General features: G+C 44.7%; 1 protein-coding gene, 1 long non-coding RNA gene and 3 other non-coding genes across 6 annotated transcripts; 1 reads left to right on the top strand and 4 right to left on the bottom strand.

The window, feature by feature from the left end:
• Window positions 1-9027: 9027 nt before the first annotated feature.
• Window positions 9028-9134, bottom strand: LOC144245065 (U6 spliceosomal RNA). The gene has a single exon (XR_013339162.1). It is a non-coding gene; the product is annotated as a U6 spliceosomal RNA (small nuclear RNA).
• A 21541-nt stretch (window positions 9135-30675) lies between these two features.
• Window positions 30676-105013, top strand: TEX2 (testis expressed 2). Of its 2 annotated transcripts, XM_077780297.1 has the most exons (12): window positions 30685-30744; window positions 42529-44194; window positions 61848-62048; window positions 63384-63723; window positions 65007-65254; window positions 75519-75665; window positions 80409-80508; window positions 90428-90560; window positions 96555-96680; window positions 98610-98819; window positions 101598-101718; window positions 103425-105013. In XM_077780297.1, the coding sequence occupies exons 2-12, from the start codon at window positions 42554-42556 to the stop codon at window positions 103545-103547; spliced, it is 3390 nt and encodes a 1129-aa protein (XP_077636423.1). In that variant the 5' UTR covers window positions 30685-30744; window positions 42529-42553; the 3' UTR covers window positions 103548-105013. The 2 variants fall into 2 exon arrangements, with proteins under 2 accessions (XP_077636424.1, XP_077636423.1); XM_077780298.1 differs by lacking the exons at window positions 98610-98819; window positions 101598-101718; window positions 103425-105013 and having other exon boundaries at window positions 30676-30744; window positions 96513-96576.
• A 1000-nt stretch (window positions 105014-106013) lies between these two features.
• LOC144245061 (small nucleolar RNA SNORA76) lies at window positions 106014-106146 on the bottom strand. Its single transcript, XR_013339160.1, has one exon. It is a non-coding gene; the product is annotated as a small nucleolar RNA SNORA76 (small nucleolar RNA).
• Window positions 106147-106175: 29 nt separating this feature from the next.
• LOC144244947 (uncharacterized) lies at window positions 106176-106562 on the bottom strand. The gene is made up of 2 exons (XR_013339125.1): window positions 106488-106562; window positions 106176-106258 (listed from the first exon to the last, which is right to left on the bottom strand). It is a non-coding gene; the product is annotated as an uncharacterized LOC144244947 (long non-coding RNA).
• On the bottom strand, window positions 106339-106407 carry LOC144245060 (small nucleolar RNA SNORD104). Its single transcript, XR_013339159.1, has one exon. It is a non-coding gene; the product is annotated as a small nucleolar RNA SNORD104 (small nucleolar RNA).
• Window positions 106563-115229: the final 8667 nt, after the last annotated feature.

Here is a 115229-nt window from a genome sequence, read left to right as displayed (position 1 = left end):
TTTGACTTGATTTTCATGCCAGCCCAAGGAGGCAGAATTTGTATCTTATTTTATTTTATTTTATTTTATTTTATTAGAGAGAGAGAGAGAGAGCACAAGCAGGGGAGAGAGACAGAGGGAGAGAGAGAAAATCTTAAGCAAGCTCCATGCTCAGGATGGAGTCGGAGGCAGGGCTCAATCCCACAACCTTGGGCTCATGACCTGAGCCAAAATCAAGAGTCAGAGGCTCAGCTGACTTTTCAGGGAGCCACCCTGGCGTCCCTATTGTCCCATTTTATAGATGAGCAATCCAGGCTCAAAGAGATTTAATTATACACCTTGTTCAAAGTCGAACAGATGTAAGTTAGAGCAAGGGAACCTAAACTCCAAGGCAGTGCTTCTATATTATTGGTGAAGATTAGTGATATTTGCTTCTTTTTGCCTTTTGAAGTTATCCATCCTGTTTCTGGCAGCAACAAAGGGCATTTTGGCAGGCACTGGAATGGAGCAGTTAGGAGGATCCTGGTGATTAGGGTCATGAATGCTGGCTCTTTCTTTAGCTAGTCTTGTGATCTTGGACGCATCAGCAATCCTCTCTGGCCTTCAGTTTCTGCACCCATAAAATGGAGAAAACAGCAATCCTATCTACCACACAGGATTACTGTGAGGTTTCAATGAATTAATATGTGGAAAGTCCTTGGCTTAGTAAGGTGTGTAGTAGGCTCTTCCTAGGTAAGAAGTGTTAATATTATTATGTTATTACATATTCACTTATTTTTCAAAGCATCGAAGTTACTCACTTCTTTTTCAAAAAGAAGGGATTCTTCTGAGTGTTCATGCTGGATCTTACTGGGTTCTAGTTTGAGGTCAGGTTGATAACGTATTAATTAATCGAATATTTATGTAGGGCTTGGAACGAACATAGAGGAGGGGCGGGGACTCTGAGATGCACCTTGTCAGCTTTCATCAGTGCAGCTGCTGGGCCTACCCTCCCAACCCCCCACTGAGCTGGATGTTTTACGATATGGCCAAGAAGAGTTTGGGAGCTGTTTCTCCACTGATAAACCCTTGTTGAACATTTCCAGATATGCATGAATGGAGCCCTCTCCTGTTGAGACAAAAGTTCCTTTTCCTTTGGAAATGCCAAGAGGAGACATGGTAATACCAGCCAGTGATATCAGCAACCCAGAGACTTAACCCTGACAAGGCTGATCCGTGTGTGTGTGGAGATGTCTCTGGCAAACACAGAACCCAGCAGATATTACAGTAAAATATGAGGTGTTCTGGGGAAGCCATTTACTCCTCACAGGAAAGGTCTAAGTGGAAGAGGCTAACCTTGACATTAAAGGCAGTGACTTTTCAGTCAGAGACATACCTGAGACGCTGGGGGTGAGGAGAGGAGGGGGCCTGAGAGAGTGAGTAGGGCTCTGGCATTGGAAGGAACATCCAGAGGGGCAAGGCACCCTCCTTGGCTTATGACTGGGTCTTGTGACAGAATGAGGAAGGGTGTGTTTGCCATTAAGATATTTCAGCATTATCTTACTACTCAGAGAACGAGACTGGATTGTTGCTTCACCCCAGCCCAGTTCCCTTCAAATTCACTTCTTAGGACCCACTCTGGGAGCTGTTCTGAGATTCTTAGGAGGCGGCCTCCAGCCCAGCTAGAAAGTCTCCCAGCCATATTACTGATTTGGAAGATAAAAGAGAGTTTGGCTTTATTTTTGGCAGTTGAATTTGGATTCCATTACTATGATGGACTCAAAATACGCACCTGAATGTATGTGGATCTTGTACCACCTACGTTAGACTCACGTCGGGGGAGGGATGTTGAAAATGCGTATTTTCCCTAGTCCCATTCCAGAAGTAGGGAATTAAAGTCTCTGGTGGGACCTAGGGTCTTAATGTTAAAATCCTCCAGGGTGATGCTGAGGATGTGCCTTTTTAAGCGAATTTCTGGGATTGGACAGGATAGATGACGGCCTTCTAAAACCCAAATTTGAATGAATATGCCCAGCGGGAGAATCCTGGTTCTCGCAGCCTCAGTTTTTCCCTGCGGCCAGGGCACGTTCTGTCTCCACTTGTTTGCTAGGCTGCAGGATGAGGAAATTAATAAGTGCAAAGAACTGGAGAAAGCGCCGCAGCTGGGCTGGGAGAGAAGAGGCGCTCTTACCCCTCCCACCCGGACTCCTGCAGGTACCATGTCACCGCCCCTCTGGCTCTGTGGGCGGTGGTCCCTTTAACAGACCTGACCAATCGCACGCCCATTTCCGCGGTCGCTCCTCGGCGCTCTGGTAGGAGCTGGATTGGCCATGCCTGGCGCGCGGCCTGCTCCGCCCCCGAGGCCCTGGGGTTGGNTCCGCGGGCTCCGGGCTCGGCCCGGGCCAGGGAGGGCCGTCCACTCGCAAACTAAAGGGAAACGGCTTGTAATTTTATGAATGGGGCCCCCGGCTCCTGCCGCCCCCCTCGCCCACGTCATGAAATGCTTGGAAGTCGAGAACCGCAGTTACTTTTACGCGGATCTGTCAGGGGCTGGCTGCGCCCGGGTTGTTTTTCTCCAACTCCTGGAAATCGCGCGTGGCCGTGGGGTGGTTTGCGTGCCTCAGACGGGAGGCGGCGGCGTGCCGAGAGCCGGGGGATCGGAAGGTTAACAAGTGACATTGGGCTGAGGCCTAACGCCAGGTGCCCTGCCCGGGAGCGCGGGTGTGACGGTGGAGGCTGTGGCTGCCGGCCGCTGGCTAGCACCCCGACGAGACCGAGGGACCGGGAGAAGGAATGCACAGCTACTCCAGTTGCACCACGCACGGTGCTGCCCAGATCGCACGGCCGACGCGGGAGTTGGTGCAGGGGAGTTTTCCCCTTTTGAAAACGGGTTTTTGGAAAACTTAGCCCCTCAGTGGGTTGATTGGTTACTTAAACCATCGGTTGTCATGGTTACGGGGCATCAAATGTAAGGGCAAAGTCTGTTTCCACCCTCGCTCGCTCTCTGAAGCTATGAAGTACTTTGTCACCACGTTTTCACAGGCACTGCACAGGGCGGACATACTTTTAGAGTTGAAGGGAAAGCGTGGGCTCCTTGAAGGCAGGGGTGGTACGATCCATGTTCCTGTTTGAAGTCCACCGTGGTTCTGCACAGGATTCGAAAGGAATCAGCCTTCTGCATGTTTTGATGGTTCTCATCAAAGGATTTAAAGGAGTCCCTTCAGCAGCCAGATGTAAGCTGGAAGGAAAACAATGAGTGACTTTTATATGGAGACCAATAAGGATAATCAGAGGGGCAAATGATCCATGAACTCCAGGATAGGGGGTGTTTGAGCGGGCTACGTTTGTGGGTTTAGAACCAGGTGACACAGTGAAGCTAATCTCATAGGAGGTATTGGAAGAGTAAAACAGCCATTTCTATTAGCTCTTACTCATCCCTTAAGCTATTTTGGTATTATTTCAGCTTCTGCCAAGAATTGGTAGCTGGAAAACAAGTAAGCCTCCCAAGGTGATGGGGATTGAGTGGGCTTTTTAACCATATAGTTTTCTTTCTTTCACATGGGCCTCTCCGGGAGTGTCCCTGAAGGCCTTACGTCCATGTGCAGAGAAGGCCCTGGGTGAACTCAGCTTGGCCTGCATTTATCTCCAGGAAGGGGTGCTGGGCCTGAGAGGAAGGCGATTAGCAACCTGATTCAAATCAAGGTGGTTGTCATTGCAACAACTTGACCAGTAACCCAGGGGCTGGGGCAGAGGGAGGGAAGGGAAGTGCAAGAGTTTGCTTGCGCTGAGTGTCCAGGGCTTGGAAGTTTGAAGAGAGTAGCATGTGGTCCTCTGAGAGGATTGGAGATGGCACGTATACCAAAGGTATACATTTGAGAGTATGGTTTTAGAATACTTCTGGAAAAGCAGCAGGAGAAACTAGGCTTTCAGGTAGAATCAATGAACAGGATGTTTTGGAGTTTTCATCCAAAAGAAATTGCATATAGTTGAAAAATATGCAACTAATTCTTAGTGAGCCGATAGTTGTGCCAGAAGCTGCCAGGCATTGTGGGTTATGGTGGAAAAAGCCGAAACGGGTGGAGAGCTTGTTATTGGCGCGGTATGATTCACCTTCCCGCCAAGTGAGAAGCTCTCTTCTGAGGATGTTCTGAAGTCCTTGAAGAAAGAGGGAGAAACACACAGTATTACTTAGTGTAAGAACAAAACAGAACAACAGGGGAGATCCTGCCCGCTGTAGATCACTTTTGGTGTCAAACTGAAACTTCAGAGAGTGGTTTTCTGTGTCAGGTTTGGTATAAAACCATCTGCATCCTCATATCTATTGACCAGTATCTTTCATGGTGTTGGTTCCTGTTCTTTCTTCCTTCTCTGAATTTATTTGTTCAAAAATTTGGAAGTTCATGAAACGTAGTCCCTGGCCTCCAGGCGTTTCCACTTCATTTTCTTGGCCCAACTATCCCTCAGCATCTGCTTTCTTCTTTCTGATCCTTGATCTCTCCTGAGGACCCCCTCCCCGTGGGAATTGTTGAGGTTGCAGGGAGTGTGTGTTGTTTGATTCTGTCCCAAAGCAGGAGGCATCTAGTATAGAAAAGAGAGCATTTGTTTAGTTCCAGCTCTGCTCTATACTCCTTTCTTTCCCTCCCTTCTTCTCTCTCTCCCTCTTCCCTCTCCCTCCCTGCCTCTCTCTGTCTTTCTCTCTCTCTCTCCCTCCCTCCTTCCAGTAGAAGATATATACACACATACACATCTCCAGTCCTCCAGTAGCACTCTAAGAGAAATAGATTGTGGTAGCCTCATTTCATGGAAGAGGGAACTGAGACTCAGAGCAGTTAAGTAACCTGTCTACAGTGATAAGCTGGGTAGATGGTGGAGCAAGAATTTCAGTCTAGAACTTTCTGATGCCAAAGCCTGCTTTTTCCATGGTGCTCCGCGGCTTCTCCCAGAAGAGGAATGGCAGTTCTAGCACAGTGCCTTCTTTGGACATGTGGAAGGTGGGGTTCAGAAAACGTTCAGAGAATTGCCGTAATTAATGTGCTCACGGTGGACCAAGAGTTAGCATCCTGTGTCCTGCCTCTCTGCCTGGTACTGTTTTGGGTAATTCATGTGGCCGCAGGGAAAGTTGAGTTTACCGCTGTGAAAAGATGACCACACTTACCAGGGCACATCTCAGTGCTTCCATTTAGCAGCTCTGTGACTTTGGGCAATTTTTTTTTTCTCTCTACACCTCAGTTTCTTTATCTGTAAAATGGGACAGTATTCACATTTCAGCCATGCTAGGATACGTACAGTTTGTCTCATCTTAACATTTCTGAAGATAAGTGTCTTATAATGTATGGGGTCTCACAGATGCAGTTGGCAATGATGTCCTTTTTTTGTATATAAAATAATGGTACATCTTACAGTAGTGGGGTCTTAGATGAACTATATACAGTAGCGTATTCTTTATAGGTAGTCGTGAGGATGGCATGAAGTCACTCGGCACATAGTGGGCACCCAGTATCAGTGGATGCTGTTGAATGACATGGCTCGGGATAACTGGTGGGTCACTCTGGGTAAAGCTGGGGAGCACCTCACAAGATTTGCCACTTGGAGCTTAGGCAATAATCCATGATCTGTGGGCCAGAGGAACGATTTCCAGTTTGCCTGGAACTCTGTCCTTTGGCTGACTCTTGTCCCCATGAGAAGCATTAACTTCAGGAGCTAACGAGCCGTGGACAGACAACTCCCTTTGTCCTGCCTATTCATTAAGGTCTTTGTCAACTTTAAATCCCGAGTTAAAAATAAATATCGTTATAAGAAGATTGGAAACGTACGCTGATGGGAATGCTCCCACATGTGAATTTTAAAGCACCTCAAGGTTATATACGAGATTCTGTGTTTCCCCTTTCAAAACTCCTGATGTTTAATTGCTTTGGGTGAAGTGTCTGTGAGATTAATCAGAAGAAGGTTAGGCGGTTGTGGTCATGAAAGTACAGAAGCCCTTGACTAGCAGCGGGTGAGGTAGAGAGAGCACCAGAGTGGCCATCAGAAGGCCTGGTCCCAGTCCTGGGGGTTTTATTATGTGAGTTCTTGGGCTCATTTCACCATTCTGGGCCTCAAGGGTCTCTTCCACAATGAGGACTTGATTTCTCAGCTTCCTCCCCTGACCCCCTCCCACACAGTATCATAGATTATGCCAGTTTATGAACTAAGGATCTGAGAAATTAAATGGTTGAAAGGAACCTACTTCATTCAGGATTCCCCGAAATCTCACTTGGGTGTTTGTGGTAGTGCTTTGTAAAGCAGAAAACGATAATCAGGGGATAACAAATGAGTAAACTATCATTTATGGAGAATTGATGGAGAATTTCTATGTGCCAGGCACTGTCTCTACATCTACTAAACCTCACATCGCCCACTGTATAGTAGACACCACTATCGATCTTATTTAAGAGGAGAACACTGAGGTTCGGAGAAGTAAGTAACTTGCCCGAGCTCACACAGCAAGGCTGAGGGCTTAGGTTGCTCCCAGTGTGAGCCCTATGGTTGTTTCAAGTGGACCCTGCCTTGTCTGGGAATCCCCTCAGGCCATGTGCCTGGAAGTTTTCCAGTTTAAAAGTAGGGTTCCCCCTGCTTTATTTTTTAAGTTTATTTATTAATTTTGAGAGAGAGTGCGTGCAAGAGAGCGTGAGTGGGGAAGAGGAAGAGAGAGAGGGAGAGCGAGAAAATCGAGCCTACCTGGGGCTTGATCTCACAAACCATGAGATCATGACCTGAGCCGAAATCAAGAGTCAGATGCTTAACTGACTGAGCCCCCCAGGCGCCCCTAGATTTCCCCCTGCTTTGAGTCACACCTTCCTCCTCTTTTCTCCAGTACTCAACACCTGTTTAACTTTGAGTTCTCGGTCAGGACATCTACTGTGTACTGGGAGAACTTTGTTCAAGGTAAAGAATAACCCCTATGGGAGTTGTAGGCGACTTCATCCTTGAAAGGCAAAGTTTTTCTTTGGTGAAGAAGTCACAACCTGGGTCACTGTGAGCATAAGCGGGACCCTTGAGAGCCGAATCCAGTAGCCTTTCCATGTGGAAGCTGGTGAGATAGGAAACGTGGGTGGGTTTTTGAAACAATCAGGTAACCTTTCGCTTTTGGGTTTGCCTGAAATGTTGGTTTTGAAGGCTTTCCCCTACTAAGAAGGTTATTGGAACTAACAATTGAGTGCCTCCCCGGCTTATTCTAACAGCTAAGAAAGGCACAGGGCAAGAGGAGCCCTTTTCAGTTGTCAGTTTATTTGGGATATGAGATTTAAACCCACCCCTTGAATTGCTCCTGTAAATAATCCTCCAGAATCACAGTATGCATTTTCTTAGTTTCATTTCTCTGTTGTTTTCTTACAGCTGACATAAGCTGGCCTATTCTCTTACTCGATTTTATTTTATTTAAATATTTTTATTTATTTCTAGGAGAGAGAGAGACAGCATGAGCAGGGGAGGGTCAGAGAGAGAGAGGGAGACACAGACTCTGAAATAGGCTCCAGGCTCTGAGCTGGCAGTCAGCACAGAGCCCGACGTGGGGCTCGAACCCACGAACCACGAGATCATGACCTAAGCGAAAGTCAGACGCTTAACCGACTAACCCACCCATGCACCCCTCTCTTACTCGATTTTAAATTCTTTCTTACATCTAATTCTGTCTTTTTAAGCAGTGTTCCTAAAGATGGTTATATTTATCATTTGAGGCTTGAAATAGAGAATTTAAAAATTTTTCCATTGAAAGGACTGACTAAACAACAACTATTACTCAATCAATAAAAATTTGAGCCTCTACGGGAGCCAACGATTGTGCCTGCTGTTGGAAATCCAGTGGGTAGCAAAACAGATGTGGTCTCTGCTGGCACACAGCACATTATCTAGTGCAGGCAATAAACAAGTCAAGAGATGTACACATTGTGTGTATATGTGACACTGTGGGAAGTGTGAAGGCTCCTTCCTCCGAAGGGGAAGAACGGTGCACTGAGAAGGAAGAAAGGGAGCCAGCCAGCCTGGGGAGTGTCCAGGAAAGCAGTTCTAGAGGGAGGGGCATGTGGCTAGTGTGGCTGTGGGGAGGAGGAGAGAGGATGGGGAAGAAGGCAGGTCAGAGGGAGGGCAGTGCACAGGAGAGATGAAGAGCCAGGGCTCGGGAGCCAGGCACTGCCTCGGGGGCCTTAGGGATTGCTCAGCCTCTTGGTGCCTCGGTTTCCTACCTCCAAGTGGCCATGAGGATTGAATGAGTTCATGTCTGGGAAGTCTTGAGAACAGTGCCAGGCATGTGTAGGAAGGGCTGGGGGACAGGTCTGCCGACTCTCACACAGTGGAGAACTTGACCTGGAGTGGGCAAGCCTCTGTTCTCAGTCAGTACTTTGATCATTCCGTGATGAGACTAAGGAGACTAAGGCGGCTGATACGCATGTCTGCCGGTCGCGTTCTCGGGTAGCTCGGCATCTGTGAGGCCCTGGCAGTGAGCACTGTGCGCGGGGAGCATTCACCATGGAGCCTCCGCTCCATCGGCCGTGGGTGCCATGTTCAGCTGGAAGTGAGCAAGGACCAGAACCGCTGTTCCTCTGCTCCTTCCTGCAGTTGTCTGCATTCGTGTCTGGACACGGGAGGTCAATTTTTAGCCTTTTTTTCCTGATAAGAGGAGGCAGAGGCCAGAGGCCAGTGATCAAACGTGACAACTCAGAGTTGCTAAGTGCAGTGCCTGCCTGATGTCCATGCCTGATGAGATTTGGTGTGGTGCTTCGTCGGGGAGACCGCCACACCTCAGGATCCTACGGAAACTTTCATAGTGGTCACTGGTTTGGTTCTNCCCAGCCATATCAAAGTTTGTAATATCCTACAGAGTATTTGTTATAATTGATCAAATCGGTATACAATTGCATTAGTTCCTTTAAAATTTTCTTTCATTTTGGAAACATTTTTTAAATGAAAAAAAATTTTAATATTTAGTTTTTTTTAAAGTGTTTATTTATTTATTTATTATTTTTTTTTACAAATAGTTTATTGTCAAATTAGTTTCCACATAACACCCAGTACTCATCCCTACAAGCCTCCTCCAAAAATATGGAACGCTTCACGAATTTGTGTGTCATCCTTGCGCAGGGGCCATGCTAATCTTCTCTGTATCGTTCCAATTTTAGTATATGTGCTGCCGAAGCGAGCCCTTTATTATTTAGTTTTGAGGGAGAGCGAGAGCAGAGGAGGGGCAGAGAGAGAGGGAGACACAGATTCTGAAGCAGGCTCCAGGCTCTGAGCTGCCAGCACAGAGCCCGACATGGGGCTTGAACCATGAACCGTGAGACCATGATCTGATCCAAAGTTGGATGCTCAACTGACTGAGCCACCCAGGCACCCCTGGAAACATTTCTTAAGTTCCCAAAAGAATAACGTAATGAGCCCCATGGACCTATCATTGTTTCAATAATTACTGACATGTTGCTAATCTTGTTCCAAGATCATTTCAATTTGAAGCATTATTGGTGGATTTTCTGTCACAGCATAAATGTATCTTTGGAATATAAAATTATATGGTAGATATGGTCCCAGAAAAAAAAAAAGTTGCACTCTGCCTAATTACAGGACTGGTGTTGGTAGTTAAAATTCAGAATCCTAAACGAACATTTCTTGTAAGCTTTCAGAGACTTGCTTGTGAAAAGTAGTCATCCCTGATTCGGCTACATATGGAAGACTGTAACCTGGGGTCTCAAATTGGAGCCCTGTGCCACTAATCACATACCCAGTGAGAGTGATGCCCCCTGAGGCTGGGACGAGAGGCCCATCCAGACTAGAGGGCTGCCCTTGCAACTTGGCAGGAGAATGCATTTGAAGTCTGGGTCAAGAACATGCTTCTTTTGTAAGATGGATCTGAACCCACTGGATAGCTCCCAGGATGATTTCCCGTGGACTCTCTTACCCCTTCTTTCCCTTTCTTAAGTTATTCGCCTGTAAAAACTGTTCGATCCCTTCAATGAACCCAGATTTTAAAGAGCATTTCTCAAGTTTCCCCTTGTTTTCTACCATACTTCATTCATTCATTCATTCATTCATTCATTCATGACCAACATGAATTTGGTCACCAAATGTTTGGTCACCAAACATTTAAGAAGCTTGTGCAATGGGTCAGATAGTGTGCTAGGTATTGAGTATACATATGGTGGTGAGCAAAATTGACAGGGCCCTTGCCCTCCTGGAGAAAGGAGAAAAGCAGACGTCTACTAAAAAATATGTCATAAGAAATGGTGAGAAGGATGATGAAGGACAAGAACAAAATGGAGCGAGGTGAAGGGGTGGAGCTGTTTCCTGAAGATGGAGCAGGTGGTTCCTAGCAGGCCTCGCTCCCTTCCTCCTGGGAACAGAAAGGTGCCTGGAATATAATAAACCAGGGGGAGAAAGGCACGTGGCCCAGCTGAAGCAGAAGGCAGGAGGGACTAGATCACAGCGCACTTTTCAGAACATGGATCTTATCCCACGAGCAACAAGAAGCTCTCTTAGGGTTTTGAGCAACGGTGTGACATGCTCATGTTAGGAATTTTTTTTAATTTAATATTTTTTTCAGTAAGCTTTATGCCCAGTGGGGGGTTTGAACTCAAGACCCTGAGATCAAGAGTCGCATACTGTACTGACTGAACCAGCCACATGTCCCCCGTATTAGGAGTTTTTAAAATCACTCCCACGGCAGTAGGGTGAATAGATAGAAGTCACCGTGGGGAGAGCCATGAGGGGACCGCTGCTGTCTTCCAAGCAAAAAGGTGGTGGTTTGGACCAAGAGCAGTGGCAGTGAAATGGCAGAGAGAGAGAGACCAGTCAGGAGAGGTTTAAAGATAAAAATCGCATCACTTGGTAAAGGACTAGGTAAGAGCCGACTTGCCTTTGCGGCGAAGAGAAATGCAAATTACTTCTGGCAGAAAATATTGGCTGTGTATACTCTGCAATTCACCGGTATTACACTTCCCTTGGCACCTATTTTTCAGAATTTCTAGATAAATTCAGAGCTGTTCTCCTGATTTGCTCTTAAATCTATTCTTGAAAACTGTCATCCGTTTTCGAAACATACTCATCGGGCATCTACTATGTGCTGGGAATAAAGAGGTGACCAAGACAGCCCAGGTCCTCAGCAGTCTCCTCTGCACCTCCACCTCCTCCTGGCAGCAAACACAAGTCCCCAGGCTGCAGTTGTCCTACCTCCCGAAACCTTCCTATGGGCCAGGTTGTAAGGGTGGCCCCCTCTCCTCTGGACGGGCTTCCTGTTCCAGCATCAGGAGTTGTCTCTCTTGCCAAGTATGTGATCAGTAGCAGGGTGTCCAGATCGAGGCCTCAAAGTTAGAGTCTTCCATATGTGGCCCACAGTCAGGGATAGAGTAGTCTTCCTCTCTTTCTAGAAGGTAGGGATTGTGCCCTGTTTGCATTTGTATCTCCTCCCTCTCATACCCTCTCATACCCTCTCCCCTATCCTCAACTCCCATCAGCAAACCAGAACGCTCTGCCCTTGGAGGTGTTCAGCAGGTGTTTGTTAATAGCCCCTGGTACTACTTAAAGATAATGCCAGATGAGCCCTAAAGAGGGCTCTAGGCAGTAGTGGGAGGGGAAGAAGCTACCTGATTTGGGGAGAATGGCTGTTGGGGAGGCAGCTGTATATTTAGACCTGGCCCTGCAGATGGAATAACTTGCCCTCTCATTGAGGCCGATTTCTAGAAAAGGGGAAGAGCCAGCCTCCTCAGATCACCCATTGCATGGGAGGGAATCATAAGAGACATCTGGATCTGCACTGGAACGTTGAAGTTCTAGATAGGAAATGGACTTGAGGTTAGATTTCTTCTACAACTTTCGTGATTGTGATTCTGAAAGAGAAAACTGATGTGGGATGTCATTAGCTGATTTCCTAGGTAGCTTTTTTTTTCTTTGTTTTGTTTTGGAAGAAGGGACTGAGCCCCTAGACCAGGTTGTCTGATAATCAGAGAGGAGGTATTTATTGAAGACCAGAGTAATGTCTTTTCTAGGAAACTTGCAGGTCTGTTTAGGAAGGCTTTAAGCTGAATATTAAGGGGATAGACGAGAAAAGTATTTAAAAAAAAAAAAAGAGAAAAATATACAGGAAGTTTGCAGAACCTGATAACATAGGCACCTGTGTGACTCAGCAGCAGTGTGGCCAGCCAAGTGGTGCCCAGAAACTCTCAGGTGGAAATCAGCACCAAAGCTGCTTGAGAACAGTGTGGAGGGAAGGGGTCAGGTATCTGTAAACTCATGCCTGAGGGTGAGTAGTCCGTGCCTCCCGCCACTGGAAACCTTAACAGCACAGCCAGGTAAATATGATCTGCTGGTAGGTTGGAATTGAGCAAAGTGGTATGGGCACACCTGGCCCCAAGGAAAACCATAGGAGAGACTCCCTCTGTGAGCCCTGACCATGGAAGGCTGGTGGCAAGCGTTCCTGTTATGATGGAAAGAGCAGGGGCAGGTATGTAATTGTAGAACAGCCCGCCAGACTGAGGTAGCCATCATTGTGTTCCATAGACAGATCTTGCAAGAGGCCCCTGACAGATGTAGTAGATCATGTGGACGTTTCTAGGTGACTGTTATTAGAAGTGGACCATGTGGTAGGTTTTAGTACTACCTTGCTGATATTTTACCTCTGAGAGCAGGCAGAGGGAAGTGTGTGTGTGTTGGGGGGCGGGGTGCTGTTTGGCCCTAATAATGACAAATAAGGAAAAGCCAGTTGACAGTGTGGACCGGGGAAAGCCATGTGGAGGGCAAGGGAGCCTACGACCCCAGCCCAGAAATAAGCACAGAGCTCGGGTTTAGACAAACTGGCTCCACAGCCCCTGCACTTGGGGCATCTCTTACCTTATGCTGTTGTTTCCTTTGATAAAAATGATGGAAATGCTACTGACGTAAGCTGAACAGGAGCCATCTTGGTGTCCTCAAATCCAGATGCCTGTTGGAAATGACCTCTTGAATATCAGCCCCGTAGCAATGGCTGATCAAATGTGGCTGCTCGTTGGTCTCCATCTGCCTTACCCCTCCCCCCACGAAGAGCTCAGAGCAGACACTGCAGTACCTGTACTAGAAGTCTGAAGGGAGTTGTCCTCGGGGAAAGTCGAGCTGCTTGCCCTGGCTAAGTTCAGAGGCAAGATCGAAGTGGAAAATAAGTCAGAACAGTAGAAGACCCACGGGAAAGGACTTGCTTTTGTTTTAATTTCCCAGGGTAGGCCAATGTCTATGGGGATATGATGAGTGGTATTCGATCCTGATGGGGTAGGTTAATAGTGAAACAGGAACATTAATTTTTTTAAGGCTAAAACTCCCAACAGAAATGACTATTGATCATATGCTGAGCCAGAAACCAAACTCATTTGGTCAGCCTTGCTTTTGTGATCAAGAGGGGTGTTGGCAGAGGCTTAACAGTCTGAAGCAAATTTTATTTCATGAGGTCTGGTTTGTGGCATGAAAATCTTATGGAAGGAAAAAACATATCTTGAGTTTCTGAATTAGGTGATAGAGTTGCTTTGGCAGCAGATATAGCAAGTGCAGGGCCCAGAAATTCCTGGGGCAGATGGTCAAGAGGTCCTTCAAACTGTATGAATTTATAATGCCAGAGTGCTAATCTCAAAAACTAAAATTTTAAATGTGTTTAATAAATATATATTTATATAACCCACAGCTTAGAAGAAGTCTTCCAGAAATTGCAGGTCTAGTTATTTCTAAATCTTAGCTACACTCTGGCCTAAGAATTTTAGCCATTTTGTGTTCTCTCTCAGAGTTGACCCATTAACTGCAATTTCCTCTCCCAGAAACAGCCTCCTGCTCCCTCTGGGCTCCCTTGTACAGCGCTACAATTGGGTACTGTGACCAGTCACCCAACACTGCACGGAGTGGGCTGACACTGTTGGTTGCTAAGTGGTGAGTGAGATGGGTACTCTACAGCAAGCTAAGGAAGAAAGTGTGATGGTTTTTTTGGTCCACGTTTTCCTACTTTAGGAGTTCATAGAGGTGCCCAAATTCGTATTTAAAGGGGAAAGGAAAGGTTTTTGCTACCTTAAAGGAGGGTAATTAGCTGGTTCGGCCCTGTTTGTATTTCTGCCCATTGTTGTAGGGCACACATCAGTATTTCTGACTGGTGTGATGCTTTTGCTTAGGGAGGGAGTGGCCCAGCCAGACAAATAGGAAGCCCTGAAACTGGCTTCAGAACCCCTCATCCAACCAGCTTGATGATTTCAAGCCAAATTCTTTAGGGCTTGAGAAAGGACCTATCAAATGGATTATCCCCACACTGAGTTAATATGGGCTGATTATCCAGTGATCCCTTGAGCCTTCAGCAGATGACGCTGCTCCCAAGACAGTGGCTGTGCTTGGGGACTGTCATGGGGCAGGCCCAGACTCTTGCAGTGAAAGTCAGTCTTCTGTGAATCTCTTAAATGAGAGTCTCTTGAAGGTCTTCATTCTTTTTTAGGAAGGTCTTTGAAGAATCTTAAAGCCTGTGTTTGCATAGCATTAAACATGATAAATTCTTAATTACAAAATGATTAATTAGATATTTTTCTTCCTGATTAATAGCTTGTAAGTCAGTGTGCCGGTTTTTCTTTCTTTCTTAATGTAAGCAAGCACTTAAGTATGTTTTGGAATGGTTGCTTTTCAGTTTTTTTGGTTGTTTGTAGAGAGTCTAGAAAGGAATCACCTATTTTCCCATTAAGGTCTTGGCTCCAGTAGTTTAAAAAAAGAAAAAAAAAAAAAAACAACGCATAGAACTTTGGGAGACACGAAGACTGTTTTCTTGGGGCCAGGACTTCACCTTGCTGTCTTCTGTCCTGTCCAGACTTCTAAAGGCCACACACACTCACCATCCAAAGGGTGTACATCAAAAGTCTATACCCTCTTACTCAGAACCATGAAATGAGTTCTTTCATGCAGGGTTTTAAANGGAGGACACTTGTGGGGATGAGCACTGAGTGTTATGTGGAAACTAATTTGACAATAAACTATTAAAAAAAAAAACATTTAAAATTATTAAAAAAAAAAAAAAAACTTGGGGAGAGAGAGGGGAGAAGTCCGTGTCTTCTCGAAAACAATGTGAAATCTTTGTATTTGGTGGTGGTAGGATCTTTGATGTTAATTGGGTTTCCAAATAGCCCTAAAAGGGGAAAAGTTAAGAAGAGCTCCAGCTCTAAAGTCTCCATACCTCTCATCTAGAAAGCTCCAAGGCCAGCTATTTCGAAAGGAGGGGCAGATTAACAGAAGGGAAAGAACATAGAGCACAGACTGCAGGTTCCTGAGTTGCGGGAGCCCATGCATGCAAGCTGGCTTCTCACTGGTCCTCCCTGGCCACGCCTGGGTCCCCGAGATTCTCCTTCCTCCCTCCTGGCCTTTCTCTCCTCTTCCACTCCCTAAAGTGTCCTATGTTGGGAAAGCACTGGATAAACTTGTCCTTCAAGTCACATACCGTGTGCCAGGATATTTTGTCCTTGGTTTCTTCAGTCACTCTTTTTTTTGTCAGTGTCCTAACTGCCTCCTAACTTCTCATAGGCTTCTCTTTTTATTTTTCTTGGGTTTATCTCTTATATCACCTTGTTTTCCTCCTCCCCCCACCTTTTTTTTCTTAATGCGTTCTAAGTTAATCTGTTCCTTGTCATTGACTTTTCTGTTAGGTCTTGTCTGCAGCCAGAAAGGGGGCCCTCAGCTAGGCAGAGAACGCGGAGGCTGGTCCTCCCAGCCGTGTGGTTCCCACAGTGGGTCCTGCCCCTTCCTGGGATGCCTTGGGGTCTCAGCTCACCCCCTTCTATCCCAGAAGTCAGCCATCTGCTCTGGTGGCCTCTGACTGACCAGGAACACACATACGCCATTGTTGTCACAGGCTCCTACCTTTCCTTGTACACCTCATGTGTGTCCTGTGAGGGCGAGCCGTGCCGTGACAGTAGGATTCTGTTCTATATTCCTTATTGCAGTGGTTGGTAGAGGCAGAAAAGACAGAAGTTATTGCTTTCAGAAAGACTGTTCTTCCAGAGGCGGGCCAAGATATAAGAGAGCATCGGTGACAAATGTGCATCATTGCAACAAGCAGAAATTTAAATTGCATTAAAAGATGATCATCTTCTACCTCTGGTAGCTTAAACTTCTTCCTCTCTCCAAATGTCTCCCCCAGTGCTCTGGGGGGCCAGGGGGCCAGGCCCTGAAATGGTTTGGGAGGAAGGTCTACTCTTGCTGCTTCTGAGGATTCATTAGCCCCTTGGCAGCATTTGCCTTCACATGGAGGTGGGCATGTGATCCATGAGGCTCTGCTTAGGAAACCAGATCTCTTAATTGATAGAGCCATCTCATGAGCTGGTAATGCAAGCTGTTGGTAATTACAAAAAACCTACCGTGAAATTCATCTAAAATTAATGAAGAGTCAGCACTGTGGATTTTAAATAACAGAGGAAGTTATGGCATCGGCTCTCAGTTATCTGAGTGGATTATTTCTTGCTGGTCTTTAAGCCTTTAGCTGGTTTCCCTTTGCTCCCTGTTGTGCCTGGGGGCTCCCTTCCCACTCCCGTCTTCTTGGTTTCCATTCCTCCCACACGGACCCATTTTAATGGGAAGCTGCTGAAAAATGCAGTGTGTTCCCAAGTCAGTTGTTAGGGATTATCCATGCCACTTTTCTCTTCGATGAACACAGAGAAGTGAAAAGTCCAGTGTGTTTAAAAGAAAACAATAAAAATGTGTGGAGAACAAAAACTTGGGAGTGGAAAGCCAGTGAGATGAATAGAACATGTCTTCATTTCCTGACTTTGATTTTTTTTTAAAGGAACATTGTTCAGTACTTCATTTTGTGTGTATATCAACATTTGAAGTTCTCTAGATCGGTGTGTACACAGATCAAGATAAATGATGAAGGTATTTTGAGGCTAAAATCTTTACTGCTTTGGTGGTGTACTTTATAGGTATACCATCCCATGACTTAATAGGGAGGGTCTCTGGTCTAAATGTGCCTTCCTGTGACTTGAAAAGCAGCTAACTATTCCATTTAAATAGATTTCAGTTAGGATAATAGCTTTGAGACGTCTCACAACGATTCAGCTCCTAGACTCTTAAGATAGAATTGTCAAATTATAGCAAATAGCGTTAGAAATTATTTTGCAATTTTCTCAGTGGACTGTAATTTCTCCTTCTGTACATCTTGTTCTGGAAATAATAGTGTAAAGGTACCTTTTCCCAAAACTGATTATTTTTCGAATACAGTGGTACCTTTTGGTGTAGAAGAAATGATAGAGGAAGATTGTGGTCCATGAGAACAAGCAGAGAACAGGGTTTTTTTTAGCCTCTCTTATTATACCTTCGGCCACATTTTTGAAGAGAGACCAAAAATTGCCATATGTGTGAAAGAAGATTGGTAACTAGGTAGGCTTGAAATGAAAGTGAGATTTTCAGAGTAACGAGGTCACTTTCTTACTTGGTTTGTAGAAACAAAGGATGTACGATCACAGCAGGTCTGGCAGCTGGGGTTGGTGGAAGTAGAGAGTTCGTGTCATCTGCAGGATATTTAAATTTATATGATATTTAAATTTGCATGTTAGAAAACGCCCATAGAGAGCAGTGGTTTGCTAAAACAAAAATAGAAAATCAATTTTTAAAAATGGGAGGGGGAAGGTGCATGTGTGCATTCTTCTAGGATATTGAAAGACATTTTTAAATACCTAGGACATAGTTTCTTGACGGAGGCAGAGAACAGTGGGAACAGTGCCTTTAAGGGTTACATTTGAAGGAGAAGCACTCAGTCAGAGAAGAAACTTGCCTGGGAGGAAAGTTTCTGTGGAGATGTGCCCTGCATTTTGAGTGATATACTAAAGCACTGCCGACTGCACATTAATTTTGATCTTTCCTACAAAGCTGGATAAAGTAATGTGTTTCTGAGGAAAAAATAGTAAGTTACCATGAAGTGTCGAAGGCCCGCAGTGGCAAATGCCAACATCTAAGAGTCCAAAGCAAATCCAAGAATCAACATCCTAAGCGCAGACCTCATGCTGACTTTCCATCTTGATTTACCTTTCTGGGAGGCCCAGCGGGTTCTTGTCGGGGCTCCCCAGAACTGCCAGGGATCCATACCCACAAAACAAGTCTTGCAGCTAGTACTTTAGCTTTTCCTGGGAAAAGGCCTCTGATCTGAAACAGTTCCCAACTTGGTAGGACCCTTGCTAACTAGAGGTGGCTCTGAGAAACTTTGGTTTCCCAAAATAAGGCGTAAAGTTCTGCCACCCCTTGAAACAGTGGTGTCTTAACTTTTGGAAAATACACCCCTTAAACCTCTGGAGACTGCACCATCTCCCTAGAAAACCACACAGGTACACACAGACCAAATTTTGCATATAGATGTTTTTTTATATAGATTTATTTATTTTATTATTTATTTTATTTATATAGATTTATTTATTTTTGAGAAAGAGAGGGCAGACTCATTTACTGTGAGATCATGACCTGAGCCAAAGTTGGAGGCTCTACTGACTGAGCCACCCAGGTGCCCCTCCTGAATGTCATTTTAAAGCATCGAATCACAAAATTATAAAACAATCTTTTAGGAAATAGTATACAGTAAAATCTTGGATCATGACTAACTTGTTCTGTGAGTGTTCTGCAAGATGAGCAGACATTTCTAATAAATTTTAACTTGACCAATGAGTGATGTCTTAAAAAGAAAAAAGGAGTGATGTCTTGCACTATGACAAGTACCTGGTGCCGAACGTCACATGATCACAACTGAGCCAGTGGCTCTTGAAATTCGCTTTGAGGGGCGCCTGGGTGGCTTAGTTGGTTAAGCATCCAACTTTCGCTTAGGTCATGATCTTACAGTTCGTGGGTTCAAGCCCCGCGTCAGGCTCTGTGCTGACAGCTCAGAGCCTGGAGCCTGTTTCAGATTCTGTGTCTCCCTCTCTCTCTGACCCTCCCCTGCTCACGCTCTCTCTCTCTCTCTCCTAGAAATTAAAAAAAAAAAAAATTTAAAAAAAAAAATTGCTTTGATATACGAGTACTTTGGATTATAAGCGTGTTTCCGGAATGAATTATGCTTGCAAACCAAGGTTTTGCTATATACCTCTGCCAGTGATACTGCCATTGTCCAAAACCCTTTTTTACACCTGGGACCTGTTAATCTGCCTCACAGGTATTCCCTTTACGCAGTAGTCCCGGGGTACATTCATAACCAGTATCTGCATAAGGGCCGCAATGGACAGACCCAGTACTACACATCTTCCTTTCATCCGTACAACATCCTGTTATTGCTGCCTCTTTGCAAACCAGGACAGTGATGACATCTGTGAAGGAGGAAGGGAGCCAGTCCCACAAGGAGAAGCCTGTGTAAGGGCTTGTGTGGAACTCCTCTCATCCCTGCTGCTGTGAGGTAGACTTTATTTTTCCCATTTTGTAGATAAAACACTGAAGCACAGAAAGATTAGGTACCTAGCCTGAGGTCACACAGCTGGGGAGGGGCTGAGCTGGGGTTTGCTCCCCATCTGAGTTGGAGAAAGATGCTCTTACCGCCCTGCCTCACCTGCCTGAGGCCACTTGTCCCTTGCTCCCCGTTTTCCTCTCTGACTCCTGCTCTGCCCTTCCCCTCTTCAGTGTCCCCTCAGCCACTTTGCTGCGTCCCTGAGCCGGCGGCTTGCCTGAGAGTCTGTGTCGGGGCTGGGTGTTGGAGGCTGGGCCGTGGGCAGTAGGGCCAAGTGAGCAGCCCTTCTAAGGTACTTGGAAGGCTAACAGACTGTAAGCGTTTGTTGACAAAGACCTTTCTACACACACATACACACATATACTATATACGTATACTCACATGTGTACATGTATGTGGCAATACAAAGGAAAATTAAACTCTGTCACTCTAGCATATCAGGCACACTTACCTTGCTAAACGTGTAATTGGTGTATGTACTAGTGTGTGTCTTTTCCTCATTTATCATGATTTCGCTTGCATATTGCCCCATTTCTCTATAATTTACAGACTCACTCTTTGTAAAGACTGTAATATTTCCTGTTAACATATAGGATCCTTGGTTGACTGTTTGAGGTATTAAGCTTTGGGGCCTGGCAAGGATAGCTTACCTAATAGCATTTCTTCTTCAGGAAAAAAAGTTCTGAGTTTGGCTTAAGAGTAAGTGGATTTTGAAAAACTGTTTTGTAAGTTAGAGGCAGCTTATTCACCATAGTTTCAGTGGATTTTGGCTGGAAACATGCAGAAGGCATTTGATGAAAAACAAACATATGTTTTTTCCAGATTTGAGTTTACATTTGGATCCAAATTTTATAAGCAATCACAACTGAAACTTATAAAGCATTTTTTGGTGTGATTTGTTTGTTTGTTTGTTTATTTATGGGAACAAGAGAGTGTAGGCTGTGTGTGTTGCAGAGAGAGAGACTCTTAAGCAGGCTCCATGCCCAATGCTGGGCTCAATCCCACAGCCGTGGGATCTTGACCTGAGCTGAAATCAATAGTCAGATGCTCAACCAACTGAGCCACCCAGGTGCCCCTCGGGTGTGGTTTATATGTCTAACCAGGCAAAACCCCTTTAAGGAGCTGAAACAGAGACGATTGAATTGACAAGGAAAACTCTTTAAAAATTAAGGTTATCTTGAGGCTAAGAGTGTAATTGCTGAACTACAGGTGATAACAGAAAACACCTTCCAAAGTAAACATCCCAGTTTTCAACCTCTACAGCAGAGGATCGGCACCAAGGAAATAGCTGCTGCTTCCTCTTCCCGGTGGTGTTGGGCATTGGTGAAGGGAGTTGCCTAGGCCTGTTTGCTTTGCATTTATGCCCTTACTGGCAATGATGCCTTAGGCGAGTCTCTCAACGTCTCTATCTCCCATTCCTCATTTGAAATGAAAAGACAGTTTCAGCCTCTTAGGGCCACAGAGATGGAATGAGGAGTGTCTTGATGTATCAGGGACTTAAATCTTCATTTAGAGTTTGTTTTCTGTAACTCAGAACTTTGAGTGAATTAGTGTACGCACCAAATAAACTGTCTGGGTGATGCCAAGACCCCCGCCCAACTCCTCATTTTAGGAAATGGCTATTTTTCCTGTTCCATTTTGAAATTTCTTGTTTGCTGCCTGGTTTAAATTGGGGTCCCAGAAGTTGAAGGTTTTTGTTGTTGTTGTTGTTGTTGTTGTTGTTTGCATGTGTAGGTTAGAGGATGGCATTCAATTTCTCTTGAAAGATGTCCCAAAATGTTGAATGTAGGCATACATTTCTGAAATGATTTTTTTATACACGTTCTTGCACAGTATTGTTAGACGTTCATGACTTCAAGAAAATACTTTGTCATTGAACGAATTCTCTTTCTACTGGCTTTGGTTATTTGTAAGGAATGATTAGTCTCCCTTCTGGGTGGATGTGTAATAGCATCAGTTATTGAACCAGATCTTTCAACACCTTTCTGACATCTACCTTTGGAGGCCACCAAGTGTCAGACTCTTAAGATGTCCCAAATTGGGGGTACCTGGGTGGCTCAGTCAGTTAAGTGTCCCAACTCTTGATGTTGGCTCAGGTCATGATCTCATGGTTCATGGGATCAACCCCTGCGCTGGGCTCTGTGCTGACAGCATAGAGCCTCCTTGGGATTCTCTCTCTTTCTGCCCCTCTCTTTTTGCCCCCCCCCACCCATGCTCACTCTTGCTCTCTCTCTCAAAATAAATAAATAAACATTAAAAAAAAAAGATATCTCAAATGGAACCTACTCTGTTCCCCCTAAACCTGATCTTCCTCTTATTCCCAGACTTGATAAATGGGACCACTGACCACTCTGTCTTGTAAGCCTAAAGCCTTAAGGCTTATCCTTAGAAGCACCTGCTTCCTCCTTCCCTAGCCCACCCACCAAGTCCCACCCATTTCATCTTCTCTCTCTCAGGCCCTCCTCTCATCTCCACAGCGACTTCTCTTGTCTGGGCTACTATTGCCTTTCACCTAAAATGTTGTAAGAGTGTAACTGACCTTTCCGAGTCCCTACTTGTCCCTTTCCAGTCTTTTTCACACTGTACCCAGAGTGAGCTTTTCAGAATGATCACCTCCATACCTGCCTCTAGCGAAAAACCCTTCACTGTTCCCTCATCACTCTTGGGATAAAAGCCAGTTCCTTGATGTGGCCTTCAAAGTCCTGCATGACCTGATCCCTGCCCACCTTTCCAGTCTCATGCTGTGTACACTATACCCACATTCAAAGGGCTTCTTTGGATTCCTCTGTTCGGTTGTGCTCCTGCCTCATGTCCCTCGCTCATGCCGTGCTCCCTTCTGGACTGCCCACGTTACCATCCTGGCCAATTCAGACTCATCCTTGAGATGTCAGCCCAATTCCCACTTGCTCCAGGGACCCTCCCATGACTGATCCTCAAACTGATTGGGTCTCCCTACTGGCTATGCTCTCCTGGTACCCTTCATGTTACTTCAGAGCTCTTGCATTGATTATTTGATGATATCTCCCTCAGCCCTTCTCTAAGCTCCCTGAGGACTGTTCCAGTACTGTGCTGCTTTGCGCATTGTAAGGCAGGATACAGATGGCGAGTACTGAATGCTAAAGCGTGGTCTCTGCTGTCAGAGCTTAAATCCCACATGTGCAGCTAGAAAGGTTTGGCTGAAATCAAATTGTTTGTGCAAACAGACCTGTAACACTGCATAAATTGTGAAATTGAGAGAGCTTTAGGCCACCTGGGTGACTCTGTCGGTTAAATATCTGACTTCAGGTCATGATCTCACAGTTTGTGAGTTCGAGCCCTGCATCCAGCTCTCTGCTGTCAGCATGGAGCCTGCTTTGGATCCTCTGTCACCCTCTCTCTCTCTGCCCTTCCCCTGCTTGTGCTCACTAGCACTCTCTCTCTCTCAAAAATAAATAAACATTTAAAAAAAGAGAGCCTTAGATCTACAATCAACTCCAAATTCTTGTTTTATAGACATGATAAATGGAGAGGAAAATAAGAGCTTGTCTTTAGATGTTGTTTTTGAAGTCAGTTTCCATATGGTAGTCCCTGGAGACATTTAGATGAACATTTCATGGGGCAGTTTACATAGGGAAAATCTGTGATAGCAGCTGCCTGACATGGCTAGTATAAAAGGGAAGACAGATAACAATAGTGTCACCAGGTAATCAATAGCACGGATGGAACATTTGCTTCAAACCCCAGCCTCATCTGATGTAGCCTCTCACTGTCTCAGGGAAGTCCCGGCTAATTGTGACCGACTTCCCTAAGATGGAAATATGTTCCCATAGCACACAAAAAGGGATATATAGTATTTTTAGGGTTTTCTTAAGATTTGAGTACATACAATAGAATGTTTACTTATAGAATGTTTACTTATATACAGCAAGAAAGTAGGGGCAGTGGGGAGAACAGGTAGTGGTGAGGGCTGATTAGGACCCGCTGGATTTCTTTGTGCTATAAACGGTGGCTTACTATACTATAAGAAAGTCTTCCCAACGTGGAGTGTTTCCTTCATAGGTTGATTGTCATCCCAAGCAGGCTTTGAGGGGCCTATAAAAGTAGAATAAAGTAGTTTATACCCTGTTCTGTGAAGTACTACAACTTTTTTTTTTTTAAGGTAGGTTCCACACCCAGCATGGAGCCCAACGTGGGGCGGTGCTTGAACTCATGACCCCGAGATCCTGAGCTGAGATCAAGAGTCAGATGCTGAACCCCTTACTGCGACTTTTTAAAAAGTACTTTTCGGGGCGCCTGGGTTGCTCAGTCAGTTGAGTGTCTGGCTCTTGATTTCAGCTCAGGTCATGAATTCATGGTTTGTGGGTTCGAGCTCCAGAATAGGCTCTACACTGACAGTGAGGAGCCTGCTTGGGATTCTGTCTGTCTCTGTCTCTGTCTCTCTCTCTCTCCCCACCTTCCCTCACTCGCTTGTACGTGTGTATATGCGTGTGTGCACGCTCTCGCTCTCAAAAATAAATAAACTTTAAAAAGTACTCTTCGTTGCTTTCTTGACTTGTCTTCAGACTCAGGGTCCACCTTGGAATCGATGCTCTCCCTGGACAGACAGTGTGAAGGTCTTTGTCTTTCAGTGATGGGCTTGGCATGTAGCCAGCGCTCAAATGTTGAATGGATGGAAGTCTTTCTTTTTTTTTTTTATATTTTTATTTATTTCTAGGAGAGAGAGAGAGAGACAGCGTGAGCAGAGGAGGATCAGAGAGAGAGGGAGATACAGACTCTGAAACAGGCTCCAGGCTCCGAGCTGGCAGTCAGCACAGAGCCCTGTGCGGGACTCGAACCCATGAACCGCGAGATCATGACCTAAGCGAAAGTCGGACGCTTAACCGACTAAGCCACCCAGGCGCCCCAGGATGGAAGTCTTTCTTGAAGCACAGAACACCTGTAGAGAGCTTCTGTTGATCATGAGTTGATTTGTCTTTGGAAATACCTGAACAAGGCAGTTAGTGCAGAGGAGTAGAGTAGAGCAGGGCCTTGGACCTTGAGCCCTAGCTCTGCTAGTCAGTAGTTTGTTGCCTGGGTAAGTTGCCTAAACCACTTTCATCCTTTTTCCTCATTTGCAAAATGTGGGAATAATAATAGTACTTACCACTTGAGTTGTTAGGCTTAAATGAGATCTTATGATAACATCCCCACAGGTCTGATTGTGTCTGACTTGGATTTCTATGGACCTCGGCCTCCTTTCCTCTGAGAAATAATTCCTGCTGCTTTAGGTGATTGGGTCATGTACTGCTCAGCACATAAATGGTGTTATTCATCACGGAAATTTAAATGGCTGTTGTAAAGTTTTTGGATGAAAAAAAAAACCCTTGTATTTTCTGAAGATAAACCATAAAGATTTACCTTTATGTAAATAGAGTAACTGCTGGGGTGCCTGGGTGGTTCAGTAGGTTAAGCGTCTGACTTTGGCTCGGGTCATGATCTCACAGTTTGTGGGTTCAAGCCCCATGTCAGGCTCTGTGCTGACAGCTCAGAGCCTAGAGCCTGCTTCAGATTCTGTGTCTCCCTCTCTTTCTGCCTATCCCCCGCTCACACGCCATCTCTCTCTCTCTTTCAAAAATAAATAAACATTAAAAAAAATTTTAATAGAATAACTGCCAAACAGGGTCTTTGAGAAGAAATCATAATATTCCCTTAGTATTCTTTACTCCATCCTGTCCATGGGGAGAGACCCCTGTTGTTAATTACAACATTTCTATGATGTCATGCCTAAGCTTCATGGTTTATGAAGTGCTGTCCCATTCATTCTTTCTCCTAGCAATTTGAGGGCTGGGCTTTTACCATCACCACTCTCATTTGACAGATCAGAAGATGCAGTACCAGGAGGCTGCTCCTGAGGTGGGGCACTTCCCATTTGGCCTCAGCTATCCCAGGCTCTGCTTTTGGGTGTTGAGTTATTGCTGTGGGATTTTATGGTATCCTAATTACACGTGGATGGCCAGAAAATTCTGCTTCTGTTTTGGCATTTTGCTTTGGCCGAGTGTACTCCCTGAGGACCCACAGAAGCTGGAGGACCAAACCCAACAACAAACTCAGCACTGATCATCTGGAAAGGGCAGGAAGCTGCTGCCAGGCAGTTCCTGGGCCCGTGAGCAGAACAACATCAAGATCACAACTTTAGAGCTTTCTCTTCTTTGAAACGTCACATGGAGCCCCAGTACAGCCATCAGGTTTATAGCGCCTCCCGAATTAGATTAGGCAGTTTGGTTCCAAGCTGTGTTCTCGTATTTCTGGTTATGAACCGCTCCCGGTGCTTATTCCCCCTTATCTGCCAAGAAACAGTTTTTTTCTCATTACTTTGTGGATCCACATTAGTTTGTTGTTTCATTTGCCCTTCGTTGCTGCCTTCTGTCTTGCTTTTGGTCCCTTGAGCCAGTAATGAAACAGACCTGCAGGGATGGACAGCCGTGGAGGCCCTGGCTGGGGTCAGCTCTATACCTGGTGTCTGGGTTGGGGGGGACGAGAACCAGCCCAGGAGATGAGGCCACAACTCAAGGAGCAAACAGTGCAGTCAGGTGTATCAGAGATCAAGAGCAAAACTCAGTCCAGTTGTGTCGTGTGCCCGTGTAAGCAGTGGCCGGCCTCTGATTCCTCATTTGAAATGAGGCTCTCTTGATTTCACAATTTAACAGTTTTAGGTCTGAGGTAGTTCACTGATTAACCTTGACAGGGAGATGCCTCCCCACCTTCTAATGTAGACAGAGCAGTTGTGTCTAAGATAGTGCCTTCTAACATAGATGTAGATCTAACATAGATGTAGACTGGATAGACTAGTTATCGATGCCTGGGAATAGCAGGTACTGTATTTCCAACTGACTTCCTGGTGACTTCATCACCCTTTCCCCTGTGTATGTGAGTGTGTGTGTGTGTGTGTGTGTGTGTGTGTGTGTGTGTGTGTAAGTTAGTACGTAAGTATAATGTATTCCTGATATTCTAAGTTGATTTAGGCCAGTGAGCCTCAATTCCATGGTAAATACTGGGGCATGTGTGGTCACATACATAAGCAGTGATTACTCGGGAAGTTTTTCAAATTACTTGTCTTCTAATCCCCACTTCTCAGTTATGATAAGCCCTGAGATGGGCAGGGGTGGTTGAGTTTTTGCATGAACACATTTCCTAGGATTTTCTGGTACATTTCCCCTCCACCCAGTCCTAAGATTCATCTGCCCTTTGATTACTAGGAATAAGAAGGTGCTTAGTGCTGGCTGATCTGCTGTCCCACCACAGGCTGCTAGGTAGAGCTGACCTAGCCTGGTGGTTCCAACCTGACACCTGCAGAGGAACCCCATGGGAGCCAGGGGGCCATTTTCAGCATTTTTAAAGGCTTAATAGAAACTATGCATTTACCCAGGATAAGGACACAAAAGCTACCCAAATCATCAAGTTTCTTTTCTCCTGTTTGAAATCACAAGTCTGTATGGTTTCATGCTGATTCCAAGTTCTGATTGGCTGTGGGTGACATAATAAGAATTTCTGAGACAGGATTGGTCTAACTCTAGACATTGTTATTAGAGCTAGTATCAGGTCTCCCTCCCCAAACTGAATGTTCTCTCACTACCTTTTAGAATGAGGTTGGCCTTGACTATCAAAGCTAAGCAACTGATTGTTTCTTGCTTACTTAGCAATGCTAAGTAAGTGATTTGTAATTACACCTGTGTCATTACACCTGTGTCAGTGATTTGATTTCATAATGTTAGTGTAAACCCTTTATGAATGTGGATTATTGGTTAAAATTTAGATCAGCATTGAAATGGAAAAATAGGAAGCAGAATTAACCAATCACTGATAAACATCATTTACTAGAATCTGGCAAAAGCATGTGGCCAGAGTGTGGAAGGAACAGAAAAAAAGAGGTTGGTGGAACTATGGATCTCATTCAGCGCCTTCATTTTAAAAGTGATCCTTTTAGCCAGCTTTGCGGTAAAAGCAAAAAATACAACTCACAGTAAAGCACCAACTATTGATATTTAGTCTCTGTACCCTCCTAGGATCCTGTTAGCTGTATTTTTTTTCCTTAACTGCTCACCATCCCAACTTCTGCTTTTTCATGTTGTGCTACAATATATAGACCTTTCCATATTTCTGTTTTGCCCTTGTGTTTGTAATTCTTAATGGTCACAGTTGCCAGAACTAAACCTGAAGTCAGATAGGACAGTCTCTAGTTCAGGTGGTTAGAGAGGCTGGAGACTAGCTGTTTGATCCTTGATAATATGGCCCGGTGGGCAAGGAAAAGAAGATGTTCTCTCGCCTGCTGCAGATGCTGATCATAAGACTTTACATGTGCTAAATGTTATTTCTTAATTTTCCCAGCAGCCCTTCTGAAGTAGGCACTGTTACTTCCATTTTTCTCCAAAAGAAACAGAGGCTTTTTGTGGTAATTTGTCCAGAGTCACATGCTGGTAAGTGCTGTAGCTGAGATCTGAAACTGGGTCTGTTTAGTGCTGGGTTTGAATTCTTAACCAGGTTTCTCTGACTTCAGAAAACTCCCCACCTTCCACCTTAATCTTCCCAGCACATCTGTTAATGTGTATTAAGGTCACAGAGGCTTGACATTAAAATAAGAGCAAATGCTGCCGGCAAGCAGGAGCCTCCAGAACTTCCCATCTGCGTCAGAGTTTTGTTAGCTTTCCTTGGGCAGAGTGGGGTGAATGGCCAGCCACATTCAGTCTTTTCTTTAGTTCCATCCTTTTGCCAGCCTTGAAGTTTCTCAGACTTGACTGGGCACAACAGTGACTGCACAAGGTCACCTGAGGCATTTATAAAGCACTCTGTGGGGAAATCTTGGCTGTTGGTTGCTTTTGGCACTGACCTTAGAACCTAATCCCCACCGAGGAGTGTCCACCAAGTTCCTAATTAGAAGTTATCTGTGTGCCCTGCTCTATTCTCTGGCCAAATTAAAATTTTTCCCATGTTCTTGGGGCACCTGGGTGGCTCAGTTGGTTAAGCATCTGACTTCAGCTCAGGTCATGATCTCGCAGGTCGTGGGTTTGAGCCCCATGTCGGGCTCTGTGCTGAGAGGTCAGAGCCTGGAACCTGCATCAGATCCTATGTCTCCCTCTCTCTCTCTGCCCTTCCCCCACTCATACTCTGTCTCTCTCTCAAAAATAAACAGTAAAAAAAATTTTTTTTCCCATTCATCCCATTTGCCATGGCGCTGTTTGGAAGTCACCGAAGCAGTTCTGCTGCTGCATGGAGGGGTCCCAGGAGGAAGCTTGTCCTCTGACTGCTGCCTGGCTCCTGTGTGTCTGAGGGCAGACAGGTCCAATTCCTCTATGTTTTTCCAGGGTCTTACTTCTATTGAATGAGAAATTTTACACATGAGTTAAAACAGACTCATGTCTTAGGCTGGATTGGAAACTGGAGTTCAGATTCTAGAGGTCTGGTTGAGGCAGATGTGTGAGAAGTGTGTGGGTTTACACCCTGGCTTTTGGCTTCCCGTTCTCTAGAATTGTCTTTTCCTGAGTGTGGACAGAGGCTTTAGTCCTGGCATTATCTGAATTCAGAATGTATTTTTCTTTGGAGTTATGTTCTGTGTGTCTGGAAAGGTACATTGTGTCACAGATAAGCTACTGTGTGGATTGCATATGTGTTGTGAGCATAGGAACCTAATTCCCATATATTTTCCTTCAGGATAAATGGATTTTGAATTTCACACAATTGACTTACTGATGAACTTTTGAAACTCAACCTACTCTTGGTTGAGAATTCACTTTCTATGATTACTTGTGTGGCATAAATGTTGTAGGAGGTCAGCTGGGAGGCTGGAGTTGTCTAGGAGGAAGGCCTGAGGTTCATTTCAAGTATCACTAGCTTCATGGAGGATGCTAGCACTTGACAAGGCAAGGCATTTCCAATACAGAGAGCTGCATGAATGGAGGTGTGAAGGAGGATGTGGTTCATCAGACCCAACCAGAATGTTGGGAACATGGTGGAGAGTAACTGAAAATAAGGTTGTGTAAATAGAGGGACCCTGAAAGCCAAAGAGACACAAGAACAAGATAGGTTTTTGAAATGTTGAGGTGTGAGGCCATGAAAGCAGAACTTCATCAAGAGGGCATGGGGAACAAAAGAGATTTGGAGGATAAAGAAGAGAATATCAAAGATGACCTTTGGGGTTGGAGCCTTGGTGGTTGGCCCTTGGATGAGAGGGAGTTAGTGTGGGGTGGGGTGAGTGGGCAGAAATGAGGGAACACATGGGTCCATTCAGTCTAGAATTAGGACTCTGGACCTAGACAGGATCTGTGTGTGGGTGTAGATTAGAGCGAAACAGATAGAAGAATTTCTAGCCAAGGGATGGGAATAGTGGTTTGTGTATATAGTTGGGTATAGGAGACAAGATGGCAACTCCTACCACCTTCCCAGTGAATTAGGGGCAAGGCCATCTGCTTAGAGGGAGAAAGGAGGGAGACAAAATTGGAGGCCTGGATGAGAGACAAGTCCTGGATGCACACCAGTGGAAGATCTGACTAAGAAATCAGTGAGCTCATTCAGGAATTTCCTGGAAACAGCANATTCTCCCTAGTTGGGATGTAGGTCCCTGGCAGTGGGAGTGACTCGCAGGCCTGGGGTAGGGATAGCTCACAGGCAGTAGCTAGCAGTGTTAATGATTTAGAGAGGGTGGTACAGATGGTGGTTTGGTCTGAAAATACAGATGGTGGTTTCATCTTAAAAACTAGGCCAGCCCTTCTCTATCTCTTACCTTGCTCTCTTCTCATTAAAAAANTAGGAGGGAGATTATTTTTTGTGAGAGGGTATGGAGTTGTGTCCCTGTAAGGATAGGTGGGAACCTGGAGGAGGTATAATTTGAATCCAGAAGAGAATGAAGCTTTCTGTTGTCACAGCACACACAAGTGCTGACTATCTGCATCTCATTTTTAGTAGACTCAGCAAACTCTCCACCAATGACCAGAAGTGAGGGGTGTTTCCACAGCTGGGCTAAGCAAGACAAGGTCTAGAAGTATTTGTTAATGTGAGATGAACTATTTCAATATTACTAGAAAAATATTTTGACTTAATTGCCTTAGACACATTAATCAGTTCAAGTGTACTCTGGTTTCCTTTGCTTGACTTGAGCAATTGCCAAGAATTTCTCTGGGGCGAAATGAGAAAATAAGACTCTAAGTAGGTTCTGTTTCATGAATATTGAATCATAGAACCATAGACGTATAGAATTTAGAGCTTTCTGGGAAATTCCTTGAGGACATGGAAGGCCCCCTCAGTTTACAGTGAAAGAACCCAAGGCTCAGGGAGGTGAAGTGGGTGAGCTCCATCACTATCATTTGAGCGTCATGGTCTCCCTGGGAGCTCCTGGCCCTGCTACCTCATGGCTTCACTCGGTATGAATTTTCAGTGGCTGATTGTTCTACTAACTGAAAAATTATCAGAATCTCACACTTGGGTGGAACTTTTAGGCTTGGTCTATCGGCTGCCCTCAGCTCAAGACCTTCCCTGTCACGTCCACAATGGTGGTTGAGTAGGATGGGGGATGTTATCTGATGGGGCCTATGGGCAAGTAGGCCTCTCCAGAAGGAACCTCAGTGTGGCCATTTGGCCATCCAGGACTGTGCCACTGCCACAAATGCAGTACCTTGTGACTTCGAAGGTCTTGAGCGTGGTCTTGGGTTTCTTGCCTCCTTCCCTTTTCTCATCTACTGTCCTTCACTTGGAATGTACTCTCGACCCCTGTGTCTCAGTGGTTAGCCTGTCAGGTCTACAAGGGCCAGCTCACACATGCCTCTGTAAAACCTTTATTCAAGTCACCTTCTCTTACCTCCACCCATTACTTTACTTCTCTCTCAGAGAGGTTTTTTTTCAGTTTGTGAAGAATTTATCTGAAATACTTTCCTCACATTGAAAAGCTAAGCAATCCGTAGATACTAATGGATTCAGATATATAAACTAGGTTTTCTAGTTTACTAATATAATTTGGAGGGGGAAATCCAAATTCTTTACCGTTTATTATGGCTAAAAAATACAAAGAAATTATTGTTCATATCCATCAGTTCTTCTGAAGAGTTTGATCCTCATATGAGGAACAGAGAATAGTATGTGTGTTGCATATGCTATTGTCATCATTTTCTGCAATGATTTCAGAGACTGATGCTCTTATGCTGATGGAATGGGGAAGGCTTCCTTGGGAAGTATAAAACCTAGGGGCGCCTGGGTGGCTTAGTCGGCTAAGTGCCCAACTTCAGCTCAGGTCATGATCTCACCTTTTGTGGGTTCGAGCCCTGCCTTGGGCTCTGTGCTGACAGGTAGCTCAGAGCCTGGAGCCTGCTTCGGATTCTGTATCTCCTTCTCTCTCTGACCCTCCCCTGCTCACGCTGTCTCTCTCTCGCTCTCAGAAATAAATTTAAAAAAATAAAAATAAAAAAAAGGAAGTATAAAACCTAGAAACTGTAAAGTAAGAGACTGAGAGATCAGCACCTCAAAATCAAAAGCTTTATATATGTGAAAATTAAATTAAAAGGCAGATCAGAGATGGGGGGAAATATTTGCAACCCACAGGAGAGAAAGTGGTAACTGTCCATGACTCATAAAGTGAATAGGAAGAACCCTTGAGCAAGAAGTATGAGTGACCTGGTTAACAGAAGAAGGGAAACAGAGGGGGAAAAACGTGAAATGATTATCAAAGTACTGAGATTCCTTTTTACCATCATTCAGATGGACAAAAATTAAAAATAGTGTTCAGTCCTGACAAAAGTTCAAGGTGGATGCCTCATACACTGTTAATAGGAGTAAATTAAATTAGCAAATTGGGCAAATTGGCAAGACAGTTCCAAATTTGTAGATAGGCACCTCCTTTGACCCATCAATTCCACCTCTAGAAATGTACCCTAAAGATAGAGTTGCACTTGTATACAAGACTTATAGAAAAGGCTTTTCAAGATAGCAGTGTTTCTAATAGTGAAAACTCAAAAAAATCCTCTAATTTCTATCAAAGGAATGAGTAAGTAGATGATGGTATATCTGTACTATGTAGAAAGAAGCATGTGCATGTGTGCATACCTGCTAATTTATATATATAGGCATGGGAAGAAGTCCAAGAAATAGTAAGTGAAAAACAAACTGCAGAGCAATATGTATAGTATGATCTCATTTAGGACTGAAAACAGAAACAGCTTTATGTGTTTGTGTGTGTTGATAAATGCAAACAAAAGAAGTAGAAGGAAGGACATATTCTAAACAGTTGATTTGAGGGGAGCAGGAGAAAATTTTACTTTTCTTCTACATACATCTGTTTTAGAAGGTTTTTACAATGAGCTTAAAAACTCTTTTCAAAACAATGGAAGTGAAAATGTACATATGCTTTTTAACCCTGTGATACCGCTTCTAAATCTACTTACTGAGAAGATAATCAGAGAGGCAGTCAAAGGCTATGTATCTATGTATAGAATCATAGTGTATTGTAGCATTGTTTGTAATAGCAAAAAATTCCAAGTAGTATCCTGTGTTGAAATGGTTCCATTCTGGAATATTCATTTTATGTAGCTATTTAAAATCATGTGTAAGGGCACCTAGGTGGCTCATTTGGTTAAGCGTTCGACTTTGGCTCAGGTCATTATCTCGTGGTTAGTGGGTTCGAGCCCCACGTCCGGCTCTGTGCTGACAACCAGCTCAGAGCCTGGAGCCTGTTGCAGATTCTGTGTCTCCCTCTCTCTCTGACCCTCCCCTGCTCGCGTTGTCTGTCTGTCTCTCTCTCTCTCAGAAATAAATAAAACATTAAAAAAATTTTTTTAAATAATAAAATAAAATCATGTGTAAAAGAATCTCTATTGACATGAGGAAATACTTACAAGCACAGATAACATTTAAGGAATGCTTGTTCTGTGCCAGGGACCATACTCAGTGCCTCATTGTTTTATTTAATCTGAATGCTCTTCTATCATTACCATTTGACAGATGGAGAAACAGAGGCTTAAGGTAAATAATTTGCCTGCGGGTCACACTACTCACAAGTTATTGGAACTGAAGCCAAAGGCCTCACAGATACCCATGTGCTGGATTACTTCACTGTGTAGTCTTGGGCATAAAAAGAGAGGGCATGTATACATATGGCGTGACTCACAAAAATGAATCTTTCTGTACCTTAGTTTTCCCATTGGGTAAAGTGGGGGAGGGATGGACTAGTACAATTTTATATTCCAGAGATCGTGATTTTATTTTAAAGATTGATATGCATTCACATATAGTTTTCTCTACATTATGGAAGTATTTGGTCTAAAAGTAGAAAGTAAAAATTACTAATAAGTCCATTATATAGACTGGCATTAATGCTGCCTGCATTTCTTTTCTTTTCTTTTCTTTTCTTTTCTTTTCTTTTCTTTTCTTTTCTTTTCTTTTCTTTTCTTTTCTTTCTTTCTTTCTTTCTTTCTTTCTTTTTCTTTCTTTCTTTCTTTCTTTCTTCCTTTCTTTCTTCCTTTCTTCCTTTCTTCCTTTCTTCCTTCTTTCTTTCTTTCGAGTATGGGAGAGGGAGAGAGAGAATCTTAAGCAGGCATCATGCCCAGTGTGGAGCTGGACACAGGGCTCCATCTCCGGACTGTGAGATCATGACCTGAGCCCAAATCAAGAATCGATGCTTAAACAACTGAGCTACCCAGGTGCCCTCCACCCACCTCTGTTTTTGCCTAGTGCATGTATGGAATGAACATTATTGAGGCACTTAATAGGTACCGCAAAATTGGTGTCAGAAAAGTTTTTACTATGTTCTCACCATTAGTGCAATAATGATGGGTTTGTCTTAGTGTGCCCTTGACAGCATCACAGATTATATTTCAGTGATGGTATTTGATGACTAAAATTGTTCCACTGATTTGTTTCCTAGCTATCTGTTGTTTTCAGTGAGCTGAACCTTTTTTGGTTGTTTATTCATTGGCCATTTGAACTTTTAGATGAATTGCTTGTTTATGTATTTATTGATGCTATATTGGGAATTATCTGTTGATGATGCCTTCATAAACCTGACCATTTAAGACCTTAAGAAAGACTATCAGAGAGTCCTTATGAGGGGAAGTTCCAGTCTCAGGTAGATGCATTTTTCTTACAGGGATGAATTGGTAGTCTGTGGTTCATATTTGATTTCTTTCTTTTTTTTTTTAAGTTTATTCATTTTGAGAGACTGTACGCTCATGAGCGCACAAGCATATGCATGAGTGGGGGAGGGGCAGAGAGAGCAGGGAAGAGAGAGAGAATCCCAAGCAGGCTCTGCACTGTAAGCTTGACTTGGGGCTTGAACTCACAAACCTCAAGATCATGACCTGAGCTGAAGTCGGATGCTCAATGGACTGAGCCACCTAGGAGGCACCCCTAAAACCAGACTTCTTAACCACTTGGAATTGATTTGGCTTGAAAATTTAAGGAATAATTGGTGAAAAGTACACGGCACCTCTTTGCACTTCCTTTGCAGCTTACTGTGAGCCCATAAATATTTCAAAATAAAATTTTAAATCGCTCAAGGAATGGTAAAATATAGGCTCCCTGCTGTAACTAGCCTTGATCATTTTGACTGATACAACAGTGGGAGGCAGGAGGGAGCAACAGATCCAAAGCTGAATGATGGTGAGGAACACTGCTTTAGTTGTTACTTTTTAAAGTTTATTTATTTTGAGAGAGAGAGAGGGAGAGGGGTGAAGGAACAGAGAGAGAGAGAGTCCTAAGCAGGTTCTGCACTGTCAGCACAGAGCCTGATGTGGGATCAAACTCATGAACTGTGAGCTCATGCCCTGAGCCAAAACCAAGAGTTGGACACTTAACCGACTGAGCCACAAGGTGCCCCTTTTTGATGTTTTTTGTTTTTAATTTGGAAATCATTTCAATATTTAAAACGGTTGCAAAAATAAAAACTGAATAAGGAGCACTATACCACTTTCCCAGATTTGCGTGTTGTTAACATTGGACCCGTGAACATCAGCTTTTGAAATGTGATTTTTGGTGACCACAGCCACTAACGACTCTTCTTACCCTCCTTCCAGATTTCCAACACCAGCCTCCTAGCTTCCAGGCTTTCACTCACCTGAGCAAAAACATCTCCACCCAGTTTTCGCACTTCTCAAGAATCTACAGGCGCTGTTTCCTAAGATTTAAATACAAACCCAGGGGCGCTTGGGTGGCTCAGTTGGTTGAGCAACTGACTCTTGGTTTCAGCCCAGGTTGTGATCTCATGGGTCGTGGGATTGAGCCCCATGTTAGTCTTCATACTGAATATGGAGTCTGCTTGGGATTCTCTTTCTCTTTCTCTTTCTGCCCTTTCCCCGCTCATGAACGCTCTCTCTCTCTCAAATAACTAAGTATAAATCCAAATGCTTAGCATTTCAAGGTTTTGAGTAATTGATTCCCTGCCCTTAATTCAAATATTAGCCTCCCATCCCCAGCGCAGCCCCTCAGCCGTAGCTAACCCAGCTGTTCAGTGACCCTCTTGTTTCCAATCTCTGTGCCTTTCCATGCTCGGATGCTTCATAACTGCAATATTCTTTTCATGTGTAGGCCACAGCCATGACTTTTCTGCTTTAAAAAAAAAAAATTCTTCCCAGGCTTCTTGAGTTAATTAGCACCATCTGATTTGGGCATACCTGTTCTAAGTTTTTATTTTACTCTAGGGCCTTTTTGCTTTCACATAGATGTCATACACAATGTCCATCTGTTGTCTCCTTGAGTTCCTCACAGTGGGTGGCACCAGCGTTATCCTTTATAAGCCTCCATAGGCCTTGTGTGATTGTGCTGGAGGTGTGACCTGGTTTTGAATGAGTTACTGTGAACTGAACTTGGATTTCATTATTAGATCTATCTAGCAGTCTGTAAAGCAAAATTCTCATTGTGTTGATGCATTTGAACACCTTTTTCCTCCATGGATACGGCACTCTTCCCAGCTAGGCCTCCTTTGTGGCCAGTAAAAGGTCCATGCCTCGGCCCAAGAGGGTGGACCTGTTGTTTATTAGCAGCTATAAAGCCTATGTTGTGTTGTTTGTGGTGCTGGACCCTGCTGGGTTGGAAGAGACTTTTGAGTGTGGGTCTCAGAACCTAATAACGAATGGGAAAGGCATTTTGAGTTTCTGACAATCAGTCAAAGTCTTGAGAGAGTTGCCTGTGCTGGAAGTGGAATACTTTCTTTTCTCTTTCTTTTCTTTTCTTAAATGAAACTAAGGCAGGGCTAGTTCATTATCTATAATGTCAATATTGATTTTTGTTTGTGAGGTGGAGTATTAACAGATTAGAATGGCTGCTGGCAATTCTCAGCTGCTTCATTGAATTTAAATGAATTACAGGATAGCTGTCAAGATGTACTTGAGATTTTTAGGCTAAATCAGACCTTCCTACTATGGTTGCTTTGACTAGATTCAGCGGTTTCCTCTGCAGCATCCAGGCGGAATAATGGAGTCTTAAGGCCTCTTTCATATTTTTTATAAAACCAAATCCTATTTTAAAATGCACAGATAAGAGGTATTAAGCCATCCTCTGCAACACAATGCAGCTTGCCTCTTTTCCCTTGCCAAGAGAAGTTTTTGAATTAAAACTACTGACTGACTCAACCCATGCTAGCAGATGGTACTCCTACATCATATGTCCAAGAGCAAACTTGTTCAGAGGCAGCAAATATCTAACAGCCTGAATTTTACAAAGACAAAGCATTTTAATAATGATCTTGAAGGATTAGTGATGCTCCTGAGAATTGAGGCATATTCCAAATAGGCTTTCTTCCTTAGATCTGCTGTATTACTGTACACTCTTTATCTGGAGACCAGTTCCATTCTCCGTCAAAATCACTCTCTTCCCTCTTTGCTTCCCTCTCTTTTTCCTTCCTCCAGCATTCCGTCTAATCTAGTATATGAATTAGAAAGTAATAATAATGTTGAGCATAATGGCCATATCACTATTTGCTTTAATGTGGGAGGACCAGGTGGATGAGTTTCTGATAAGTGAGCAGCCTGGAAGGAACTATTTTCTCTTTTTATGACTATAAAATCCCAGGACTGAATTGTTTCAAATACAGGTGGAGGTAGAAAGGGCAGTTTTTATTAGAAAATTAGTCCCCCACCAAAAAAAAAATCATCAGAATTCAGGGAGGTTATTATATCTGAGTTAATAAATGCCAAAACTGAGTCTTGAAATAGTTCATTTTTCATTATGTAGTCTGATTATTGTTGATTGGTTTTTCATTGCTGAATTAATGATGATAACCTTTTTGAGTGACTAGAAATAAAATAAATTTCATAGATAGTTCATAGTCTAACTCTGACTGTACTAAGTTTGAGTGCCTCATGGACTTCATGATAGGGCAGTTGGCTACTGGCTTCCTGTTTAAGGTCTTTGTTTTTCATAAGTTCAGGTTAGATGAGAGCCATTGATTTATTCCTTGTCTTTAGACTGGATAGATTCCTGCATAAATGCTAGGGAGAGAAGCCCTTCTTTGACGCTTTCTCAATCTTAATGAGAGCAATGACCATCTTTACAAGGCATAGTAACTGTAATGGAGAATTGAAATCAAGACCTTAGGAAAGACCCATCAGCAGAAGAGTTTGAAATTTCCTTTTCTCCGGAAACATACCTGACTAAGGCTAAAGTTCAGGGGGCATTGGACTCTAAAGTTTTTTTGACCCCTAAGAAGTATGGGAGCATAAATATAATTGCATTTGGTTTTTTTTTGTTTTTTACAATTGCACTTGTTATCTTAAAATGTAACCCTATGGTAAATACTAAAGAACAGTTTGAATAGAATTGTTTTAGTTGGCATGATAAGTAGTTCAAAGTGTTAAATATTACATCATTCTGAAGTTTTGAATGAATACTTTTCAAAATTTTTTATTTCAAATTTATCTTAAGTATACATAGCATAAAATTTACCATCCTAACTTTTTAGGTGTACAATTCACTAGTGTTAAGTAGATCCACATTATTATTCAACGAGTCTCCAAAACTTCGTCATTACACAAAACTGGAAGTCTGTGCCCATGAACCAACTCCCCACTTCCCCTCCCCCAGTCCTGGCAGCCGCGTTCTACATTGTGTTTATATGAAGCTGACTACTTGAGAAAGCTTGGATAAGTAGAATCACCACAGCATTTGGCTTTTTGTGACCGGCGTACTTCACTTAGCATTATGTTCTCAAAGTTCTCCACTCTAGGAGGGCAGGTTTGCTTCTTGTTCACCCACTGCTGAGTACATGTGGCCCTTTGGAGGAAGGAGCTTTTCATGGAAGGGTCTTCAGTTAGTGCTCCATCTCGGCCAGCCCCGAACTTTGATTTCTGCTCAGGAGAGCATTAAAATTCAAATTCCTGGGGCACCTGGGTGGCTCAGTCGGTTGAGCGTCCGACTTTGGCTCAGGTAATGATCTCCTAGTCAATGAGTTCGAGCCCCACATCAAGCTCTGTGCTGACAGCTCAGAGCCTGGGGTCTGCTTCAGATTCTGTGTCTCCCCTTCTCTGCCCCTCTAGGGCATACTTTTTTAGGATACTAGGTTATAGGATGGATATTGAGACGATGAGACAACTCTCTTATTTCTCTATGCAGCTGGCCACAGGCAGGTTGTTGAGAACTGAGCTCTTAGTTCCTGGGAGAGCTGTTCGTGGAGGAGCACAGAGGGCGGGTACCAAGTCCAGGACAAAGCAGTCATAAAGAACGTGCGTGACGTGCTAGAGGAAGCAGCTTGCTGTGGTAAAAAAGGCATCAGGACATCAGTGTCAAAAGCCGTGTCTAACTGTCCCTCCCTCCTCCTCTAGTCAGTGCTGTGGCCTTGAACAAACCATGTAATCTTCCTGGGCAACAGTCAGGTGCTCTTTTTTCTTGACCTTGGCTGTCCTGTGAGGCTGTGATTGTGAGAGGGTCGGTTTTTCTGGCCGCAGCAGTCAGGCAGTGGGAGGACCGAGAGGAGGAGGCTTGCAGTAATGCCCAGGAGGAGGGAGCGACCACTTGATGGGTTGTCTGGAAGCCATAGCATCCACTCTGGTTCCACTGCACTCACAATTATCCAGCAATTTTGGTCCTAGAAGCAGCTTTTCCTTAGTCTCATCCCCTCATTTTGCAGATGAGCAAACAGAGATTTTCTTGCATTTAAACAGTAGTAGTGCTGCTCTGGCCTCACATGCCATGTTTTAGTAAAACCAAACACAAAAACCAAACCAGTGAAACAGAGCAAGGCTTTGGTCAGTGTGGATTTGGGGGAGTTTACTCTGAATCCCTCAGGCTACTACCTGAGCCCTGGAGAAAGACATTAGATAGTGAGCCAGACTTCCTGCCCTTAGCTGGCTGGCTGGCACCCGGCTCTCCATGGGGTCCCCCGTAGGCCCTGTTGGCTGACACAGGCCTTGGGACAGTCTGATCAGAGATCAGCAGAGGTCCATTCAGCTGGCAAGTCAGGGGGCCTGACTCTGTGGAGGAGGGGTGGGTGAGTAGGCCCCTGATGATGGTGCTCCTTCGTGGGCAGGGGCCTGCTCGGGTACCACAGGCTCCTGGAGACACTACTGTTTTCTCCCATCGCCCTTGCCCGGACCTGACTTTGCCTGCCGATTCCCAGGCCATCCCACCCTCAGCTACAGACAGGCCTCTCCACTCTTGCCTTGCTCCGCAGAGGACCAGCTCACACTGTCCGGCCCCCCAGATCATGCTCTGTATCTGCATCTGTGCCCACAGGCATTTTAGCCTGCAGGCACCATAACATCAAGCAGCCTCAGAACAGCAAAGCCTTACAGATCATCCTTTGTGTTATTAAAGGAATTTAAACGAAACGTATTTTTCAGCCTACTGAGAATTAAGTATCATACTTTTCTTTTTAAATTACTTCTATAATTTTCTTTTTAAATTACCCTTATAAAACTAGGTGACAGTTAAATGAAAAGCATGTGTTGCACTTGGTATTTTTCTTCTTACTAAGCTTACAAACCTGTTGGCTTAAAGATAACCGGGAAGGATGGTCCTGGACCTGAAGCTTTGTCCTTCTAACTTGGCCCTCAGATCCTGGATTTAAATTGCTTTTCTGTCCACAAAGATCATCCCCTTTTCCTGACTCCACTGGGATAGGGGAGCCTGAGGGTCAGGAACGGGCAGGGACAAAGCTCTGTTGGGAAGATTCGGTGAAAGTAATTTTTCTTCAGTATTGATACTAAAAGTGTGCCATTTCAGATGTGCCCATGTGCAACTGGGCCCTTGAATGGTAATTCTTGTCATCATTGGGGTGTTTTCTGTTGAAGGGACCCAGGATCTCTGTTTCCTGCCCCCCTCCCACCATGGATTTACCTTTTCTCTTGTTGGTAGTACCAGTTGCCAGCATTTTGGATGTTAATATTCGGCAGACTTAAATTTAGGAGTTCTTCAAATTAAAGAAACAAGTGAGCAACATAATGTTGATTGTCGATGGTAGATTACTTGTATGAGTGTATTACATTGGGTTGCATACAATCATAATAAACGTGTAGGGTTTTAGATTTGGAAAGAACTCTTGATTCTCCATTTTACAGATGAAAATTCTGAGAACCAGAGAAGTTTAGGCTTGTTCGGGGTCCCACAGAGTGAGCTGGAAAAGGAGCAAGTACCAGAAGCCCTATTGGGTAGCTCCCAAGGCCACTCTTCTACTCCCCATGACGCTGCTCTTATACTGGTGGTCTCCNGATGCTCATCTTCACACCTTTTCCCTTCTGTCTAATCATGCCCTTTTGTCATAACCTGCCCATCTGTTTATTATTTTCTTTTTAAAATTTTAGTATACTCCATACCCAACATGGTCCTGAGATTAGGAGTTGGATAGCTCTACCAACTGAGCCAGCCAGGCACCCCTCCCTGACCCATCAGTTTAAAAAGGCTGAGCACGGGGCGCCTGGGTGGCTTAGTCGGTTAAGCGTCCGACTTTCGCTTAGGTCATGATCTCGCAGTTCGTGGGTTCTAGCCCCGCGTCGGGATCTGTGCTGACTGCCAGCTCAGAGCCTGGAGCCTGTTTCAGTCTGTGACTCCCTCTCTCTCTGACCCTCCCCTGCTCACGCTGTCTCTCTCTCTCTCTCCTAGAAATAAATAAAACATTAAAAAAAAATTTAAAAAAAAAGGCTGAGCAGGTGTCCTGCTTCCCACAGTGGTCTCAGCCTCCTCAGAATACCTGAAGTTCATTCTTCAAGAGTGTTCTTGCTCCTTTGACAGGGTCTCTTTCCAGATTGTGGTGTTAATTTCCACTTTGTAGGGTCTGTCATGTTGTGTGGTGTCCAGTAATTGGGCCTTTAGTGAATGGGGAGAGAGGTAATGTACTAGATCTCACAGAGTCGGCTTGGTATCTTTTGATTTCACTGCCCCAGGGTCTGTCTTCTCCCCCAGCTGGCTGCTAAGCTCCAGAAGAGCAGAAAGCATGGTTTCCCGTTTCTCACCATAGCCCTTAGAGTTCTTGGTTGGTGGTGGGTTACAGCATTGTTACTTAATTTTACTGCCCTCTGAATCATGGATTCGGTTTAAAATATGTTTCCTTTTTCCTGAAGCCCCAGTATATGACCATGTCTTCATGGCCACCTAAATACACTGCCATTTGGGGACTAAAGAAGCCAACAGGTCATAGTAATTCATTGACAGATTCCCTTTCCTCCCTTGGAGACGTTGCTGCTTCTTTGCAGTGGCAAGATAGTATGAGTCCGGGTGGGAGAGGCAAGCCAAATAATTGTTAGCATTGCTGAGAAAATTGCAATGAAAGCAGTAAACCTCCTGGGTTGGCTTTTTATAGCTAGAAAACGGTGGTGAAATTTTTGTTCCAAGATGCTCAAAATCACCAGGATGCCGCATTTTATCTTGTTGGACTTCTAAAGTAATGCTGGTAACATCTATTGTGCAGGTATTTTAAGTGTTGAAATCTAGAATTGCCGATAGAAACGAGCCAGTTAAGAGGGAGGAAACAATTACTCAGATGTGGTGAAAGTTAGACTATGTGGCATTTATAATACCGGTTTGGAGTTTGCTCATAAAAGAGAATGCCTAGCTGGGATTTATCTGGTGAAAATTAAACCATCAAACCAGCTCAAGTGACAAACAGTGGCCATCTGCCAAGTCAAAGCGTAATCACCATTTGGAAGTGAGCGTCATCTGTGCCCCCGGGGCCACATGACAGTTTCTCCTGTGGAGAAGCAGCTCTCTGACTTCTGGCTTTCTTGCTGTTTTCGCAGAGCCTGAGCCCTCGTGAAGCCGGCAATGACAAGTCTGAATGGTCGCCATGCCGAGAAAACCATTGACATGCCAAAGCCATCAGCCCCCAGAGTGCACGTGCAGAGGTCCGTGTCCCGAGACACTATCGCCATTCACTTCTCGGCATCCGGGGAGGAGGAGGAGGAGGAAGAGGAGGAGTTCAGGGAGTACCTCGAGGAGGGGCTGGACGACCAAAGCATCGTAACGGGGCTCGAGGCCAAGGAAGACCTCTGTCTTGAACCCCAGGCGGGCTATGACTCCACCGGCCCTGCTGCCCAGCCCATCCTGGCGGGGGGACTGCCCGTGTCCCCTGCCATTTTGCCCGTCTCTGAGAACACTGTAAAGCTGTCGGAGTCCCCTCCTCCGGCAGTGCAAGTATTAAGTACAGTGCCATTGGCTCTGTCCCCAGGGTCATCTTCGTCCGGGCCCTTAGCTAGCTCTCCCAGCGTGTCGTCCCTTTCTGAGCAGAAAACCAGTTCTTCGTCCCCGTTGTCCTCTCCTTCCAAGTCTCCCATCCTGTCCTCCAGTGCCTCAGCCTCCGCCCTCTCCAGTGCAAAACCCTTCATGAGCCTTGTGAAGTCCCTGTCGACCGAGGTGGAGCCAAAAGAACCCCCACACCCCTCGAGGCACAGGCACTTGATGAAGACATTAGTCAAGTCTCTGTCCACAGACACCTCCAGGCAGGAGTCAGATACTGTCTCCTATAAACCACCGGACTCCAAGCTCAATTTACAGCTGTTCAAGCAGTTCACACAGCCACGAAACACAGGTGGAGACTCCAAAACTGCGCCTTCTTCCCCACTGACTTCTCCCTCCGATACGCGCTCCTTTTTTAAAGTGCCCGAAATGGAGGCTAAAATCGAAGACACTAAGCGTCGCCTTTCAGAAGTCATATATGAGCCTTTTCAGCTCCTTAGTAAAATTATAGGGGAAGAAAGTGGCAGCCATAGGCCCAAAGCCTTATCTTCAAGTGCTTCAGAACTCTCCAATCTGTCCAGCTTGAACGGTCACTTGGAAAGCAATAACAACTACAGCATCAAGGAAGAGGAGTGTGACTCTGAGGGGGACGGCTATGGCAGTGACCCCAGTGTCCCCGGGGGTGACCCCCCCAGGTCCTCCGACGAGCCGCCCTCAAGAGAGGCGGAACCGAAGAGTTCCCAGGGCAGCGGTCTGAAGGACTTAGGCCTGAAGACGAGCTCGCTGGTTCTTGAGAAATGTTCCTTGTCTGCCTTGGTGAGCAAAGAAGATGAGGAGTTTTGCGAACTGTACACCGAGGACTTTGATTTGGACGCGGAGGTGGAGAGCGCGCTGGACAAGCTCCCGGATATCCCTGTCAAGCCCGAGGTGCTGGCGGATGACGGTCCGACTCTGGACAGTGAGGACGAGGCCCACTCGGCCGTGCAGCACCCGGAGCTGCCGGTGAAGACGCTGGGCTTCTTTATCATGTGTGTCTATGGGTACCTCATCCTCCCCCTTCCCCATTATGTGAGCGGACTCTTTCTGGGAATTGGTCTTGGGTTCATGACTGCGGTTTGCATGATCTGGTTTTTTACACCACCAAGTGCTCATAAATATCACAGATTACATAAAAGCCTACAACACTGGAACACAAGATCCCTGGATATCAAAGAACCAGAAATACTAAAGGTAAGTCTCTCTGCAGCAGCTGGCTAGCGCCCCCCAACCGTTCTCTCCCAAACAGGCTGATTTTAGATCCAACTTAATCTTTTTAGTTGATGGTCATGGGTTTTCACATAAGCAGCATTTTTAAGGCTTCAGGATCTCTTCACTCCTAGGGCACCCAAAAGATTTCTCTGGTAAACCTCATTCTAATTCAAGTTTCACCAGTTCACGGAGGAGTTTTTCAAAGCTCCTCCACGGTGCCAGCGAGTAGTATTTACGTCAAGTTTGTATCTCAGTCTCTCTCTCTCAACTTTCCAGGGATTTGTTTTTGCTGAGAATTTGTTATAGCTGAGCCTGTTAGGACTGCATGTTGTTGAGGCCCTGGAAGAGGGTTCAGCACTCCTGGGGTCCCAGAGAAGGACAGGAGGGAGAGAAGGCAAATTGGTGTCAGTGGATGGTTACTGCTGGTACTGCTCTTTCCCGTGCACACAGTGAGGTTTGGGCTGGAGAGAGAGAGAGACATTACCTTACACTGCATGACAGTCTCAGGATTTGGGCCTCCTCAGGGGGCTGAGATGATCCATTAGGGTGCAGGAAGAAAATAGTAGAACTTTCATTTGTATTTATTTGTACATATGTTAAAAGCTTCTGGGTTTTGTGTATGTGTCAAAATATACACAATATAAATGCACAGTTGTAACTTATATAGTTTGTAAGTCATAGGCACATATACATGTCGTGTGTGTATGTATATGCTTTTTAAATTGTGGTTAAATACAAATAACATACAATTTATCATCTGAACCATTTTTTAAGTTTATTTATTTTGAGAGAGAGCACGGGAGGGGCAGAGGGAGAGAGGAAGAGAGAGAGAATCTCAAGCAGGCTTTGTACTGACAGCATGGAGCCAGATGCGGAGCTCGAACTCCCAGACCACAAATCATGACCTGAGCTGAAATCAAGAGTCAGATGCTTAACCGACTGAGCCACCCAGGTGCCCCACCATCTGAAACGTTTCTGAGTGTACAGTCAGTGACTGTCTCATTCCGCAGATACTCTATACCTACTAAACAGTAACTCCTCACTCTTCTCCCGAGTATCTCATATAAGTAGAATCAGACAGTATTTGTCTTTTTGTGACTGGTTTGTTTCACTTAGCATAATCAGAATTAGTCCAAATTTCCTTTCTTTTCAGAGCTAAGTAATACTCTACAGTATATATATACTACATTTTTCTTATCCATTCATCTATCAGTGGACACGTGGGTTGCTTCCACATTTTAGTTATACTGAATAATGCTGCTATGCACATGGCTGCTATAGATAGCTCTTTGAGATCTTGTTTTCAATTCTTTTGGCTCTATACCCAAAAGTGGGACTGCTGGCTCCTATGGTAATTCTATTTTTAATTTCTTTAGGAACTGCCATACTGTTCTCCACAGTGGCTGCACCATTTTACATTCTTGCCAGCAGAGACAAGAGTTTTAATTCCTCCATATCCGCACCAACTCTTGTTTTCTGTTTTATTTTGTTTTGTTTTTATAGGTTTTTTTTTGGTAGTTCAAAGCTGATTTTATTTTCCTGTTAATAGATTTTTTCCTACTCTTTAAGTAAGAATGCCACAAAACAGCATCATCTCTTTTTATTGAAAAACAAGAACAAAAAACAAAAACAAAAAGCAAAAAATCAAAAGGAAGGATCCTAAGGGTCCAAAATACTGTTTGTTTTCTAGTTTCATAAACTTTTTACCTTATTCAGAAGAAATACGTGGTCAGTGTTTTAAAAACAGGAAACTGAAAGAAGAAAATTTTCTATCATGCTAGTGGGAAAGAATTGATGATTTTTATATATATCCTAGTTTTGTTCCTTTTTTAAATTCCTGCATATGTGAGTATATACATACTTTTTGTTTTGATTTAGTGGAATCGTATATTTTGCAGCCTGACCTTTTTTCTTTTTTTTGTTTATTACTTTTTTTAAATGTTTGTTTATTTTTGAGAGAGAGAAACAGATCGTGAACAGGGGAGGGGCAGAAAGAGAGAGACAGAATCCAAAGCAGGCTCCAGGCTCTCAGCTGTCAGCACAGAGCCCGACACAGGGCTCAAACCCGTGAACCGTGAGATCATGACCTGCGCCAAAGTCAGACACTTAATCGACAGAGCCACCCAGGCGCCCCTCACCTTTGTTCTTTCTTTCCCCATGGCAATATGTTACGGGACTTTCTTTTTTAAGAGAAACTGGTGTGGAGCCTTGAGGATATGACAAGCTTGGTGTTAATACATGAAGTAGGGTAAAAGTAACTCATTATGGTTGCTATGCTATATGTCCTCTAAGTAAGTTAGTATTTAGCAAAGCAAAATGCTACTTACATTTAACTCTGGCGCCTAATGATAGTGGCATTCAGTTTAAACTGGCGTGAGCATGTTATTGTTTTGGAAAGTTTTAATTTTAATCCATTCCATCTTCAGTGTTGAGTCCAGTCACTGCTATATGTCAAGAGTTTAGTAACTACACAGACCTTGCCAATGGAATAGGATTTTCATATTATGACACCATCTGGTTTCTTTGATCCAGTTGTGGAAAGAGTAAAGGCAGCACTGTGGTGTCGAGCACCTATACTGGGCTAGACGTTGGGTACATTCTCTCATTTAATCCTCATTACAACCCTTTTTAGTTAGGGAGTGCTTATGAGGAATGGAGGCACAGAAAGGTTAGGTTTCTTGCTCATGGTTACACAGCTTGTGAGTGGTGGAGCCAAGAAGAACTAATTATTTCCTTTAGGGAGGGTGTTTTGCCCTTGCTGCTGGAATAAATATATTTGAATCTTCCTGGTAAGAGAACAAGTCCTTAAGTGCTGTCTTGGACCTATAACCCAAGCAAATTACCTTGTGCTCTTTTATGAGCATTCTTTCTGATTGATGTTTGAACATGATTGTTTTGGTAGTTCTTTTTCTTAGCCTTGTGAGGGATGGCTTCCTTCTGTTGAGGAAAAGTACATTTCAGCCTGAGGTCTTTTGTTTAGTATGCAGGGCTGTGTTTAGAAACCTGGCTAAATACATTCTTTAGTTGAAAAAAGGGACACTACTACAGATTACGAGGGTAGGTTGTGTATTGTAAGCCAAAGATTTCAAATGCAAATGTTCTTTGGGCTTAATTAATTTTACTGAGTTGGAGATCATATTCTTGGGAACCATTTTAAAAATATGACGCTTTAAAACATTTAGCAGGGTTGACATTAAATTTAGGACCCAAATGTTGTGATAAGAAAAGGAAAGTATAGTGGAACCTAACTTTGAGCATCTATTTTGTTACATTTTCCCGTTGGACCTTGTGCTTTACTTTCTGTATGGGGTAGGATAACACTAGCTATTGTAACAAATTAGAAGTTTGTTTCTTGCCTGCACAACAGTCCAGTATTCCTGGTGAATGGGTCCCCATCCCCACATGTTAATTCAGGGGCCCACGTTTCTTCCATTGTGGCTCAGCAAACATTTTCTTAAATTAAGGCCAGATAGTAAATACCTCAGGCTTGTGGGTCATACAGTTTCTGTTGCAATCACTCAGCTCCGTATTATAGCGGGAAAACAGCCACAATGTGTAAATAAATGGGTGTGGCTGTGTTCCAATAAAACTTGATAGAAACAGACCTCGGGCTCAGTTTGTTGACCCCTGCCTGGGGTATTAGAGTTATTTGCATCCAGCTGGCAGAAGGAGAAAGAGAAAGGAATAGCCTATACCCGGAAGTGACACACATCACTTCTATTCACATCCCACTGTGAGCTAGTCATATGGGTCCTCCAAAGTGGAAGGGGTCCTCGGGAATCTAGGACTTGGCTTGTTCTTCCCAGCAACAGCCATACACTATAGCAAGGGGTGCCCAAAGTTTGAAGGCACAGTTAGCCTTCTCAGCCTCACTTTGTAAGTACTATGGTACTTACAGGTACCCTAGTTCTATGTATGTTTATCGTTCCTGTTCTCCAGTACACCATAAGCATCATGAATGCACAGGCCATACCCATCTTGTTCATCATTGTGTCCTCAGCACCTGGCACATACTGGGCACATGATAAGAGTATTTATTGGATGAATAGATGGGTAGGTGGGTGGATGGATAAGCGAGTGAGTGAACGAATGAGATTGTATCAAGAAATGTAGGCAATGAATCAGGATTGACCTGATCATCTCCTAATGAAGTTGCTTTTGTAACGAAATTCCCTGATGGGGTGCCTGAGTGGCTTAGTCAGTTGAGTGCCCAACTTCGGCTCAGGTCATGATCTCATGGTTCGTGGGTTTGAGCCCCGCATCAGGCCCTGTGCTGACAGCTCAGAGCCTGGAGCCTGCTTCAGATTTTGTGTCTCCCTCTCTCTGCCCCTCCCCTGCTCACGCTCTGTCTCTCTTTCTCAAAAATAAATAAACATTAAAAAAATTTTTAAAGAAATCCCTGATACTTTAAAAAAAATTTAGTCAGGCTGAAAGGGGTAGTCTTTTAAGAAGGTAAAAAATAATTACCAAAAAATGCAGATCAGTGAGAGGTTTTTTTTCTCCCCACTGCAGTGGAAAAGCCAAGATGGCCCATCTTTGACAGGACTTGAAACTTGATGTTTACTGCTTAGAAATCGTCTGGCAGCAAGTCTGCTTTTCTTTCACCTGCACTCATACAGCACTGGCCTCCTGAGTTCAAAGGGAAAAAAGACTGCTGGCGTCTGCCAAGTATAGCATTAAAGAAATGGGGATGGTGGCAAGTTCTAGATCTCTGCTCTCTAAAGGTATAATTTTAAAAGTGATGCAGGAGATTGGCCTTGGTTCCTCTATGAAACAGGTCTGTGAACCTATTCCTAGAGTAGAGTTGAAAGAGCCTTTTTTTTTTTTTTTTTTAATATTTACATCCAAGTTAGTTAGCAGATAGTGCAATAATGATTTCAGGAGTAGAATCCAGTGATTCATCCCCTACATATAACACCCAGTGCTCATCCCAGCAAGTGCCCTCCTTAACTGCCCTTTGCCCATTTAACCCATCCCCCAACCACCATCCCTCCAGCAACCCTCAGTTTGTTCTCTATATTTAAGAGTCTCTTATGTTTTGTCCCCTCCCTGTTTTTACATTATTTTTGCTTCCTTTCCCTTATGTTCATTTGCTTTGTATCTTAAATTCCACATATGAGTGAAGTCATATGATATTTGTCTTTCTCTGACTAATTTCACTTAGCGTAATACACTCTAGTTCCATCCACGTTGTTGCAAATGGCAAGATTTCATTCTTTTGGATTGCTGAGTAAAACTCCATTGTATATACCACAGATATATACCACATCTTCTTTATCCATTCATCTGTTGATGGACATTTAGGCTCTTTCCATACCTTGCCTCTTGTCAATAGCAAGCCAGTAGCGCTGCTATAAACATTGGGGGTACATGTGCCCCTTTGAAACAGCATACCTGTATCCTTTGGATAAATACCTCGTAGTACAATTGTTGGGTCGTAAGGTAGTTCTACTTTTAATTTTTTGAGGAACCTTCATACTGTTTTCCAGATGGCTGTACCTGTTTGCATTCCCACCAGCAGTGCAAAAGGGTTCCTCTTTCTCCACACCCTCCCCAACGTCTGTTGTTGCCTGAGTTGTTAATTTTAGCCATTCTGATGGGAATGAGGCGGTATCTCATTGTGGTTTTGTTTTGTATTTCCGTGATGATGAGTGGTGTTGAGTATTTTTTCATGTGTGAAAGAGCCACTTTTTGAAAAATAGCTTGATTTAGGGGCTCCTGAGTGGCTCAGTCGGTTAAGCGTCCGACTTCGGCTCAGGTCATGATCTCACGGTTCGTGGGTTCGAGCCCCGCGTCAGGCTCTGTGCTGACAACTAGCTCAGAGCCTGGAGCCTGCTTCAGATTCTGTATCTCCCTCTCTCTCTGACCCTGCCCTGCTCACGCTGTCTCTCTCTATCTCAGAAATAAATGAAACATTTAAAAAATTTAAAAAAAAAAAAAGCTTGGTTTAGGGAATTAGCTGTTTTGAGCTATTTTATATAGACCTAGAATTATCCTGTTGGTATTTATAGAGGATGTAATGGTGCAGTTCTTGAGGGCAAGTATGGAAACTCTAAAAACAATTCCAGAACATAGGCTAAAAAACCTGCCTGTGATAAAGATCTCTGGTCTAGAGGCACAGCCCGTTGACCGTGGTCCTCCATACCCATGCAGGAGCCCTGTGAACCACAGAGGCAGGAGTCCTGGTGCTCCAGGGCTATTTTAGGAGACTGTGTGTTTTTAAACTTCTGAGCCATGTAAGTTCTCATTGATGGGCCCAGGAAATCCTTGCAGCTGGGACTGAGAGTCCTAAATTGGCTCCATAAACAATCCAGAAAGCATTGCAGTTTTTCTTCTATGAGACTTCACATGAAGATGAAAGGGAGGAGAAAAGTAAAGCTCTTCTGTACTTTATCTGGGTGATTTTACTATTTTCACACTATACACATTTGTATTTAACTGTGACTCTGCTTCAGTGATGAGTATGTGGGATGGAGAGTCACGGAGACCAGTTTACAGCCAATAGTAGCTGTTCTCAAAGCCTGATAGGCAGTTGGTTAGGCCTCATGACCCTCTGCCATCTCTTACTCAACCCTGCCAGTCAGCAGCTCTCTGGTCCGGAACGGAAGCACTCCAGACCTCTTTGAGGCTAAACAGTTGTCACAAAGTCCACAGAATCACTCTTAGAACCTCCTCTGAAGCCTGTTTGTTCTTAATGTTGGGGCACGCGTGCATTATGAATTCATACATTCTCGCTGCTGATGAGAAGCAGCAAATAGGAGAAAGGTTGCCACACAGGCAGCCAAGTGTCAAGTTGAATTCGTGAAAGCCAGTGGGGAAGGCCAGAAGGTTAGGAGACCGTAATGTGACCGAAAGCTTGGCAGTCAGGCTAAGTTAGCTCAAGGCAGAGCCTCGTGTGTGCTGCAGGGTCCAAGGGCATCATTTCAAACAACGCCCTCTGTGTGGTAACTTTCTGGGAGTTTTATTTAGGGGGATGAGCTAGATACCCTGAGCTGGGCACCCTGGGAAAGAGTGGGTTTGGGCATGGGGAGAATGGGGCATTTAGACTCAGCATTGCCTTTGGGATGTTCATTTTTGCAGAGCATTCTTAAGCAAGTTGAATGCTTCTTCTCTAACAATGTACTTGTCGCTTGACCAGGAGTATACTTAGTTCAGTGCCATTCCTGCACACAGACATTCCACATGTCTATGATGATAAGCTTCCTAAAGATTTCAGAAGGTTCTTGGATTTATGTTCGAGTGTATGACTCATGCAGTTTTTAATTCTATTTATGGATAAATTCTTTATTTCAGACTTATAAACCACCTGCAGAACACAACAGTAGAATGTTGGTTTCTGGAATGAGGATCTGTTTTGTTGTTGTTGTTGCTGGTTTTGAGAGAAAGAGAGAATCTTAAGCAGGCTCCACGCTTAGTGCAGAGCCTGACGCGGGACTGGATTCCACAACCCTGGGATCATGAGCTGAGCTGAAATCAAGAGTCAGACACTCAACTGACTAAACCACCCAGGTCCCCCTGATCTGTCTCTTTATAAAAGATATGGCCCAGAAGGTTGACTAAAATTACATTGCCACCATTGCAAGACTAACAGAGATGAATTTTGGGGAACCATTTTTCCTTAGGTTCCTTAAAGATCAAATTTAGATATTTAATAAGAGGGATGATTTTTAAATAATCACATTCCCAAAATACAGGCTTTGGTTTTGATACATAAAAGAATAATTTTATAGGGAAAACATTATAAATTTTGAGAAGAAATTGAAACTTGTACATTTAATCTCAATTTCATGGAATGTTTTTTCTTTTAAGAAATTAGAGTTTGCATATCTTAAGGAGAAGACAGCCTCATTACATCCAGAAGAGACTTGGATTGCTTTTCATTGGTCTCTTATAACCCACAGTGCAATGAATAAAAAAGCATTTATTTCTACATTATATTGAACTGAAAATACCCTCTTCCCATAATGGGTCACTTGAGGTTTTATGTATGGCTTTTATAAACATGGCTGTTTCCCAGTATCCCTTGTTGCTTGAGAAGTATCAGGTGAGGTATTTCAAAGCAGGCAGCCCTCACTTACAAGCAGGTACCCATGCTTTAAAGTTGGTTGGAGAGCTAACTGTGCAGGAAATGCTTCCTGAATTCCATAGGAACAACGTAAAGAGGTCAGTTGACTCCAGAACAATTTTTTCTTCTTGAACTTTTATTTACTAACTTTTTTTTAATAAAAAATGTCAAGTATACAACAGAAGTAGAGAGAATAGTGTAATGAAACCCCATGTACCCAACACCCAGCCCTCAGCTTCAACAATTATCAACATTTTGCCAATTTCCCACCAAACTCATTAGCTTACAACATGGCTAAACAATAATTCTGGTTCACTTCTATATAACTTAAGTTTGTAGCATCACTTCCTTGAGAAAACATATCCTGAGTTCTGGTTATGTATTCCAGAACAGTCCTTTTTGGTTTTGTTCCAAGTTTCATCTATGGGGTGAGGAGACAGGCTGTGAGCATTGTGGGTCTCAATCATGCTTTTTGGAAGAGTAAGGTATTAACCATGAAAAAAAATCAATGCTAAATATCTTTTCACCTCTAAAATTTATTTTAATGTAGAAAGTACTAAGTTCATCGAAGATTGTTCTTATTATACAGTAGTTAGCCTTTAAGAAGAGGTCTGCTGTACCCCCAAAGGAGGTTGCCAACAAGATGGCATCAGAGCATGAACATGTTGGTGTGATGGTACCCAAGGCCGCTGTTGTGAACTCTGTTTCATTCTTTTCCTTCTTTTCAGTGGTCTCCGGGATGGGTTGCTATAGACTATCCAAGAAGAAAGTACTAGTTTCTACTTATATGTATTTTTACTCTTTCTATCTAAAAGTCTATAGGCCTTGCTAATATTTAACATGCAGATGACCATATATCAACCTTTGTCAGAATCCTTGGAAATTATCAACACGACTATTTGAAATATGGATTTACATCCATTATCATTAATGATGAACCTCACGCTAAGTATATATATTGTGCCTGGAGGTGTCAGCTAAAGATAAAGTTCAAAGCTGTCAGAAAGGAAGAAGGCTCGAAAACTTTCCAAAAGGCTAATTACGTCATCTTTTTCTCTTAAGTCCTATATTTCACTTTTTATAAAAGCTGTAATATATTAAAACATGAGTAATACACAAATGGGCATATTGTGTGTATATACTCAAAATTTTTTAGCTGCTAGGATGTGTGATCTAAAAAGTTTGTAGGCTACTAATTTATTGGCTTGCTAATCTATTATCTTATAATTTCAAAACTTGTTAATATGATATAATGTTTATTATGTGTTACCATAAACCAGACCTTGATTATTTCAGTGGTTCACCTAAGATCATGTTATTTTTTGGTCAAATGTGAATGTTTTCTCTTACTTTTCCTGCTCTTTGCCAGTGTGTTCTAAAAAGTGTTCTATGGTCATCTGAATTGGGGAGATGCTGCCCTGAATAGGAAAAGCTGAGATAAAGGCCATTTTGCCAGTTAGAGTCTGTGGCTTTGGTTCTGACTCCATAGCTTCTAGTGACATGGCTGTGAAGGTGACCTTGAAACAGGCAGTGGGAGAATGTGGATGATATTGATGCTGAGATTTCCCTCCCCTCGTGGACTTTTTTCTTCTCCTTCTTGATGGTATCTTTGAGCAGCACTTATGTTGAATGTTGACCATTTACTTGAGGCTGTCATTCATAGTATGAAGTCTAAATGTCTGTTGGTCTGTTGGTCTTTTATGGATAAGATCAAATTTATATCTAAAGTTCTGTACATTTAAGTAGACTGTAGACTATTCCTGCCGTATTCTCTAAGTCCATAATCTGTGATATCATGTTTTAACTGATGACTCCAGTTCTAAACCATTATTAATACATCAGAAAGGGTCAAGGGGCGCCTGGGTGGCTCAGTTGTTTACAACTTCAGCTTAGGCCATGTCTCACAGTTCATGAGTTTGAGCCCCATTTTGGGCTCTGTGCTGACGGCTCAGAGCCTGGAGCCTGATTCAGATTCTGTGTCTTCCTCTCTCTCTGCCCCTTCCTGTTCACTCTCTGTCTTTCTCTCTCAAAACTGAAAAACATTTTAAAAAATTGTTTAAACAGGGTTAAAACCTGCGAAAAGAAAACCTTTTATATGTTTTAGTTTTGGAGACAGAAGAAAAATAATCACCTGTTCATCTGCCTTCAGGGCCTCAGCCCTGGCTCTGTCCTGTTTAGGATTTGCTCCTTCCCTGATAGGCTAGATGAAGGAATGATGCAGGGGACCTGAGTGACAGGCAGCCTCAAATGCTAGCACAGCCACATGACAGCAGATGTCAGCCAATGCAACACTGAAAAGAGAGAGAGAAAGCCCCATCGCTTCCTCAGGCCAGAGGGCTGATGCTTTACTCCAGTTAGCAGAGCATCAAGCAGACCAAGAGAGCATCGGTCTTGACCTCCTGGTTGGCACTATAACTGAAAGTGAACACAATAGTAGTCTTTCCAGACTTTATTATTTTGCAAAAGGTTAATTGCAGCTTTTAATCTTTCCAAGGATGAAATGAGTCCCTTTATAGATTGTGGTTTGTACTTTCAGCCAGATGCAGCTTCTAAACCCAGTAGAGAATTGAATAGAAACCCCTGACTTTTACAGACGTGATCACAGGACCAGTCTGTGGGCCAGACAGCTGCAGCTCAGTTGACTGTGGTCATTGTCCCCCAGAGTATGCACTGTCTCCTTTTTAACAGTTCCAGCCTCAGAAAGAAACAAGGCTTGTCTGAGCTGCTTTCGTGTAGGTTGAGAACATCTCTGAGTTTTTTTAGTTGAGCTGTTGAAATGGAATGAGTTGTATATCTCTTTATACCCACTTCCATGTCCCATAACAAAATAAAATTGGAGAAATATCTTATTTGGTAAGAAATTCAGGGTTGAGGGGCGCCTGGGTGGCTTAGTCGGTTAAGCATCTGACTTTGGTTCAGGTCATGATCTCATCGTCCATGAGTTCGAGCCCCACGTCAGGTTTTGTGCTGACAGCTCGGAGCTTAGAGCCTGCTTTGGATTCTGTCTCCCTCTCTCTCTTGCCTCGTCCCCGCTGATGCTCTGTCTCTCTCTCAAAAAAATGAATAAACGTTAAAAAAATTAAAAAAAGAAATTCAGGGTTGAGAATGTCAGAAGAGCTGAGCAGTAGACAACTGGACACTATTTGAGGAAAAGGGTGAAGGCCTTGAAGTTGCCGCGCTGCTCTCAAATTTGATATTTGACTTAGATCTGGAAATTCTATTTGCAGCTTAACCCAGGGAGTTGGTCAAGCTGTGGGGAAAAAACAGGCCCATTGATGGTATCAAAGGCAATTGGGTATGTATTGGGAGATCACTTTTCTCAGGGACAGCCTGCCTGGTTTGGGGTCAGTAGGGTGCATTAAGGGACAGAAGCAGAAGCATCATGCCTGGCCACCTCTTGGTCTAGGCCTCCCAATAGCCAGTCAGCATCCTGACTGATGTGGGTGAAGAAGTAGTCTCTTTGAGTCTGTCAAGGTTTCCTTTCGTAGGTTGTAATGTTCTGGAAAGAGTCCTGAATGAGAGTCAGGAAACCTTGGCATCAGTCACAGCACCGACCTTTGTCTGCTGTAGGGAAATGGCTGATTCAGTTTCTGTCCTGAAAAGGTTTTGTGGTCTTTAACTCCTTTTTACTCTTTAATCTTAACTCTTAAGATTCTTCCCAAGGTTACTTATTCTCTCTCTTTTTTAAAGTTTATTTATTTATTTTGAGAGAGAGAGACAGGGAGAGAGAATCCCAAGTAGGCTCCGATGTGTCAGTGCAGATTCCAATGTAGGGCTTGAACTCACCAATTGTGAGATTATGACCGGAGCCAAAACCAAAGTCTCAACCAAGTGAGCCACCCAGGCGTGTGTTTTGACCAGCAGTCTGTCATGTAATTGAGATCGACTTATTCTCTCATTCTGTGCTATTTTGTGCAATTATAACTTGGCTTTCTCCTTGGGACCAGTGGCCAAGCCTTCTACTTCAAAGTCACCTCCGCCACTCTCTGCACTTGGTAGGATCTCAGCTCCTTCCTTCGTTTCTCTCCACTGATGCAGCTAGAACAGTACTTAACAGGCGTGTGAAGGGCACACCAGCCTGTCCTATTCACACTTGTGCTTTACATACAGGTTTCATTTAATCCTCTTGGGCACCCTCTGAATTAGGCTACGCTCACGTATTCAGTCAACAAACTCTCGTTACAACTCTCACTGTCTTGCCGTGTTTGTACTCAAGTAGACTAGGCAGTTAACAGATACAGTGATAGGAGGGAGGTAGTAGAGAACTGAGCCTAGGTGATCATAGAGACTCCCTAACAGAAGTGTCACCTTNTGGCGGGGGGGGGGGCAGGTGACCAGCCAGAAAGAAGGTGGGCCATGCCATGGAGGGGAGGTAGGAGCCTGGGCCTCACAGTCAGGTAGACTTGGCTTAAGTTCTGGATTTGCCACTCTCTGGACCACTTGTTTTGTTTTGTTTTTTTTAAACCACTCTTTAGGCAAATCACGTAACCTCTCTCATCATTTTCCTCACTTGTTTTTTTTTTAATGTTTTTATTTATTTCTGAGAGAGAGACAGAGAGAGACAGCATTAGCAGGGGAGGGTCAGAGAGAGAGAGGGGGAGACATAGAATCTGAAACAAGCTCCAGGCTCTGAGCTGGCTGTCAGCACAGAGCCCGATATGGGGCTCAAACCCACGAACCATGAGATCATGACCTGAGCCAAAGTCAGACGCTTAACCAACTGAGCCACCCGGGTGCCCCCATTTTCCTCACTTGTAAAGCCTTAGGTAATCAGCAGGTAGATAATGTAGCTGAAGTGCCTGGATCATAATATGAGCTCAAATATCAGCTCCTATTACAAATATTAATATTAATATCTTAAATCTTGTGTGTAAGATTTGTTCTTTTAACTTATATATGTAATTTGTACTTCAATAAAGTGCTGTTAGCATGGAGAAGTTACTACAGCTGGAGCAGAGGGTGAGGCGGAGACGGGGGAGGCATGAAGCTGGGAAATAAGCCATGTTAGACGCTCTTGCTGGTGAGAAAACAGAGGGTAAGCATCATCCAGCTTGGCAGTTAGCAAGTGGTGAGGAAGGACTGGAACCCAGGTGTGTCAGACTCCTCAATTCTGCTCGTGTTTGTGGGCGGGTTTCAGGGCATGTGTTTTGGCCAGCAGTCTGTCCTGTAATCAAGTACGATCAAGGGTCGGACCTCACTTTAGCCAACTATGGTCTACCACAGCCCATCAAATTCAAATCATGCAGTTGAAATCCTGATTCGTGGGTTGTATTTGTTTGTTGGCAGCCATCGGCTTTAGCCTCTTGTAGCCCTATAACACAAAGAGAAGAAAATGGCAGTGCAGGAAGAAGGCAATGTGAAGTTAAAAGGCAAGGAGGAGCCATGAGAGCCTTTGTGTTTGGAGCACAGCCACTTGTGGTTTTGAAAGGAGCAGGTAGGGAGAAGGAGGGTCAAGCCAGCCCTGAGCCAGGGGAAGGGAGCTCAGAGCCCCCTGGACCTTCCCCAAGGAAAGGCGTCTCCTAGATTCTCTTCCCAGGCCTCCCCCTGCCTCTCAATGCTGTCTCCTCCAGTGGGACAGGTATACGGTTTTGGGTTTTTTTGTACTGTGTACGACTTGAAACTCTCTTTTTTTCCTCCACGTGCCTTTAAATCAAGGTGTTCTAGTATTTCTGCAGTTTGGCAAGTGGTGGAGGGTGGCCTGTTATCTGTCAGAGCAGTCAGCAAAGGACAACCACATGTCATCTCGGAACTACAGCCATGTTGGGGGGATGCAGGCTGCCCCCTGTGGGAACTCCGGAGGGCTGGCCCTCTGGCTTGGGTAGGAGCTCAGGCTGCTGGGTTGAGAGCATGGCTTAGTGGCTAAAAACCAATTCCTGAAGCACTGTGGAAATGATTGCTCTTGTTAACCAGATACAAATACCCACAGAGGGTATCACACATGCTGTGTATCCTCAAGTAGCCTCTCTTCTAGGTAGATGTACACTCAGAATGAAATAATTAAAAAAAAGCAGTCCCTGTTGGGGACCATATGGCTAAATGGCTCATAAAGACATTGATAGCAAGCAGCTCTTTTAATCTCATTCCCTTACCCTAAGAAAGTCTTCAGCACCCACCCTTCCATCCCCCCTCCATGGATTCTTCTTGGCTTTAGTAGCCCTGCAAGTAAATACAACCTGGCCTTTCAGCATGGCTCTGAAGTAGCCCAGAAAAATAGGCTCCTCTTCAAGCTCTTTATTAATCTCTTGCCTATAGAACTTTAGGCCTAGTAAGCCTACTTATATAAGAAAGTATTTTCTGCAACCAAACTGAATAAAAAGAAAATGGTGGATTGTATGCAGGAGATTTTTAGTGAAAATGTTTGAAACCTTTTAGATAAACATTGTTTAGAAAGACAAATATATTTATAGAAAATGCCTATTTTTTATAGTGTACATGAACATTCACCAGATAGACCATATTCTGGGTCATAAAATTTTAACAAACTTAGGAATGTCTAGGTGGCTCAGTCAAGTGGGCGTCTGACTCTTGATTTCAGCTCAGGTCATAGTCTGTGGGTTTGAGCCCCACATCGGGGCTGGATTTGGAGCCTGCTTGGGATTCTCTCCCTCTCTCTCTGCCCCTCCCCCATTTGTGCTCAATCTCTCTCAAAATAAATTAATTAACATAAAAAAACCTAACAAATTTAAAAGAACTGAAATTATACAAAGCATGTTCTCTGACCATCATGGAATTAAACTAAAAACCAGTAATGGAAAGAAACCTGGAAAATTTCCAGGTATTTGGAAATTAAACAGCATACTTCTAATTAGCCTGTTGGTCCAAAGATAGTCATAAGGGAAAATAAAAAATATTTTAATCAAATGAAATTGAAAATACCTATCAAAAATTGTAGCTGGCACAGTGCTTAGAGGGAAATTAATAGTATTAAGTGCTTATTTTTAGAAGTACAAATTACCAATATTAGGACAGAAAGAGAGGATATCACTAGACTCTACAGACTTAAAAGCATAATAGAGAAATATTACAAACATCATACCCAGAAGTTGGACAATTTCTATGAAATTCCTTATAACACACAAACTATCAAACTACCAAAGCTCACTCAAGAAGAAATAGCCTGAATAGTCCAGTAGCAATTCAAGAAATTGAATTCATAGTTTAAAACCTTTCTATGAAGAAAACTTCAGGTTCAGATGGCTTCCTTGGCAAATTGACTAAACCTTTAAGGAAGAAATATTTTACACAAACCCTTCCAGAAAATAGGAGAAGGAACATTTCCCAGTTCCTTTTATGAAGCTAGCTAGTATTGAAAGATATTGCAAGAAAACAATAGACCAATTTCCCTTATGAACTTAGAGGGACAACTGAACAAAATAATAGCAAGCCAAATTCTGCAGTGTATAAAAAGAATAATAATACTGCTCTGCTGGTAAACTGGCTCTCTTTGTACTGCTCACTGATTTCCATGGTGTAAAAACTCCCACATGGCTAATTGTAAGCTAACAGTGTGAGGTCACTGACCATGGGAGTGAGGAAGAGATGTGTAGAATTAGCTTTTGTGAGCTGGTGTGATCCAGCGTCAGCACCATGACCAATATGCAGTTTTCCCAAGATTGCAGGACTGGTTCAACATTCAGAAATCAATGAACATACTTCACCATAATAACAAACTAAGGAAAAAGACCAAAAAACAAAACAAAACAAAACAAAACAAAAACTATAAACCAAAAAAAATGTACTTAGGTTCTGTACATAGCAAAATAAAACTACCCAAACTGATAACGCTTAACAGTACAGTCTGCTTCAGGCCCCACTGTGCTCTATGTCGCCTGTCCCCTTTTTCATTTCATTGCTCTGATCATTGCAACACCTAGATTACACCCTCTTCCTGTGGCCACTGCTTGCTTATTCAACATTTTTAGTAGATGCAGTGGCACGTTAGGAGGAGGAAGAGGTATTCCTAATGCATGCATGCACGCAAAAAAAAAAAAATACACCCTACTGAGATCTATAAAACCATATAATTGACTCATAAATTTTGCACATACACCCCATGACGAAGTATGTTTGTCTGTCTGTTTTTAACTTACATTCAGGGTACTCTTTGTGACAACCTTTTTATGGTTACCCTAGCAGGGTGATAACATGGTGAAATGAAGACCTGATTCTCTTCTGAGTCAGAAATCCTGTCCCTTTTAAAGTCTTTGTATCAGCTCCTGACAAATTACTTGGCACAGAAAGAGAGACTCAGTGCATGTTTTGATGAATGGATAAATGAATAACAGAATTCTGAGGATTCCTCATTTGCAGAGGCTCTCTCAGGTCAAGACTTCAGTGTGAGACTCAAGTACTCACCGTGGAAATGGCCATTCTTTGAAAAGACTGACAATCCCAATTGCAGTGTGATATTCAGTACCTCTCTGAATTTATAAAACATTTATAAAATGAGGGGAATGGAAGATAATCAATTAAAATACCCTAGAGAACTTCTTTTTTTTTTTTTAATGTTTATTTTTGAGAGGCAGGGGGAGAGAGAGATACAGAGCATGAGCAGTGGAGGGGCAGAGAGAGAGAGGGAGACAGAATCTGAAGCAGGCTTCAGGCTTTGAGCTGTCAGCAGAGTCCAATGCAGGGCTCGAACTCTTGGACTAGGAAATCATGACCTGAGCTGAAGTTGGGCTCTTAACCGACTGAGCAACCCGGGTGCCCCCAAGAACTTCTTTTAAGAAGATCTGGGCCATTGTATCATCTGATAAAGTACTGTGGGGCAGGTAGAGTATTAGATGATGAATATTGATCACAGCTATGAGGAGGAGCTTTAGCATAATTTTATGGTGTGTTAGGCTTTTGTGTGTTGTCCATACACTTTAATGTGTGTACTCTTTTTGAAGATCAGTGTGTAAGTACATTTATGTTGATTGAGGGGGGACCTGGGGCACTGTTTTACTCATTGAAGTTACTATATATCTTTGGATTTTGACATACTGTTGATCGTGTCTATAATATTAAATGCCTAATTCCTGATCATCTGCCTTACTGTGTGATTTCAGCGAGCCTGAAATGGAGTGGTAGGTGTTCTCTCAGTCCTGGAATAGTAGCATGGGTTAATATGATCTGTGACATTCCCAAGATGGTTTACAGGTGAGCTGAGAAGAGAATGAGCTTGGCTAATTTAAGAAGGCCAGACTGGGTGGGATTATTCACCCCCAGAGGAGGTCAGGCTGAGAGACTTGCTCTACTTACGTGAATAACACTTTTGAGTTTCCTGATTTGCTTGTTAGCTTTAAAAAAGAAAGGAAGAAAGAAAAGAACCTTCTTTGTAGAGAAATGGATATTATCATTCTTCCCGAAATCCAGATTTTTAGTTATCAGAAACATACTAAACTTTGCCTCCACCCTAATTATCCTTCAAGCTGAGCACTTGTCTTAGCAACCTCTGGTCACCAATGAATTGACACTGGCATCATAGTTAGGTTTGGTTTCAGTGTCCCGAATCCCTCAATGGTCTTCATTATCATAGCCAATCGGATTTGTACTTTAATTTTACTAATGGAAGTTTTTCTCCATCAGGGATGGATGAATGAGATTCACAACTATGATCCAGAAACTTACCATGCGACTTTGACCCATTCAGTCTTTGTTCGACTTGAGGGTGAGACCTTAAGACTTTCAAAGCCCAATAAAAATATATCCAGGAGGGCAAGCTACAATGAAACAAAGCCAGAGGTTACCTACATCAGCCAGAAAATCTATGACCTTTCAGACAGCAAGGTGAGTGAGCCCAGCTAACTTGGGAAACGTTAATGAAAGAAAAGCGTTTGGAATCTTGGTTGCTTAACTGCATTTTTCCCCCTCAAAACGTTGTGCGTGCGTGTGTGTGTGTGCGCGCGCGCGCGTGTGTGTTTAAAGTATTAGTATAAATTAGGGTAGTACTTTTCATGCAGATCAGCCAAGCATCTTTTTAAATGCAGGTTCTACTTCAGTAGCTCTGAATGGGGGTCCTGAGAGTCTGCATTTGTGTGAGCTCCAAGTTGATACTCTTGCTTCTGGTCTGTGGGCCACATTTTGAGGAATGAAGCATAACACACTCATCTGTTTTGAGAGTTATTTTTTTCTGTTAAACAAAAAGCTATGTGTAGTGGCGTAGGGTAATAACTAATGTAAATGTGAAATTTATGGGTATGTAAAATAACTACATTTTGATAAGTGTTATATACTTCTGTTTTTGAGAAACATAAATCATTTGTTATTCCAAAAAGCTATAGGTTCTCTGTTGTTATAACTCATGTATGAGATCTTTAAGTTTACCCCAAATGCAGAAATATTTAAAATAGTTTTTGTATAAATTCACACGAGGCTAATAAACTTGAGGTTCCCATCCAGATCTAGTTTGATAAATTCATTTTTTTTTTGAGGTTGGCCCAAGGTTATTAAACTCAGTTGATAGTCAAACTTAGTTGATGATAATACTGAATACGTTTTGTGCCACTGTTACCTAAAAATTATAGATATCTGTAATTCTCCCAGAATTCTTTTTTTTTTTAATTTTTTAATGTTTTATTTATTTTTGAGAGAGGGAGACACACACAGCGTGAGCAGGGGAGGGTCAGAGAGAGAGGGAGATACAGACTCTGAAACAGGCTTCAGGCTCTGAGCTGTCAGCACAGAGCCCGACGCAGGGCTTGAACCCACTAACCGTGAGATCATGACCTGAGCCGAAGTCGGACATTTAACCAACTGAGCCACCCGGGTGCCCCCCAGAATTCTTAACTCCTACTTCTGAATGAGTTTGAAGAACAGCACGTCACTTCTAAACATTTATCCCAGTTTTTCTTTTTAAAGATTTTATTTTTAAGCAGTCCCTACACCCAACATGGGGCTTGAACCTACAACCCCTAGATCAAGGGTCACACACTCCCAACAAGTGAGCCAGCCAAGCGCCCCAAAATCTATCCCAGTTTTTATAGTCATGTTGTAGACAGACGTGTAATTTATTTCACATTCATTTTAGTCCAAAGGGCTATAAAGTTTGCATTTGTGTTCTGCGTGCACGGTGTGGCCAATTCTTAATTTTGCGTGTAAATCATCATTTCCCTTTCACTCTAGATTTATCTTGTACCTAAAAGTTTGGCTCGAAAACGAATTTGGAATAAAAAGTACCCCATTTGTATCGAGCTTGGTCGACAAGATGACTTTATGTCTAAGGCCCAGACTGATAAAGAGACTTCTGAAGAAAAACCACCAGCCGAGAGAGAGCTGGGAGGCGAGGACCCTAAGAAGCCACCCCATTCTCAGGAGGGAACAAGATCTGGCCAGCGAGATCAGATACTGTATCTCTTTGGGAGAACTGGCCGAGAGAAAGAGGAGTGGTTTAGGCGATTTATTCTGGCATCTAAATTGAAGTCGGAAATCAAGAAGCCGCCTGGAGTCTCTGGAAGTAAACCAGGTAATGACGTGTGCTAAATGCTTACGTATGTTTAAAGAGCCTGAAGGAGAACGGAGAGAGATTCCCAGGTAGAAAGGAAGAAGCCCACCCTGAACTGATGATTGTCTAAGGAGTATTCTCACGAATCATTTACCTTTTAGGCTGATCACTACAACCCTTTGCACTGAATCATTTAATCAACCAGGGACGGACCAACTTGCAGATATATGGGTTTTTGCCTTTCCTAGTTGCTTAGGATTGTATTTATTTTTACATACTGTGACTCCTCTGGGAGAAGAAACATCAGGAGAACCCTAGTTGTGACAAGGAGGTGGGTAAGTCAGGGCACTATTGCAGGCTAGTGCTCTTAGGCTCCTGACCCTAAACATGGCGTGCCAGGCCTAAGATCACCATAGAAACGCAGAGTCCTCTGGCTTCCTGACTCACATTGGTACTGACGACCCGTCCCTCTGTCCCAGTGGACCCCACCTGGACCTTTGCTGAACCTCTCGGTGTTCTTTAGACCTCTGGGGCCCTGTCCTTGCTTTTTGCATATGCTGTTCCCTCTAACTGGAATGCCCTTCCCCCACCTGCACCAGGAAAATGCCAACTACTTCCTCAAGAGGTAACCTGGAGGAAACTACCGGTGAAAGTCAGGCCTGAGGCTTTCTTGGGCAGAGGTAGTCACCCCCCTCTTTCTGCCCTGAAAATCCTTCAGTCGGGCTTCAGTTACGATGATTATTATAGAGAGCTGTGATTTATTTGCTTAGGTGCCCAAATTCAAGGGCAGGGATTATGTCTCATTTTTTCATTTAATGTGAAATTGGCCCTGGAAACCAGCTTGACAAACTGTGGAAGGGAAAAAAATGTGGAATTGGCCCAGAGAAAGTACTTGATGAAAACCTTAGTTGAATGAAAGATGGCAGGTCTGGAATTGCCCTGAGCCATGGGTGAGTGCTTAGCTTTCTGCCCACTTTCCATTTGTCCCTGGGGGTATATTGGTTCTGTATTTGACCCTAAGTGACTATGAGGGGGTAAAAAAATGAGAAAGGTACTTACCAGTTGGACTTCCTGGCCATCAGTTCCTCCGAATTATCTTGGAGAAGAATAAAAACTATTCTAAAACATTTTTATTAGAAGGTATTTTTCAGGGTAGGAAATAGCCTTATAAATATTTTTTTTAAACAATCATTCGTTAGCATTTTGGTTGGTTTTCAGCTTAACCCAGTGAAATTTGTCCGATGTTCCGTTTACTCTAATCACTTTCTTCGTGTGTATTAACAGCTGTCACTTCTTTGCTGCAGGGGTTTTGCCCTCATACAGCAGACACAGCAGCCCCTCGGGGCACCTGAGCCATAGCCGCAGCAGCAGCAAGGGCAGCGCCGAAGAGCTTATATCCCAGCCGAAGCAGAAGGAGCTGGTGGGCAGTGTGCGGCAGAAGATGCTTCTAGACTACAGCGTGTACATGGCCAGGTGTGTCCCCCAGGAAAACCGAAGCCCCCAAAGGAGCCCCGTGCAGAGTGCGGAGAGCAGCCCCACAGCTGGGAAGAAGGTAAAGCTGGCTGCCTGGGCCATGGCTTTTCTGCTTTTCTACTCAAACTCACTTGTACCTGCGTAAGCACTCTGAGCGCCTTGTGTGTACCAGGCCCAGCTCTAGGCACTGGGGACGTGGGAGCGAACAAGACAGTTAAGAGCCTTGCCCTCCGGTTGCTGGCACTTTAGCTAGTCGGGAAGATGGCAAGCAACAAACATCTGGTGGTGGCAAGAATGAGAGTAAAGCCAAGTGTAGGAAGATGGAAAATGGCCAGATTGCTTTCTTAGAGTGGTGGTCAAGGAGGGCCTCCTTGAGGGGCACCTGGGTGGCTTAGTCGGTTAAGCATCCGACTTTCGCTTAGGTCATGATCTCGCGGTTCGTGGGTTCGAGCCCCACTTCGGGCTCTGTGCTGACTGCCAGCTGGGCGCCTGGAGCCTGTTTCAGTCTGTGACTCCCTCTCTCTGACCCCCCTGCTCACGCTGTCTCTCTTTCTCCTAGAAATAAAAAAAAAAAACAAAAAAAAAAAAACCCACATAAAAAAAAAGGAGGGCCTCCTTGAGGAGGTGACATTTGGGCAGAGATCTGACCAAAGTGAGGAAGTGAATCATGGGATCTGTGTGGGAGTGGCATTCCAGGGGAGAGGCCAGAGAGTGCCGAGGCCGAGGCCAGGGGGAAGCATGTGGTTGGCGTATTCACGGAACTGCGACAAGGCCAGTGTGGTGATGGAGAGGCAGGGCCTCGTGGGGTCAGTTCTAAGAAGGGCAGGACGCACTGGGAGGGTTTTGAGCAGGGCATAATGTTGATCTATTTAAGGTTAGAAGCAGCTTTTTGTGGAGAGTGGGTAGTAGGAGGAAGAGAGCAGGTGAGGGGCAGCTCCGGCTGCGGAGGGGAAAACCGCTGGAGTTGGGAGACGTGATGGAGGGCAGCTGGCTGGATGTGCTGGTGACTTAGGGGTGGGGCGTGAGGGAACCGGACGGGCCAAAGATCACTCCTAACCTCTGACCCTAGCAACTGGGCAGTCAGCGGGGATGCCCTCAGAGTCGTGAGCGATAGAGGTCTAATTCCTCAGTTACCTTTGTATTCTCAAATTCTCAGATGCGCTGGCTACGTCCAGTGCTTTTGAAGATTCACCACGAGCATTATTCCCACAGTGTAACAAGCTGGACATTGACTAAAGGCATCTGCAATAAGATAAAGACTATAAGCTGCCATACGCCTGGTGTTTAAGGCACTTCCATAGAATGACCCTGATCCCTTAAACAGTCTTGCAGATTAAATGGTGTTCTCTGCATTTTGCAGATGGAGAAACAGGTTCACCCGAGTTAAGTAGCTTAATTTCACAGTTGCTAAGTGACGGCATGTACAGAGCCTGGCCTGAGGCCCCCAGGCCCTCAGCTGCCACGACTGCCATTTTGCTGGCCATTTTGAAACTGCGCTGGACCTGGGGCCTCCTCCGCTTGGGCCCAAAGCACCGCCTCCTGCCTGTGCCGCCCAAAACCTATTTTTCTCATGTTCAGTAACTTGCTAAAGTGTTTGACCTCTTGCAGTGACTATATTTCTGTTCTTAACGGGAAGCACTCGGTGCCGCCTTCTTTGCTCTGTTAGCCAGTCATGGGTTTTCATTCATCTCGTGGATCCTCTTCCATGTGGAAGAGGCCTCTGAACCCACACTCAGCTGGCTGTCAGCCAAAAACAGACCAGATGCCCCTGCTGGCCTCTCACCCACCGCCTCTGCCCTCTGCCCTAAGCTACCAGCTAGTGTGGGAAGTTGACATTCCTCTAGGCCAGAGTTGGGTAATATAAAATGATTCTAGGAATGTCCTGTTTACCACCAGTGAATCCCCCATCCCCAAATCCCTTTTCTCCCTGCATTATCAGCTGTCTACACTCTCATCGGACTCAGGGAAATCAGAAATCAAGAAGATAATTGTATACTAATGTAAGAAAATTATGTAATAAAAGTCTTGCTTTTTAAAAGAGTTCCTTAAATTTCAAACAAAAACAAAAACAGGCACCTGGGTGGCTCAGTCAGTTAAGCATCTGACTCTCATGGTCGCTAAATCGAGCCCCACATCAGGCTCTACACTGACATGTGGAGCCTGCTTAGGATTCTCTCTCTCTGCCCTTTCCCCCCCCCCCCCCCCCCCTCCCTGTGAGCTCGCGCTCTCTCTCTCTCTCTCTCAAAAACAAAACAAAACAAGCATGTTTTAGAACATTGTTTCCTCAGTGTGTGGTACATGTGTTTGTTGTATTATGTCCCCATTGGGGACTGTGGAAGCCCCAGGAGGGGCTGGGCAGCCCTGATGGCCCATAGCCCAGCCCCTGCAGCCAGCATCTCTGTCACTGGGGGGATTCTGTAGTGCAAACCTCCTTTCTGAGTATTTGGCGTTTACCTCTTTGAGCATCAGAACATGTTTTTCCTCTTCTGAGTCTGATGAAAATCTTCAAAAACCACATTGCATTTCCTGGCCCCCTTAGGCAGAACAGGCAGGGATGATTTAATCTTGATAATTTAAGAACTTAACAACAAACAGAAATCCAAGCTTGTCGTCATCCAGGCCTGCTGAGGTCAGAGGTTTTTCACCCCCGTCGGAACCATCCCTGGCTGCAAATTCTGTGGCCCTTTATTGTCACTAGGCTACTGTTTGTACAGTCCTTCTAGTTGCTTTTCCTTGAGTGCTTATCCCCGTCTTCCACCCCCACCCTTAATGCAGTGACTCTAGTCTGCATGGGCTGGGACACCAGAGAGGCAGAATTGTGTGAACGGCATGGTTGTCCTTCTGAAGAAGGCATGTGAGGTCTGGTGCTGGGCTCCTGCATCCATTTAGCCTGCCTAAAGTGTGTGGCGGCCTGACAGTTATTCATTTTACTTACCGACTTGCACTTTGACTAGGCTTGTCACTGAAGGTTTCTCTCTGCTCCATACAGTGTCAGCTGAGGAGGCTGGACTGGGGGCCGGAGGAGCTGCCCCCAGGGTGCCTCACTCCCACAGCTGGCACACAGATGCCGGTAGCCGGCCGGGAGCTCACTTCTCCATGTGGCCTGGTGACTGGGTTCCGAGGACAAGTCTCCCTAGAGAAAGAGCCAGGCGGACACCATATCACCTTTTATGACCTGGTCTTGGAAATAAAATAACATCACTTCCATCATGTTCTCTTAGAGCAGTCAGCATACCTTCCCGGGTTCAAGCATGGAGGCTATAGATTTTGCTTCTTGCTGAAGAAGCAGCAAGTACTTGGAAGAGCATATAGGATGAGAAATATCATTGTGTCATTCTTGGCAAGGAAGATCTGCTATAACTTCCTAGTACTTTTATTACTTTTCACACTTTCCTTTAATTAACTCAGTGGAAATAGTTATTAACCAGTTTGATTTCTTATTAATTTTGCAGTTTGAGTAAATGAGGACCTTTTCCCCCCATTTTTAATTTGTGTGTGTGTGTGTGTGTGTGTGCGCGTGTGCACACACATGTGAAACATTAACAAGGCTCCAGAGATCAAAGCTGTGCAAAGACCTACTCAGAAAAGGGCCATCACCGCCACCCTGTTTCTTCCTTTCCTCCGTTCCCACTCATCCCCTGCCATAAGCCAGTCTCCTTAGTCTCTAGTTTATCCTTTCTGGTTTTATTGCCCCTTCTGTCTTAGTCAAATGGTAGCATATTATGGCTACTCTTTTATACCTTACTTTTTTCACTTACCAGTACATTCTGGACATCGCTCCACATCAGTTCATGGATGTCTCTCCCTCCTCTTGTTTTTGAACAGCTGCAAAGTACTTAATCCATTGTACAAATGTTTCAGAGTATATATACATTCTCTCTTCTATAGGGGCATATAGGTTGTTTCCAGTATTTTGCAATTACAAACAATATTGCAGTGAATAGTTTGTGTATTTTTGTATTGTTGGGAGTGTAAAATCTTAGAAGTGAGATTGCTAGATCAGAAGGTAAATGCACATGTACTGTCGTTAGGTATTACCCAACCCCTTCCATAAGCGTTGCACCATGTTCGTTCCCACCATTCATGACTGCCTTTTTCCCCACAGTCTCGCCAAATATGGACCCTTTGGTTGTGGTGATTAGTGTTCATTCTTCCTGCCACAGACTGGGCCAGGTTATTTCTTAGGGTCCACTGCCTCTGACATAATGAGTCCCAGAGAAACTCAAAGGGCTCAGAGACAAAAAGGAACCTTTGACATTTTTTCAAGTTACACTGTCACGTTGTCGGTGTCAGCCACCAGCCAGAGCTTACCCAGGGTAGCAGGTCCCCTCCTCTTTCATAGCGGGAGCCTGGAACGCAGCTCCAGCCTTTGCTTCAACCCCTCCTCTCCCCGCTGCCCCACTGCTGCCGCCCCTGTAGGCCGTGGTCAGAACATCTCTTACCCTGAGGGCTCCAAGTCTAATGGCAGCTTCCATCCACTGGGCCTCCTTTCTCACGTTCACCCAGTGCCAAACTAGGTCAGGAGGTGAATGAGGCCACTGGTGCTCGGGAGCCAAACTCATGTTACAAACACCCAGGATATGATTAGTAAACAAAGACTAGGTTTGTATTGAATGGTGCTAAAACAATACAGTAATGTTGTGATTATTCTTACAATAATTAAAAACATATTCAGGGGATTCTGCATTATATTCAAATTCTAAAATGTGAATTATAAAACCACTCTTATCAAGGAAGGGCCTGGTTCTCCACCTGGGTAGTGGTTAGTGACCAGTTACTGAGCCCTGACTGGCCCTCACGACTGCTTGGTGTCCCACAGCCACAGGCTGTGCAAGCCTCTGAAGTCTCCACACCCCTGTGGTACTGGCACCATTTTCTCACCACTCAGGCAGCTTAACCTCTCGAATAGTTGTGACGCCATGAGGCTGGCTGAGGAGACCAGAGCTTTCTTGTCTCATCAAGGTGGTGTGCTTGGTTTGAGGAGGAGATTTAAATAGTAATTAAGAAAACAAGAAAATAAGGAAACTCTCTTTTTAAAAATGTCTACAGGTGGCCTAGCATTACCCCTAGTGTGGTTACCTCAGGAAGGGAGACTACACAGGCTGCCTGCAGATTTGCCCAGGGAGGCTGCTAGTTCTCTGTGCCCCAGAGTGGCCTGCCTGGGAGGGAGGGCCATCGGTGTTGTGCCTGTCCTCCAGCAAGGCTCTGATACTCAATCGTGTCACGCCCACGCTCATTATCCAGGAAACATCATAAATGTTTAGGGATAATGTAGGCCTCTCACGTTTGGAGTGTCCTGTCTTCATTATTACCAGTTCTACTAATTATCTTGTTACCTATAAACTGGATCACAAGATATTACTCCTTGTTTCCTGTTGTCAGGAGATGAGAACCCTAAAAAGCAAATAGCAATCAAACAGAAACCAGGAAATCTTGATTGGCAGAGTGGTTTTCCAAAACTTCCCCTTTCTCTGCTCAAAGAGAGCTTTTCAAACATTTAAAAGTGGAATTGAAAAGTGCTCCTAATACAGTGAGTGAAAAAAAAAAACATGAATCCATATAGCTAATTTAAAAATAAATTTTAGGGGCGCCTGGGTGGCTTAGTCGGTTAAGCGTCCAACTTTCGCTTAGGTCATGATCTCGCGGTTCGTGGGTTCAGGCCCCGAGTCGGGCTGTTTCAGTGCTGGAACCTGTTTCAGTCTGTGACTCCCTCTCTCTCTGACCCTCCCCTGTTCACGCTGTCTCTCTCTCTCTCTCTCTCCTAGAAATAAATAAAACATTAAAAAATAAATAAATAAATAAATAAATTTTAGGGGCACCTGAGTGACTCAGTCGGTGAAGTGTCTGACTTTGGCTCAGGTCCTGGTCTCACAGTTGGTGGGTTCGAGCCCTGTGTCAGACTCTGTGCTGACAGCTAGCTCAGAGCCTGGGGCCTGCTTCAAATTCTGTGTCTCCCTCTCTCTCTGCCCCTCCCCCACTTATGCTCTCTCATCTCTCTCAAAAATAAGCATTAAAAAAACTTTTTAATAAAGAAATAAATTTTAGAAAGGATACAGAAAAGAATGCCAAGACAGTTCAGGGAGAGGGGAGAAGGAAAGACTAGTCTTTTCAACAAATGGTGCTGGAACAAGTGGTATCCATGTGGCAATATAATGAAGTTGGATCCCTACCTCACACCACACACACAAAAATCAACTCAGAAGGATCATACACCTCAGTGTAAGAGCTAAAACTATAAAGCTCTCAGAAGAAAACATAAGCATTAACCTCTGTGGCTTGGAGTCACATAAAGCTTTTTCTAGATAGGACACCAAAAGTACATGCAACCAAAAATGTAAATTTTACATTTACAAATGTAGAAAGATAAATTAGAGACGCCTGGGTGGCTCAGTCAGTTGAGCATCCAACTCTTGATTTTGGCTCAGGTCATAATCCCAGGGTCATGGGATTGAGCCCCATTGAGCTCTGAGTGTGGATTCTTCTTAAGAGTCTTTCTCCTTCTGCCCATCTGCCAAGTTTATACACTCTCTCTCTCTCTCTCTCAAAAAAAAAAAAGAGATAAATTAGATTTCATCAAAATTAAAAGCTTATACTGCAAGCAGTACCATCAAGAAAGTGAAAAGACAATCCGCAGAATGAGAGAAAGTGTCTGCAAATCATATATCTGATATTCTAGTACCTAGAATAAAGGACTCTTACCACTGAATAATAAAAAAGCGAATGAACCCATGGGGCACCGAGATGGCTCAGTTGGTCTGACTTTGGCTCATGATCTTGTGGTTTGTGAGTTCAGGCCCCACACCAGGCTCTGTGCTGACAGTTAGCTCAGAGCCTGGAACCTGTTTCAGTTTCCGTGCCTCCCTCTCTCTCTGCCTCTCCCCCGCTCGTGCTCGCTCACTTGCTCACTTGCTCACTCTCTCTCAAAAATAAACAAACATTAAAAAATAAACTAAAAATAAACTATATCCCAAGAGCATCTCAAACACTTATGATAGACTCCTTGAGCTTCAGGCCGTCGGACTCTCCAGACCCTTTTTTGGAAGTCATTTTGAGAAAGTTACCCTATCTAAACGTATTAATACAGTTGAAATGGTGAAATGAATATCCTTCTCACATTCCTTCCTGCAGGCAAATAGCAATGTTAGGAAACATATGCATATTTATTCTTTAAGCTCTTAAATTTTTATGACATTCATTGGAAATGAGTTCTTTCTAGTAGCCCAGTGTAGCCAGATTTTGTTCATAAAGCTGCTTTGATACATTGTCAATGTTCTGCTGCTCTTGGATTTTTCTTTGTTCCCAATGAGTCTGTGGAGAGAGAAGCCTGTAGAAGGAAGTATTGAAAAGAAAAAACAACCTTCTTGTCGGTTATTTCAGAAATTTGTTTCCACATCATATGCCTTTGGCTTGGAACATAAATTGTGAAATAGGCTTTGTTTCTTGCTCTCTTGTGCTAAACCTGTTTGCTGTGAATAACTAGGGTTGTCAAGAAAGGTTAATAAAGGTTAGACTCCCCCACTTGAGACGTGAAAGTAACTAATCCTCTTACATTGCCCACAGATCTAAGCAAGACATGCGCTGCCCTGTGTGGGCACAACTTGGCAATGCCTAAATGCCCAGGGGAGGAGGACATTGTCCTCGGATGGGTGTTTACTCGGAAGTCTGTGTAGGTAATCTGATGAGACTCCAAGACCATAACCTCAGAGAAGCTGGACCGTATCCCCTTGGGGGTGGGCGCAGATGTTCAGGCAGAGAGAACAGTGATTCCCAAACCATGTCACGTGTGGCATGGCTGAGTGCTGGGTCATCACAGACTTCTGCTCCTGCACCCAGGACCGGTGGCAGAAATGTGTGGTTTAGGGGCACCTGGCTGGCTCAGCCGGGGGAGCACGTGACTCTTGATCTCTGGGTTGTTAGTTCAGGCTCCATGTTGGATACAGAGATTACTTAAAATCTTTAAAAAAAAAATCTTGGTTAATATCAAAAGATATTACAGCACTGGAAAGCAAAGAGATACTGTATAACCATTGAAATGTTGGAATGACCAACATGTATTATTTTTTAAACAAGAGTTTAATTGTTTTTTAAGTTCATTTTTTTATTTTGAGAGAGAGAGTGTGTGCGCAGGAGAGGGGCAGAGAGAGAGCCCGATGTGGGGCTCAGTCCCACAAACCATGGGATCGTGACCTGAGCTGAAACCGAGAGTCAGACACTCAACCGACTGAGCCACTCCAGTGCCCCCAGAGTTTAGCTTTTTTTTTTTTTTTAATGTTTTATTTATTTTTGAGAGAGATAGCATGAGCAGGGGGGGGGCAGAGAGAGAGCCCGATGTGGGGCTCAGTCCCACAAACCATGGGATCGTGACCTGAGCTGAAACCGAGAGTCAGACACTCAACCGACTGAGCCACCCAGGCGCCCCGAGTTTAGTTTTTTTTTTAATGAGACCCAACATTCATGAGGGACAGTCATGAAAACACGCAGATTTAAAGGACTCCTAGAACACAAAATATCCCCTGATAGTCTCCCCTTATACGCGTTAACATTAGATTAAAAACCACAAGCAAACTCCCTGACCCCCAAAGAGAGAGACGCATCTGCTCTGACGAGATTAGTGGACAAGTGGGTGCAAGCTCAGTGTACAAGCTCAGTGACTGGTTCCCCTGCCTCAGACCCTTAGAACTCCAGGCTTTGGGAAAGTCTGGACAGGTACATGCCACGGACCTTTGGGGTACTCACAAGTCATCAGATTTCCAAGTGTGAAGTCCATAAGCACCAGGCTACCTGGGACAGCCCCCCTGGCCGAGGCACACAGCAGTGATGTGGGCAGTTACAGCTGCCTGCCACAGACAGCACTGGCGTGAATGCGCGTGCACGTGCACGCACACACACACATACACACAGAAGGTGTGGAGAGGTTGAGGGCATCTGATGTGCATTATGGCCTCAGGCAGCCCGTAAGGTCAGAGCAGGTGCATTTGTATATACCACAGAGGGAAGAGAAAGGGTGAGCAATTTGCTGATTTCTGCATTTCTAGTTTGGTTTGGGTTTTTTTTGGTCTTTGCTTTCCAAGGCTAATTGTTTCTGTAAGGCTGTAGTCTAATTGGAGACCTCAGCATAAGGAAATGTCTGTCTTACCAGGTGCCAGTCGCACCATCTTGCTCCCTCAGGACAGAGCAGGTGGAGATCAGGGAGAAGGAGGCTCTGAGTCAGGCTGTGCCGATAAATGAGGGACCTCAGGACATCGAATGGCTCCAAGTCAGTTTCCTCATCCCTAACATAGAAGTAAAGGTTCCATGTTTCAGGGGGCATTGTAAGGCGAAAATGAGGGAGCCTGAGAAACAGGCTTACCACAGGGTCTGGTGCAGGGTCAGTGGGCAGCAACAGTGACAGCGGTGATGGTCAGCAGGCATTACCTGCACTGCCAGGTACCCTGCCACATCCTCAGCGGATGGCAGTACTGCTCCTCTTCCGCCTCACCCTACCTGGCCCCCTCTGGAGTCCATCATCTGATGATTAGCTTTGGAAACCAGAAATGAACTCAGATTTGTTCTTCTCCCGCCTCACACGCTGGCCATGCTAGATGTTTAAGACTGATTGTACCAAGTGGGGGTGAGGCCCAGGGTATCTCACTGGGCTGACTTGGGGAGAACAGCTGTAAGAACTACACAGAACTCTCGAGAGTGGGCTCTCTCTAATCCAGGGCTGTGGTTCTCCACCTCACCCATTCAGTACATCAGTGAGAGAGCTTCTGAAAATTCTGATACCCACTTAAATGAGTATCTCTGGGTATAGGGCCCAGGCAGCAGTATTTTTAAGCACCCTCCCCCCCCCCCCTTACCCAAGAGGGCAATGAGTTCACAAGATCTGACTGACTATAGGAGTCCCGGGCACTGGAGGCCTTTAGGCTGCTTTGTGAGGACCAGCCTGGTTCCTTTGTCCAGGAAGCCTCAGCTGGAAGAAAGATAGGCAGATATTTAATCAGAGATGTCATTAATCAGAAGTGGGTATCAAGGTAATTTGGGAGGTAGGGCAATCTGGTTGACCTGATTGTATGAAGTATTTGCTGGTTCACAGGGAGACTGGTAGGGAAAACACACACACACACACACACACACACACACACACACACACAAAGAGGAGTTTTATCTGTGATGGTGGCTTTTGTTTTTCCCTTTTTCTATTCACTGACATAATGTGAGGCTTGTAATTTATAGGGAAGAAATACAACTCCCATAGTCGCCCATCTCTATAGGAAGGGACCTTCAGTGACTTTGTAAAAATAAGCACCTGTCTTGTTCTCCAGTTGCTTTCCAGCTAATTTTGGTTCCTTTTCTTTTGCCAGTTGCCAGAGGCCGCACCCTCGGAGGAGGAAGAACAGGAAGCCTGGGTGAACGCTTTGCTTGGAAGAATGTTTTGGGATTTCTTAGGAGAGAAATACTGGTCTGATCTGGTGTCTAAGAAAATCCAAATGAAACTCAGCAAAATAAAGGTATCATTTTCCACACAAGAGGCTTCCAATTTTCATATTTCTTAATTTGGAAGTTTTGTATCCTTATACCTTAAGTGAAAATTTGGCTTAAAGCAGAGAACATATGAGAACAACATGGCCGTGACCTTGGCCCTATGACTAACCACACCTGGAGACTTAATGAATGTTCCTATTTACTTTTTCCTTTGTGTTTCCCACACTGTTATCTATTTTAGCTGATAGTCCAGAATTTGATGTTGGAAAATAATGAGCTTTTGTAGCTGGTTTGTCATGTAGACCACTGTTATCCTTAGATTAGTAAGGAACTTAATTGTATTTCCAGAGCCTACCTAGCCTCACGGTCTGAGGGCCACACCATCTTTGCTGAAGAAAGTGCCAGACTATAGACTCGTTTCCCAAGTCGCGCTGCCTCTCAAGGCTGGGAAAGTTAGCGTGGGACTCTAAATGTGTCTGGGTTTGACCTTTACTTCTGGCCAGATGGTATTTTATTTTGGGCTCTCTCTTTGCTGAAAAAAAGGCCTGGTGCTGATCAAGGGCCCACTTGGAAACAATTTTAAACTGCATAAATATTCCTCATGATTGCCACTAAATGACTAACTTGGTACCACCTCTGCCAACCCAGAGACCTTGTTTAGGTTACTTAGAAGTAAGTTTTTGACCCAGTGAAGACCCAGCCAAGGAAGAGTCACTTTGGTCCCCCAATCTTCACTGAGAAGTTGCATAGTCAGCAGCTTAAATCAGTGGATCGTCCTGGGTCATAGATTCCTTTGAGACGCAGAAATAAATGGATCCTTTCCCTAGAAAAATGCATAGTCATGCAGAATTTTGCCCATGACTTCAGAGAGTTCAAGGACCCCAGGTTAAGAAACTGTGAGCTAAGGTAAAATTGCCTTACAAGGAAAATGTGGGCGCGGAAAAGCTTCGATGTGACTTTTGTCACCCCTTTGGGTGACAGACCAAGTGTCTTACAGCTCAGTCAAGCCCTGATAAGCTGTGTCTGCCAGCCGCAGGCCAGTGTCATCTCTGCCCTGACCCCTGATGAAGAGGAGAGGCTGCCTTCTGAGCTGGAAGTGTGGATTTCGAGGCAGAATTTGGGGCAAGGATTTGTGAGGGCTCAGTTAACATAGGTCAGCCTGTTGTTTTTCAGGTAGATTGAGGGTTGAAACCATTCTGCCAGCTAGGTCCAAGGGGAGGGCAGGAAGCAGCAGTAACCTTCCCGTGTTTGTAAACAAGCAGCCACGCTGGAGCTCCCCCAGCCTCTTCCCCCTCCTTGGAAAATGATGGAGAGCTTGAGTTCCTGGTTCAGGACACACAAGTGAAGTCGGCACTGCTCTTTTCCCAGAGACCCTTCCCCGAGCATGAGGGCTGGGGGTCCTGGCATGGGAGGCAGAGAGCAGGGCATGCCTCACCTCCGGACGGGACACTGTTCTCCCTGTCACACACATTGGCTTCTCTTTGGTGCTGGAAGTCCATGGAACTTCTGCCTTCCTGGTGGAGATCACTGGGTTCTCTCATCCCAGAGGAAGTTGAGGGCAAGTCTTTTACTTTTGTCTTTTCTCCATGCTGGTCACGGGCTTTATCAGTTTACAGACATAAAGCTGCCTTTTGTGTTGTGAGGTCAGAAGCGCTAGGAGGTTGGAAGGGAGAAGAGTGGCCTAGATTCAGTAGTCCCCACAGTTCAGAGGCAGGCTGTACCCCTCCATTGCTAGCCTCAGCACCTCCACCTTGACCTGAGCTGCCAGCCCTGACTGTCCCCCTGCAGACCAGAGGAGACCCTGGATGTGATGGAATAAACAGAAAGGGAGCAGGATATTACTCAAAACCTGAGCCTGCCACCACCCTTGCCAGAAGAAGTCTTATTATCACCAGCATGCAAATATCCCAAGAAGGACTAAACCTGGTAGCGAGTGTTGGTTAACAGCGAGTACAAGAGCCGGAATGGCTGAAAGAGCCAGAGCTGTCCGCTGTGATGAAGATCTCCCCTGCCTCCTGCTTCCCGCAAGGCCTGACAGGTGGAGAACTCTGATGTCCTTGCCCTGTAGTCTCAGATTGTCACCCTCGCACATGAGAATGACTCATGTTGTGAAAGAGCAGCCCTGTGTGTGTATCTGGTGCCCAGTGATGGTTTAAAACAAGCTGACTTTCTGCCCCAACAGCAAGTACATCTTGGCCTCAGCCAGCCCCTCCCCACATCGCTGTGGGGCCTTGGTCATCATGGGCCTCTTGTGCCCAGGTCAGCAAATGCTGTTATCACAAATGGCTTCCAGCATTCCCCCCACCAACCTGAGAATGTTCCATACCCCTAACTGTCCAGCTGGGTTTACCAGGGAGGGTAAAGAACAAGCAGTGGGTTCTTACCTCACTGTGGGGCCTTTGGGTGGAAAGAAGAGAGTTTCTGATTGAAAAGAGCAGAAGGAATGACCTTTCCTTGCCTTTCCCTGCAGAGTAGGAAGGATGCTCACCAGGCTAGGGCCTGGACCTGAGAGTTTTGATTCAGATCAGTTGTGATTTGGAGGGGGAGAGTGCTTAGAAATGTTCTAGAATCTTGGGAGTTTAGAGTTGGAGGCACTCTGGTGAATAAGTAGGAAGCCAGGTCCTGCTGAGCCCCTCCCCGTTCTGCTTACTGGTGATTAGAGCCCAGCTCAGCCCTGCCACGTCTTTCTCAGTCCCCGGTCCCTCAACCCTTCCTTTGGCTCAGGTCCCTCCTCGGCCCTTGCAGGGACTGCAGGGCACAGGGTGGGAGGGCTGGGATGTTGGGCAGGGGTCTGGGCATTCAGACCACCTCTGCATTCACTCCCCTCCGTCAGTGTCAGACTCCTGTTCCCACAGAAACCCAGTGTGCCCCTGACTCACTGGGTGTTAGAGTGATGATGATAGACAAAACAGTGCAAGGGTGTGAGAATTTGGCTACATTCTTGGCCAAGTAGCATTCCGTAGGCTGATTGGGAGGCCAACTGCCACATAACACTGATGCCTTGGAAAAAGGTTATCCAAATACAGCAAGCACCAATTCACACGCACGTTTGGGTACTGCCTCTAGTCACACTTTGTCCATCACAGACATCATAAGCTCTTTAAACGCCCCACCCCTGCAAAAAAGCAGAGGTGGAGTTCTCTGGTGAATCGTCACCAGAATCGACAACTGAAGAGGTCCAGCCAAAGTAGGCATTAAATCTGTGCCTACGCTACCTCATTTTGTGGGACATGTTTAGCATATATTAAAAACAACAGCACAACAACTCGCAACTACATTCTAAGTTTTATAAAATTGTTCTGATGTTTAAATGGAGAACTCATGAGAATAAGAAAATTCTGGGGGAAAGAAAGGAGAGAGACTTGCCAGACTTTAAAATATAACACTACAGTAATAAAAGCAGTTTGATACTGGTAGGAAAAAAACAGCTCTATACAGGTCCAGCATACTGGGAATCTCATATTTAAAGGGGGTATTACAGGTTAGTGGGGAAAGTATTGGTTGTTCAGTAAGACAGACCTGACTAGCCATTGGAAAAAAAAAAATTAAGGTGGATCTCTAATTTATGTTTTATACTGAAATGAGGAATGGACTACAGGTTTAAAACAATAATAATAATACACATACATAAATTCAGGTGAAAGAAACATGGATGGATGAATTCTGTCATCTTGAGGCAAAGTAGGAATTTCTAAGCATATTAGTATTCAGATTATTTCCTTTAGAGCAAATTCCTACTGTTTCTATATTAGTTGGGGTCGCAGCAGGAAACAGTTGGCACACTCAAGGGGAGTAAACTGAGAGGAGAGTTTGTTAAGGGAAAGATTTATAAATATGTGGGCCAGTGTAGGGAAACCACAAGGGATAGGGCTGGACCCAGGGCTGGCAGCAGAGGGGAGCTGTTACCACTCCCTGCAGGGACGAAAGCAAGGAGCAATTACAAGACCTCGGGCAGCATGGCTGCGTGGAGAGGTTGCCTGTCTGCCAGGAGCGCTGGCCTTAAACAGAGGGAGGGGACAGATTTCTGACAACACTCTTCCCGTGTACCTCTCCCCCTCCCTGCCCATTGGTGTATCCCATGGGCCAAGCCCAGGCAGAAGCCAGAGAGCAGGATAGCTCATCGATATCATTTGCACCAACCAATCTCTCCAGGTAGAGTGAGGAACTTGAATCCAGGGCAGGCAAAAGGTACATATATCCAGCACTGGGTCAAGGGATGTGAAATTTTTCTCCCCAAGGATTTTAATAAATACTGTGAGGTTACCTCTCAGAAACGTTGGAGCAATTATTAGTCTAAGAGAGGTCCACTTTCCCACACTGTAGCCAACTCTAGGCGCTATTAACCTGATCAACATGGCTGGCTCCTTCTCCTCAGTCAGGGCTTCAGCCAGATAGCATTCTTCCCAGAAGCCTTAACTGACTCCCTTGGCCAAAATAGCCACCCCCCACCCACACCCCGGCTCCCTCTGTCCCACGACCTTACTTACTGTCTCTGTAACACTAATCACTCTCTCAGATCATTTGTCTATTTCTTTATCTGTTTCCACCTCTCCACCATAAACCCCATGAGAGCAAGTACCTCATCTGACTTGTCCACAGCTCTCTCTGTAGGATGATGCCTAGTATGTGGTACGTGTTCAATAAATTTTGGTTAAATGAATGTATCCTTGGAATGTAAACCTTGACCGTCATTCCTTCTGAGAGTATGTTGAATTCTAACACTGACCAGGTAACTAATGTCTCATTCATTGTTTACTTCTTTCCTCTAGCTCCCCTACTTTATGAATGAACTAACTCTGACGGAACTTGACATGGGGGTGGCTGTGCCAAAAATCCTTCAGGCCTTCAAGCCTTATGTTGATCACCAAGGTAACTCTTAATTGCCTCTAGCAGAGAATTGTACGAGTTGTTAAAATGTCTCCATCACAGCAGATTAAATACCAAAGCTTTGTATGTTGAGGGGGTTCTGGACTTTCTAAAGCATCTGTTTCATGTCGATTGTCTTTTGTTCTTAACAGTCACAGCCTTCGGCAGATGGGGAATAGGTTCTATTTCTTCTAGTCTCTTAGATCCTTGAAGGTCCTCGCCTAGCCCAAACACGCCCATGTACCAGTTGGTGGGGCCAGCGTGTTTGTGTTTTAGAAAATAGCCCCTAGCCTGGATGGCTGCTACCCTTGCCAGGGTGAGAGGCGGCTGGCTGATTTCGGCCCTGCTCACCCCCAGTGGGCCTCACATGTGCACCTGCCCCAGCCTTCGACCCTCACCAGGTGCTGCCATTCCCCATATGCATTCATGCCTTTGCCTTGCCCCAGCTTCTAGGTTGCAAATTCTTTGACCTTCAGGTTTCACATCTTGATGTTCCTTCCCACGCCTAGTAGGCACTCAGTAAGTATTTGAAAAATGAAGACATGTTGTCAGCAATATTTTGAGAGTACATCTCTCTGCTGGGGGAATGTGTTGAGATTTGATTTTTAGACATGCTCCTGACACCTTATTTACACCTACACTTGTGAGTTGGGTCAGAAAGAATTGATCAGGATGTATATAGAGTTTAAATAAAACTATGACATAAAAGGGCTCCTGGGTGGCTTAGTCAGTTGAGCATCTGACTCTTGATCTTGGCTTGGGCCTTGATCTCAGGGTCATGGATTTGGGCCCCACATTGGGGTCTGCTCTGGGTGTGGACATAAAGACTTACATGTGTTTTGTAGCACATGGTTTTAAAAGAACCATGATGGAGGGGTCCCTGGGTGGCTCAGTTGAGCATCTGACTTCAGCTCAGGTCATGATTTCACAGTGTGTGAGTTCGAGTCCTGCATTGGTCTCCGTGCTGACAGCTCAGAACCTGGAGCCTGCTTCGGATTCTGTGTCTCCCTCTCTCATTGCCCCTCCCCTACTTGCACTCTATCTCTTGCTTTCTCAAAAATAAATAAACACTTAAAAAAGATAATACAAAATAAAAAAAATAGAAGAACTATGATGGAAAATTTAGTACATGGAGCAGGAGGGGAGGGGGAGGGTTGGAAGAGGTACAAGCCAGGTAGGCAAGAATAGTCCATGAACAGGCAGGAAAAATCTCCCCATCACAGAAGTGTTCAACTCCTTTTCTGTAATATTCCTTTCCAAATGGACCTCTTTCCACCTAAACTAGATTGACCTCATTCCTCAAAGGCATAGGGATAAGTTTGGGGAGAAAATAATTACAACTTTCCAAGAGTGGTATTTGTTTTGAAGTAAATGTTTGGTAAATTTAGAGATTATAGCATCTATTTTTGTGTCTCTATAGCTATATCAGATGGCTCTTGAATCACATTTAATGAAATCATTTTCTGTGTTGTATACATTTGATGTGAATACAAAGAGATTTGTTTTCTAGCCCTATAATTAGCGGCTCTGATGATCTCTTTAGCAGTATTTCAGCCTCCAGTGAGCCAATATTTCCGTGTTTTTAGCATTACGTGGATTTCAGAGTTAGACCAGAGTGTTATTTACAAATCTAAAAGTTCACCTAATGCCTGCATGTTACTATTACCTGTAATGCCTTGATCATGTCTGCACTTTGATAAATCTGAGTGTTCCTGGGTTTGGTTAATTTATGGTTCACTAAGGGTAAAACTAGAAAAGATAATTTGCAAACAATGGTTTAGCTAGAGCTCTTAACTGCATGTGAAAATTTAAAAGCTACGTTATTTATGTGTTGAGCACCTAGCTAGGATCTCCACCTCATCCGTGTGTGACGCCTGCCTGCCTTCCTCTGGCTCCGGGGGGCTCTGGGCTCCCCTTGCTCTTCGCTTCTTTAGGAATTGACTAGTAACAGGCTGGTAAATGATCAGCTAACACACACCTCAGGCTTAAAGAAAGTAAATAACATGTATTCATGCTCTATTTCCTAATGTGTTAGCAGTCTCTTATCTCTGTCCTTTGTTGAATTAGTAGAAATTTCCAGCAAGAAGCAGGGCCACAGCTAGGCTTTGCTGCATCTAAGGAGTGTCCCCGTGGCTTTGAACTCTGCGGCTTCCCAGGGCAGCTTGGTCAGGCGTTGAGTGAAATTCACCAAATCCCTAAGCCTCTTTCCTCTTCCTCTGGAGCAAGACATTTCACTACCCAGATCAAAGCTTTGCCAGTTTTTAATCCATTCGAGGCTCATTTAACTCCTTTCAGGGCAAGCTTTAGACATCTGCCTTGCTTATGTAACAAGGAAAGAAATGTTACAAAAGAAAGGAATGATAAAAGACATAAAGCCTGTGGATTTTAAAAGTTTGATCAAATTGGGTTTTCCCAAGTCTGCAAAGGATGCATGTGATGGTAAAACAGACATAAAGGTAAAGGAAATGTGCTGTTTTGGATTCCATTGCTCTAAGGGAAACTTTGAAGGAAATGAAAATCAAGGGTGACTGGCTAACACGGACTCTGGAAAGCAGAGCTCACCTTCCGGGGAAATGCAAGCCGANCTTTGATAAATCTGAGTGTTCCTGGGTTTGGTTAATTTATGGTTCACTAAGGGTAAAACTAGAAAAGATAATTTGCAAACAATGGTTTAGCTAGAGCTCTTAACTGCATGTGAAAATTTAAAAGCTACATTATTTATGTGTTGAGCACCTAGCTAGGATCTCCACCTCATCCGAGTGTGACGCCTGCCTGCCTTCCTCTGGCTCCGGGGGACTCTGGGCTCCCCTTGTTCTTTGCTTCTTTAGGAATTGACTAGTAACAGGCTGGTAAATGATCAGCTAACACACACCTCAGGCTTAAAGAAAGTAAATAACATGTATTCATGCTCTATTTCCTAATGTGTTAGCAGTCTCTTATCTCTGTCCTTTGTTGAATTAGTAGAAATTTCCAGCAAGAAGCAGGGCCACAGCTAGGCTTTGCTGCATCTAAGGAGTGTCCCCGTGGCTTTGAACTCTGCGGCTTCCCAGGGCAGCTTGGTCAGGCGTTGAGTGAAATTCACCAAATCCCTAAGCCTCTTTCCTCTTCCTCTGGAGCAAGACATTTCACTACCCAGATCAAAGCTTTGCCAGTTTTTAATCCATTCGAGGCTCATTTAACTCCTTTCAGGGCAAGCTTTAGACATCTGCCTTGCTTATGTAACAAGGAAAGAAATGTTACAAAAGAAAGGAATGATAAAAGACATAAAGCCTGTGGATTTTAAAAGTTTGATCAAATTGGGTTTTCCCAAGTCTGCAAAGGATGCATGTGATGGTAAAACAGACATAAAGGTAAAGGAAATGTGCTGTTTTGGATTCCATTGCTCTAAGGGAAACTTTGAAGGAAATGAAAATCAAGGGTGACTGGCTAACACGGACTCTGGAAAGCAGAGCTCACCTTCCGGGGAAATGCAAGCCTAGTGAAGAAGGCTTCCACAGCCCTAAAGAGGGCGCACCTCCTGGGGTGCGCACACACCCTTTTCCCCCTCTCTTATGTTTCCTAACTTGTACTTGTTTGTTGGAAGCACATGGCTGGGGAGTGGGGTGCAGATATTCGGGCCAGAGCTGATTGGATCACTCTATCCTCAGGATGAGGGGTGAGTGGTGGTTCTGAGCACAGCTCTGGGGCCCGGCTTTGGGATTCATAGCTCCGCGACCTTGGGCAGTTTCCGTAAACCTCGCTAACCCCTCTGTGAAGTGGGGAGACCGTGACTTGGTGGGCGAGGCTGGTCAGAGGACTCCGTGAGTCAGTGCATGGAAGGCACCGGGCAAGCGTGTGGCGCAAGGAGAGCGCAGTCACCACAGGCCGTTATTTTTACCATTGGTAGTGGCGCCTTTGCTGCCACTGCTCTGGGAGAGTTGAGAGTTTGGGTGGCTGTGGTGCCCAGTTAACCCATTTTACAGGAATAAATGGAAAGAAGAACGCCATCCTCGGCTGTCGTGGCCTCGCCACTAAAAGGAGCAACATCTGTAGTTCCTCTGAATGAAATCACACGTCAGCCACCACCGGTCTGTCCGAGCCCCGGGACACACAGCCAGTTTCTCAAGTCGAAGGACCACCTTCCCCTTCGCTTCCCACCAGTGGCAGGTGGCTGGAAGATGGGGAAGATTTCCTCATGGAAACTGGCTGTACACCTTCTGCCTCGTCTCTGACCCTGGCCTGCTCCGTACGTCCCTCTGACTGAGGGCCGTGTGTGGGTCTCCTTTCTTCCTTCAGGCCGCACAGCAGTCAGATGCCCCAGTGCCCCGGAGGGTCAGAGCAGCATCTGCAGGCATGTCAGTCAATGTCAAGATGAACCAAGGATGTGAACTCTGACCTCTCAGGATCACATAAATTCATTTAGTCTTCAGGACCTTAGCTACATGTATTTAAACTTACAAATAGGCACTAAGCATCCACCACAGAAGCTGTCTGTTTCAAGATACCCAAGAGCCCAAGCTTTGACAGAAGGTACTGGATTCTGTGGCAAGAGTACCATGTCCCACAGGAGCAGAAACCTTGTCTGTTTTCAGAAAAGCCTTTGGTCATGACTGGTGGTGTCTACTATCTATGGCCTGTCTTCTGGACCTTGACCTTTCGCGTCTGCTGCCTTTATCCAGGGCTGGGACCAAAGTTACTTTGCCACCGAGTATTACAGAAAACTGGAACCAGAGTCAGCCCGTGACCTGCCCATTCCTTCCACCACGCCCTTGTTAAGAACCTAGAGGAGAGGGTTGGCTGGGGGGCTCAGTCGGTCAAGCATCCCACTCTTGATTTCAGCTCAGGTCATGATCTCACAATTTGTGAGTTCAAGCCCCACATCGACTGACACTGCAGAGCCCACTTGGAATTCTCCCTCTCTCTCCCTCTCTCCCCCTTTCTCTCTGCCACTTCCCCCCCGCCCACACATGTATGCTTGCTGTCTCTCTCAAAATAAATAAAAAAGAAGAACATGTGGGAAAGCAGCAGCCCAGCGTTGAGCACAGCTACAGGGTCAGGCCGTGGGGCTCAGCACTGTGGGGCTCAGCACAGGGAATGGACCCGTCCCTTCTGACAGGATCATGCTGCAGAAAGAAAATTACTTTTTGGTGGAAAGGGGGCATAATACTGTTTTGTGGAACGGGGTTGGGATTGGAGAGAGGAGACTGAGTTGATGATCTTGAGAGGCGGAGCGATTTCCAAGAACAGTTACAGGTAGACAGGATGGCATCTGTCCTAACAGACACACCCAGATACGAGGAGTGCAGGTTCTCGGTGGTATCTGAGTGAGCGATACAGCATCAGGAACAAGACCGTCCCTGGTGTGCTTTTCTCAGAACCTGTAACTCCAACGTCTGTTCCTAGAAATATATTAAATGTACCATTTCAAGAAGTTTGTTTGGATGCCAGATGTTGCCTCTCAAAGTGAAAACCAACCAGTAATAGTTAAAATCCGTGGGAAGTGGAGGAGCAGATGACATGAGGGCCAAGTTCAGGTGAACATGGCTTTAAGTTCTTCCAGCCCCTCCAAAGCAGCAGGTACCGTTTAACCTACTCCAGGGAGACTGATGCCTTTTAGTTACTTTAGTGGTAACAAAACCGTGAGCTGCTGAGAGAAATTTCTAGATTTATGTGGCCCCAGTAGGATGGTTCCCATGTCCATGGCATCTGTCAAATAGAATACCAGGAGAAGGCTGAAGGACCTGTATTCTAGTTGTCTCTGGTGCCCGCGCTAAGGCGGGCTTGTCTCCCGTGGCTCCGTGGGCCAGTCTGCACCAGGTGGCCCAGGCTGCCTTTATCCATCTTCGTGTGCAAGGTGCCTGAGGGCAGGGATTCCTCTCAGTGTCTTCAGCTCTGACATCTTGGACTGAGAACTCAAGGAACCTTTTGGGTGGAGCAGGCTGTAACCTTTGCCTCAGTCTCCCTCCGAGTGGTGGTGGCGGTGACTGATCCTTCCCTCGTGAAGCCAGAGAGCGGAAAAACAGCCACCGAACCTCCCTGCAGGTGCTGGCATGAACACCGACTGAAGTTGTCACTGTCAGTTTTGTTGCCCATGGTGCCAGGTCACGTGCCAGTTGTACAGAGACTTGTTAGTAATCAGCTTCCACTCTTCACCACTGGACACCCTCTTCACACGAGGACTGCTTGTGTAGGGGACATCTGTTACAGACTGAATACTTGTGTCCCCTGACCACCCCCCCCCAAATTCAAATGTTGAAGCCGTAACCTGCAATGTGCTGATATTTGGAGGTGGGGCTTTGGGGAGGTGACCAGGTTTAGATGAGGCCTGGGAGAGGGGGGTCCTCATAATGGGGTCAGCGCCTTATGAGAAGAGACCAGCCAGCCAGCTTGCTGTCTCTGTCTGCCATGTGAGGACACAGTGAGACGGTGGCCTTCTGTGAGCCAGGAAGAGAGCTCTCGCTAAGCACTCACTGGGAACTGAATTGGCCGGCACCTTGATCTTGGACTTCCAGCCTCCAGAGCTGTGAGAAATAAATGTCTGCTTTTAAGCCAACCCAACTTATGGCTGTTTGTTATAGCGGCCCAAGCAGGCTAATCTGAGACTCTTTGTTTTCGTGGCCTTTCTGGAGGACCTCTCTGTGCACTGACGACTGCCTTACTCCTATTTAAAGGCTTCAAAATTGTCTGGCGCAATGTTTAGTTTTTGTCCTCAAGCATTAAGAGCAGGTGGTTATAGAAAGCATCATTTTAAATGAAATGCCTCATAAAAAAGTCTTAACATGTGTCAGGAGCACAAAAGAACGAGCTCTCTGCACCTACATTCATCCAGGTCAGTTGTGTTCAGCTCGGAGAGAACTGAGACCCCAGTCACAGAGCAGAGCGTGTCCCCTTCCTCACGTTGTTAACGCAGATCATCCACACTGGGAAGACAGCCTTTCTAGTAACTGTTCATTTCATCTTTCACTCATATAAGGCAGGAGCGTCCTGACTCACCCATTATGTAACCGTTTGGTCTCCACTCCAGGTTGTATGTGCTCCAGGCTTTTCAGGGTGCTTTTCAGCTTGCTGAATCATTGTCACAGAAGCAGGTTTTTCTTTGCACCTAATGCTAAAATAGTCTCCTTCCCCTCATCTAAATGCAAGCATGTCATGTTAAAGTAATCTGTTGAATTGCTTGCAGTTTGTATCTGGTTTTAAAAGTCCTCAAGCCAATTCTTGACTCCATATTCTCCCTGAGAACCAGGGCTGAACATGGTCCTGTGGATGGGCATGTTGGGGCAAACACAGTGATATGAAAAAAGAGAACCCGTTCCTCATGCACGGGCTCTGTCAGATGTCCGTGCTTCGTGCCCTCCCCAGCCCAGACAGGGCTCTCTGCCCGTCTAGGGCCCTGTTGGCCCTGTGGCCTTCTCTGGTCTTGTCACCAGGGCAGAGCTCAGTGCACCTGTCAGCCCTGGAAGGATCCTGTCCTCTGGGTTCTTCTCACATTTAGTAAGAAAATACACTCCCAGCAGGAAGATGGCTTGACCCAGGGCAAAGCCAGGACAGAGTCTTCTGGTTCCCAGTCAGGTATGAGGCAGAAGAGAAGTGCATAGACCTCACTGAACGCTGGACGATTCTGAACTCATGGCAACAGCAGGAACCTAGGCTGGAGCAAGGAGGCATGGAAGTAACGAAGTGGACTGGTGACAGCAGAGAGAGGGCAGAGCCCCAGCTGGGATGGACATAGCCCTCCCCGGAAGAGGCAGCACAGCCCCCCTTGTGCACGTGAGAAGGCCAGTGAACAGAGGTTCTAGAAAGTTACAGTGGAACTCAAGCCCAGTCCACGTGCCAGGGCTCCACGTGCACCTTCCCTCTGCCTTCCCCACCTCAGCTCCTAGAAGAGTGGGCTCTGGGCTATACATCACTGGGTCAAATGTCCCAGTTATTGGGACATAAGCCAGCAGTGCTCTAAGCTATAGCCACACCTCCTCATTTAAAGAAACAAACAAAACCTTCTACTTTATAAGAAGTAAAATTCTGATGCCTTTAACTTGACAATCTTCAGAGGCACTATATACAATTAATATTTATTAGAAACCTGACCAGGATCGAAAGAAGTTATTTTTTTTTAATGTTCTATTTATTTCTAAGAGAGAGAGAGAGACAGCACGAACAGGGGAGGGTCAGAGAGAGGGAGACACAATCCAAAACAGGCTCCAGACTCTGAGCTGGCTGTCAGCACAGAGCCCGACGCAGGGCCCGGACCCACAAACCGTGAGATCATGACCTGAGCCGAAGTCGGACGCTTAACTGACTGAGCCACCCAGGTGCCCCAGAAGTTATTTCTGAGTACATACAGCAGCCAGGTAGTTTGAATCCTATCAATTCTCAAGTTAAAAAAAAAAAGTGGAGTATTATACAGCAATAAATACCTTCTTTATTGATGTTCTATCTATATTGAGTTGAAAACCTATTACTATCTAGCCTTTTCCCCGATGCCCTTTCTACTGGAAGTGATTCATGACTAAATGTCTTTATAAAAGCAGACACACCCTTTGTTTCCAGCAACAGCACCTTTGAAAAGCGAGCTAATTGATGCTTTTGAACTGCTTAACATAAGCAAGAAATAAAGCAGTTTTGTGAGTTGCTACAAACAAGACAGTCACGAAAAGAATTTGTTGAAAACAAAATGGAAATTATTCTGCCGTTAGTGAAGAATTATACCATTAGTGCTTCTTGAGGTTAAGCAAAGCTTTTATCTGAAATGGTGGCCAAACAGGAGATAGGTTATTTACTGTAACTGCTTGAAAATGCTGCTGTGTGTGAACAGTGGTTTTAGATTAGTTTCCTGCTTCCTTTCAGATGTTGTCATGTTTCTCATGAGGATCTATAAAGTTTATTAACATTTAAACACCCACTTGAAGGATCACATGTTGATTGAGAGTCCATGAAGGGTTATGGAACCCCACACTGAAAAATCACAGCCTCTCACATTCTATTGGCAATTCACAGAATCCTGCTGTAGAAGGCTGTGAGATGGTCCCTGTTTGCATTTTAGGCTTCTGGTCAGTGGCCACTTCTGTTGGTGGGCCATCCCAGTGAAATTCCACAAAACTGAAGCCTTTTAGATATTCTCTCATTGACATTGGTATTTTAAACTAAGGTATAAAGTGGTTACCCCACTTTATCTGGATAATTCTGGGGCTTGAACATTAATTGTTTTATTCCTGTTACTAGGCAATTTCTGAAAAGAAATTATCCTTATACTGAGCTCAATCTGGAGCATTTTCTGTGCTCTGCTCTCCCAGCAACATGAGGTAATTTCAAGACAATGGTTCTCACATGTGCCTTTAAAGAACAGCCCAGATTTGAGGAGCTGAGTAGCTCAGTTGGCCAAGTGTCCAACTTCAGCTCAGGTCACGATCTCGTGGTTCTTGGGTTCGAGCCCCATGTTGGGCTCTGTGCTGACAGCTCAGAGCCTGGACCCTACTTCAGATTCTGTATCTTCCTCACTCTCTGTCTCTCTCAAAAATAAATAAACATTAAAAAAAAAAAAGAATAGCCCAGCATTCAGTGAGGTCTCTGCACCTCTCTCCTGCCTTGTAACTGACTGATTTTGCCCTGGGTCAAGTCATCTTCCTGTTGGGAGTGTATTTTCTTACTAAATGTGAGAAGAACCCAGAGGACAGGATCCTTCCAGGGCTGACAGGTGCGCTAAGCTCACTGTGACCGTTTTAATGGATATTCACATGTTGGCAAGCTGACAAAACGCTTGAACCATTTCCTGGAGCTTTACTTTGCGTGACCTCCCCTTGCATACAGTGGTAGTACAGGCCATATAAATCTATAGACTTTCAATGTGATATTTGCTTCAGTCCTTCAAAGTATAAATTTTTATATTGTCATTGATAGTCCTATTTTCCAGGGGGAAAAATCCTTCTGTTTTTCGCCCTTTCTGCAGGACTCTGGATCGATTTGGGAATGTCCTACAATGGGTCCTTTCTGATGACTCTTGAGACCAAAATGAATTTGACCAAACTGGGGAAAGAGCCTCTTGTTGAAGCCCTGAAGGTTGGAGAAATTGGCAAAGAAGGGTAAGAGGCCACATGAGTTGACTAATCCAACCCTGGGGAACCAGCCTCTCCCTCTAGCATCTGAGAAGCAGCTTTGATGTATAGTAGCCTTGGATGCTGGGTGAGCTTCCGTACGATGGCTTTTGGACCACAGAGGGTTTCAGGGAATGGGTCCTTACTTTCATCCTGCAGAGGCTGCGAGTTTCCGCCTCTGCTCAGCGCCTCTTGGCTTCAGTGATGCCAGTGGGGCACACAGCATCTATTATCCAGAAAGCATCACTGACTCAGACCAGCGGGGCAGGCTCTTCTGCACAGTAAAATGCTCTGTGAAGGGTATCGTCATACAGAAACTATCCTTCAGCCTGCAGCCACAAACAGCAATATGTGGGCAACACCAGGGTCCCTGAGGAGTCTATCTGCTTTAATCACAAAGTCAGAATTATTTATAATAAGATAATTGAATCTGTAGCCTAGAGGGTGCACCTAAAGTGTTTTGAGATGTATTTTCCCTAAATAATACAATATTGATTTGCTTTAGTAGTAAATTTCTCTCTTTGTAGAAGATACTGCATCTGCTGCCCATTTTGTCTGATTCAGTAAATATTTCAAATTTGTGTGATAATTAATTAAGGTTGATTTTTTTCCCTTAGATGCCTAGAATGGATAAGCTAGAACTTTTACATTCCCATACACCTTAAAAATGACTGCCTCTGCTGCAAAATTTTTTTAACATTTATTTATTTTTGTGAGACACAGAGACAGAGTGTGAGCAGGGGAGGGGCAGAGGGAGAGGGAGACACAGAATCCAAAGCAAGCTCCAGGCTCTGAGCTGTCAGCTCAGAGCCCAACATGGGACTCGAACTCACGAATTGCGAGATCATGACCTGAGCCGAAGTCGGCCTCTTAGCCGACTGAGCCACCCAGGCGCCCACTGACTACAAATTTAAATTTTATTTTTACCAAACTAAATATGCTGAGTGGAGTCTGTTTCTCCTATCTTTACACCTTTGGCGTGGAATTGACACTACAGTGACAGGAAAACCCCACAAAGACCCACCTTGTCAAGGTCTAAATTTAAGACACAGACTCTTAGATTTTTTTGTAGTTATGATGCTAACCTAATGCTTGTATTTATGCATGTGGTAGTAGGAGATCGGGGTGGGGGGTCATGCATTTGAGAATGTGCTTTTAGTTAGATTATTCTGATTTATCCAGGTTACTTAATGAAATGTGCTTCTTTTAATGATCGGAAAGTTTCCCCTGCCGTATGCAATCTAACCTGTATCTGTGCTATTTTCCTTTCATTTTTCTGCTATTTGTTAAAATGTATTTGGATTCGGCAATCTATGGATTGTATTTTCTGGTGAGTGGTGTTTATCAACTCTCCATGTAGCATTTCATGCCCTGTAGGTACGGAGTCTTGTTTGGTCCCATGTGAAACCACTAGGAATCTTGTCCTTAACATGTTCCTGGACATAAAGGCTCAGTTTATAGACCTGAGAGGATTGAGGTCAGAGTATTTAAGAGGCTTTCCTGGGAGGGAAAATCTTGCCAACTTCCCTGATTTGAGTTGCTGAGGTTTTGATCTAGTTCTCTAATCAGACTCCACTTCCTGTGCCTGGATCCTCCCCACCCCACTGCCATGCACAGCTGTGTCATCAGCCACCCAGCCTATAAGATGAAGCAGCCTCTGGGCAGAGGCAGCCTTGAAAATGAGGCCTAACTGCACAGGAGCCGGACAGAGCAAACTTCAGTCAGGAGCCTGTGGAAGGAGCCCATTCTGGAAACAGCCTTGCGCCCAGCACAGAGCAGCTGAGACTCCGATAGAAAGGGAGGTCCTGGGCAGCAGATGGGACCCCAGTACATCCAGGCCCCTAAGATCCTTGCCACTTAGGTGTTCCATGAGCGCTGTTCCTCAGGTGGCTCTCTCGGCACAATCTTGAGTCCGTAAACCCTGACCAGTCAGAGGATGGACATGTTTCTGAGTAAGCAGTACTTCTCTAGACTGGAGGAAGCACATCCTCTGCGTTGGGAATATGATGATACTTATTTGTAATATACTTCTAAGGTACCTTTTTTTTTCCCTTAGTAGAGTCTGTTTTGCTCCTTCCTGTTGAGGCTGTTAAATATGTTGATGTGTAATTGGCTGTCATTTAAACATACATTCCAAGAGTGCTTCATTTGGGAGAAAAGGGTCTGGAAAAATGGACCTGTAGCCTTTTCTTTTTTACATAAAGGACCCTTTTTGGGGAATCTGGATCCTTCTCCCTGAAAATGCCTACACATGTACCATTTGACTCACAGTTCCTGAGTACCTTGAGAGCCTCTGAAAGCCCATCCATAGCTAAGTGATTCTAGAGTCCACTTCTTCACTTCCTCAGTCATGAGCATATTGGAATCGCCCTGAGTCGAAGCACTGGGGAGAGATGGACGTCGGTAGACATGGTAGCTGTTGCTGAGCATGCGATCTTTGGTCCCAACGTTTCCCTCCCCAGTGACTCTCTCCAGAGATTAGGCTCTGGCAGGGCCTCTGCTTTCTCTCACCGCCTTCTTTGGTCCCCCTTAAATGTGCAAGTGATTGTGCCCCTGGGGGAGTCTCTAGAAGATGCTGCTCAACCTGTGGGAAGTCCTACTTCCTGGTGGAACGTTTGTTCATGTCCTCCCATTATTACCCTGAGGATGACAGTGAGAAATTGAAATCTGTGTGGCTTTATTCTAGTGAAGCCCTTTCTCTTTGAAATATTTGTATACTTTATAGTTTTGGGCATTTTTCCTTTCGTCTTTATTTCCCAAATAGCCATGCTGTGACATAGATAGTGTCGTTAACATAACTCTGGGGCAATAATGTGCTCCAAGTGGAATTCAGGTAGCTAGCTGAGCAGCCATAACTGTATTTGACCTGGAGGGGATCAGCGTGAGTCCATAAAGAAAACGTTCTACGTGTTGACCATTTTCTAAAGGACCGTGGCTTTGGAGTAGGCCATTTCCTGTAGGGCACTCATCCTGTTCATGCGCTACCATTGCAGCCTGGGTCCGTGTGCAAGTCCCTGTAGGGAGGCCCCTCTGACCGCCATGTTGGGTCACCTGTCCGCAGCTTACCCTGAACCACCACCACCTGGAAGCCCCCGTGTTTGGGGAGCCTGCGGCCCACTCTGTGACTCGGTCTAGCTCTGCGGCTATGCACACACGTGTGTCTGTGGCAGATGTATGGTGCTGATGTCATTTAGAGAAAATGAATACATTCTCCCGTGCGTAGCCACCTCCCTGGACTGTTTAATGTAATTATGCAGCCTTCACTTAAAGCATTTTTTGGAAGCTGCCTTTGAGAACTGCCTCCAGAGCCTATGGCATTCTTTTAACTATTTTGAGTATCAGCGAATCATCCTGCTTTGTAGACGGATTGGATCTTAGAGAAAGTGCTAGAAGTTGTTCAGGGGCAATGGTGATTTTGAGACCAAGAAATAAAATATTTGGTCCAAGATACAGTATCAGTGATAAAATAATTCGTTTTTCTTATGTGTTTGGCTCCAAGCACGTGTCCAAAAAGATTTTTAGCAGAGGCAGCAAAACTAGAATTAGCCCCTGAAGGTGGCTTTTTGAGAGGATATCAAACTCCTCTGGATCCTAAGGTGTGTTTTAAAAAAACTAGGCTTATTAATGTTCCAGCACATCTTTTTTTTTTTTCAATGTTTATTTTTGAGAGAGAAAAACAGAGCATGAGTGGGGAAGGGGCAGAGAGAGGGAGACTCAGAATCCAAAGCAGGCTCCAGGCCCAGAGCTGTCAGCACAGAGCCTGATGTGAGGCTCGAACCCATGGCCCATGAGATCATGACCTAGGCTGAAGTCGGACACTTAACCGACCAATCCTCCCAAGCACCCCCCAGCACATCTTATATAAGTATGTGTGGTGTATCTTTCTCTGAAGTTCATGCTGACAGCATGAGATCATAAAATTCATGTTGAGTTATAAAACAAAAGGTCAACCAAATATTTAGTTACATGTTAAATTAGTAAAGATTGGGTACCACCTTGGGGTAACCGTTTGGTCAAAATCAGAATTTTATATCATCTGATCCACTTGAACTGATATGGTGCTGTCTAAATTATTAACTTCAAGCCACAAAATGTAAGCTGTTCTCTGTCCTGCAGAGGATTAATTTGGGAACCCAAGAGCTCTCTGCAGTGCTCAGCCTTTGGCATCTTCTGCCTCAGGGCTGGCGGCTGCCAGGTGACAAATACCAGTGGGGAACAGGAGGGACTGGTGGCCCAGCAGGTTTCACTGCGGTCCCAGATCTCGAAGGAGCCTTTTGTGCCGCGTGGAGGGGAAAGCAGGCTACCGATGCCTGGCCTGAGAGCACGTCTAGAGCCAGGAAGCGCAGTCATCGTACCGATGGACAAGCGAGATAGGGTTCTCAGATGGTTGTGCTATCTTGGGGATTTGCCTCCCTGACTTTCCTCATCTCGAGACCCAATTTAGGCTTTCTTGGGACTGATATTTCACTGTACACATTTTATATAGAAGAAGGTCCCTGTGAGGACTGCCTAACCAGGGAAAGCTGTGAAATGGCTTTGAGAGCTGCGAACACCCAAAAGCAATTCCTGGACTCGCCAGGGCTCCAAGGGAAGGAGGAAGGAAGAGTCAGTCCGGCATTGTCTCCACGGCCAGGGACAAGAGGCTTTTGTGTGTGCAGAGGGAGTTTCCCTTTAACTGTACGCAAGCGTGTTGGCCCAAACAGCTGGCTCTGATGTTTCAGAGCTGGGGTCGGGGAGGACCCGGGTGTTCTGCCAGGGAGGACACTCGCAAGGTCCTCTTCCAGTCAGGCTCCTGTTTCACGGGGTGGAGACTTCAGCCCCACCGTTCTAGCTGGGGCCTCTGCTGGGCCTTCAAGTCTGCACTAGTGTGTGTGCTCTGCCCTTGAGTGCCCTTGGCTGCCTTTGGCCAGGAGATGACTGCCCCCTGCGAGCATCGGAGGGAAGTCCCATAGGGATCGCCCCTGTAGGGGTAGGACCTAAGCTCCCCAGCTTTCCCGTCCCAGTAATTTTGTCCTTAGAGGAAACACAAGGCTTAACCTCTGCTTTGTGACCATTTGGTTGCTTAGTAGTGTTCAGAGACTACTCTGTCCCTTGTTCACTTCATCCCAGTGAAGTTTCTGAGCCTCAGAGGTGGGCCCTACCTGTCTGCCTCTTTGAAGCAAGGCCACCATCCAGGGAGGGAGCTGCCTTTTGTGGGGCCGGATCTTAGCNATGGCACTCGCCACTGCTGGTGATCTAGTAACCCCCATGCCTCTGGAAACTGAGTATCCATGGAAAGATTAATGGGGGACATTGTTTGCTTATGAAGCTTTGTATTACTTTATTTTTTAAATGGTTTTTAAATTTGTATTTCTCCAGGAAACTTCTTAGGCTCTCCTGTCGATGGTTTCCTAGAGCCCCTTGAGATTTGTCCCTTGCGATTCTTGGCTTTTTCTGTGGCCTTTAGGAGCTAGGGCAGGTAGGGGATAAGACACATAATTTCACTAGGAAGGAGTCTTAAGTCAGAACTAATCTGGAGGTGACTAAGAAAGCGTCAGAGATGTTGAACTCAGCCAGAGTCCAGGGACTTGCCTAAACATCCCCGCCATGTGTGAGAGGAGGTCATGTCGCCAACATCAGCTGTCACCTCACCCTTGCAACCATCGTGCTTTCCATCCTCCTCCCACTGTGGCTCCTGCTGCACTGTCGGTGAGATCACTGCATTCCGTGTGGACGGCATCACACTCCCACCACCTGTCCAGACGCATGCTCAGAATGGAACTCTTGAGGCCCAAATCCTCTGTGCTGCTCTCAGGGGACTTGGCACTGAAGAGTCTCCCGGGTAACCTACCCAATCCAAGGGCTCTTGGATCGAGCCTCTCTTTTTCCGGGTGGGTTGGGGAGAATGAGGACATGTTAGCGGTGATGGCGGTGGAGCATGTGTGTTCTCTTTCTAAGCAGAGCCTGAAGAGCAGGCTACGGTGGTGACTCTGCCCTGATCAGTTGCAGGCCCAGGGCGTACTGTCTGGCAGACAGCGACGAGGAGTCCTCCAGTGCTGGCTCCTCTGATGAAGACGATGCTCCAGAGCCCAGCGCAGGAGACAAACCGCTTCTCCCAGGGGCTGAAGGGTGAGTGGATCCGGCTTCCTGGGTCTCCAGGGCTCAGGGCACCAAACTGGGTGCCCTTTATAAGCTTTGTTCTTCCTTTGTGTTGAATGAATGGCTTTTGCATTAAGAACCCAGAGTTGGTGGCTTAAAACTCCAGTCCCCACACGTGAAGGACCGGAATATTCTTTTCTTTGCTAAGAAGGTCCCCATCAAAATGGCTTTCTTGGGCCAGTGAAGAAAATTATTAATAGAGCATTGAAAGGCGTGTTTAGCGCAAGGAGCTTACACAACACCTCCACCTAGTGCCCAGTGGAGAGCATCGCCGCCCTCAGTCGAGTCACACTTTCTCATTGAGCTGCCAGTTCCCACAAGGCTGGAACATTCGGGTGATTTCTGTGGTGAATTTTGTTTTCTGGGTTTTTTTTTTTTTTAATGTTTTATTTATTTCCGAGAGAGAGAGAGGCAGCATGAGCAGGGGAGGGTCAGAGAGAGAGGGAGATACAGAATCTGAAACAGGCTCCAGGCTCTGAGCTAGCTGCCAGCACAGAGCCCGACGCGGGGCTCGAACCCACGAACCGTGAGATCATGACCTGAGCTGAAGTCAATGCTTAACCGATTGGGCCATCCAGGCGCCCTGCTATGGTGAATTTTTAAGATGTGGGTCACTTAGCTGGTCTTTTGGGACTTCATTTTCAGGGCTCCCTTCACCTTTTACTTGGACTGTGGAATAATCAGAGTGCTTAAACAGCTTCTCTGTAAGGGTCTTTTAATTGCTTAAACTGAGCTGAAGCAACTAAGATTATAAAGAAACCAGAGATTCAGAAGCATTTGTAAGAAAATATCAACCTGTTCGCTTTTGAGATCGTACAGAAAATGGAGAGAATCCAGACATTGGAGGGGCCGATGCTCACGTTTGCATGCATTATTTAAAAGCTACCCTCTTGACCTTCTTAAGAATGACTGCTTTTCCCTACACACATACACATACTATTCCTGACACTCTGGAACTCTGGAGGATTTTAAAAAGCATATGTCCTCTCTCCTTAAGGCAGCGCCATGGTTGATAGGACCTGGTACAAAAGCTTGCTTTCTTGGCCTGCTGGCACACCAGCTTAACATAACATTTTTCTTGAGAATGAAGTTCCAAGCCCTTTGAAAAGTAGTTGCTCCTGAACGGTGGGATGCCATCACCCCAAAGGCAGGCAGTTAATGACTGTGTTTTATGCCCTGTCAGGTGCAGCACGATTTCTTATTTGCTGTGTAGACATGGGGAGGTTTCTCTAGGAGAACACAGGATTTTTGTTCAGTAGCTGAGGGCTGTTAAGGAGGACGGGTGAGATGCCTTCTCTGCTCCGTGAGAACTTTGTGTCTCTGTTGGTCAAGACTTGGACCTTGTCTATTGTTTACACCTTCCTGAAGGTAGTGGTTTCTCTACTGGAGGTTATTTTGCCCACCAGGGGACATTTAGCGATGTCTGGAGACATTTTTTATTATCATGACTAGGGGAAGTATGCTATTGGCATCTAGAAGATTCAGGCCAGGGGTGCTGCTAAGCATCGTACAGTGCCCAGGACAGCCCCCACCACAAGGAATTACCCAGTCCAAAATGACAGGAGTGCTTCGGTTTGGAAACTGTGGTCTAAAGTAAGGTGAAGGAAGAGCCACAGAGGTTGTGTGTGTGAAGGAGCAAAGTTTAAATTTTTTTTAATGTTTATTCATTTTTGAGACACAGAAACAGAGCGTGCATGGGGGAGGGGCAGAGAGAGAGAGAGACACAGAATCTGAAGCATGCTCCAGGCTCTGAGCAGTCAGAGCAGAGCCTGACATGGGGCTTGAACTCACAGACTGCGAGATCATGACCTGAGCTGAAGTCAGACACTTAACCAATCGAGCCATCCAGGCGCCCCAAGGAGCAAAGTTTATACTAACATTTGTGTCCTTCATTTAAAGGTATGTTGGGGGTCACCGAACAAGCAAGATTATGAGGTTTGTTGATAAAATTACCAAGTCAAAATATTTCCAGAAAGCAACAGAGACAGAGTTCATTAAAAAGAAGATTGAAGAAGTCTCCAATACCCCCCTGCTGCTCACTGTGGAAGTGCAAGAATGTAGAGGAACCCTGGCGGTCAACATTCCACCTCCCCCGACTGACCGAATATGGTGCGTATGATCTGTTGCATTGCCATAAAAATCCCAGCCTGCTTACCCTTGACATTGTGGAAAGTACCTTCTGGGCAGTAGCACTTTCACACGTCTTTCATGAAACCTTAATATTTGTCACAAATCCAATTCTGCTTTCTTCTGTGAATGGTTAACTCACATTTAAAGCTTCGTCTTCACATGTTTCCATTCCTGGTCTTCCTCCTCTCTGAAGCCTGTTCTTCCCACCAGTCAGAAGAGCTGCCATCTGTAGAGCTCTTACGCTCGGCCTCGCCTGGGGTGTAAGTGCTTCACCTGGTCAGTCCTCACAACATCGTGTGGAGATAGGTACCACTGTTACCCCCACTTTACAGAGGGGGATCACTCATTCCGCAGAGCCTGAGGTATGTAGGGAAGACCCCATGGGTTAGACCTAGGTGTTAAGGAGGCAGAGCCTATGCACTTGGTTACCGTGGGAGGAGCTCTACCCAAGGAATTGTCATCAAATGAACCAGTGGTTCTCAAATCCAACTGCATATCACAGTCAGAGACTTTTAAAAACAGAGATGCCCCAGGGGCGCCTGGGTGACTTAGTCAGTTAAGCGTCCGACTTTCGCTTAGGTCATGATCTCGCGGTTCGTGGGTTCGAGCCCCGCGTCGGGCTCTGTGCTGACTGCCAGCTCAGAGCCTGGAGCCTGTTTCAGAGTCTGTGACTCCCTCTCTCTCTGACCCTCCCCTGCTCACGCTGTCTCTCTCTCTCTCTCTCTCCTAGAAATAAATAAAAACATTTAAAAAAAAAAAAAAAAAAAGATGCCCCCAGCCCCCAGGATCCATGGCATGGAGAACTAAGCCAGGATTGAGAACCGCTGAAATAACCTATTCAAGGGTCCAGCAAAAGAAAATCACTATCAGTGAATTGCAGTTTAAAATTGACATTCCAGGGGCATCTGGGTGGCTCGACTGGTTGGTCATCCAACTCTCGATTGTGGCTCAGGTCATGATCTCATGGTGGTGAGCCCCTCACCGGGCTCCTCACTGGGCATGGAGCCTGCTTAAGATTCTGTCTCCCTTTTCCTATGTCCTTCCTCACTTGCATGCATGTGCTCTCTCACTCTCTCTCTCCCTGGAAATAAAATAAAATTGATATTCTAGGTCCTTATGATGTACATAAGTGTATACAGTGATTGCATGAGACTTCGTTGCACCATAAACTACACTGGCATGAAAAAGGTAGCTCTCTTCTACCCTAGAGTGACACTTGCACGCTAGTGCATACGCCTGCCGTTCAGAAGGGTTGATAAGAATTATCAGGGGCACCTGGGGGCCTCAGGCAGTTGAGTGTCTGACTTTGGCTCAGGTCATGATCTCACAGTTCCTGAGTTCGAGCCTCGCATCAGACTCTGTGCTGACAGCTCTGGGCCTGGAGCCTGCTTCGGATTCTGTGTCTCCCTCTCTCTGCCCCTCCCCCACTCGTGCTCTGTCTCTCTCTCTCTCTCAAAAATAAGTAAACATTAAAAAATTTTAAGAAGTATTTATCAGAAAATTTTTGAATTGACTAACCATTTGATGAGAATACTGGTATTTCGCAATAAAAACTTTTTAGGTTTTATTTTTAAATAATTTTTTTAAAGTGTGTTTCTTTATTTTAAGAGACAGAGAGTGCATGCATGAGCAGGGGAGGGGCAGAGACAAGAAAGAGAGACTCCCAGGCAGGCTCTGCACTCCATGCAGGACCCCAACACGGGGCTCGATCTCACTACCATGAGATCATGACCTGAGCCAAAACCACGAGTTGGATGCTTAACTGACTGAGCCACCCAGGTGGCCCTAGATTTTATTTTTAGAGAGCAATATTTCATTTTTTAAAAAAAGGAACAAATTTTTTAAAAAGCGGGGGGGGGAAGTGATAATCTTATCATTCAGAAATAACCACTGTTAATCTAAGAAAAAAAATTTTTTTAATAGTAAGAGTCGATACAACATACCTTCACTTACTTCCGTGCTTTAAGATGTATCAGTTACAGGTGCCACTGCTTGGTGAAAGATAAAATTAAAGGCTTCTGGGTTAGTGCTACCTAGTGCATTTGTTATTAACCCACGGAGAAATATAGATCTTGGGAATGTTTAGAAATGTTTATAGCTATCTGATGTTTTTGCTGTAGTTTTTAAAACATTGGTCTATGACAGATGGAAGTTTTTAGGTAGTTTCATAGCACAGTCTCTTGTCCGGATCCTTTATGAACAGTGTGAGTGCCAGTCAGCTCCACTGGGAAGGCTTAATAAGCATGCTGTAGAGGATGGAATGAAAAGCAGGTTATAGAACATTCTCTCTTTACATATGCATGTTAAGAGTGTGGGGGAAATTGACCCCACTTCTCTCAATGGTCCTGTGTTGGAGATAAGATTCAGAGAGAAGCAGTATCTTTCACTTTTTGCTTTATACACATGTATACTTTGGGTTTTGTAATGTACATACACTGTCTTTATTAAAACAGAAACAAAAGAGATCCTTGCCATTTCAGAAAACAGGGCCCAGGTCACGGGCGTTTCCACTGGTGCTTCCTGGCTCTCCCAGTTTGTCAGAACTGTCCTTAAATCACAGCCCTGCACGTGGCCCAGGGACGTGGGAGCACACAATTCCTATTTGCTGCCTTGAATCATTTTCAGAGGGGATGTTCAGAGTAAGAGAACATTCGCACAGGGAGAAGCCCTGGGTAAATGAAGAATATTTGCTGTTGGTACTTGTCTAGTTGCTGGTCTGCCTCTAATTGTAGTTCGCTGCTTGTCTTTTTCAAAAAGGTATGGTTTCCGGAAGCCACCATACATAGAGCTGAAAGCTCGGCCAAAACTTGGAGAGAGAGAAGTGACTCTCGTTCATGTGACAGACTGGATAGAGAAGAAACTGGAACAAGAGTTTCAGGTAAATGTGTGGTATCATCTGGTGTGTGTTTCACACAAGTCTCAAAGCTCAGAGCGGAACAGAGGTGCTGAGCTTCATTTGGGTCAGGATCCTCTTTTGAGAACCTAATGAAAGCTGCAGACCCTCATCCCAGGATGATCAAACAGGCATAACATATTAGGTACAATTTCAGAAACCCTGAGCCTCAGCCACAGAACCCTGTAAGCAGTTCAGAGGAAGCCCAAAAGATGAGTTCACTAAGCCAGGGCTCATTCTCCAAGACTGTTTTCTGCTTTCTGCCACCAAAGGAAATAGCAGTGTAGCCGAGGCCCTGGGATGAGCTATTTCTGCCACATGTTTATCAGCTATTTGAGGTCTGTCAAGGTTTTATGGATTAGCAATTTACTTTGAAATGAATCTCACCTTTTGAAGGAGACCCATATTTTGGCAGTGGTATATTTTGAGCTATTTCCCTTGAAAATTTATGTTTTTATTTAAAAACTTTGGATTAGGGGCACCTGGGTGGCTCACTTGGTTAAGTGTCCAACTTTTCATTTCAGCTCAGGTGAGGATCTCACAATTTATGAGATCAAGCCCCAAGTTGGGCTCTGCGTTGACAGCACAGAGCCTCCTTGGGATTCTCTCCCTCTCTGCCCCTTCCCAGCTCATGTGTTCTCTCTCTCTCTCTCTCTGTGTCTCTCTCTCTCTGTGTCTGTCTCTCTCTCTCTCTTTCTCTCTCCTTAATAAATAAAAGCTATGGATTAACTTTAACTGAAAACCAGTTTCTGGAAAACTTAGTATTACCACCAAGCAGAAAAGTACTTTCAAACTAATGAAAGACCTTTATTTAGTTTTTTCCTTTTCCCTAGAACTTACAATAGGAATTAGAGTGGGTCATCTCTTTCAAGGGTATCAGGGTACAAGGGGCAAAAAAAAGGCCAAGGGTCAGAGATTGGCTTCTGGTATTTTTGAGGCAAGTTGGGAAATTGACAGGTGATTGCTACACCCTCCCACAGCCACCATTTTTGGCTTTTGTAAGAGGGCATTACTGAAGACTGCATTCATCGCCAAGACTCACTTGCGTAAAATTAGTTTATAAACAGAATAGGCAAAGTACCATCATTATCAATCACTGATTATCCTTCACATGCTCATTATAGTAGGATTTCTTTTAGAATACAGCTTTGGTTCTGGTGTGAAAAAAAATCAGCTTACATTTTGTTGCCAGGATTTAAGTGGATAAGCTTACTTAGAATAGGTGTTCTGGATATAGTGATTTGGAAATACTATGGGCAACTTAAGGCAGTTCTCTTAAAGCAATGGTGTTAAATATTTATGAACTCATGAGTAATTTTATTACATGTACAGGAAATCAAAGGCTGCTTCTGCCTCAGACCTATGTTCATGCACTGGTGTGATTCCTCAACTATCTAAATGTGGTGGAGGACGNACTTGTGGGGGATGAGCACTGAGTGTTATGTGGAAACTAATTTGACAATAAACTATTTGTAAAAAAATAATAAAATTAAAATAAATAAAATATGTATACTTTAAAAAATAAATAAATAAATGTGGTGGAGGAATTAGTTTAGAATGTACACAAGAAGCTGGTTCATAGGTACATTCAAAACTTACCTAAAACCTAAAATTATCAGAACAGAATAGGGCAACAGCCTGAGAAAACAGAGCATCTTTCCACATGGCTGTTCTTTAATTTCTTTCTACAGAAGGTTTTTGTCATGCCAAACATGGATGATGTCTATATCCCCATAATGCACTCAGCCATGGACCCTCGCTCTGCTTCCTGCTTCCTCAAAGACCCACTTGTAGAGGCTGCTGACCAGCTGTGATGGGTGAAGATCCGACCTTCCCAGTATTAGATCGGGCTCAAGGTGCGGGGGTCCTGGCTGCCATCACAGCCCCTGCCCCGCCTGCCGGTGCCCCTTCTGTTGTGCAGCATCATTCCACGTATCCTGCCTGCTGCAAAGCTTTGACTCCGCAAAGGGACTATGGAAGAATCATCGAGGTGACAGGTGACTCACACCACAGCCCCAGCGTTTGTGGCAGCGAGAGCGCCGTGAGAGCACAGCTTACAACTGGAGGGCCTTCCCCTTGCCTCGACTCCTACAAAGCTTGTCCTCAGGCAGCCAGCGCACAGGTGGAAGGGTTTTGCACTTCTAGTCCGAAGGTAATGCAGCCCTCCGCACTTCCAGAGGTCCGTTCAGGAACGTGAGGGGGTGGGGAGTGGAACTTTGTGAACCATTTCACTGGTGATAAAGAGATACGCATAGCAGCCTACTGTTCCTATTAAATTGTGTTTGGGAAGCAAGTAGCCATAGAACATACACACACTAACATCCTATCAGCTGGGGTGGGGACCGCGGGATTTCTGCGAGCATCAGGCAAAGCCATGAGATCAAACCGTCCCAAGCCCTCTACCACTGAGGTACAATCACCTGGTTTCTAACTAATCCCAGATGTTTTCCTGAGACATAAGCATATGTGAAAATGTCAAATACTGCACATAAGGAATTGAGGTGGTGGGGGGCAGAAAGCCAGAGCCCCATCTTTCTATCTGGCACTTCCTATGTGCTCCATGCTTGCTTTCTACAGGCCATCTAAATGCTTTGTTAAATCTACCTGGTTTGGGAGGTTTTGAGGTTATGGGCAGTTTCCTCTTCTGATGGCCAAAACGGAGAACTGTCACCTTTGAGAGTCAAGACCAAGTTTTGCTCAACATTAAACACTATGTTATCTCAAAACTCACGTGACCTTTCTTTAATGTTGCCAACCTCATTTTGTGCATTTGTGTCAGAATGTTTTAGTTTACAAGTTCGGGGCCTCCCTAGTTGTATAACTTGCTTTGAGAAGTACACTTAAAACACAACTTTTTATTGTTTAAAGTTGCAATCAACATCAGAACTTCCATGGGTAACTTTTGATAACATCTGTGGACAAAGCTAACAGTGGTTTTTTAAACAGCACCTTGCCTGAACATGACTTTCAAGAAATTAATATATTGAAAAAATATATTTGAACCCTTGATTACTTTAATTGCACCATTAAAACACTTGACTTCCATTATTTGATCATTCCAGTCGGTGTACTGTTCTAATTTCTCATTGTGTAGGCCGATTTGCCTGTCAGTCCGCATGTCTTGTTCACTGGTCTATTATTTTTGTGCAATAACTAAAGGCAAAGGACTAGATGCACTACTGTGTAGATTACACGAGCACCCTATTGCACTTAATCGAATAGTATGTGGGGATTTACAATCGCTTGCATTGTTTCACAAAATAAATATCTCAATGTCAAATACTAGATAAGCATCTAAGTTATTTCTACTGAATCCTTTTTAGATAATAGGGAGACAATAAGCAGTGGGTACAGGCCACTTGGTCACTCAGCTCCCAAAGCAGCTTCAATTTCCTGGTGGTCATCAGGCCAACTTTCTAATATTGCAAGGTGGTTCTCTCCACACCGAGGTAGGGGTGATCTTCAACCTGAAAAACTTGAGAGGGGTGTCTGGCTGGCTCGGTGGGTGGAGCTTGTGACTCGATCTCGGTGTTGTGACCTCTAGCCCCACCTTCCGTTAGAGATTACTTAAAATCTTTAAAAAAACAAAACCAAAAATACCTCCCTCTCCTGAGGACAGTCTCGCTTCCAGGCACCCTCAGCAGCCTGGCAATCCTGTTAACTTGGAGCCCCTGCAAGTAAGGCCAAAGCAGTTTACACACTGCCCTTGTGCATCCTTGCCCTTCACCGTGTGCTGCCTTGTCAAACTTCGAACTGTTACAGTTCACCCAAACCCAGGGGAGATCGCTAACTGCCTATTTAGACTCGGAAGGAGTGTGCTTTTACTCGCGTGTCTGATGTACCCAGCAATGCAGAAGATCGAATTCTCTTAACTACCTTCTTGAAGCTAACTGGGTCACATTAATTTGCCCAAAGCTTTTATTCCCGTGCTTTGGCTTAGTATTTACCGAATAAGCAGTTGGACCTAAATTGTAGTGGTTTCTCAAATAGGTCACTGCCACACCTTAGCCAGGGGAGTTAAGTTCATGCAGCATCAGGACCGAAACCCGTTTCTGTCAGGTATACCGCCGTCCTTAAACTGATCAAGGTCACTTACTCCCCTCCCTTCGGGGGCCACCCATGTCGCGGTTATCCGCAGGTCCCGAGATCAGAGAGACCAAGACTTCCACAAAGGCATAGGAATGTACGGAACACGGAGTAGCAGGGCCCAAGGGACCCCCGACTCTTTCCAGGGCCCTTTCCCCAACTCCCCGCCCTCATCGCCACGCAGCCGGGTGCAGCCTTGTCGCTCGCGGTTAAAAGGGCGGCCGGCGGAGGACCGGGCCGCCCCAGTTATGCGCGAGCGCGTGCTCTGGCGCTGCAGCCTGACCCCCGGCGCCACGCGCAGGCGCGGCGGGGGCTCAAAGGCAGCGCGTCGCGACAAGAAACACCAAGACCAGTGCTGGGCTCAAACCATTTTATTCAAAGGCTTCGGAGAAAGGCCGAAAGGGAAAAGGTGATCCTACGTCCTCGGCCCAGCAGGAATCTGCAAGAACGAGAGCAGTGGGTTAGCGGGTGTGCGCCCGCAAGGCCGTTCCCTCCCCGCCGCTGCCGCCACGGAGGCCGGCTCAGACTGTAGTTCGCATCACCCGCGTCAGCAGTCTAACACGTGCTTTTTTGGAATGTCATCACTGCAGGCCTCCCGCGACCCACCCGGCTCCGTGGCCCAGAGACCCGGGCATACGCACCAGGGCCCACAACAAACAGAACCTCACCTTCCAACCTTACAGTCGCCGAAAGACTGAGCGAGGCCCCGCGACGTCTACTTAAAGGAGCTGACAGGAGGCGGTTGGGCGGGGTTTACCGGTATTAACCAATAGCAAGTCCGACTTCCGGTCACGTGCCTATAAAAGCGACTAATGAGGGTCCGTGCTCGCTGAGTCATCCAAAATGTAGAGTGGTCACTTGCTAACCATAGAGAGTCGAAGAAAGATAGAGAGTCCCACAGTGTCCCTAAATTCTGGCTTTTTTTCCGAGTCTGTCCACAGTACGCTAAAGGAACGTTTGTTTACAAACAGAATCCTACTAATGTGTCACTTGTTTACGACGTTCTGTGCCAGGAGCTAGGCTAGGAGCTGAGCATATGAAGGCGACAATCTAACCTTGTTCCTGAGTTCAAAGTAACCTATTTGGGTTTAAAAAAACAAACCTGTGTTTAAAAGTAGAGGATGTGCANATATGAAGGCGACAATCTAACCTTGTTCCTGAGTTCAAAGTAACCTATTTGGGTTTAAAAAAACAAACAAACCTGTGTTTAAAAGTAGAGGATGTGCCACCAAATCCTGAATTTCTGATGAATTTGTTGGATGACCCTCAATTTCAGGAAAATAGGAATATTCAAAAAAGCTGTTGTGAGGATTAAATGGATTAATGTCAGTTGCCTGGCACGTGCCCAGTGGAAACAAATAATTGTTTTTAAAGAACTGGTGTGATGTGGAAAATTTATGTAAGTGCGGTGCTTTAATAAATGCTAAAATATGGGGCATCTGGGAGGCTTAGTCGGTTAAGCCTGGACTTCAGCTGGTGTCATGATCTCCCAATTTGTGGATTCAAGCCCCCCATCCAGTTCTGTGCTGACAGCTCAGAGCCTGGAGCCTGCTTGGGATTTTGTGTCTCCCTCTCTCTCTGTACCCTTCACCTTCTCATGCTCTGTTTCTCTCTGTCTCTCAAAAATAAACATTAAAACAATTTTTAAAAGAAGTTTTAAAACTAAATAATAAATGGTATAATAGAGCTGTAAACAGCCTACTGTGGAAACTCAAAAAAGAATGTCTAACTTTGGGGAAATTAAAAGTGCCTGTATGTATTGAACTCATATTGTAAAGCAGGCACACTATTGACCCTTGAACAAGGAAATGGGTGGAGGTGATGTTAGGGGCATCCACGACACCCCAGTGGAAAATTCCTGACTAAATTATGAGTCCCTCAAAGCTTAACAACTAATAGCCTACTGTTGACCAGAAGGCTTATGGATAATATAAGCAGTCAACACATATTTACACATATAATACACATATTATATATTATATACTATATTCTTACAACACAGTAAACTAGAGGAAAGAAAATATTAAGAAAATCATAAGTGGGGGGGGGTGCCTGGCTCAGTCAGTAAAGCATGTGACTCTTAATCTCAGGTTCAAGCTCCACCCTGGTGGTCGAGCCTACTTTAAAAAAATCATAAAGGAAGAGAAAATACATTGACAGTGCTGTATTGTATTTATTGGAAAAAAAAATCCACATATAAGTGTGCCCACACAGTTCAAACCCATGTTGTTCAAGGGTCCACTGTATCGGAGAATAAGAATATGGCCTTGCCCCCTAAGAGTTTGATTTATCAGTTTAGAGAACAATAACCAGACACGTCACAATATTTGGTTATCTTTATTTCCTTCATGTTCCCTTTGGGAATTGTTTTCCTTCTTTCCTCCTAACTTAATAAGGAAAATGTAATAAGAAAAGTATTTCAACCTTACTTGGTAGTTGGATAGTGCTCTTATTTTCATTATTTTCTACCTAGACTTTAGTTAAACTGAAAAATTCCTCTTTGACCAAAGTAATAATTACTTTGGCAAGCGTTTTGTAACCTCTATGTGGTTATTATTATTCCTGTTTAAATTTTTGTTATTTTCAGTTATTACAATTGTGGTACAGTTTCTATTGGAAAATGAGTCAAAGTTTTCTTCGTGGCGTAGAATGTGATCTGTTTTTACATTGTTCCACAGATTCTTGAAAAGCAGACGTTTTCACCAGCATGTAGACACCAACATGAAATATTATTAATGCAACATTAACTGTGCTGTAATTATACTGTCCAAATATCTATTTTATACTTGATTGGGAGTATAGGTACTGTCATTGACTGATGGTGATATGTTACGATCATGCTTCAAGTACCAAATGCTGAGGAAGATGCAAAGCAACAGGAACTTTGCTCTGTTACTACTTGGGAATGTATAATAGTACTCCCATTTGGGAAAAGAATTTGACAGTTTCTTATAACGTTAATTTCACCAAGAGAAAGGAAAGTTTATGTTCACACAAAATCCTGTGCACAAATGCTTATAACAATGTTATTCATAACCCTTCCAAAATGGAACCATCCAAGAGCCCTTCAATGGGTGAATCTTAAGCAACTGTGGTACATCCGTACAGCTGAATGCTACCCAGCAATAAAACAGGATGGACTATTGATACGTGCAACACTTGGAAGAATCTCAGAGGTATTATGCTGAGTGAAAGGAGCCAGACTCAAAAGATGCTATGATCCCATTTATTTGATATTCTAGAAAAGAGAAAACTGTAGGAACCAAAAACAGATAAAAGATCTTCCATGAATTGGAAGTGTGGGAGCATTTGACTATGAAGCTGCTGCATGAGTGCTTTTTGAAGGTGATAGAATTGCTCTGTTTTTTGGTTTTGTTTTATTTTTACAAATAAGCACATTTGTGTGTCCTCTCACACAATCAAGATGCAGAACATTCTCATCACTCCAAAATGCTTCTCTCCTGCCTCTTTGTAGTCAGTACCCACACGCTTCAATCACCAACTCAGGCAGCCAGTGATCCATGTCTGTTATTTTATTTTATTTTTTTTACAAATAGTTTATTGTCAAGTTGGTTTCCACATAACACCCAGTGCTCATCCCCACAAGTGCCCTCCATGTCCATGCCTATTACCCCCCTTTCCCTCTCCCCCACCTCCATCAGCCCTCAGTTTGTTCTCAGCATTCAGTCTCCCCAACTATTTTTCCCCTTCTTCTCCCCCACAGTCCTCCATTAAGTTCCTCCTAACCCACCTATACGTGCAAACGTATGGTATCTGTCCTCTGCCTGACCTGTTCGCTCAGCATAACACCCTCAAGTTATATCCATGTTGCTACACATGGCCAGATTTCATTCTTTTCTCATTGCCATGTAGTATTACATTGTATAGATGAACTACATTTCTTGATCCATTCATCAGTTAATGGGCACTTAGGCTCTTTCCATGTTTTGGCTATTGTTGAGAGTGCTGCTATGAACATTGGGGTACATGTGCCCCTATGCATCAGCACTCCTGTGTCCCTTGGGTAAATTCCTAGCAGTGCTATTGCTGGGTCATAGGGGAGCTCTGTTGCTAACTTTTTGAGGAGATCCATGTCTGTTATTACAGAAGAGTTTTGCCTGGTTTTGGTGTTCTTGTCAATGGATTCCGTTTGTGATCTTTTGCATCTGGCTTCTGTCACTTAACCTGATGTTTTTGAGGTTCATACTCAAATACTGATACTGATACTGTATCAGTAATCCATTCCTTTTTGTTGCTCAGTAGGATTTCATTGGATGAATATGCCAGTTTTTGGGTTTGTTTTTTTTTTTTTTACCATTCACATGTTTACGGGATTTGGGTTGTTTCCAGTTTGGGGCTATTATAAATGAAGCTGTTATGAACACAAATGTAGAAGTCTTTTTATGGACATTCGGTTGCATTTCTTTTAGGAGTGGACTTTTAGAATTACTAGAATCATCTGATAAGCATATATCTTTAACCTTATAAGAAACCACTGGAGGCGCTTGGGTGGCTCAGTCAGTTAAGCATCCGACTCTTGATTTCGGCTCAGGTCACCATCTTGCAGTTCCTGGGGTCAGGCCCTGTGTCCAGCTCTGTGCTAAGAGCACGGAGCCCGCTTGGGATTCTCTCTCTCCTTCTTGTGCTACCCCTTCCCCAAGTGCACATGCGTGCTCGCTCTCAAAATAAATAAATAAACATTTAAAAAGAAACTGCNTTTAAAAAGAAACTGCCAATCTATTTTCCAAAGTGGTTGTACCATTTTACACCACCAGCAATGTATGAGAGTTCTAGTTATGTCAAATCCTAGTCAGCACTTGATATTGAGACTCTTTCTAATGTTAGCCATTTTGGTAGATATGTGGTGATAGCTCATTGTGGTTTTAATTTACATTTTTCTGATGACCAAAGATGTTGACAATCTTTTCATATCACCATTACTGTATCTTTTTGTGAAGTGTTCAGATCTTTTGCCCACTTTTAAAAGCGTTTTCTTATTAATGAGTTATATGAATTCTTTCGATCCTTTTTCACACATGTGTATTGTGAATATTTGCCTTTTTATTTTCCCAAAGGTGTCTTTCAAAGAGGAGGCATTTTAAATTTTGATGAAATCCAGTTTATCACTGATGGGTTTTAAGCAAGAGAATGGCAGTCTGGTGGAGTTCAAACTCCTTGTGACATTCCACAGTCCAGATTTATCTCCCCCTAAGAATAACATGAGCTACTAATAATGGCATGCCTACCACAGGCAAGGCACTTGACATATTTTAGTTCCAATTCTCGGGACAGTCCTGAAAGGTAGGGAATGCTGTTTCCGGTTTTTAGCTCTAATTCCCAGAACAATCAGAACCAGGGCTCAGAGCGATTGAGTAATTTGTTTACATTTGCACAATTAATAGATGGCTAAGCAGAGCTGGGATTTGAACTCATAACAATATGATTTCAAAGCTTATATATTTTTTTTTTCTGAGAGAGAGAGAGAGGTAGTGTGAGCAGGGGAGGGCTAGAGAGAGAGGGAGATACAGAATCTGAAATAGGCTCCAGGCTCTGAGCTGGCTGTCAGCACAGAGCCCAACACGGGGCTCGAACTCATGAACCGTGAGATCATGACCTGAGCTGAAGTCAGATGCTTAACCAACTAAGCCATCCAGGCGCCCCTCAAAGCTTATACTCTTTGATCACTATACCATGCAACCTCCTACAGGCCACCCTTTGTTTTAGCCCAAACCATTTCTTGTTATCTGAGAAGACTAAGTTCATCCAACATTTGTACCTACACACCTCACTTTTGAGAGAGGGTTACTAACCTCCCATACTATGAACCACCCAGTGAACCAAGGGACCAGGAGCCAGAGGGGTAGTGGGGAGTCCTAACCCAATAGATGGACCCAGAGGTTGTACAGAAGAGCTGAGACCCGAGGCCCCAGGAGGAGGGTTAAGAAGAGCAGTAAGTCTAGAGGGACCTGAAGTGAGTGTGGAATGGGGCTCCTGGGAAATAAGAAAGACACCAGCATATGGGGGTTGAAAGAGAAGACAGAGAACACTGTCTAGAACACTCACTCGTCCAGCCAGCATGGTAACGTGTTCGGATGCGGCTGCCATGGGTGTGTACCGGTGGAGGGAGGTGTGTAGAAGCTGAAAGGAACCCGAACCATCCCATGTGATTTCCCCCAACTTCCCTCTTCTCCACCTCCACATAACATAACACCCTCCTCTCTGGTCTCAGAAGATGTGGCCACTTGCTCTTCCAACAAACACTTTCAAGTCTCCCTTCTGTGCCTGAGCCTGTTCTGGGCCTGGGCAACATGAATATGAAGAAAACAGCCCCTATCTTCAAGTTGCCTCCAGTGTAGTTGAGGGTAAAAAGAAAACCCCTACATTTTATGCACTTCGTATCCCTCCTTTGACCCCCTTCAACCACAGTCTTCCTCAGAGTGCAGGCCTAGGTAGGGAAGAGAAGAGGAGAAAGAAAATTCTGCTTTAGTGAAGGTTGGCCGTGAATCAGGTGTCATCATACACAACGTTGCTTTAGTCGTCCTAGAAATACCGAGCCAGCATTTTATTCGGGGTTTATTGGTTTTGAGGGATGAACCCAACTCGAAGTAGCTGACTGGCCTGGCACATCCAACGTGGCTCACCTAGATGGCTCCCAGCCAGAGCTGACGGTCACTGGGAGCTCAGATGGAGAGGTTTCTTAGTGCAACTCCACTCTCCTCCATGTGCCCTGAGAGTGGCTTGGGCTTCTCCCAACATAGCAGCTAGTTTCCCAGAAGAAGTATCTCCAAAGTAAGTATTCTAGGAGGAAGGAAATGGAAGCTGCCAGTCAGCTGGACTGGGAAGTCCCTGAATGTCATTCTGGTCAAAACCAGTCATGGAGCCAGTCCAGATTCAAAGGAGGAGAAACAGCTCTTAATTAATTAATTATTTTTCTTACTTATTTTTTTAAGATTTTATTTTATTTGAGGGGGGGCACAAGTGAGAGAGGGGCGGAGAGAGAATCTCATGAGGGGCAGAAAGAAAAAGAGAGGGAGGGAGAGAGAGAGAGAGAAGCAGGGCTCACCCAAAGTGAGGCTTGTCTTTTACCTGAAGTGCGGCTTGAGCTCACTTGAAGCAGGGCTCGAACTCACCTGATGTGGGACTCGAACTCACAAACCCTGAAATCATGACCTGAGCTGAAATCAGATTTTTATTGACTGAGCCCCCCAGATGCCCTAAGATTTTATTTTAAAGTCATCTCTACACCTAACGTGAGGCTCAAACTCACAGCCCTGAGATCAAGAGTCACATGCTCTACTGAGTCAGCCCCAAAACAGCTCTCTCTTTGGACAGGAAGAACAGCATATGCATATGGAGGTAGGGGAGGGTGGGGAGGAGTATTGTTTGGGACCATCTTTGAAAATTAGCTACCACGGTAGAGTGATATGACTGGCCCAGCCTGGAAGGTGCCCACTAGGGGACAGTCAATAGGTGTGTCCACACAATCTGGCATATCTGCCCCTCTTGTCTGGTCAGGAGCTGGCCCCAATTCTTGTTTGCTTGCTCCCTCTGAGGTTGCAGCAGTTAGAAGTGCCCCTTGAGCATGGTGAATGTTTGATGAATTATTGTTGAGTTCCGTCTTCTCTATCTTGTGGATGTAACTGCACTGGTCAAATGCTTTCCATTATGCCTGGTGCAGTTTCTTGATCCATCTTGTTCTTTTCTTCCTTGTCTTGCTCTAGATTAAGGCCAAGGTGACCCTTGTTAAGGACGCCCCAACAGTCTCTCAAATACCTATCTTTTCCTTTGAAGCCCAGATTCAGTCGTGTCTCACTCCGCTGCCTACTAGTCAAAGCCCAGCCTGACTCTAGCAGCCACACCAGCCCCTCCGCCTGCCTTCTGGACCTCATCTCCCACTGCTCCCCTGTGGGGAGCCGAGCACCAGCTCACTGATGAGTCAGTTTACGCTTTCACGGGCCACACAGTGTGACCCTTTCCTCAGGCCTTTGTTCAGCCCCTATCTCCTCTTCCCTTGCCATATCTGAAAAGACCCAGCACAGAAACCACTTCTTCCATGAAGCCCACCCCACCCTGCTCTATCCATCCCACCCCCTTTCTTTCACCTGATTCATCTCTCTCTCTTGAACACTATAGTTGTTTCGGAGTTTATTCCTGCCTCCTTGAACTTTTCACAGTTAGCCTTGCATGGTGATTATTTTTGTGCAGGTCATAACACTTTCACCAACTTGCAAACTCTGTTATATTCCCTCGTTGTACCAATCTTTTGTACTCAGAAGCCCTTGGTGATATTTGTTAAAAGAATGAATGAATGAGGGGCACCTGGGTGGCTTAGTTGGTTAGGCGTCCAACTTCAGCTCAGGTCATGATCTCACTGCTTGTGGGTTCGAGCCCTGCGTCAGGCTCTATGCTGACAGCCCAGAGCCTGGAGCCTGCTTTGGATTCTGTGTCTCCCTCTCTCTCTGCTCATCCCTCCCTTCTCTCTCTCTCTCTTTCTCTCTCTCCTAAATAAATATTTAAAAAATTTTTAAAAAGAATGAATGAATGAGTAGTAATCATCCATGTAGAAGTCAAAGATGGAGTCATCTGCAAAGTGAAGCCGATTAAATTATAACTAACGTTGCCTTCTGCCCTAAAACTGGTTATGTTGGGGCACCTGGGTGGTTCAGTTAGTTAAGTGTTTGACGCTTGATCTCCGTTCAGGTCTTGATCTCAGGGTCATGAGGCCAAGCCCCATGTTGGGCTCTGTGGAGCCTACGTAAAAAAACAAAATAAGAAAAAAATAATCCAGTTTTGTATGTGAGTTCTAGAGAGAAAGGAGAGAGAGGGGAGGTAAGGTTTACACATTAAGCTTTGAGAAACGCCCTCTGGAAGGAGGAAAAAGAGCCAGAAAATGGGAATATCCAGAGAGAGGAAAGTTCAGAAGAAAGAACTGTTAATATACCTAAAGGGAGGTCCAGGAAAAACAAGATGAAGTATGGCCCCTGGGATTTTACAAGAGGAAGAATGTTTATGAGCTGCCTGAAAGAAGTTTCCAGAGAGTTCTGTGGAAATAAGCCAGACCCCAGGGGATTAGGAGGGACTGGCCAGCAAAAAAGTGGAGGTATTTTGAGAGGACAGTCATTTCCACACTGGCGCCGTGTTGGCTCTCTGAGAATATTAATGTATGATAAACGGTGACACGATGGACACTTCACCACAGTGGCATACAGACTTGGCACAACTGGGTGTGAAAAACAACAGCTCCCAGGCAAGTGAACAAATAATCAGTCAAGATTAGACTGAATTATCTCACAGGGCAGAACTCCCAAGAGGAAGCCCACTATTCTATCCCAGATGGCTCCTCTATTACTTACATTCTTTTGCACACATGCCCACCCCCACCCCCAACCCCCGTCCCCACCCCAGACCAG

This window comes from Crocuta crocuta, unplaced genomic scaffold (genome assembly GCF_008692635.1).
Source record: "Crocuta crocuta isolate KB4526 unplaced genomic scaffold, BGI_CrCroc_1.0 scaffold288, whole genome shotgun sequence".
NCBI classification, from domain to species: Eukaryota; Metazoa; Chordata; class Mammalia; order Carnivora; family Hyaenidae; genus Crocuta; species Crocuta crocuta.
Note: the sequence above shows the minus strand (reverse complement) of the source record. Positions and strands in the feature narration are given on the sequence as shown.

What these genes read in the sequence shown, in the direction of transcription:
- TEX2 (XM_077780297.1), top strand. Translation starts at nt 42,554, where the DNA reads ATGACAAGTCTGAATGGTCGCCATGCCGAGAAAACCATTGACATGCCA. An exon ending in ATGACCTTTCAGACAGCAAG is followed by an intron (nt 62,049 to 63,383) that starts GTGAGTGAGCCC and finishes CTTTCACTCTAG; the next exon opens with ATTTATCTTGTACCTAAAAG. An exon ending in AGTCTCTGGAAGTAAACCAG is followed by an intron (nt 63,724 to 65,006) that starts GTAATGACGTGT and finishes TCTTTGCTGCAG; the next exon opens with GGGTTTTGCCCTCATACAGC.